Genomic DNA, 144,179 nt, shown 5'->3' with positions numbered 1-144,179 from the left:
AAGACCTGTTTGGTATACCTCGACGATATCATCGTGTTGGGTAAAAGCTTCGATGAACACCTTAAGAACTTGGAAGAGGTTTTCCAACGGATAGCTATCGCTGGTCTGAAGCTGAGTCCAAAGAAGTGTTCCCTTTTCAAAAAAGAAGTAAGCTACTTAGGACACAAAGTGACAATGAAGAGCATTTGCACAGCTAATGAAAATATCGAGGCAGTAAGAGATTGGCCCGCTCCTAAGAATTTACATGAATTGCGGAGTTTCCTTGGACTGTGTACTTATTATAGACGATTCGTTCCAAATTTTGCCAGCGTAGCTAGTAGCCTCCATGAACTCACGAAAAAGAACAGAGTTTTTGAATGGAATAAAGAACAGGAAGTGGCTTTCCAAACTCTGAAGAAACGGTTAAGTACTGCGCCAATGTTGGCATACCCGGTCCTAGGATCAACGATTATTTTGGATACGGATGCTAGTGGATTTGCAGTAGGAGCCGTTCTATCACAAGTCATTGATGGGCATGACAAAGTGGTTGCGTATTACAGCCAGACCATAAGCAAGCCAGAGAGAAATTTTTGTGTCACTCGGAGAGAAATACTGGCGTTGGTGAAGTGCTTCAAACATTTTCATAAGTACCTTTATGGCCAGCGATTTCGGGTAAGGACAGATCATGCAGCATTAAAACGGCTTCTACAATTCAGAAACCCAGAAGGATAGTTTGCACGGTAGATTGAGAGACTCCAAAGTTACGACTTCTCTATAGAACATCGCAAAGGTAGTAGTCAAGGCAATGCTGATGCCATGTCCCGCCGTCCCTGTAATCTGGAATGCAGACATTGCTCAAAAGCTGAGGCCAAAGAAGACATTATAAATGTCCGATTAATGACTATAACATCAGACTGGAATCCGGAGAAGCTACGAAAATGTCAGCAAGAGGATCCAGATTTGAAAAGTGAAATTTGTGCGAGCATTGAGCTCACATGTGTGCTATTTGTAAGGTCACCTGTGCTGATATACTTGCATCTTGAGCTGCGAACTTCTCTTCCAACCGCGTTTCTAACGAGGACAATTGGGATTGTTGTGTTAACATTTGTGATGACACCTCTGCTATTTGTTGGGTCTGCGTTTACATCTGAGACATTCGTGTACTCTGCTCTTTCGCCATCTGCGATATTACAGCAAAAATCATGTTTATGTCCACCATCTTTGACGAGCATTGAGCCTCTTCCTTTTTTTCTATCTTTGTTGTCTCTTCCTCTAATTCCATGTGAAAGACATAATCCTCAACATTAATGTTTTCCGCCTCCATGGCCTCTCTCAACCGTGATTGTAATTCAGTTTTTAATCCTCTTGTCGCCGAACCACGTTTCTCCAGCTTCTTTTTCAGTTGTGGAATCTTCACATCGTTAAACTTGGCCATTTTCAAATAATTATCTCCTTGGGAATTTATTTGACAATCCCACTTCTGACACCAATAGTAACGGATTTCTCGATAAATCGTCTACCTCTAACTCACTCTTGAGTTCGATTACTAGATTGTTAAATAAAAGTCCCAGATTATCTTTATTCCAACAGCTTAACACTTATTGCTTGATATTCTAGTTTACAACTTATTGCTTAATTGCTTTTTACACGGCAACACTCTAATTAGAACTGTGTCTGCTGCACAATCCGGCAGCCCTAATATACTACAACTACGAATTCGCTGTCTAGTTGCTTCTGGCAGCTTATCGTCGATTCTGATTTGTTTTGGTATTTGTGTTCGTCACATTATTGTAACGAATTTCTTGATAAGTCTTTTACCTGTAACTTCCTTTTGATTTCGATCACTAGATTGTTAATTTAAAGTCCCAATTTAATGGCTATACACCTATCTTTATTCCAACAACTTAACACTTATAGCTCGATATTCGAGTTTACAACTTATTGCTTAATTGCTTTTTGCACGGCAACTCTCTGATTAGAACTGTGTCTGCTGCACAATCCGGCAGCCCTTATATAGTAAATTTTTAACAAAAGTTCGCCGCTAGAACATTCTGGCAACTACGAATTCGCTGTCTAGTTGCTTCTGGCAGTTTACCGTCGATTCTGATTTGTTCTGGTATTCGTGTTCGCCACAATATGTTCACGTTTTTAGCTATATATTGTACCATTTTTATTTTGTTTGTTAGAGGCATACAAATTATACGTGTTTTGCGTATAAAGATAAAAAGTTGCTAATCAAAAATAATTTGCCGATAATGATTGAAAAAGAGTCTTCGTATGAACGTAGTCTTCATAGCATTTGAAAACAATGCATACTAAAGCCAGGTTTGTATTATTACCTAAATATTTAATTAATATAGGTTTTATAAATACTATATTTATATATTTATTTGTTTTTGTGCTTCAAAGCTTTGATACCATCTGAAAAAACCAAGCGGGCGGAAAGAGCTATACACATAATGTTTGTAAATTTATATACACACAACTTTGTATGTAAATATGCACGTTCATTGCTTCACGCGAAATCGCCGTTGACACGGACAACTAATGGCCGAAGCTCATGCTTTTTGCTTTCATGATAAAGAATCAATGAGTCGAAATGTCACAACATTGTGTTGTTGGTAGAATATCCGGGCTGTGACTAAAGAAAATAAACAAACGATCGCCGATTGTCACCGCTTCCCTTGACGCTCTAATAGCTTTACCTACAAACAATCGTAAATATGTATGTTTATGTATGATCATGCACACATATCGACGCAGATTTTTGCGAGCCACAGAAAAATATTGAAGTATTGACAAATATTTTAAATCGACCAGAGCTATGTTGCCACTATTGTGATTTTTTTCTGTGTTTTGCGAGTTTGCGAGGTTGTAACTTTTTCCTTCCAGAAGGAACATCAGAAAGCTGATCAATTTATCGGAGAGACTTCTTGCTTTTGTCTCAATTGTTCTTAACACGACAACACTCTAACTAGAAACAGTGTGAGAGCGCTTCAAAATTAGCGTTTTTTTATAACAATTTCCACTGTAGCCTGATCGGACAAAATAATAAGTTTTAGGCTGTTAAATTATAAAACCCAACATTTATTTATTATTAAATATTATTCTACATGTATTCGTTAAACATATGGAAAAACTATTTAAATCCATTTTTGTAATTTTGTGATATATTAGAACAACTGATTTTTAAACTTTCAATACTCAAAAAGTGAAAAAATGTATTAACTCTCATATGGTATATTAAGGGTAATTGTACACTTTCACGGTCACCTGGTTTTTTGGCTGTCAAAAATCGAAAAATGCATGGATTTTCACGATTTTTTTTTAAATGTTCGTTTTTACGGCGGATTTATTATAAAAAATTCAAATATCATCTAAATGCAAAATTTCCGCACTCCTTTTCGTTGCTGTTTGACGCGATTGAATTATGAACACCTCGGTTTATTTTTTTGAAGCGCGGCCGAAGGTCCCCAGTGTGGAAAAGAGTCTACCAGTGATTATTCACAGAAACTTGGTTTTTTATATATCCAAAGCCACGAAACTGATAGAAATTTTGTATTTAGATGATAGTTGAATTTTTTATCATAAATCCGCCGTAAAAACGAACATTTAAAAAAAAATCATGAAAATCCATGCATTTTTCGATTTTTGACAGCCAAAAAACTAGGTGACGGTGAAAGTGTACAATAACCATATTTAGTTTTTAGTATATTATGATAGTTTGAACATAGTATATACATAGCAGAGAATGTAGTTTATAGAGAAGGTTCACAGTGCGTCCATTATCAAAATATTTCACTTTTCGCAAGGGAACTGAAAACGATGAGCGTGTTTCACCAAATGTCCACCATTAACATCAGGGGACTGAAAAATAGCAGAATTGAGCATTTTCAATGTTATTTGAGAAAACTAATGCTAATTCCAATGTTAAGAAATGTACGCTTACAGATTCATATATTTACAATGCGCAAACGATTTTGTATATAATTTGAAGATATTCTGCCTGTACAGGGTGGCTGACGAATCGTGCTACAAAATTAAACCGTAATAAGTTTCTTTTTAGTCAATGCATTACATTTGTTTTTTTTTTATTGTACAGAAAATTGTATTTTATTTAAACAATTAATTATTTTTCCATGCTCTACCACGCATACGTGACACCTAATTCGGGATTGCCTCAATAATCTATTTAATGGACTGCTTCAGTTCAATCAGATTTCTGGGTTTGATTTTGTACACCTCTTGCTTGACATAACCCGATAAGAAAAGACCAAGAGGTCGCAAATATTCTTATACATAATATATGTATAATTATGTGTGCATGTAAACAAATATGAAAGTACCCATTATAATTATTAATTTGTCTACATGCAACATATGTATGTAAGTATGTACACTCATTGTTTCATGCGAAATCTCCGTTGCCACGGACAACCAATGGCCGAAGCTCACGTTTTTTGTTTTCTTGTCGAAGAGTCACTATGTCGAAGGACTGACGCCACAACAAAGCGTCAAAACATTGTGTTGTTGGTAGAAAATCCGAGCTATGCCGAAACAAAATAACGAAGGGCCGGCATTTGTCACCGCTTCCCTTGCCGCTCTAACAGCTTTGCCAACAAATCATCGTAAATATGTATGTTTATATATGAGCATGCATACATATTGACGCAGATTTTTGTGAGGCACGGAAAAATATTTTAAAATTGTAAATTTAAATTGTAAAATATTTTAAATCGACAAAAGCTTTGTTGCCAGTTTTGTTAATGTTTTCTGTGTTTTGTGGGTTTGCGTGGTTGCAATTTTTCCTTTCCAGAGGGAATATCAGAAATTTGTTCAATTTATGATTTTTAGCATTTGCCATCGTCGCGAAAAGATGCTTGTAGGCAAACGCATGCTCGGTGAGATGAGAGGGTGTCTGTTTTTATGAATGAAGCGAGGTTGCTTGTTGAAAGTACGTCTGCGTTCATGAATGAAAATGTTGTTGTGTGATTTACTATAAATTTGGGCTTCGCCTATTTGGCTGACATATTGACTTGTGACGATTGTTGTTTTTGTAGAACAATGTTTGTAGTTTTAGCGAGTGACATATTTACGAATATATGAATGTAGGTTTTTGTATCCATTATTTGTGTGGCAATGTCATAAGTACATATGTATGTATGAGCAGTGCGCGCAAATGTTATTACTGATAAATGATAATAACTTGATTTGAATTTGAATTGTACTTACATAAATACACACATATGTATGTATGTAAGCTTTAAATCATGAAAGGTGTGATTGACATATATTACTATTTAAATATATAATATTAAGATTTTTAAGATATTATGTTAGTGTGTTATATACTTATGTATGTATGTATATAGTAAAACATAGCAGATACATATACATACCTATGTACTTATATGAAAGCATTTCATAGTATCAAACATAAGCAATATTTAAAAAGCAACTGCAAATATTCCTTTGAAGTAATATATTTTAACTAAAATGTAATACATTTTTCATGATATCATAGATATTCAGAAAAGGAATTTCATATCTATGAATATGATTGCATAAACGTATAAAAATATAAGCTAACATGCGGCTGTAATATCAATGCAAACTTCTGAGCATAATTTTCATACAATGCTCAGCTCTGTTCACGCGCCACTGTTAAAATTTCTCCTTCCGAGCCGACTGTGGTGAAACACGCTCATCGTATTTTGTTAGGTTTTGACAGATTGGCAAAATCCTCCGCTGAACCCTCCACGAGGGTGCCGACTGGGAATAGATACCACAGGTTCACGACGTGGGCAAGGGCGAGCTGGCAGCAGTTCTCCCCTGTTGTAGTAGTGAGGTATCTGGCTAAGGTCAGGCTTCCTATCTGGGTGTTCGGTACTCTTCAATAGTGCAGCATCCAGATAGGAGGTCTTACCATGGTAGGAGGTATATAAAGGGCTGCATCAAGGTGTCATGCGACCCGTGCCGAAGATCAACCTGGCTGGGGGCCCTTAAATAGCCCAGTCTCGCAAGGAGCTTACGGATACCTGGCGTCCTCCGTAATAAGATAGCCTTACTTGCATAGCGGGGGCTATGCGCAAGCGGACATACTTACCCCTACACTCGTAGGTCCAAAATTATGAGCCAAAACTTTATAAACAAAAACAACAAAAAAAAAGGAATCCGGACCTCCTTCAAAAAGACCGGAAGGAGCGAGTAGTTCCCAAAGGAGAGCAGCGCTTGGCACGAGCTCGACAACAGCCAAAGCGAGGACAGGAGCGAAGCTTGGTCCTGGAGCAAAGGCAAATACTAAAGGGGCAGAAGCCAAGACTGGCGCCAAGAAAGTAGCAGCGCTGGAGGCAGCCCATACCAACCCCTGTAGCCAAGGCTTGGCAGCTAAGCAGGAGAAGGAGGGAGACGCCAAAAGCGATGCTGCCAGTAGTGGGTCAGCCAGAGAATGGCCTTCCTTTAAGATCGACGACCCAGCAAAAGTGAAGTATGCAGAGAGGCGATGCGCTGCATACCTGCAGAAGAAGGTAGAGCTGCAACCGCCAACCAATGAGGAGCTCACAGAGGAGCTCCAGGAATCCATTGATTGCGCGAGAGCTGTTCTACCTAACTTCAAGCTAGAAGCGCCGGTAGTGGCAGGGGACCCCGAAGGAAAAATCCGCAGAGCCCAGTGGAAATGGGTGCAAGCCGCACTGACGAGTGTGACGAGTGGAAGTGCTACTAAGCAATCCAGGTCCACCCCCGTCATGTGCGGATGCCGGATGGTCTCAAGGGAAGATAAAGAAGATAGCGTGTGACGACGAGAGATCGGTCCAGCTATATAAGGCAGCAATAGCCAAGGTGAGGGAGATCTACCCCAGAGCCAAGTTAGTAGCGGTAGACAGAAAAGACATCCCAGCCCGACCGAGGGCAAGGGTATGGATTCCGGCTACACCATCGTAGCCGGACCAAATAATGCAGCTCATAAGAGCCTGCAACGCGAAACTGCCAACTGGGGGATGGAGATTCGTCAAGGCCTTTGACGACCCCGCATCTCCATCCCCCAGTTGGCAGATTCGTCAAGGCCTTTGACGACCCCGCAGCGGAATCTGGTGTGGAGACGAAATGATCCACAATGCAGATTCTGTTGCTTCTAACAAAAGAATCCGTAGAACCGCTAGCGAAAAGTGGCGGAGAGATCAACTACGGATTCACAAAAGTGATGGTCATGACCTACAAGTCAGACGTCGATGCAGGAGAAAACTCGGAAACATCGGAATCGGAGTGCTATGTCGAGGAAGATCCAGCGGAGTCCTTGAGAGACGCAGAGAACACAGATCAAGGTGAGTGTACTTCGGGGTCTGAACTTGCGGACAGACTCTCTAAACTTTACACTGAGGGTGAGCTTTTAAGCGACTCTCATGATGATGCAGAGAAGACAATAACTAATACGTCTTCTCCAAATTAATCTACACCACAGCAAACTAGCGTCTTTAGCCCTAGTTAACCGCATGGCAGAAGAACGGCCTGACTTCGTCCTCATTCAGGAGCCATGGGTTAATGGAGGGCGTATTTGCGGTCTGAAGACACCGGGATATAATTTATACGCGAATGGTTGTGTAGGTAAGCCTAGGACATGTATATTGGCTAGCAAAAAGCTTAATGTCTTTTTATTACACAGTTACAGTAGTAACGACACTACATTAGTAAGCTGGGAGACGGCTGAGAAGAAATACCGGCTGGCATCATGCTACATGCCGTACGACGAGGTAGCAGTACCATCGCAGCTGTTCAAAGAGCTGGTACGTGACACCGAAGCATCCAAGTGTTCGATTATACTTGGGTGCGACTCCAATGCGCACCACACACTATGGGGAAGCACGGATATTAATGAAAGGGGTGAGTGCTGTTTAATTATTTAAGAGGAAGTAAGCTTTTGCTATGTAACACAGGTAGTACGCCAACATTTATAACTAGAAACCGACAGGAAGTATTAGATATAACACTGGTATCGGAGGAACTGGTAGATAAAATAACACATTGGAGGGTATTGGAGGAAATTTCCTTCTCAGATCACCGCTACATTAAGTGTATAATTGAATTAAATGTAGTTAGGGAAGATAAATTTAGGAATCATAGGAAAAAAAACTGGCAGATGCACATGCAGGAGCTAAAAAAGCGTATTCCTATGATTCCACCATTTCAACCGGAAAAGAAAGAGGACCTAGACATCCTCGTTAAACATTTCACAGATTCTTGTCGTCAAGCACTAGAAGTAGCTTGTCCATTAACGTATAATAGGGGAATAATTAGACCTCCTTGGTAGTCTCCCATATTTAAGAACATGCAAAAAAATTGCAGGAAGCAATTCAATTTGGCCAAATTATCCCAAATAGATATAGAGTGGGATAACTATCATAACCACCTACGGACATACAAAAAGGAGGTAAGAAAAGCAAAAAGAAATTCGTGGAAATCTTTTTGTAATGACATCGAGAATACGGCAGAAGCGTCTCGACTGAGAAAGATAATGACACAGTCGAAACATAGCATCGGATACCTGAGCCCTCCGCTAGACATAGTGTCAGATAGCAATGTTTATTGGGCAATACGGACTATTCTCGGCTCAGTTACAGCAGTCCCTGAGCTACACAATAAACTGGTTAACAACCATGTTTAGAGGGGCACTGAAATTAAACTATATTCCCTCGATATGGAGGGAAGTCAAGGTGATATATATACCAAAGGCTGGCAAAAGCTCACACATTAATCGAAAGGATTTTAGACCAATTAGTCTTTCATGATTTCTTTTAAAAACGCTGGAAAGACTAATAGAAATACATATAAGGGACATACTTAACCCAGGAAAAATGGCAGTTTCGCAGCATGCGTACTCGAAGGGTAGATCCACAGAAACGGCATTAAGCTCAGTGGTAAACGAGATTGAAAAGTCTCTGGAAATAAAAGAAAACACCCTCGTAGCCTTCCTACACATAGAAGGTCCCTTCAACAACATCCAGCCGAAGGCCAAATTGAGCGCGCTTAAAGATCTGGGCATCTCTGAGCCTCTCCGGAAATTAATTGCACAGATGCTCTTGGGCAGGTCAATTATTTCAACGCTGGGAGCTTCAACGATGCACAGATCTGTCCGAAGGGGTGTTATCCCCAAGGAGGCGTGTTATCCCCACTTCTCTGGATCCTGACAATGAATAAAATGCTGGTGGGTCTAGAAAAGAAGGGAGTACATGTTGTGGCCTACGCTGATGATGTGGCACTCTCGTTTAGGGGAAAGTTCCTAGCCTTATGCAGACAATATTAAACGATATTAATCGATGGGTCGTATCATGCGGACTGAATTTAAATGCTAGCAAGACAGAACTAGTATTGCTCACTAAGAAACACAGTACTCCAGAAATCACGCCGCCATTTTTAAATGGCACCAGGCTAACGATAGGAGATAAAGCAAGCTACTTGGGACTAATTTTGGACAGGAAGCTTTCTTGGAAACAAAACTTGGAATCGAGGGTAAAGAAAGCAGCTACAGTGCTTTACACATGTAAAAGAATGGTGGGACCCAGATGGGGACTGACACCTCGGGTGGCTCACTGGCTGTACACAGCAATTGTAAGGCCGATCATGACCTACGGTATAGTAGTATGGTGGCCAATTACAGAAAAGAAATATGCGATTAGAAGCGTGGAAAGTATACAAAGAGCAGCTAGTATTTGCATCAGCAGAGCTCTCAGAACTACGCCAAGCCAGGCACTCAACATAATTTTACACTTGCTGCCAACAGATCTGTATTGCAAGCAAATGGCAGCGAAGTCAGCTCTGAGATTGAGGGAATCCTCCTTACTAGTCGCCAGCAACAAGGGGCATTCTATGATACTCAGTAAGTTCCCGTTTCTTCCCATAACTACGGATTTTCGCAATCCTATGGAGCTGAACCTAAATCCGGTCCTCAATATTGCCTTTACCTCCAGAGAGGAGTGGGACAGGGACGTAGTGGACCAGGAAGCTGGGATAAGCTTCTATACGGATGGTTCCAAACTGGATAACCGAGTAGGCGGCGGTGTCTTCTCGGCTAAACTAGATACCAAAATCGCCTTCCGGTTACCAGACCACTGCAGTGTCTTCCAAGCGGAGGTCACTGCAATTAAAGAAAGCCTTCTTGTACTAACAAAAAGTGTAATCACAACAAGAAGTGTATTTATATATATACAGACAGCCGGGCGGCTTTGAAATCTTTGATGTCTCATAGGATTTCGTCAAGGACAGTGAAAGATTACTATGGTCTTCTAGCGGATCTGTCATCCTATTTCACGGTAAATCTGCAATGGGTCCCAGGACACAGTGACATCCTTGGGAACTGCGTAGCAGATAAACTAGCCAGAACAGTCACCACCGTACAACTAGATCCTGGTAAGGAGAACATAAATATGCCTCTGGCTACTTGTAGATACTTAATCGACAAACAGAACAGATTTACAGCCGAGTGTCAGTGGAATCAGTCCCTGACCTGCTCAACTAGCAGGCAACGTGGCAAGAATGGAATATGAGCCGCACATGCCGACTATTAAAATTCAAGAGGAATGATATAAGAACTCTAGTAGGAGTACTAACAGTCCACTGTCTAATAGGCAGACATGCAAGTAGACTTGGCACGCCTTCCTTGTCAGGAAGTAGAAGAGGAGGAGACCATTAAACATCTTCTATGCGATTGCGCAGCACTATATAGGAAAAGAATCGCAACCATCGGTCGTGGGTTTCTTGACGACGTCTCGGAGGTTGCACGGATAAAACTTGTCTCAGGTGGTTCAGAGAGAAGCCAATAGACAGTCCCAGTGGTATCACAATGGGCCTTCTAAAGGCCTAAGTGTGTCGAATGACAGCCACTTTACCTACCTACCTACCTACCTAGGTTTTGACAATTCACACGCTGGTCCGTAGTTGGACCTTCTCTATATTTTACATTCTCTGCACATAGTATACTATGTATATATGTTCATAAGTTTTGTGCAGTATTAAAAAGTTTAAACTTTCGAATTTTTGGTGCCGAGTCAGCTTTTTGTTTCATTTTGTTTTATTTTATTCTATTTTCTCTCATTATTTATCTCATTAACTTCTTTATTCACAGCTGTGATGCTTTTTCGCTATATTGCTTTTTAAAACTGTCTTGGTTTTAAACTTTGATAAAAAAATTGCTATTATTTTTGCGTTTGTTCTTAATTGAATTTATTATTATTAATATTTTATTAACACACTAATTTATTATATATCTATTAAATTTTGTTCGACTTACTCTTTTATTTGATCTTCATTCTTGTTGTTTATTATGTCTTGTAACTTCCCCAATTCTAACATTAAAGGCGAGTCAGATCGCTACGTTTCATGCTGGCTTTGTGATGGGCTTGCCCAAATTAAGTGTGCTGGACTAACAGGTAGAATCTTAGAATTCATTCTCGACTGTAAGAGATTGCGTTGGTCCTGTTTAAATTGTAGGTCTATTGAAATCGAGCTATTTAAATTTTATAGGAAGACACACCATGGTTTTAACGAAATCGGTCGAGATCTTGTAACCCTCACTGAAAAATTTAGGCACTATGAAAAATTGTTCAAACCTTTTAAGTGCCTGAATGATTCTCACGAATCCTCTAAACATGCTCCTAAGCGTAAACGTCCTCCCGATGAAGTAACACTTAGTTCTTCTGTACAGAAAAGAACGTCTCCTCCCAATGACCTAATAAATCTCTCTTCTCCTTGCCCTCAAGGTGATAAGCCGTCAACTTCCAAAGAGCTCAATTCCCCAAAAGCTCTATCTAATAGTAATAAGTGTCTCACAATTCCAGAGGCCCCCCCTAATAACTTAGTAGCATCAGTTAATAATTTGATAGTTATTCCACCTAAAAAGTCTATATATAAGCATTTATTATCAAAATGTTAGAGGTCTTAATACAAAATTAACCGACTTGTATTTGAACAGTTCCAATTTTAATTTCCATATAATTGGATTTACAGAAACTTGCTTAAAACCTTACATTTTTGATAATGAGATTTTAAACAGCGAATTTCCAATTTTTAGATGTGATCGACTGAACAGAATCGGGGGAGGTGTTCTATTTGCCGTGCATTCCTCTATCCCATCTGTAAATGTTCTTGTTTCAGGGACCGACTCATTTGAATTTAAATGTTTTAGAGTCTACGTTAATAGTTGCTTTATTTATTTAACCCTATCTTATATACCACCCCATTCGAACTTATCTGTATACATGCAGCATGCTTCTTTAATAAATAGTGCTACCTCGATGGCAAATAATGCAGACTCAATATTTGTATTAGGTGATTTCAATTTACCGTGTGCTTCGTGGAAACCTTTCGATGACTATATCGTGCCGATTTGCAATCGGTCATGTTTTAATGAGTTTTTCGAAAAAATGTCCGAGTTGGGTTTGAACCAAATTAATTTGATTCCGAATAAATTTGGTAAGTGTTTAGATTTAGTATACGTTGATACCTCTTCAAAGTGTTCCGTTATTCAGAGAAATCCTCTTGTTCTACCAGAGGACTCATATCATCCTGCTTTGGAAATATCTGTCAAAATCTCAGGCAATGTACGGGATAATAATCATCAAACTTCGTGCTTCTATACTCGGTTTAACTTTCTAAAAGCTAATTTTAAAAAGTTAAATACAGAACTTTCTACAATAACATGGCCTAATTATAATGGTGACATTGAATTAAGTGTCTCTCATTTTAATAAAATTATTACGAAATTATTTGAAAAGTATGTTCCAATAGTAATTGTTAATAAAAGTAAAAGTATAAGTCCGTGGTTTTCGAAAGAGTTGTATAAATTGAAAAACAGAAAAACTCGAGCCTTTAAACATTTAAAAAAAATTGGTTCACTTTTCGACTATTCTAAATATTCTCTATTGCGTCGACAATATTTTGACCTAAACAAAAAATGTTATAATAATTACTCAAATAAAGTAAAAAAGGATATTGTAAGTAATCCAAAATCGTTTTATGATTTCGTCAACTCCAAATGCAGGATTTCCAAATTTCCGTCCGCGATGAAATACAAATCTATCATTTCAAGTGACAATGATATTATATCCAATATTTCATTTCAAACTACTGTAATAATTCTTCCAAAACTTTTTCTTATCAGCACGTGCTGTGTTCAAATACTTTAATTAACGCTCCAATTATTTCTGAAGAAGACGTCCTACTTAATATAAATAAGTTAAAACCATCTTTTAATTATGGCCCAGACATGATACCCTTATGCTTCCTTAAAAATAGGGCCAAATATATTTACTTGCCTTTGCCAAGGATATTTAATTCCTCTCTTAAACACGGTATATTTCCTTCAATATGGAAACAGTCATTCATAATTCCTTTGCATAAAAGTGGATTTAGATCCAACATTGAAAACTATAGAGGTATCGCAAAACTATCAGTTATACCTAAACTTTTTGAAGCTATCATCACTGACCATATAACCTTTTCGATTTCTCCGTTAATTTCCTCATCTCAGCATGGATTTCGTAAGGGGAATTCGACTATAACAAACTTACTTGAATTTGTAAACCATGTATCATTGGGTTTTAGGGAACATAAGCATACGGATGTTATATACACAGACTTTAGCAAAGCTTTCGATAAAGTAACTCTCGAGATTCTCATACATAAACTTGATCTGCTGGGCTTTCAGCCTAAATTCCTTCAATGGGTATCTTCCTATCTTTATAATAGAACACAACGAGTGATATATGAGGATACACCTTCAGATACAATTAATGTTTCTTCAGGTGTTCTGCAAGGTAGTCATCTTGGCCCGATTCTGTTCTTGTTGTTTATTAACGATATCTCTTCAGTAATAGAATTCTCAAAAATTTTATTATACGCTGACGACGTAAAACTTTTTAAATCATACACTTCAACTGAAGAAAGGTGTCTGTTGCAAACAGACTTAAACAATTTGGTTGCATGGTGTGATAGAAATGATTTGCCATTGAATCTCAATAAATGTAAGATGATGTGCTTTTCCCGTAGATCTGTGCACCACTCTTCTTATGTAATAAAACACCATATTCTAGAGCAAATTTTTAACTATGTTGATTTGGGAGTTAATGTGGACCCTAAGCTTAATTTTAGTCTTCATATTGATACCATGGTCTTGAAAGCAAAAGCTGTCCTCAGTTTTGTTAAACGTTGGTCTAAAGAATTTAGAGATCCGTATATTACTAAAACACTTTATACAACTTTGGTTAGACTTATATTGGAATATGGCTCTGTTGTATGGAACCCTAGCTACCAAATTCATTCTGACAAGTCAGAGTCTGTTCAAAGGCAATTTTTACTTTTCGCCTTAGCGCATTTCCGATGGGATTCTAGGGAAAGTCTACCTCCATACACTAGTCGTTTAAAACTTATTAATCTACCTACACTTTCTAGTCGTAGGGAAATGCTTGGCATAATATTCTTAGTGAAAATTTTGAATGGAACAGTTTGCATTTCTTTTCTCCTGTTTGAAATTAAATTTAATATCCCGGTTCGCCTTTCGAGGCAGTTTAGACCTTTACTGCTAAAATCCTGTAGATCAAATTTTGAACTTAACGAGTCATTCCGCCGTGTATGTCATGATTTTAATTCTTATTCCAGCACATTTGACTTATCTGACTCACTTTTCAAAATTTAAAAGACTTTATTGTTTTCTCTTAATAAATGAAAGTGCAACAATTTATTATATTGTAACTTTAAATCTTGGCTGCTGAAATTTTTGTTTCTGTAGCTGAGCAGTTTCAGATCTCAACACTTAAAAAGCTCGCTTGCCTTTTCTGACTCGGCTGCGGATTGCGCCCCTCGCGTCGGTTGGGCGGGAGGAGGGTAATCGTTGGGTTATTATTATATGTATGATAATATATAAGATTATAATATGAGATTTAAATTTACCAAAAAATAAAGCAGAGCTTTTAGGCTCTCGGTTAAAACAGTAGAATTTGCATGATGATGTTGTAATATAACAGTTCAGCGAACTAGGCATGAGACATTTTCAACGTTTTTCACAAAAGAAGATGGACTTTGTTTTTGCAATGACATCAAAGGTATGTTTGAAGAAATTGGCATATCTTGCATTCCTAGCGAATGGCGCTTATTCATCGACAGCTCTACCAAAAGCTTGAAAGCCGTTTTATTACACAATGGAAATAAATTTCCATCCCTTCCAATTGCTCACTCGGTAAATTTGAAAGAAAATATGATAGTGTTAAAATCTTGCTTGACGCAGTAAAGTATGACGAGTACAATTGGCAGTTGATTGGTGATTTTAAAATTGTCGGATTTTTAATGGGATTACAGAGCGGATATACCAAATTTCGATATACCAAAGTTTCTAACTGGCATTCAAAAGGCAAGTTGGAACAGTTTCGAAGCAGTAGTTTCTGGATTTTTGTAGATTGTCTTTAAAACTACATGCCCATTTAGATAAACAACATGGGAGCGTATTCAGAGGAGTAAGAAGAGCGCTTTCATCTGGACATCATGAACTTTGAACAGCGATATCAGGACCAATATAATGAGAACATGATTTGAAACTATATTTGGAGTTTATTAAAAGAAAGCACTTACGATCACAAAAAAAAGCAAAACTGTACACTTTTAACTCATTTTCTGTTCTTTTGTAAGTTATTTGAATAGTGAAACTTAATAAAAATGATAAATACGCTTATCTATGTAGTTCTATCTTAAATTAAACATTAAAACCACAGCTTTTGAGAAAATTCGTTTAATTAATTTCCTGATCACAAAAGCAAACTTTTGAAGGTCATATATTTTTGTTTCGTGTATTTTTACCTAAACTAAAGAAATTTTACAATTTTCTTTTAAGTCGAGTTCAAATTTCGTGTTGACCTGTGTTATCAAACATAGAAAAACGTCTTATTTTCACGTTGACTACAAATATTGCTTTAAAAAAGTTTATTAATTAATTAAAATGTAATCAATTGTACATGTATTAATATCAATAAAAATGATTGCATATAAACGTATAAAAATATAATCCAAAAAACTAACATGCGGCTGTAAAATCAAAGTAAGTCTCTGAGCAAAATTTCTCCTTCCGAGCTAGTGGTGAATTCCAACCATCGTGATTTGTTAGATTTGGACAATTCACACGCTGGTCCGCAATTGAACCTTCTCTAGTAGCTTAAATTCAGATTGAAATGAATTAGTCCATTTGCACGTAACCGTTTTTTAAAATTTTACTAAAAAATATGATAAATCTAAAGATAAATACATTTTTAAATAGTAAATTAATTTAATTTTATGTTATTAAAAAAAACTGAACTGAAAATACGATAGAAAATAGATTTTACTAAAAAAAATTTGTAAGCAATGTACTAAAAGTGGCCATACACGACATATATACATGTGCGTTCGATAAGTATATGCGCAAGTCAGATTTACTCGTGTGTGGGTTTGTGTGCATACGAATCCAAGTTGGCGAAAATTTTCGATATTTTGCAATTAATGTGCACACAAGTATGTCGTATATGGGCTTGTGTGCTCACAATTGCTCATTTGGAAAACAAAAAGTGACAAAATTATAGTAAAATTTAATGGAAAAATATATATGTTGGAATAATTTATTGTCTAAATAGAATCAAATACATAAAGATGCTATTATAATAAATCTATTCGAGAATTAAAATATAAAAAGTACAATTCAATTATCCGCTTGATTCTGGTACATGTTTACTCATTGAAGGACGAATGTAAAACGGATCCGTATGTCGTGTATGGCGAAAAGATTTCATACCGATCGAAAACATAAGTGTGTCGTGTATGGCTACTTTTACATTTGCTAACAAACCAAATCAAAAAACCCGACAAGATGGAGGTAACCAATTCACTACTACATTTGTAAAGTTTATCCTTTACACCACTACATATTCAAAGCTAACTTTTTGTTTTTAAATTCAAAATTTTGTTGTAAGAGTAGCAATATTCATCATATATATTATTTGAATGCGTAAGAAGGAGATGCACGTAAAACTATTCCGGCTTTATTTGGAAACAATTTTTGAAGTAAGCGTTTTGTCTGAACTGCTTTTTAATTATAATGTCATATTGGAAATCTAGTGGGATCAATTGTGTCGATATCGTGAAGTATTGCGTGATATTTTTCCCAATGGTGATTCCAAGGAAAGTTGCCTCATTTTCGGCTTTACAGTTGGAAACACCAGTTACTTACATTTTCTTGCCTTCTGGTTGTATTGCCTTGCAATTTGCCGCGCTAGATGTGGAATGTGCGAACGATTTTCCACATCAATAAGCGCATGTCCACAGTCGCGCAGAGTTTGTGTGAACGTGCTACATAGGTAAGCATGGCCGTGCAATGCTTAAATTACATACTCATTCGTTCTGTGAAGCAGTTCTACGGCTTGTACGAAATTTTGCCTCATTCCGATACCACCGTTGGCAAATAAGCAAACAGTCAACTATTTGGTGACCAGCCCAAATTGAACTGGAACACGGTTGCGGGAGGCCATTGCGACGGATAACATTGATGTTGAGGAATATTTCGCAGATGTCAACGCAAATATCGACGCAGGTGAAATCACAAATGGCAGAGGTGCCATCACAAATGTTAACGTCTGTATATCAGCTCTCTTAACAGTTCAAAAAGCAGGATGTACGGATATCGCAAGTGACGTCACAAATAGCAGAGGTGTCCTCACAGATTTCGGAACAGTGGGTTATATAAACCTGAAGTGGATGAATTGAAGGATCGTCTCCACGAGCTACAATTAAATCGGCCAATTATGTCAACAGCTTCTGCCAAGGTAGAGCCTCCATCTTTTGATGGCACAGTTCCGTTCTATGTTTTTAAGCTACAATAAGAAAAGGCGGCGTCTGCAAATAATTAGAACGTTGAAGGTAACGTAGCTGCATTGATCGTTGAACTAAAAGGATCTGCAGCGAAAATATTACAAAAATTTTAACTCATTTTCTGTTCTTTTGTAAGTTATTTGAATAGTGAAACTTAATAAAAATGATAAATACGCTTATCTATGTAGTTCTATCTTAAATTAAACATTAAAACCACAGCTTTTGAGAAAATTCGTTTAATTAATTTCCTGATCACAAAAGCAAACTTTTGAAGGTCATATATTTTTGTTTCGTGTATTTTTACCTAAACTAAAGAAATTTTACAATTTTCTTTTAAGTCGAGTTCAAATTTCGTGTTGACCTGTGTTATCAAACATAGAAAAACGTCTTATTTTCACGTTGACTACAAATATTGCTTTAAAAAAGTTTATTAATTAATTAAAATGTAATCAATTGTACATGTATTAATATCAATAAAAATGATTGCATATAAACGTATAAAAATATAATCCAAAAAACTAACATGCGGCTGTAAAATCAAAGTAAGTCTCTGAGCAAAATTTCTCCTTCCGAGCTAGTGGTGAATTCCAACCATCGTGATTTGTTAGATTTGGACAATTCACACGCTGGTCCGCAATTGAACCTTCTCTAGTAGCTTAAATTCAGATTGAAATGAATTAGTCCATTTGCACGTAACCGTTTTTTAAAATTTTACTAAAAAATATGATAAATCTAAAGATAAATACATTTTTAAATAGTAAATTAATTTAATTTTATGTTATTAAAAAAAACTGAACTGAAAATACGATAGAAAATAGATTTTACTAAAAAAAATTTGTAAGCAATGTACTAAAAGTGGCCATACACGACATATATACATGTGCGTTCGATAAGTATATGCGCAAGTCAGATTTACTCGTGTGTGGGTTTGTGTGCATACGAATCCAAGTTGGCGAAAATTTTCGATATTTTGCAATTAATGTGCACACAAGTATGTCGTATATGGGCTTGTGTGCTCACAATTGCTCATTTGGAAAACAAAAAGTGACAAAATTATAGTAAAATTTAATGGAAAAATATATATGTTGGAATAATTTATTGTCTAAATAGAATCAAATACATAAAGATGCTATTATAATAAATCTATTCGAGAATTAAAATATAAAAAGTACAATTCAATTATCCGCTTGATTCTGGTACATGTTTACTCATTGAAGGACGAATGTAAAACGGATCCGTATGTCGTGTATGGCGAAAAGATTTCATACCGATCGAAAACATAAGTGTGTCGTGTATGGCTACTTTTACATTTGCTAACAAACCAAATCAAAAAACCCGACAAGATGGAGGTAACCAATTCACTACTACATTTGTAAAGTTTATCCTTTACACCACTACATATTCAAAGCTAACTTTTTGTTTTTAAATTCAAAATTTTGTTGTAAGAGTAGCAATATTCATCATATATATTATTTGAATGCGTAAGAAGGAGATGCACGTAAAACTATTCCGGCTTTATTTGGAAACAATTTTTGAAGTAAGCGTTTTGTCTGAACTGCTTTTTAATTATAATGTCATATTGGAAATCTAGTGGGATCAATTGTGTCGATATCGTGAAGTATTGCGTGATATTTTTCCCAATGGTGATTCCAAGGAAAGTTGCCTCATTTTCGGCTTTACAGTTGGAAACACCAGTTACTTACATTTTCTTGCCTTCTGGTTGTATTGCCTTGCAATTTGCCGCGCTAGATGTGGAATGTGCGAACGATTTTCCACATCAATAAGCGCATGTCCACAGTCGCGCAGAGTTTGTGTGAACGTGCTACATAGGTAAGCATGGCCGTGCAATGCTTAAATTACATACTCATTCGTTCTGTGAAGCAGTTCTACGGCTTGTACGAAATTTTGCCTCATTCCGATACCACCGTTGGCAAATAAGCAAACAGTCAACTATTTGGTGACCAGCCCAAATTGAACTGGAACACGGTTGCGGGAGGCCATTGCGACGGATAACATTGATGTTGAGGAATATTTCGCAGATGTCAACGCAAATATCGACGCAGGTGAAATCACAAATGGCAGAGGTGCCATCACAAATGTTAACGTCTGTATATCAGCTCTCTTAACAGTTCAAAAAGCAGGATGTACGGATATCGCAAGTGACGTCACAAATAGCAGAGGTGTCCTCACAGATTTCGGAACAGTGGGTTATATAAACCTGAAGTGGATGAATTGAAGGATCGTCTCCACGAGCTACAATTAAATCGGCCAATTATGTCAACAGCTTCTGCCAAGGTAGAGCCTCCATCTTTTGATGGCACAGTTCCGTTCTATGTTTTTAAGCTACAATAAGAAAAGGCGGCGTCTGCAAATAATTAGAACGTTGAAGGTAACGTAGCTGCATTGATCGTTGAACTAAAAGGATCTGCAGCGAAAATATTACAAACCATTACAAATCGTCGCCAGAAAGACAATGAGTATCTGCAAGAGTTTTCTTCAGTGATTGAGAGGTTAGCTTACTTCGAATATGCTCATAAATTGGTGGAGTTTACCGAGGATACGAAAATTCAGATCTTCGTTAATTATGCTGTGTTAGCATGTCCAATATTGACGTTTGCGGAAACCATTTCGTATGCTCTGATACAGGAAACTGCATCTCTGCTTAGCAATCACGCATTTAAAGCTCATAAAGTAGAAACAGAAGAACACTCTTGGGTGAACTAATTACTGGAAAAAATTTACTACATGCAAAAAGCACTGGAAATTGCGCGCGTAAGAAAAATGATGGTGTCGTTAAATGCTTCAACTGCGGCAAAAGTGGCCATACTGCACGCAATTGTAACCAATCCAATAATTCAGTTGGACGTTAACGCAAAGCTGAGGAAGATAAAGCAAATGTCAAAACCAATCAATCCTTAAACTAACGCGAGCCGAAAAGAGCACGGGCTGGCTCCTGCAAGCGAATGCCATGTATTCTCCATTTCCCAAATAAGCAGGAATACGAGCAACGTTACCGTTATTGGTTATGTAGACGATAAAAAGCGCATACTGACTGTGAATACGGGCGCATCACATTTTATTATTCGATCTGATCGAGCTAATAAAGAAGTAAGACCATTAGCTGAGGCAAAGTTGGGTACTGCATCTAATGCATGAGATCGTATTTGGAAGGGCAGCCGTGGTACAAAATTGTGTAGTAGCAGTTATCGTCGACGAAGTCATAATTGGAGTAGACTTTCTAGCAAATCAAGGAATAAAAATTTAGATGGAGGATTGTGTATGTGAAGTTGTAAGCAAGACCAAACGGGAAATGAGCGAAGCGCCGAAATCGAACCATCAGCGAATCAATGGAGTTCACCTATTGTACTTGTGAAGAAGAAAGATGGGAACAGGAGGTCTTGCGTGAACTATAGAAGTTTTAAAGTTGTAACGAAGAAAGACAGTTAACCACTACCTAGAATCGATGACACTCTGGACGCGCTATCAGGCACAAAATGGTTCTTAACACTTGATTTAAAAAGTTGTTATTGGCAAGTGGAGATACACAAAGAACACAAAAAAAAGACGGCTTACAGCGTTGAAGATGGTCTATGGCAACTTACCGTAATGTCCTTTCGATTATGTAACGCTCCTGCTACCTTTGAGAGACTTATGGACCAGGTATTAAAACGATTACACTGGAAGTCCCGTTTGGTATACCTCGACGATATCACCGTCATGGGTAAATGCTTCGATGAACACCTTAAGAACTTGGAAGAGGTTTCTCAACGGATATCTAGCGCTGGTCTGAAGCTGAGTCCAAAGAAGTGTTCTTTTTCAAAAAGGAAGTAAGTTACTTAGGACACAAAAGGACAACGGAGGGCATTTGCACAGCTAATGAAAAAGAGAGGCAGTAAAAGGTTTTCCTTAAAGAAAGTGGTTGGGTATAACTGCCAGACAATAAGAAAGCCAGAGAGAAATTATTGTGTTACTCGGAGGGAGTTACTGGCGTTGGGGTGCATCAAAAATTTTCATAAGTACCTTTATGGCCAGCGATTTCGGGTGAGGACAGATCATGCAGCATTAAAATGGCTTCTACAATTCCGGAACCTTAAGGGATAGTTGGCACGGTGGATTGAAAGAATCCAAAGTAACGACTTCTCTATAGAACATCACAATGGCGTTAGTCATGGAAATGCGATGTCCCGCCGTCGCTGTAGTTTGGAATGCCATGTTAAATGTGTAAAACATGGAGTAGAGATGAACAAACGTCTAACGAGAGAAGAAACAGCTGCAGAAAATTCAGTCGTAAATTCTGCATCGCGTATGGGAAAGCGAGGATTGGCTTCCCGAAGTTCTCAACAAGCTACATAACGGTCCAAGTGGAGGATACATGGGTATCATTAAAACTTTGAAGAAATTAAAACAAATATTTTATTGGGTAGGTTGTCGTCAAACAGTTACGAAGGGGATCGCCAATTGTGTCGAGTACATTGGCCGAGGTCCAAGAATCATGGTCAGAGTTCCGTTCAGTAAATTAGAAAATAAGTATGTTTTGGTAGTTATGGACTATTTCAGCAAATGGCTAGAGGTATACGCAATTGATAACCAATAGTTTTATTTTAGGAGATGTGCGAGAAACTGGGTACTGCAGACTCCAGCAAGGGTAATTTTTGGTAATGATTTTCGACTTCCGATTGATTTTAAATTTGGAATTAACGCCAGCGGAGGAAGGAATGCTAAGGGAGTTAACAGCATCTGAGAAGATGAAATGAGGGATATACATGCTATGGTGGGTCAGCGCACCAATATAATAAGCGATAAAATGAAAGAAAACTACAAGGTGTTTATTGAAGGCGATTGGGTATTGTTATATAACTCACAACGAAAGAAAGGGCTGTCTTCCAAATTACAGTGTAGATGGGAAGGACCATACCAGGTTATTAAACGACTCAGAGATCGACGATAAATTGCCAGAATATTCTAGCGGCAAAGTTTTGTTAAAGATCTACTGTATAAGGTCTGCCGGATTGTATAGCAGATACAGTTCAAGTTACAGTGCTGCTTAGTAAACAGCTATAAGCATTAACTTGTAAACTCGAATAACGAGTAATAAGTGTAAAGGGGCTTTTATTAAAAAATCCAGTGATCGAACTCAAGAGTGACATACAAGGCAGATGATTTGTCGATAAATTTGTTACAAAATTGTAACGGATTTCTCGATAAATCGTCTAACTATAACTCACTCTTGAGCTCGATCACTGGATTGTTAAATTAAAGTCCCAATTTAATGCTATACACTTAGCTTTATTTCCAATTCCAACAAATTAACACTTATTGCTCGCTATTCGAGCTTACAACTTATTGCTTATAGCTTAATTTCTCTTTACACGGCAACACTCTAATTAGAAATGTGTCTGCTGCACAATCCGGTAGCCTTTTAATAGTAAATTTTTAACAAAAGTTCGCTACTAGAACATTCTGGCAACTACGAATTCGCTGTCTAGTTGCTTCTGGCAGTTTTTCGTCAATTCTGATTTGTTCTGGTACTCGTGTTCGTCACACTGCCCTCTACCTAAGGTAGCCCTTTAATAGTAAATTTTTAACAAAAGTTCGCTACTAGAACATTCTGGCAACTACGAATTCGCTGTCTAGTTGCTTCTGGCAGTTTATCGTCAATTCTGATTTATTCTGGTACTCGTGTTCGTCACACTGCCCTCTACGGTACCAAACGCTGCAAGCCGTTCCAGATGAACCACCTTCATTTTATTCCTTGGTCTTCCAATGGTCTGTATGCGATACACTACATCATTGAGTCGTTTAATAAGCTGGTATGGTCCTTCCCAATTACACTGTAATATGGGAGACAGCCCTTTCTTTCGTTGTGGGTTATGTAACAATACCCAATCGCCTTCAATAAAACCTTCAGAGTTTATTGCCTTTGTCGTATTTTGCTTTCATCTTATCGCTCATAATTTTGGTGCGCTGTCTCACCATAGCATGTATATTCCTCATCTCGTCTTCTAGGATGCTAATGAATTCCTTAGTATTCCTTCCTCGGATCGGATGTAGTGCAGTTTTACGAGTTTTCCGGATACCCAGCTTCTGGCATATCTCCTGTATTAGAGCTGATTCAAAATTTCTCCCTTGGTCAGAATGTAATTTTATTGGAACACCATACTTTGATACCCAATTGTTGATGAATACATCCGCTACTGTTCCATACTCTTGGTTAGGAATTGCGTATACCTCTGGCCATTTGCTGAAATAGTCCATGACTACCAAAACATATCTGTTTCATAATTTACTGATAGGAAATGGACCACTTACATCCATGGCTACTCGCTCAAACGGCGCACCTGAATTGTACTGCTTCATCTGACCATGACTCCTGGACCGGGGCGCTTTAGAAGCAATGCATTCGACACAATTGGCGATCCACTCTGTAACGAATTGACGACAACCAACCCAATAAAATCTTTGTTTTAATTTCTCCAAGGTTTTATTGATACCCATGTGTCCTCCACTTGGACCGTTGTGCAGCTCGTTGACCATTTGCTGAAATAGTCCATAACTACCAAAACATACTTATTTTCTAATTTACTGAACGGAACTCTGACCATGATTCTTGGACCTCGGCCAATGTACTCGACACAATTGGCGATCCCCTTCGTAACTGTTTGACGACAACCTACCCAATAAAATATTTGTTTTAATTTCTTCAAAGTTCTAATGATACCCATGTATCCTCCACTTGGACCGTTATGTAGCTTGTTGAGAACTTCGGGAAGCCAATCCTCGCTTTCCCATACGCGATGCAGAATTTACGACTGAATTTTCTGCAGCTGTTTCTTCTCTCGTTAGACGTTTGTTCATCTGAAATCCACGTTTTACACATTTAAAATCTGGTTCGTCTTGCTGACATTTTCGCAGTTCTTCTAGATCCCAGTTTGATGTTATTGCCAGTAATCGGACACCTATAATGTCTTCTTCGGCCGCAGCTTCCGCGCAATGTCTGCATTCCAAACTACAGCGACGGCGGGACATCGTATTTCCATGACTAACGCCATTGTGATGTTCTATAGAGAAGTCGTTACTTTGGATTCTTTCAATCCACCGTGCCAACTATCCCTTAGGGTTCCGGAATTGTAGAAGCCATTTTAATGCTGCATGATCTGTCCTCACCCGAAATCGCTGGCCATAAAGGTACTTATGAAAATTTTTGATGCACCCCAACGCCAGTAATTCCCTCCGAGTAACACAATAATTTCTCTCTGGCTTTCTTATTGTCTGGCTGTTATACCCAACCACTTTCTTTAAGGAAAACCTTTTACTGCCTCTCTTTTTCATTAGCTGTGCAAATGCCCTCCGTTGTCCTTTTGTGTCCTAAGTAACTTACTTCGTTTTTGAAAAAGAACACTTCTTTGGACTTAGCTTCAGACCAGCGCTAGATATCCGTTGAGAAACCTCTTCCAAGTTCTTAAGGTGTTCATCGAAGCATTTACCCATGACGGTGATATCGTCGAGGTATACCAAACGGGACTTCCAGTGTAATCGTTTTAATACCTGGTCCATAAGTCTCTCAAAGGTAGCAGGAGCGTTACATAATCGAAAGGACATTACGGTAAGTTGCCATAGACCATCTTCAACGCTGTAAGCCGTCTTTTTTTGTTTTCTTTGTGTATCTCCACTTGCCAATTACAACTTTTTAAATCAAGTGTTAAGAACCATTTTGTGCCTGATAGCGCGTCCAGAGTGTCATCGATTCTAGGTAGTGGATAACTGTCTTTCTTCGTTACAACTTTAAAACTTCTATAGTTCACGCAAGACCTCCTGTTCCCATCATTCTTCTTCACAAGTACAATAGGTGAACTCCATTGATTCGCTGATGGTTCGATTTCGGCGCTTCGCTCATTTCCCGTTTGGTCTTGCTTACAACTTCACATACACAATCCTCCATCTAAATTTTTATTCCTTGATTTGCTAGAAAGTCTACTCCAATTATGACTTCGTCGACGATAACTGCTACTATAAAATTTTGTACCACGGCTGCCTTTCCAATTACGATCTCATGCATTAGATGCAGTACCCAACTTTGCCTCAGCTAATGGTCTTACTTCTTTTTTAGCTCGATCAGATCGAATAATAAAATGTGATGCGCCCGTATTCACAGTCAGTATGCGCTTTTTATCGTCCACCTAACCAATAACGGTAACGTTGCTCGTATTCCTGCTTATTTGGGAAATGGAGAATACATGGCATTCGCTTGCAGGAGCCAGCCCGTGCTCTTTTCGGCTCGCTTTAGTTTAAGGATTGATTGGTTTTGACATTTGCTTTATCTTCCTCAGCTTTGCGTTAACGTCCAACTGAATTATTGGATTGGTTACAATTGCGTGCAGTATGTCCACTTTTTCCGCAGTGGAAGCATTTAGCGACACCATCATTTTTCTTACGCGCGCAATTTCCAGTGCTTTTTGCATGTAGTAAATTTTTTCCAGTAATTAGTTCACCCAAGAGTGTTCTTCTATTTCTACTTTTTGAGCTTTAAATGCGTGCTTGCTAAGCAGTTTCCTGAGTCAGAGCATACGAAATGGTTTCCGCAAACCTCAATATTGGACATGCTAACACAGCATAATTAACGAAGATCTGAATTTTCGTGTCCTCGGTAAACTCCACCAATTTATGAGCATATTCGAAGTAAGCTAACCTCTCAATCACTGTAGAAAACTCTTGCAGATACTCATTGTCTTTCTGGCGACGATTTTCCAATTCGATTTGGAAAATCTGCTACCTGCGCTCACTACCATTCCTAATGCACCCATCAACGTTTCATAATTACTCGATTCGCAGTTTGTAATGGTTTGTAATATTTTCGCTGCAGATCCTTTTAGTTCAACGATCAATGCAGCTACTTTACCTTCAACGTTCTAATTATTTGCAGACGCCGCCTTTTCTTATTGTAGCTTAAAAACATAGAACGGAACTGTGCCATCAAAAGATGGAGGCTCTACCTTGGCAGAAGCTGCTGACATAATTGGCCGATTTAATTGTAGCTCGCGGAGACGATCCTTCAATTCATCCACTTCAGGTTTATATAACCCACTGTTCCGAAATCTGTGAGGACACCTCTGCTATTTGTGACGTCACTTGCGATATCCGTACATCCTGCTTTTTCAACTGTTAAGAGAGCTGATATACAGACGTTAACATTTGTGATGGCACCTCTGCCATTTGTGATTTCACCTGCGTCGATATTTGCGTTGACATCTGCGAAATATTTCTCAACATCAATGTTATCCGTCTCCATGGCCTCCCGCAACCGTGTTCCAGTTCAATTTGGGCTGGTCACCAAATTTTATTATATTTATTATAATAGCATTTTTATGTATTTGATTCTATTTAGACAATAAATTATTCCAACATATATATTTTTCCATTAAATTTTACTATAATTTTTTCACTTTTTGTTTTCCAAATGAGCAATTCTGTGCACACAAGCCCATATACGACATACTTGTGTGCACATTAATTGCAAAATATCGAAAATTTTCGTCAACTTGGATTCGTATGCACACAAACCCACACACGAGTAAATCTCACTTGCGCACATACTTATCGAACGCACATGTATATATGTCGTGTATGGCCACTTTTAGTACATTGCTTACAAATTTTTTTTAGTAAAATCTATTTTCTATCGTATTTTCAGTTCAGTTTTTTTTAATAACATAAAATTAAATTAATTTACTATTTAAAAATGTATTTATCTTTAGATTCATCATATTTTTTAGTAAAATTTTAAAAAACGGTTACGTGCAAATGGACTAATTCATTTCAATCTGAATTTAAGCTACTAGAGAAGGTTCAATTGCGGACCAGCGTGTGAATTGTCCAAATCTAACAAATCACGATGGTTGAAATTCACCACTAGCTCGGAAGGAGAAATTTTGCTCAGAGACTTACTTTGATTTTACAGCCGCATGTTAGTTTTTTGGCTTATATTTTTATACGTTTATATGCAATCATTTTTATTGATATTAATACATGTACAATTGATTACATTTTAATTAATTAATAAACTTTTTTAAAGCAATATTTGTAGTCAACGTGAAAATAAGACGTTTTTCTATGTTTGATAACACAGGTCAACACGAAATTTGAACTCGACTTAAAAGAAAATTGTAAAATTTCTTTAGTTTAGGTAAAAATACACGAAACAAAAATATATGACCTTCAAAAGTTTGCTTTTGTGATCAGGAAATTAATTAAACGAATTTTCTCAAAAGCTGTGGTTTTAATGTTTAAATTAAGATAGAACTACATAGATAAGCGTATTTATCATTTTTATTAAGTTTCACTATTCAAATAACTTACAAAAGAACAGAAAATGAGTTAAAAGTGTACAGTTTTGCTTTTCTTTTGTGTTCGTAAGTGCTTTCTTTTAATAAACTCCAAATATAGTTTCAAATCTAGTTCTCATTATATTGGTCCTGACATCGCTGTTCAAAGTTCATGATGTCCAGATGAAAGCGCTCTTCTTACTCCTCTGAATACGCTCCCATGTTGTTTATCTAAATGGGCATGTATCACATTAAAGACATTCTACAAAAATCCAGAAACTACTGCTTCGAAACTGTTCCAACTTGCCTTTTGAATCCCAGTTAGCAACTTTGGTATATCGAAATTTGGTATATCCGCTCTGTAATCCCATTAAAAATCCGACAATTTTAAAATCACCAATCAACTGCCAATTGTACTCGTCATACTTTACTGCGTCAAGCAAGATTTTAACACTATCATATTTTCTTTCAAATTTACCGAGTGAGCAATTGGAAGGGATGGAAATTTATTTCCATTGTGTAATAAAACGGCTTTCAAGCTTTTGGTAGAGCTGTTGATGAATAAGCGCCATTCGCTAGGAATGCAAGATATGCCAATTTCTTCAAACATACCTTTGATGTCATTGCAAAAACAAAGTCCATCTTCTTTTGTGAAAAACGTTGAAAATGTCTCATGCCTAGTTCGCTGAACTGTTATATTACAACATCATCATGCAAATTCCACTGTTTTAACCGAGAGCCTAAAAGCTCTGCTTTATTTTTTGGTAAATTTAAATCTCATATTATAATCTTATATATTATCATACATATAATAATAACCCAACGATTACCCTCCTCCCGCCCAACCGACGAGAGGGGCGCAGTCCGCATACGTGCGGAATTAGCCGAGTCAGAAAAGGCAAGCGAGTTTTTTAAGTGTTGAGATCTGAAACTGCTCAGCTACAGAAACAAAAATTTCAGCAGCCAAGATTTAAAGTTACAATATAATAAATTGTTGCACTTTCATTTATTAAGAGAAAACAATAAAGTCTTTTTAATTTTGAAAAGTGAGTCAGATAAGTCAAATGTGCTGGAATAAGAATTAAAATCATGACATATACGGCGGAATGACTCGTTAAGTTCAAAATTTGATCTACAGGATTTTAGCAGTAAAGGTCTAAACTGCCTCGAAAGGCGAACCGGGATATTAAATTTAATTTCAAACAGGAGAAAAGAAATGCAAACTGTTCCATTCAAAATTTTCACTAAGAATATTATGCCAAGCATTTCCCTACGACTAGAAAGTGTAGGTAGATTAATAAGTTTTAAACGACTAGTGTATGGAGGTAGACTTTCCCTAGAATCCCATCGGAAATGCGCTAAGGCGAAAAGTAAAAATTGTCTTTGAACAGACTCTGACTTGTCAGAATGAATTTGGTAGCTAGGGTTCCATACAACAGAGCCATATTCCAATATAAGTCTAACCAAAGTTGTATAAAGTGTTTTAGTAATATACGGATCTCTAAATTCTTTAGACCAACGTTTAACAAAACTGAGGACAGCTTTTGCTTTCAAGACCATGGTATCAATATGAAGACTAAAATTAAGCTTAGGGTCCACATTAACTCCCAAATCAACATAGTTAAAAATTTGCTCTAGAATATGGTGTTTTATTACATAAGAAGAGTGGTGCACAGATCTACGGGAAAAGCACATCATCTTACATTTATTGAGATTCAATGGCAAATCATTTCTATCACACCATGCAACCAAATTGTTTAAGTCTGTTTGCAACAGACACCTTTCTTCAGTTGAAGTGTATGATTTAAAAAATTTTACGTCGTCAGCGTATAATAAAATTTTTGATAATTCTATTACTGAAGAGATATCGTTAATAAACAACAAGAACAGAATCGGGCCAAGATGACTACCTTGCAGAACACCTGAAGAAACATTAATTGTATCTGAAGGTGTATCCTCATATATCACTCGTTGTGTTCTATTATAAAGATAGGAAGATACCCATTGAAGGAATTTAGGCTGAAAGCCCAGCAGATCAAGTTTATGTATGAGAATCTCGAGAGTTACTTTATCGAAAGCTTTGCTAAAGTCTGTGTATATAACATCCGTATGCTTATGTTCCCTAAAACCCAATGATACATGGTTTACAAATTCAAGTAAGTTTGTTATAGTCGAATTCCCTTTACGAAATCCATGCTGAGATGAGGAAATTAACGGAGAAATCGAAAAGGTTATATGGTCAGTGATGATAGCTTCAAAAAGTTTAGGTATAACTGATAGTTTTGCGATACCTCTATAGTTTTCAATGTTGGATCTAAATCCACTTTTATGCAAAGGAATTATGAATGACTGTTTCCATATTGAAGGAAATATACCGTGTTTAAGAGAGGAATTAAATATCCTTGGCAAAGGCAAGTAAATATGTTTGGCCCTATTTTTAAGGAAGCATAAGGGTATCATGTCTGGGCCATAATTAAAAGATGGTTTTAACTTATTTATATTAAGTAGGACGTCTTCTTCAGAAATAATTGGAGTGTTAATTAAAGTATTTGAACACAGCACGTGCTGATAAGAAAAAGTTTTGGAAGAATTATTACAGTAGTTTGAAATGAAATATTGGATATAATATCATTGTCACTTGAAATGATAGATTTGTATTTCATTGCGGACGGAAATTTGGAAATCCTGCATTTGGAGTTGACGAAATCATAAAACGATTTTGGATTACTTACAATATCCTTTTTTACTTTATTTGAGTAATTATTATAACATTTTTTGTTTAGGTCAAAATATTGTCGACGCAATAGAGAATATTTAGAATAGTCGAAAAGTGAACCAGTTTTTTTTAAATGTTTAAAGGCTCGAGTTTTTCTGTTTTTCAATTTATACAACTCTTTCGAAAACCACGGACTTATACTTTTACTTTTATTAACAATTACTATTGGAACATACTTTTCAAATAATTTCGTAATAATTTTATTAAAATGAGAGACACTTAATTCAATGTCACCATTATAATTAGGCCATGTTATTGTAGAAAGTTCTGTATTTAACTTTTTAAAATTAGCTTTTAGAAAGTTAAACGGAGTACAGAAGCACGAAATTTGATGATTATTATCCCGTACATTGCCTGAGATTTCGACAGATATTTCCAAAGCAGGATGATATGAGTCCTCTGGTAGAAAAAGAGCATTTCTCTGAATAACGGAACACTTTGAAGAGGTATCAACGGATACTAAATCTAAACACTTACCAAATTTATTCGGAATCAAATTAATTTGGTTCAAACCCAACTCGGACATTTTTTCGAAAAACTCATTAAAACATGACCGATTGCACGATATAGTATAGTATTGAAATCACCTAATACAATTATTGAATCTGCATTATTTGCCATCGAGGTAGCACTATTTATTAAAGAAGCATGCTGCATGTATACAGATAAGTTCGTATGGGGTGGTATATAAGATAGGGTTAAATAAATAAAGCAACTATTAACGTAGACTCTAAAACATTTAAATTGAAATGAGTCGGTCCCTGAAACAAGAACATTTACAGACGGGATAGAGGAATACACGGCAAATAGAACACCTCCACCGATTCTGTTCAGTCGATCACATGTTTAAAATCTCATTATCAAAAATGTGAGGTTTTAACCAAGTTTCTGTAAATCCAATTATATGGAAATTAAAATTGGAACTGTTCAAATACAAGTCGATTAATTTTGTATTAAGACCTCTAACATTTTGATAATAAATGCTTAGCGAATTTCTACCAATCAGTGTTTTATATCGGTGGTTGCTTTTGGTAATTTAACAATGTTTTCCTCAGTTTGACTTCTAAGTTTAGGTTTAAATTCGCGTACAAAAGCCCCAGGTGGCCAGAATGAACTATCTAAGATTTTTTGAATGTTTCAAGAGATACGTATATTTTAAACGATGATATACTTCTATCATAATTGAAGTTAAATTTACGGATATTGATATCATCGATTTTTAAACGTGTCGTAATGTAAGATTTAATGTCCTCCACCAAGGTATCCTTGGCAAGTCTCGAAATAAATATAGACTTTTTAGGTGGAATAACTATCAAATTATTAACTGATGCTACTAAGTTATTAGGGGAGGCCTCTGGAATTGTGAGACACTTATTACTATTAGATAGAGCTTTTGGGGAATTGAGCTCTTTGGAAGTTGACGGCTTATCACCTTAAGGGCAAGGAGAAGAGAGATTTATTAGGTCATTGGGAGGAGACGTTCTTTTCTGTACAGAAGAACTAAGTGTTACTTCATCGGGAGGACGTTTACGCTTAGGAGCATGTTTAGAGGATTCGTGAGAATCATTCAGGCACTTAAAAGGTTTGAACAATTTTTCATAGTGCCTAAATTTTTCAGTGAGGGTTACAAGATCTCGACCGATTTCGTTAAAACCATGGTGTGTCTTCCTATAAAATTTAAATAGCTCGATTTCAATAGACCTACAATTTAAACAGGACCAACGCAATCTCTTACAGTCGAGAATGAATTCTAAGATTCTACCTGTTAGTCCAGCACACTTAATTTGGGCAAGCCCATCACAAAGCCAGCATGAAACGTAGCGATCTGACTCGCCTTTAATGTTAGAATTGGGGAAGTTACAAGACATAATAAACAACAAGAATGAAGATCAAATAAAAGAGTAAGTCGAACAAAATTTAATAGATATATAATAAATTAGTGTGTTAATAAAATATTAATAATAATAAATTCAATTAAGAACAAACGCAAAAATAATAACAATTTTTTTATCAAAGTTTAAAACCAAGACAGTTTTAAAAAGCAATATAGCGAAAAAGCAACACAGCTGTGAATAAAGAAGTTAATGAGATAAATAATGAGAGAAAATAGAATAAAATAAAACAAAATGAAACAAAAAGCTGACTCGGCACCAAAAATTCGAAAGTTTAAACTTTTTAATACTGCACAAAACTTATGAACATATATACATAGTATACTATGTGCAGAGAATGTAAAATATAGAGAAGGTCCAACTACGGACCAGCGTGTGAATTGTCAAAACCTAGGTAGGTAGGTAGGTAGGTAAAGTGGCTGTCATTCGACACACTTAGGCCTTTAGAAGGCCCATTGTGATACCACTGGGACTGTCTATTGGCTTCTCTCTGAACCACCTGAGACAAGTTTTATCCGTGCAACCTCCGAGACGTCGTCAACAAACCCACGACCGATGGTTGCGATTCTTTTCCTATATAGTGCTGCGCAATCGCATAGAAGATGTTTAATGGTCTCCTCCTCTTCTACTTCCTGACAAGGAAGGCGTGCCAAGTCTACTTGCATGTCTGCCTATTAGACAGTGGACTGTTAGTACTCCTACTAGAGTTCTTATATCATTCCTCTTGAATTTTAATAGTCGGCATGTGCGGCTCATATTCCATTCTTGCCACGTTTGCCTGCTAGTTGAGCAGGTCAGGGACTGATTCCACTGACACTCGGCTGTAAATCTGTTCTGTTTGTCGATTAAGTATCTACAAGTAGCCAGAGGCATATTTATGTTCTCCTTACCAGGATCTAGTTGTACGGTGGTGACTGTTCTGGCTAGTTTATCTGCTACGCAGTTCCCAAGGATGTCACTGTGTCCTGGGACCCATTGCAGATTTACCGTGAAATAGGATGACAGATCCGCTAGAAGACCATAGCAATCTTTCACTGTCCTTGACGAAATCCTATGAGACATCAAAGATTTCAAAGCCGCCTGGCTGTCTGTATATATAAATACACTTCTTGTTGTGATTACACTTTTTGTTAGTACAAGAAGGCTTTCTTTAATTGCAGTGACCTCCGCTTGGAAGACACTGCAGTGGTCTGGTAACCGGAAGGCGATTTTGGTATCTAGTTTAGCCGAGAAGACACCGCCGCCTACTCGGTTATCCAGTTTGGAACCATCCGTATAGAAGCTTATCCCAGCTTTCTTGTCCACTACGTCCCTGTCCCACTCCTCTCTGGAGGTAAAGGCAATATTGAGGACCAGATTTAGGTTCGGCTCCATAGGATTGCGAAAATCCGTAGTTATGGGAAGAAACGGGAACTTACTGAGTATCATAGAATGCCCCTTGTTGCTGGCGACTAGTAAGGAGGATTCCCTCAATCTCAGAGCTGACTTCGCTGCCATTTGCTTGCAATACAGATCTGTTGGCAGCAAGTGTAAAATTATGTTGAGTGCCTGGCTTGGCGTAGTTCTGAGAGCTCCGCTGATGCAAATACTAGCTGCTCTTTGTATACTTTCCACGCTTCTAATCGCATATTTCTTTTCTGTAATTGGCCACCATACTACTATACCGTAGGTCATGATCGGCCTTACAATTGCTGTGTACAGCCAGGGAGCCACCCGAGGTGTCAGTCCCCATCTGGGTCCCACCATTCTTTTACATGTGTAAAGCACTGTAGCTGCTTTCTTTACCCTCGATTCCAAGTTTTGTTTCCAAGAAAGCTTCCTGTCCAAAATTAGTCCCAAGTAGCTTGCTTTATCTCCTATCGTTAGCCTGGTGCCATTTAAAAATGGCGGCGTGATTTCTGGAGTACTTTGTTTCTTAGTGAGCAATACTAGTTCTGTCTTGCTAGCATTTAAATTCAGTCCGCATGATACGACCCATCGATTAATATCGTTTAATATTGTCTGCATAAGGCTAGGAACTTTCCCCTAAACGAGAGTGCCACATCATCAGCGTAGGCCACAACATGTACTCCCTTCTTTTCTAGACCCACCAGCATTTTATTCATTGTCAGGATCCAGAGAAGTGAGGATAACACGCCTCCTTGGGGTGTACCCCTTCGGATAGATCTGTGCATCGTTGAAGCTCCCAGCGTTGAAATAATTGACCTGCCCAAGAGCATCTGTGCAATTAATTTCCGGAGAGGCTCAGAGATGCCCAGATCTTTAAGCGCGCTCAATTTGGCCTTCGGCTGGATGTTGTTGAAGGGACCTTCTATGTGTAGGAAGGCTACGAGGGTGTTTTCTTTTATTTCCAGAGACTTTTCAATCTCTGTTACCACTGAGCTTAATGCCGTTCCTGTGGATCTACCCTTCGAGTACGCATGCTGCGAAACTGCCACTTTTCCTGGGCTAAGTATGTCCCTTATATGTATTTCTATTAGTCTCTCCAGCGTTTTTAAAAGAAATCATGAAATACTAATTGGTCTAAAATCCTTTGGATTAATGTGTGAGCTTTTGCCAGCCTTTGGTATATATATCACCTTGACTTCCCTCCATATCGAGGGAATATAGTTTAATTTCAGTGCCCCTCTTAACATGGTTGTTAACCAGTTTATTGTGTAGCTCAGGGACTGCTGTAACTGAGCCGAGAATAGTCCGTATTGCCCAATAAACATTGCTATCTGACACTATGTCTAGCGGAGGGCTCAGGTATCCGATGCTATGTTTCGACTGTGTCATTATCTTTCTCAGTCGAGACGCTTCTGCCGTATTCTCGATGTCATTACAAAAAGATTTCCACGAATTTCTTTTTGCTTTTCTTACCTCCTTTTTGTATGTCCGTAGGTGGTTATGATAGTTATCCCACTCTATATCTTTTTGGGATAATTTGGCCAAATTGAATTGCTTCCTGCAATTTTTTTGCATGTTCTTAAATATGGGAGACTACCAAGGAGGTCTAATTATTCCCCTATTATACGTTAATGGACAAGCTACTTCTAGTGCTTGACGACAAGAATCTGTGAAATGTTTAACGAGGATGTCTTTTTCCTATGATTCCTAAATTTATCTTCCCTAACTACATTTTCTTCAATTATACACTTAATGTAGCGGTGATCTGAGAAGGAAATTTCCTCCAATACCCTCCAATGTGTTATTTTATCTACCAGTTCCTCCGATACCAGTGTTATATATAATACTTCCTGTCGGTTTCTGGTTATAAATGTTGGCGTACTACCTGTGTTGCATAGCAAAAGCTTACTTCCTATTAAATAATTAAACAGCACTCACCCCTTTCATTAATATCCGTGCTTCCCCATAGTGTGTGGTGCGCATTGGAGTCGCACCCAAGTATAATCGAACACTTGGATGCTTCGGTGTCACGTAACAGCTCTTTGAACAGCTGCGATGGTACTGCTACCTCGGCGAACGGCATGTAGCATGATGCCAGCCGGTATTTCTTCTCAGCCGTCTCCCAGCTTACTAATGTAGTGTCGTTACTACTGTAACTGTGTAATAAAAAGACATTAAGCTTTTTGCTAGCCAATATACATGTCCTAGGCTTACCTACACAACCATTCGCGTATAAATTATATCCTGGTGTCTTCAGACCGCAAATACGCCCTCCATTAACCCATGGCTCCTGAATGAGGACGAAGTCAGGCCGTTCTTCTGCCATGAGGTTAACTAGGGCTAAAGACGCTAGTTTGCTGTGGTGTAGATTAATTTGGAGAAGACGTATTAGTTATTGTCTTCTCTGCATCATCATGAGAGTCGCTTAAAAGCTCACTCTCAGTGTAAAGTTTAGAGAGTCTGTCCGCAAGTTGAGACCCCGAAGTACACTCACCTTGATCTGTGTTCTCTGCGTCTCTCAAGGACTCCACAGGATCTTCCTCGACATCGCACTCCGATTCCGATGCCAAGTTTTCTCCGCATCGGCGTCTGACTTGTAGGTCATGACCTTCACTTTTGTGAATCCGTAGTTGATCTCTCCGCCACTTTTCGCTAGCGGTTCTACGGATTTTTTTGTTAGAAGCAACAGAATCTGCATTGTGGCTCATTTCGTCTCCACACCAGATTCCGCTGCGGGGTCGTCAAAGGCCTTGACGAATCTCCATCCCCCAGTTGGCAGTTTCGCGTTGCAGGCTCTTAATGGCTACGATGGTGTAGCCGGAATCCATACCCTTGCCCTCGGTCGGGCTGGGATGTCTTTTCTGTCTATCGCTACTAACTTGGCTCCGGGGTAGATCTCCCTCACCTTGGCTATTGCTGCCTTATATAGCTGGACCGATCTCTCGTCGTCACACGCTATCTTCTTTATCTGCCCTTGAGACCATCTGGCATCCGCACATGGCGGGGGTGGACCTGGATTGCTTAGTAGCACTTCCACTCGTCACACTCGTCAGTGCGGCTTGCACCCATTTCCATTGGGCTCTGCGGATTTTTCCTTCGGGGTCCCCTGCCACTACCGGCGCTTCTAGCTTGAAGTTAGGTAGAACAGCTCTCGCGCAATCAATGGATTCCTGGAGCTCCTCTGTGAGCTCCTCATTGGTTGGCGGTTGCAGCTCTACCTTCTTCTGCAGGTATGCAGCGCATCGCCTCTCTGCATACTTCACTTTTGCTGGGTCGTCGATCTTAAAGGAAGGCCATTCTCTGGCTGACCCACTACTGGCAGCATCCCTTTTGGCGTCTCCCTCCTTCTCCTGCTTAGCTGCCAAGTTTTGGCTACAGGGGTTGGTATGGGCTGCCTCCAGCGCTGCTACTTTCTTGGCGCCAGTCTTGGCTTCTGCCCCTTTAGTATTTGCCTTTGCTCCAGGACCAAGCTTCGCTCCTGTCCTCGCTTTGGCTGTTGTCGAGCTCGTGCCAAGCGCTGCTCTCCTTTGGGAACAACTCGCTCCTTCCGGTCTTTTTGAAGGAGGTCCGGATTCCTTTTTTTTTGTTGTATTTGTTTATAAAGTTTTGGCTCATAATTTTGGACCCACGAGTGTAGGGGAAAGTATGTCCGCTATGCAAGTAAGGCTATCTTATTACGGAGGACGCCAGGTATCCGTAAGCTCCTTGCGAGACTGGGCTTTTTAAGGGCCCCCAGCCAGGTTGATCTTCGGCACGGGTCGCATGACACCTTGATGCAGCCCTTTATATACCTCCTACCACAGTAAGACCATCTGGATGCTGCACTATTGAAGAGTACCGAACACCCAGATAGGAAGCCTGACCTTAGCCAGATACCTCACTACTACAACAGGGGAGAACTGCTGCCAGCTCGCCCTTGCCCACGTCGTGAACCTGTGGTATCTATTCCCAGTCGGCACCCTTGTGGAGGGTTCAGCGGAGGATTTTGCCAACCTGTCAAAACCTAACAAAATACGATGAGCGTGTTTCACCACAGTCGGCTCGGAAGGAGAAATTTTAACAGTGGCGCGTGAACAGAGCTGAGCATTGTATGAAAATTATGCTCAGAAGTTTGCATTGATATTACAGCCGCATGTTAGCTTATATTTTTATACGTTTATGCAATCATATTCATAGATATGAAATTCCTTTTCTGAATATCTATGATATCATGAAAATTGTATTACATTTTAGTTAAAATATATTACTTCAAAGGAATATTTGCAGTTGCTTTTTAAATATTGCTTATATTTGATACTATGAAATGCTTTCATATGTACATATGTATGTATATGTATCTGCTATGTTTTACTATATACATACATACATAAGTATATAACACACTAACATAATATCTTAAAAATCTTAATATTATATATTTAAATAGTAATATACGCCAATCACACCTTTCATGATTTAAAGCTTACATACATACATATGTGTGTATTTATGTAAGTACAATTCAAATTCAAATCAAGTTATTATCATTTATCAGTAATAACATTTGCGCGCACTGCTCATACATACATATGTACTTATGACATTGCCACACAAATAATGAATACACAATCCTACATTCATATATTCGTAAATATGCCACTCGCTAAAACTACAAACATTGTCCTACAAAAACAACAATCGTCACAAATCAATATGTCAGCCAAATAGGCGAAGCCCAAATTTATAGTAAATCACACAGTTTCATTCATGAACGCAGACGTACTTTCAACAAGCAACGTCGCTTCATTCATAAAAACAGACACCCTCTCATCTCACCGAGCATGCGTTTGCCTACAAGCATCTTTTCGCGACGATGGCAAATGCTAAAAATATAAATTGAACAAATTTCTGATATTCCCTCTGGAAAGGAAAAATTGCAACCACGCAAACCCACAAAACACAGAAAACATTGACAAAACTGGCAACAAAGCTTTTGTCGATTTAAAATATTTTACAATTTAAATTTACAATTTTAAAATATTTTTCCGTGCCTCACAAAAATCTGTGCAATATGTATGCATGCTCATATATAAACATACATTTACGATGATTTGTTGGCAAAGCTGTTAGAGCGGCAAGGGAAGCGGTGACAAATGGCGGCCCTTCGTTATTTTGTTTCGGCATAGCTCGGATTTTCTAACAACAACACAATGTTTTGACGCTTTGTTGTGGCGTCAGTCCTTCGACATAGTGACTCTTCGACAAGAAAACAAAAAACGTGAGCTTCGGCCATTGGTTGTCCGTGGCAACGGAGATTTCGCATGAAACAATGAGTGTACATACTTACATACATATGTTGCATGTAGACAAATTAATAATTATAATGGGTACTTTCATATTTGTTTACATGCACACATAATTATACATATATTATGTATAAGAATATTTGCGACCTCTTGGTCTTTTCTTATCGGGTTATGTCAAACAAGAGGTGTACAAAATCAAACCCAGAAATCTGATTGAACTGAAGCAGTCCATTAAATAGATTATTGAGGCAATCCCGAATTAGGTGTCACATATGCGTGGTTGAGCATGGAAAAATAATTAATTGTTTAAATAAAATAAAATTTTCTATACAATAAAAAAAAACAAATGTAATGCATTGACTAAAAAGAAACTTATTACGGTATAATTTTGTAGCATTTTGTAGCACGATTCGTCAGCCACCCTGTACAGGCAGAATATCTTCAAATTATATACAAAATCGTTTGCGCATTGTAAATATATGAATCTGTAAGCGTACATTTCTTAACATTGGAATTAGCATTAGTTTTCTCAAATAACATTGAAAATGCTCAATTCTGCTATTTTTCAGTCCCCTGATGTTAATGGTGGACATTTGGTGAAACACGCTCTTCGTTTTCAGTTCCCTTGCGAAAAGTGAAATATTTTGATAATGGACGCACTGTGAACCTTCTCTATAAACTACATTCTCTGCTATGTATATACTACTATATTCAAACTATCATAATATACTAAATACTGAATATGGTTATTGTACACTTTCACCGTCACCTAGTTTTTTGGCAGTCAAAAATCGAAAAATGCATGGATTTTCATGATTTTTTTTTAAATGTTCGTTTTTACGGTGGATTTATGATAAAAAATTCAAATCTCATCTAAATACAAAATTTCTATCAGTTTCGTGGCTTTGGATATATAAAAAAACAAGTTTCTGTGAATAATCACTGGTAGACTCTTTTCCGCACTGGAGGCCTTCGGCCGCGCTTCAAAAAAATAACCCTGGACGGTCCAAAACCGGGGTATTCATAATTCAATCGCGTCAAACTCCTTTTTGCGCTGGGGGCCTTCGGCCGCGCTTCAAAAAAATAAACCGAGGTGTTCATAATTCAATCGCGTCAAACCGCAACGAAAAGGAGTCCGGAAATTTTGCATTTAGATGATATTTGAATTTTTTATCATAAATCCGCCGTAAAAACGAACATTTAAAAAAAAAATCGTGAAAATCCATGCATTTTTCGATTTTTGACAGCCAAAAAACCAGGTGACCGTGAAAGTGTACAATTACCCTTAATATACCATATGAGAGTTAATACATTTTTTCACTTTTTGAGTATTGAAAGTTTAAAAATCAGTTGTTCTAATATATCACAAAATTACAAAAATGGATTTAAATAGTTTTTCCATATGTTTAACGAATACATGTAGAATAATATTTAATAATAAATAAATGTTGGGTTTTATAATTTAACAGCCTAAAACTTATTATTTTGTCCGATCAGGCTACAGTGGAAATTGTTATAAAAAAACGCTAATTTTGAAGCGCTCTCACACTGTTTCCAGTTAGAGTGTTGTCGTGTTAAGAACAATTGAGACAAAAGCAAGAAGTCTCTCCGATAAATTGATCAGCTTTCTGATGTTCCTTCTGGAAGGAAAAAGTTACAACCTCGCAAACTCGCAAAACACAGAAAAAAATCACAAAAGTGGCAACATAGCTCTGGTCGATTTAAAATATTTGTCAATACTTCAATATTTTTCTGTGGCTCGCAAAAATCTGCGTCGATATGTGTGCATGCTCATACATAAAAATACATATTTACGATTGTTTGTAGGTAAAGCTATTAGAGCGTCAAGGGAAGCGGTGACAATCGGCGATCGTTTGTTTATTTTCTTTAGTCACAGCCCGGATATTCTACCAACAACACAATGTTGTGACATTTCGACTCATTGATTCTTTAACATGAAAGCAAAAAGCATGAGCTTCGGCCATTAGTTGTCCGTGTCAACGGCGATTTCGCATGAAGCAATGAACGTGCATATTTACATACAAAGTTGTGTGTATATAAATTTACAAACATTATGTGTATAGCTCTTTCCGCCCGCTTGGTTTTTTCAGATGGTATCAAAGCTTTGAAGCACAAAAACAAATAAATATATAAATATAGTATTTATAAAACCTATATTAATTAAATATTTAGGTAATAATACAAACCTGGCTTTAGTATGCATTGTTTTCAAAATGCTATGAAGACTACGTTCATACGAAGACTCTTTTTCAATCATTATCGGCAAATTCTCTTTTGGTATCGCTCATTCCGTTCACACGGGCGATATGAATTCGACAACTTGGGTCGTTCAATTTTCTGCATTATGTTTCACATTCTCAAATTTTTGTAGGCTTCATGTACTCGATGCAGAAACATATTTTTGATTAGCAACTTTTTATCTTTATACGCAAAACACGTATAACTTGTATGCCTGTAACAAACAAAATAAAAACGGAGATTTCGCATGAAACAATGAGTGTACATACTTACATACATATGTTGCATGTAGACAAATTAATAATTATAATGGGTACTTTCATATTTGTTTACATGCACACATAATTATACATATATTATGTATAAGAATATTTGCGACCTCTTGGTCTTTTCTTATCGGGTTATGTCAAACAAGAGGTGTACAAAATCAAACCCAGAAATCTGATTGAACTGAAGCAGTCCATTAAATAGATTATTGAGGCAATCCCGAATTAGGTGTCACATATGCGTGGTTGAGCATGGAAAAATAATTAATTGTTTAAATAAAATAAAATTTTCTATACAATAAAAAAAAACAAATGTAATGCATTGACTAAAAAGAAACTTATTACGGTATAATTTTGTAGCACGATTCGTCAGCCACCCTGTACAGGCAAAATATCTTCAAATTATATACAAAATCGTTTGCGCATTGTAAATATATGAATCTGTAAGCGTACATTTCTTAACATTGGAATTAGCATTAGTTTTCTCAAATAACATTGAAAATGCTCAATTCTGCTATTTTTCAGTCCCCTGATGTTAATGGTGGACATTTGGTGAAACACGCTCTTCGTTTTCAGTTCCCTTGCGAAAAGTGAAATATTTTGATAATGGACGCACTGTGAACCTTCTCTATAAACTACATTCTCTGCTATGTATATACTACTATATTCAAACTATCATAATATACTAAATACTGAATATGGTTATTGTACACTTTCACCGTCACCTAGTTTTTTGGCAGTCAAAAATCGAAAAATGCATGGATTTTCATGATTTTTTTTTAAATGTTCGTTTTTACGGTGGATTTATGATAAAAAATTCAAATCTCATCTAAATACAAAATTTCTATCAGTTTCGTGGCTTTGGATATATAAAAAAACAAGTTTCTGTGAATAATTACTGGTAGACTCTTTTCCGCACTGGAGGCCTTCGGCCGCGCTTCAAAAAAATAACCCTGGACGGTCCAAAACCGGGGTATTCATAATTCAATCGCGTCAAACTCCTTTTTGCGCTGGGGGCCTTCGGCCGCGCTTCAAAAAAATAAACCGAGGTGTTCATAATTCAATCGCGTCAAACCGCAACGAAAAGGAGTCCGGAAATTTTGCATTTAGATGATATTTGAATTTTTTATCATAAATCCGCCGTAAAAACGAACATTTAAAAAAAAAATCGTGAAAATCCATGCATTTTTCGATTTTTGACAGCCAAAAAACCAGGTGACCGTGAAAGTGTACAATTACCCTTAATATACCATATGAGAGTTAATACATTTTTTCACTTTTTGAGTATTGAAAGTTTAAAAATCAGTTGTTCTAATATATCACAAAATTACAAAAATGGATTTAAATAGTTTTTCCATATGTTTAACGAATACATGTAGAATAATATTTAATAATAAATAAATGTTGGGTTTTATAATTTAACAGCCTAAAACTTATTATTTTGTCCGATCAGGCTACAGTGGAAATTGTTATAAAAAAACGCTAATTTTGAAGCGCTCTCACACTGTTTCCAGTTAGAGTGTTGTCGTGTTAAGAACAATTGAGACAAAAGCAAGAAGTCTCTCCGATAAATTGATCAGCTTTCTGATGTTCCTTCTGGAAGGAAAAAGTTACAACCTCGCAAACTCGCAAAACACAGAAAAAAATCACAAAAGTGGCAACATAGCTCTGGTCGATTTAAAATATTTGTCAATACTTCAATATTTTTCTGTGGCTCGCAAAAATCTGCGTCGATATGTGTGCATGCTCATACATAAACATACATATTTACGATTGTTTGTAGGTAAAGCTATTAGAGCGTCAAGGGAAGCGGTGACAATCGGCGATCGTTTGTTTATTTTCTTTAGTCACAGCCCGGATATTCTACCAACAACACAATGTTGTGACATTTCGACTCATTGATTCTTTAACATGAAAGCAAAAAGCATGAGCTTCGGCCATTAGTTGTCCGTGTCAACGGCGATTTCGCATGAAGCAATGAACGTGCATATTTACATACAAAGTTGTGTGTATATAAATTTACAAACATTATGTGTATAGCTCTTTCCGCCCGCTTGGTTTTTTCAGATGGTATCAAAGCTTTGAAGCACAAAAACAAATAAATATATAAATATAGTATTTATAAAACCTATATTAATTAAATATTTAGGTAATAATACAAACCTGGCTTTAGTATGCATTGTTTTCAAAATGCTATGAAGACTACGTTCATACAAAGACTCTTTTTCAATCATTATCGGCAAATTCTCTTTTGGTATCGCTCATTCCGTTCACACGGGCGATATGAATTCGACAACTTGGGTCGTTCAATTTTCTGCATTATGTTTCACATTCTCAAATTTTTGTAGGCTTCATGTACTCGATGCAGAAACATATTTTTGATTAGCAACTTTTTATCTTTATACGCAAAACACGTATAACTTGTATGCCTGTAACAAACAAAATAAAAATGGTACAATATATAGCTAAAAACGTGAACATATTGTGGCGAACACGAATACCAGAACAAATCAGAATCGACGGTAAACTGCCAGAAGCAACTAGACAGCGAATTCGTAGTTGCCAGAATGTTCTAGTAGCGAACTTTTGTTAAAAATTTACTATATAAGGGCTGCCGGATTGTGCAGCAGACACAGTTCTAATCAGAGTGTTGCCGTGCAAAAAGCAATTAAGCAATAAGTTGTAAACTCGAATATCGAGCTATAAGTGTTAAGTTGTTGGAATAAAGATAGGTGTATAGCCATTAAATTGGGACTTTAAATTAACAATCTAGTGATCGAAATCAAAAGTAAGTTACAGGTAGAAGACTTATCAAGATATTCGTTACAATATTGTGGCGAACACAAATACCAAAATAAATCAGAATCTAGACAGCGAATTCGTAGTTGCCAGAATGTTCTAGTAGCGAACTTTTGTAAACAATTTACTATTTAAGGGCTGCCGGATTGTGCAGCAGACACAGTTTTAATTAGAGTGTTGCCGTGTAAAAAGCAATTAGCAATAAGTTGTAAACTAGAATACCGAGCAATAAGTGTTAAGCTGTTGGAATAAAGATAAATTGGGACTTTTATTTAACAATCTAGTAATCGAACTCAAGAGTGAGTTAGAGGTAGAAGATTTATCGAGAAATCCGTTACTATTGGTGTCAGAAGTGGGATTGTCAAATAAATTCCCAAGGAGATAATTATTTAAAAATGGCCAAGTTTAACGATGTGAAGATTCCACAACTGAAAAAGGAGCTGGAGAAACGTGGTTCGGCGACAAGAGGATTAAAAACTGAATTACAATCACGGTTGAGAGAGGCCATGGAGGCGGAAAACATTAATGTTGAGGATTATGTCTTTCACATGGAATTAGAGGAAGAGACAATAAAGATAGAAAAAAAGGAAGAGGTTCAATGCTCGTCAAAGATGGTGGACACAAACATGATTTTTGCTGCAATATCGCAGATATCGAAAGAACAGAGTACACGAATGTCTCAGATGTAAACGCAGATATCAACAGAGATGTCAACACAAATATAGGCACAATTTAAAGAATGCACGTATAACCCAACAAATAGCAGAGGTTTCATCACAAATGTTAACACAACAATCCCAATTGTCCTCGTTAGAAACGCGGTTGGAAGAGAAGTTCGCAGCGCAAGATGCAAGTATATCAGCACAGGTGACCTTACAAATAGCAGAAGCGTCCTCACAGATTTCAGAAGAGCGGGATAAAATTAAAACTGAAATGGATGAATTGAAAGATCATCTCCGTGAGCTACAATTAAATCGGCCAATTGTGTCAAGGGCTTCTGAGAAATTAAAACCTCCATCCTTTGATGGCACTGTTCCGTTCCACGTTTTTAAGCTTCAATTCCAAAAGACGGCATTTTCAAATATTTGGAACGCTAAAGATAAAGTAGCTGCATTGTTGCAGCGGAGATATTACAGACCATTCCAAACTGCAAGGCGAGTAGTTGTGAAACGTTGATGGGTGCATTAGAAAGACGGTATGGTAGTGAGCACAGGATGCGGATCTTTCAAATCGAGTTGCGAAATCGCCGCCAGAAAGCCAATAAGTCTCTGCAGGAGTTTTCTACAGAGATTGAGAGGTTAGCTCTCTTAGCTTATGCACATAAATCCATGGAATATATCGAGGACACGAAAATTCAGACTTTCATCAATGGAATACGAGATAACACTACACGCTTCGCTGCATTTGCATGTTCAAAATTGACGTTTGCAGAAACCGTTTCGTATGCTCTGAGACAGGAAACTGCATCTCTGCTTTGCAATCAAAAATTTAAAGTAGATAACACACTTGGGTGAACCAATTACTTGAAAAAATGGACAACATGCAGAAAGCACTGAAAAAATCTACGGAAGCGCATAAGAAAAATGATGGTGTGCTTAAGTGCTTCAACTCCGGAAAAAGTGGCCATATTGCACGCAACTGTAACCAGCCCAATAATCCAGTTGGACGTAAACGCAAAGCTGAGGAAGATCAAGCAAATGTCAAATCAAACCAATTGTTAAGCTAAAGCGAGCCAGCCGAAGCTGTCATATCCATTTCACAAATAAGCAAGAATACGAGTAACGTTACCGTTAGTGCATGTGTAGATGGTAAAAAGCGCATACTGACTGTGGATACGGGCGCATCACATTCCATAATTTGATCTGATCTGGTTAAGAAAGAAGTGAGACCATTAGCTGGGGTAAAGTTGCGTACTGCAACTGGAGAAGATACCCTAGTTCTCGGAAAGGTAACTTACGAGATCGTAATTGGAAAGGCAGCCGTTTAATACAATTTTATAGATTTAGTTGACGAAGTCATAATTGGAGTAGACTTTCTAGCGAATCAAGGCATCAAAATTGACATGAAAAACAGGATTATGTCCTATGGAAATATGGAAGTGCCACTTATGTTCGGTTACGATAATAAGTACAACGTTAGACGAGTAATAACAACAGACAGCCAGCAGATTCCACCAACATCAGAAGCAGTTATTTGGGCAGAAATAGATGGAGACTATGGGTCAAACAAGTGGTGGATTGCTGAGGCCACAAAAGAATCTACACCAAACTTACTTATAGGAAAAACCCTGGCTATGACAAGACAAGATAAACGTGTTCCAGTAAAATTCAATCAAACTCTCCAAAGGAACTATATTAGGGCAGTGTCAAGAGATTCAGGCCGTGATAAATTGCGAAATACGTCTTGAGGAAGATTCCATGGACGAAAACGATGAGTGAAACTAACACATGGACTGAGGAACTAAAGGCAAACTATCAAACTATGGCTACACAACTTCTTCACAGATACTCATCCATATTTGATAAAGACGATGCCAAACCAGGAAGAACCAAAGTTGTGAAACATTTTATTAACACAGGTGAGGCAAAACCAATCCGTCAGGCTCCTCGAAGCGATCTTTTAGCAAAACGTGAAGTTGTAAGCCAGACCATACGTGAAATGAGCGAAAGCGGCGTAATCGAACCATCAGAGAATCCGTGGACCTCACCTGTAGTACTTGTGAAGAAGAAAGATGGTAACATGAGATTTTGTGTGGACTATAAAAGGTTGAATGATGCAACGAAGAAAGACAGTTATCCATTACCTAGAATCGATGATACACTGGACTCCTTAACAGGCACAAAATGGTTCTCAACACTTGATTTGAAAAGTGGTTATTGGCAAGTGGAGGTAAACGAAGAAGACAAAGAAAAGACGGCTTTCTGCGTTTGAGATGGTCTATGGTAATTTACCGTAATGCCCTTTGGATTATGTAACGCTCCTGCTACTTTTGAGAGACTTATGGACCAGGTACTAAAAGGATTATACTGGAAGACCTGTTTGGTATACCTCGACGATATCATCGTGTTGGGTAAAAGCTTCGATGAGCACCTTAAGAAGTTGGAAGAGGTTTTCCAACGGATAGCTATCGCTGGTCTGAAGCTGAGTCCAAAGAAGTGTTCCCTTTTCAAAATGGAAGTAAGCTTCTTAGGACACAAAGTGACAATGAAGAGCATTTGAACAGCTAAAGAAAATATCGAGGCAGTAAGAGATTGGCCCGCTCCTAAGAATTTACATGAATTGCGGAGTTTCCTTGGACTGTGTACTTATTATAGACGATTCGTTCCAAATTTTGCCAGCGTAGCCAGTAGCCTCCATGAACTCACGAAAAAGAACAGAGTTTTTGAATGGAATAAAGAACAGGAAGTGGCTTTCCAAACTCTGAAGAAACGGTTAAGTACTGCGCCAATGTTGGCATACCCGGTCCCAGGAACAACGTGTATTTAGGATACGGATGCTAGTGGATTTGCAGTAGGAGGCGTTCTATCACAAGTCATTGATGGGCATGAGAAAGTGGTTGCGTATTACAGACCAACTGGCGTTGGTGAAGTGCATCAAACATTTTCATAAGTACCTTTATGGCCAGCGATTTCGGGTGAGGACAGATCATGCAGCATTAAAATGGCTTCTGCAATTCAGGAACCAGGAGGACAGTTGGCACGCTTAATTGATAGACTCCAAAGTTACGACTTCTATATAGAACATCGCAAAGGTAGTAGTCATGGCAATGCTGATGCCATGTCCCGCCGTCCGTGTAATCTGGAATGCAGACATTGCTCAAAACTGAGGACAAAGAAGACATTATAGATGTCCGATTAATGACTATAACATCAGACTGGGATCCGGAGAAGCTACGGAAATGTCAGCAAGAGGACCCAGATTTGAAAAGTGTAACACATGGATTGGAAATGAATAAACGTCCAACGAGAGAAGAAATAGCTGCAGAAAGTCCAGTCGCTAAGGCTTATTGGGCACAATGGAATAGTTTAAAATTAGTGTCTGGCTTGCATCGCGTATGGGAAAGTGAAGATGGGCAAAGTTCACGAGCTCTGATGATTGTTCCAAAAGTAAGAATACCTGAAGTTCTCAACGAGCTGCACAACGGTCCAAGTGAAGGACACATGTGTATCAATAAAACCTTGGAGAAATTAAAACAAAGATTTTATTGGGTTGGTTGTCGTCAATAGGTTACGGAATGGGTCGCCAATTGTGTCGAGTGCATTGCTGCTAAAGGCCCCGGTCCAGGAGTCATGGTCAGATGAAGCAGTACAATTCAGGTGCGCCGTTTGAGCGAGTAGCCATGGATGTAGCTGGTCCATTTCCTATCAGTAAATTAAGAAATAGATATGTTTTGGTAGTCATTTACTATTTCAGCAAATGGCCCGAGGTATACGCAATTCCTAACCAAGAGGCAGGAACAGTAGCGGATGTATTCATCAACAATTGGAACCGAGATATGGTGTTCCAATAGAATTACATTCTGACCAAGGGAGAAATTTTGAATCAGCTCTAATACTGGAGATATGCCAGAAGCTGGGACCCGTACATTTACATCCGCAGTCCAATGGCATGGTAGAACGATTCAATCGAACTTTGGAAGATCATTTGAGGAAAGTTGTGGACAAGTATCAAAAAGATTGGGATACCCATATATTCTTGTTCCTTATGGCTTATCGGTCTGCTGTACATGAAACAACGGGGCAGACTCCAGCAAGGGTTATTTTGTGGTAATGATCAACGACTACCGATTGATTTAAAATTTGGAATTAACGCCAACGGAGGAAGGAATACTAAGGAATTCAATAGCATCCAAGAAAACGATAAGATAAAAGCAAAATACGACAAGGCAATAAACTCTGAGGGTTTTATTGAAGGCGATTGGGTATTGTTATATAACCCGCAACGAAAGAAAGGCTTATCTCCCAAATTACAATGTAATTGGGAAGGACCATACCAGATTATTAAACGACTCAATGATGTAGTGTATCGCATACAGACCATTGGAAGATAAAATGAAGGTGGTTCATCTGGAACGGCTTGCAGCGTTTGGTACCGCAAATATGTCTAATTCGGACGATCAGACTTAGGTGTGGCGAACACAAATACCATAACAAATCAGAATCGACGATAAACTGCCAGAAGCAACTAAACAGCGAATTTGTAGTTGCCAGAATGTTCTAGTAGCGAACTTTTGTTAAAAATTTACTATATAAGCGCTGCCGCATTGTGCAGCAGGGACAGTTCTAATTAGAGTGTTGCCGCGTAAAAAGCAATTAAGCTATAAGCAATAAGTTGTAAGCTCGAATATCGAGCAATGAGTGTTAAGTTGTTGGCAATAAAAATAAAGCTAAGTGTATAGCCATTAAATTGGGACTTTAATTTAACAATCCTGTGATCAAACTCAAGAGTGAGTTACAGGTAGACGATTTATCGAGAAATCCGTTACAATATGTTCGAAACGAGTGTATCAACATAACAAAATAAAGCAATCGATAATCGAATGTTCGTAGCCCGCATAATGTGAAAATTGACTTCATTTTTTGAACATACCTTATGGATATTTACAAACATAGTCGCATATTATATACAAAAAACAGAAAAACAAATTTAATTTTCCGAAAATATTGTTAGTATTCCTTTGCAACCGAGCGCTATTGCAACCATGTAAAAAATTTCAAAATGAAAAAGAATGCCGAATTGCGTGGCAAACAAAAATACAAAGCGTGGCACCCGAACATGAGCACCCTTTCCAACAAAAACAGGTTTGAGATTTAAAAAGAGTCTCCTTGTGAACATACGCAAACAACGCTAATTGAGAAGCGCTTTCTCACTGGAATAATTTAGGAATCTCTATTTTACTGGAACAGCTATAAAAATGATATAATATAATTTAAATATACTTTAATATTAGAATAGAATAGAATGAATATGAGGTTTGCACTGCGACCCAGGGTCTATTGTGTCCTCTCCTCTATCACATGCTTTCCCAAAGTCCTAGCACCTTGAATTTCTCCAACAACTTGCTGGGTGCTGTTGAGGCAATGTGATCCCTGTTCACATAAGTGGAGCCTAGGGCCTTGAGCCTGCGTCTACAAATTGCGGAGCAATCTAGATCAGGTGTTCTGGTGTTTCCGGTCGCATGTCGCAGAATCGGCAGTTGCCACAAGAAGCCATGCCCATGTTTTACAGGTGTTTCTAGAGCCTACAGTGCCCAGTGTAGAGTGCGACCGATATCGCTTTTAGCGCCGCTTGGCTATCGCTGAGTATTGCATGGGAATGGAAAGCTGGGTATGCGGTCCCGCAATGCCAGCTCCAAATTCCTTCTGGTGTTTTCGAGCCGTCAGTGTACCATTGAATAGTGCTGCCTCTCAGCAGTTGGTCGAGTGTGGAATCGCTTCATTCCGCCTTACTGCCGAGAGTAAGCTTAAACTTTTTCGTAAAGTTTACTCTCTTCGTTACCCCGTCTCTTGGAAGAAGGGCTAGTGGCGTGTTGTCCTCTAGGGCCCTCATTTGTTGAGACGAGATTAACTTCCCTTTCCCGTACCCCTCTGCTGTCATAAGCAGCATGGTATGCTTCGCAGTCTGGTTGATAACTAAATGGAGCGGTGGGAGCTCTAGCATGACTTCGAGTGCTACGGTGGGGCCCCGTTGCCCCAGTGACGCAGACGCAGGCAAGTCTTTGCAGCTTCGATAGTTGAAGACCTATCGTAGTGCGACATGCCTATTCCACCGCAAGGTGGAGTCCAGTGTGATGCCTAAGTATTTTGCTTCCCTGGCCACTTCTAACTCTCTGCCCCCAAGGGATAGGGCTCGGCTTAGGCCCCTTTGAACTATGTCGCAGAGAGTGTTCTCAAATTTCCCTTTTGCCATTATAACAATGTCGTCGGCGTACCCCTGGCACCGAATTCTATTGTTCGTCAGCAACTCAAGGAGTTCATCTACTACGAGGCTCCATAGAAGGGGTGACAATACCCCACCCTGAGGGCAGCCTCTCGTAGTACCAAGACGTATCTTGCTCTCCCCCACCGAAGTTTCTGCAATCCTAGTATGCAGTACGGCCTTAATTCATCTGCATAAAGGAGCTTCCACGTTCCTTTTCTCCAGTGCTCTGATCACGCTTGCGTGGGACGCATTATCAAAAGCACCTTCAATGTCTAGGAAAGCACATATCGCAACCTCATTGTTCTCCAGCGAGTTCTGGATTTCAGCAGTTAGTTGGTACAGAGCAGTATTAGTAGACCTACCTGCTCTGTACGCGTGCTGATTTGCATGCAGAGGTGCTGCTTTTAGTGCATTCGATCTTATATGGTTGTCTATAATCTTTTCTATACCTCTTAGAATGAAGGAGGTGAGACTAATAGGCCTGAAGGACTTGGCTATTGAATAGTCCTTCCTTCCTACCTTGGGTATGAAGATTACCTTTGCTATTCTCCACGGTGATGGGATGTACGCCAACACAAGGCTATCTCTCATCAGCCCTACAAGGTGCGGCAATAGAGCTTGCCCACCTTGCTGTAGAAGTGCTGGGAAGATGCCGTCAGCCCCTGGTGACTTATATTTCGAGAAGGAAGCCAGTGCCCACTTGATTGAGTCTGCATTGAATAACTTCTTTGCAGCTGTCCAATTTGAGCGATCTGGCTTATATGCGACCTCTGGTGGAATTTGGTCGTCCCGAAAAGTCTCCGGGAAGTGCTCAAGCAAGAGTGCCATTGCCCTTTCATTTGCGTTGGTCGTATAGGTCCCATCAGATCTTTTTATGGCTAATGCTGTGTCAGTCTTACCTCTGACCAGAGCCTTGTGCAGTCTGGCTGCCTCTGGGGTTGAGGAGACATTTTCGCAGAATTTCCAGAAACTACTGGTTTTTGCAGACCTAATTTCCTTATTATAGGTTGTTAGGTGCTGCCTGTAATCCTCCCAGTTGCCGGTTCTTTTGGCTTTGTTAAAAAGCCTGCGAACCGATTTTCTGAGCACCGAGAGTTTACTGGTCTACCAAGGACAGCCCTGCCTTTTAGTGGTTTTCTTTAGTGCGGCGCGTATCGCTTCCTACCTGCCTCACTCTACTGATATTTAACTTTAATACTTTAATACTAACGTATAAGTATATCTTTCACCAAGCCAATGGATCAATTAAAAAAGAAACAACATTATAAAAACATGATATAAATACATAACATCTGATCAAATTTGACACGGACTGACAAAAAAATTCAGTTTCACAAAAACTTCCAGCTGGTAGATTTTCGCACTATGGGAAATATATCCGGAAACTACATATCTATTAACTCGCATTATTACCCTATCTATTTAACTTATATGAAGTGAAACCGTCACCTAAAAGACAAAGCAGCGACTTTGTTCAATATATTGTAACGGATTTCTCGATAAATCGTCTGCCGTGTAACTCACTACTGAGTTCTATCACTGGATTGTTAAATGAAAGTCCCAATTAAATGTCTATACACTTATCTTTATTTCTAATTTCAACAACTTTACACTATTACTCGTTATGTTATTCGAGTTTTCAACTTATTGCTTATAAATGTATACTTTGAATCAGCAAACATATAACTCACTTGCTCTTTACACGGCAACATTCTTATTAGAACTGTCTATGCGGCACATTCCGGTAGCCCCTATATAGGAGATTTTTAACAAAACATCGCTTCTAGAGCATTCTGGCAACTATGAACCCACTAACTTGTTGATTCTGGCAATTTTCCGTCGATTCGATTTTGTTCTATCGTTCGTGTTCGCCACACTGCCCTCCACTTAAGTCTCGTCGTCCCGATTAGACATATTTGCGTTACCAAACGCTGCAAGCCGTTCCAGATGAACTACCTTCATTTTATTCCATGGACTAATAATGGTCTATATGCGATACACTACATCGTTGAGTCGTTTATTAACCTGGTATGGTCCTTCCCAATTACACTATAATTTGGGATATAACCCTTTCTTTCGTTGTGGGTTATATAACAATACCCAATCGCCTTCAATAAAACCCTCAGAGTTTATTGCCTTGTCGTATTTTGCTTTCATTTTATCACTCATAATTTTGGTGCGCTGTCTCACCATAACATGTTTATTTCTTACCTCGTCTTCTAGGACGCCGTTGCCTTTCATAGCATTCCTTCCTTCGTTGGCGTTAATTCCAAATTTCAAGTCAATCCACAACTTTCCTCGTATGTTCTTCTAAAGTTCGATTGAATCGTTCTACCATGCCTTCGGACTGCGGCTGTGGTGGAGTTGTACGGATTTTTCGGAAACCCAGTTTCTCTCACATTTACCATTACAGCTGAATCAAAATTTCTCTCTTGGTCAGAATGTAATTGTATTGAAATTCGGCATATCTCGATACTCAATTATTAATGAATACTGTTCCAAATGGATTAAAAACTGAATAACAGTCACGGTTGCGAGAGGCCATGGAGGCGGAAAATGTTGAGGAATATGTCTTTCAAAAGAAAAAGGAAGAGACTCGCTCATCAAACTATCCCTAATGCTAAAGCAAATAGCAGCGCAAATGGCGCAGATGTCAACGCGAATATCGACGCGAGACCTCACTAATTAAAGGAATGTTATCACAAATGTTGGCGCAGTTGGAAGTGCAGTTCGCAGCGCAAGGTACCCGTATATCAGTACCGCTCTCTTTACAGTTGAAAGACGAGGATGTACGGATATCGCAAGTGATGTCACAAATTGCAGAGCTGTCTCCACAGTTTTCGGAAGAGCGGGAAAAATAAACCTGAAGTGGATGAATTGAAGGATCGTCTCCGCGAGCTACAATTAAATCGGCCAATTATGTCAACAGCTTCTGCCAAGGTAGAGCCTCCATCTTTTGATGGCACAGTTCCGTTCTATGTTTTTTAAGCTACAATAAGAAAAGGCGGCGTCTGCAAATAATTAGAACGTTGAAGGTAAAGTAGCTTTATTGATATTTGAACTAAAAGGATCTGCAGCGAAAATATTACAAACTGCGAATCGAGTAATTATGAAACGTTGATGGGTGCATTAGAAATGGTAGTGAGCGCAGGAAGCAGATTTTCCAAATCGAATTGGAAAATCGTCGCCAGAAAGACAATGAGTATCTGCAAGAGTTTTCTACAGTGATTGAGAGGTTAGCTTACTTCGCTTTTGCACATAAATTGGTGGAGTTTACCGAGGATACGAAAATTCGAATCTTCGTTAATTATGCTGTGTTAGCATGTCCAATATTGACGTTTGCGGAAACCATTTCGTATGCTCTGACACAAGAAACTGCATCTTTGCTTAGCAATCAAGCATTTAAAGCTCATAAAGTAGAAATATTAGAACACACTTGGATGAACCAATTACTTGAAAAAATTTACCACATGCAAAAAGCACTGGAAATTGCGCGCGTAAGAAAAATGATGGTGTCGTTAAATGCTTCAACTGCGGAAAAAGTGGCCATATTGCACGCAATTGTAACCAATCCAATAGTGCGAATGCCATGTATTCTCCATTTCACAAATAAGCAGGAATACAAGCAACGTTACCGTTATTGGTTATGTAGACGATAAAAAGCGCATACTGACTGTGAATACGGGCGCATCACATTTTATTATTCGATCTGACCTAGCTAATAAAGAAGTAAGACAAATATGGAAGTGCCACTTATTTTCGGTTATGATAACGACGTTAGACGAGTGATAATAACAGGGATCCAATAGATTCCACCAAAGTCAGAAGCAGTTATTTGGGCAAAAATAGATGGAGACTATTGGTTAAACAAGTTGTGGGTAGTTGAAGCCATGGAAGAATTTACATAAAACGTACTTATAGGCAAAACCCTGGCAATGACAGGACAAGATAAAATACTTCCAATAAGAGTACTTAGTGAATTCAAGTCACCAATCAAACTTTTCAGAGGAGCTATATTATACTTATAATAAAGACGATTCCAAACCAGGAACAACCAAAGTTATGAAAAATTTTATAAATACAGGTGATACAGGATTAATCTGCCGGGCGTTTCGAAGCGTTCGTTTAGCAAAACGTGAAGTTGTAAGACAGACCAAACGTGAAATGAGCGAAGCGCCGAAATCGAACCATCAGCGAGTCCATGGAGTTCACCTGTAGTACTTGTGAAAAAGAATCATGAAGTTTTGCGTGAACTATAGAAGGTTGAATGTTGTAACGAAGAAAGACAGTTATCCACTACCTATAATCGATGACACTCTGGACTCGTTATCAGGCACTAAATGGTTCTCAACACTTGCTCTCAATTGCTCTTAACACGAACACACTCTAACTAGAACTGTCCGTGCTGCACAGTCTGACAGCCCTAATATAGTAGATTTTTAACAAAACATAACTTCTAGAACATTTTGGCAATTACGAATTCGCTAACTAGTTGCTTCTGGCAATTTATCGTCGATTCGATTTTGTTCTACAATCCCTGTTCGTTACAACATCGTGATTTGAATGCATGAAGGTGTATATACATACATACATAAATATGTGCATGAACATGCGTATATCCGTATGCATTGTATAAGCCTATAAGTAGCCAAAGAATCAGCTGTTTTCCTATGTGTGTGAAACAGCCGTGATCATCTGATCGAATATGACACAGAGTTTTAAATAAAAGGTTGCAGTTTAACAAATACACTGCACTTAAAATGGAAATATATCGAAAACTATAAGTTTCCGGCGGCAATAATTGGTAAATCGGTAAACTAAGAATTTAAATATTCAACAGACAAAGAATTTTCACTCACAAAAACATAAACATGTAAGTTAAAAAAAATAAAATCGGAAACATTTAATAATATTTCAATACAATAAATAATAGTTTAAATAATACTATGTAAATTTAATCTTTAGGAATTAAAACAACCGAAAAATATTTGAATATGGAATAAAAACATTCTTAGAGTTATTAATTTTAAAACATAACACGGCAACACACTATAGCAGATTTCTGTCATTTGAACGTTTTAGTAGTGGAATATTGGTTGGCAATCCGTACCAAGTGTGATTTTAGTAGTAGAACTTTCGACGCAACCCGTACCAAGTTGGATATTTTTGCGTGTGTATTAGTGAAAATCTTAGGAATGGCTACTTGTAGATTTAAACAATGTACGTATGTAAGCTTCGAATGATGAAAGGTAGGATTTATATTAATTACTATTCTCATATATTAAGTTTTTAGTATATTATGTTAGTATAAATATAGTACACACATAGTATATTCGTATATAAGTATGTTCATATGTATGATAATACAATATATAAGATTATCAAACAGAAAAAGGTCTTATTTTCGCATTGACTACAAACATTGCTTTAAAATTGTTTATAAATTAATTTAAATGTAATCAATTGTACATGTATTCATATCAATAAATATGATTGCATATAAAGGTATAAAAATGTAAGCCACAAAACTAACATGCGGCTGTATAATCAAAGTCTCTGAGCAAAATTTCTCCTTCCGAGCTAGTGATGAATTCCAATCATTGTGATTTGTTAGATTTGGACAACTAACACGCTAGTCCGCAATTGAACCTTCTCTAGTAGCTTAAGTTCAGATTGAAATGAATTAGTCCATTTGCACGTAAACGTTTTTTAAAGTTTCACTAAAAAATATGATGAATCTGAAGATAAATAAAGTTTTAAATAGTAAAGTAATTTAATTTTATGTTATTAAAAAAAAACTGAACTGAAAATACGATAGAAAATAGATTTTACTAAAAAAATTTTGTAAGCAATGTACTAAAAGTGGCCACACACGACATATATACATGTGCATTCGATAAGTATGTGCGCAAGTGAGATTAACTCGTGTGTGGGCTTGTGTGCATACGAATCCAAGTTGACGAAAATTTTCGATATTTTTCAATTAATGTGCACACAAGTATGTCGTATATGGGCTTGTGTGCACACAATTGCTCATTTGGAAAACCAAAAGTTACAAAATTATAGTAAAATTTAATGGAAAAATATATATGTTGGAATAATTTATTGTCTAAATAGAATCAAATACATAAAGATGCTATTATAATACATCTATTCGAGAATTAAAATATAAAAAGTATCATTCAATTATCCGCTTGATTCTGGTACATGTTTACTCATTGAAGGACGAATGTAAAACGGATCCGTATGTCGTGTATGGCGAAAAGATTTCATACCGATCGAAAACATAAGTGTGTCGTGTATGGCTACTTTTACATTGCTAACAAACCAAATCAAGAACCCGACAAGACGGAGGTAACCAATTCACTACTACATTAGTAAAGTTTATCCTTTACACCACTACATATTCAAAGCTAACTTTTTGTTTTTAAATTTAAAATTTTGTTGTAAGAGTAGCGATATTCATCATACATATTTTTTGAATGCGTAAGGATTTGGAAACAATTTTTGAAGTAAGCGTTTTGTCTGAACTGTTTTTTAATTATAATGTTATATTGGAAATCTAGTAGGATCAATTGTGTCGCTATCGAGAAGTATTGCGCAATGGTGATTCCAAGGAATTTGTGTTTTTTTTTTTAATGATTTTCGCCATGGTTACTGTGTATCGAATTGAAATATTTCATGTGTTGGGCATAGAGGTTGTACGTAAATTGATTGAAGAGGAAATTAATGCTGTGAAGCAATTCTACGGCTTGTACGAAATTTTGCCTCATTCCGATACCACCGTTGGCAAAATAAACAAATTTCTGGACGTTTCGAAGAACAATTTGTAGAGCATCGACCGTCAAAAACCGCTATCGGAAAGTATTGAGTGGTATTTTATATTGGTATTAGGCAACTATTTGGTGACCATCCTAAATTGGACTGGATACCATTCTCGGACCGTTTGTATATCTACAGGCAATACGACACAAAGTTAGTCTCTGTTTAGTTACATATGCATATGTATTTTTTATTTCAGAGACGTCCTCAACAGTTTTGCCGACATTTTCGCAACACACAAGGGTGCAATGCAAAAAATGCGTTAAGTATTAATATTGTGACGAACAAATCAGAATCGACGATAAACTGCCAAAAGCAACTAGACAGCGAATTCGTAGCATGGTATAAGGGAGTAGCGAAAGTCCCATTCACAATAGCTTCGCCACCTCTGAGGTGTACGTTCACAATAAAACCAACCTGGTGGCCATGGTGAGTTAGGGTGGCGAGGGATTAAAACGGGTTGCGCATAGCAGAAAACGCCTAAATAATTATTTATAAATATTTCAAATTTTGGTTATTATTTGTTGTTTAATGCTAACAATATATAATATTATACCAAGTTGATATAGGTAAATATGCGGTATATTTTTAAGCATTTTAAATAACTTATTAATGGGCAAACTGAAAATTCAATTTAACTATGAGTGGACGGGAAGAAATAACTATTGGAACAGAATTTGATACTATAAGTAATAATAATTTATACAATCAAAAAAGCAAAACTTATTGCCATGCAAGTGATAATAATTCATTTAAACAATAAAGCAAAATTTATCATTGTACTTTTATCAAGAAATGTTACTAGTGTTGTAATTTCAGTATAGATTTATTTAATCACAAATTTTATTTACGTTTTATATATCAGCAATTAATGGTGGATATATGTACAATAGTTTATTACAACTTTTAACATACAAAATTACCATATTATTATATAGTTCTTAGTTTAGTTTTCAAATATATAGACTTCTAAAATAAATTATTTTTTGAAGTTGCAATATCTTTATAGTATAAAATACGGTAGGCATATCAGGTAGTTGTCTCAGTATTTCAGCATGTAGCCATTATAATATGTACAATATTTTACATATAACTCTTTACATAAATAAATTACCAGGTTGTTATATAGTTCTAATTTTAGTTTTTAAATATATAGACTCCTAAAATAATTTATTTGTTGAAGTTGCAATATCTTTATAGTATAAAACATGGTATAAGGGTATAAAATACGGTAGATATATTTCTTTTTTAAAAAGTAATTTAAAACTAGTTTGCGCAACACTGTTAAGCAATACTCGATAGCAATACTGGCATTTGAATTTATTAACAACTTTTAGTCAAACGGATGTATTCAAAATTGAATTACAATCACGGTTGCGAGAGGCCATGAAAGCGGAAAACATTAATGTTGAGAAATATGTCGCAGATATGATGTCAACGCAAATAACGACGCAGGTAACCTCATAAATGGCAGAGGTGTCATCACAAATGTTGGCGCCTGTATATTTTCACAGAGCAGAAAGAGCAGTATGTACAGATATCGTAAGTAACGTCGTAAATAGCAGAGGTGTCCTCACAGATTTCGAAGGAGCGGAATAAATAAAACTGTAGTGGAAGAATTGAAAGATCGTCTTCGCAAGCTACATTTAAATCAGCCAATTATATTAACAGCCGCTGCCGAGGTAGAACCTCCATTCTGCGATGGCACAGTTCCGTTCTATATTTTTAAGTTACAATAAAAAAGACGGCAGCTGCAAATAATTAGAACGTTGAAGATTAAGTAGCTGCATTGATCGTTGAAATTAAAGCTGCAAATAATTAGAACGTTGAAGGTTAAGTAGCTGCATTGATCGTTGAAATTAAAGCATCGCGGAAATATTACAAACCATAACAAACTGCGAATCGAGTAATTATGAATAGTTGATGGGTGCATTGGGAAGGCGGTATGGTAGTGAGTGCAGGAAGCAGATGTTCCAAATCGAATAGGAACATCGTCGCCAGGAAGCCAATGAGTATCTGCAGGAGTTTTCTACAGTGATTGAGCGGTTAGCTAACTTAGCTTATGCGCATAAATCGGTGGAGTTTACCGAGGATACGAAAATCGGATCTTCGTTAATTATGCTGTGTTAGCATGTCCAATATTGACGTTTGCGGAAACCATTTCGTATGCTCTGACACAGGAAACTACATCTCTGCTTAGCAATCAATAGAAGAAATAGAAGAACACACTTGGGTAAACCAATTACTTGAAAAAATTGAATATATGCAGAAAGCGCTGGAAATATAGCGCGTAAGAAGAATGATGGTGCCGTTAAATACTTCAACTGCGGAAAAAGTGGCTATATTGCACGCAATTGTAACCAATCTAATAATTCAGTTGGACGTAAACGCAAAGCTGAGGAAGTTCAAGCAATTGTCAAATCCAACCAATCCTTAAACAAAAGCGAGCCAGCCGAAAAGAGCACGGGCTGGCTCCCGCAAGCAAATGCCCTGCAATCTGCATTCCACAAATGAGCAGGTAACGTTACCGTTAATGGATGTGTAGACGGCAAAATGCGCATACTGACTGTTAATCCGATCACATTCCATTATTCGATCTGGTCTTGTTAATAAAGAAATGAGACCATAAGTTTGAGTAAAGTTGCGTAAAGCTTCTGGAGAAAGTATCCAAGTTCTCGGAAAAGTAAAGTTCGAGATCGCAATTGGAAAGGCTTGAAAAGGCCTTGTTGCTTAATTTTATAGTGGCAGATGTCGTCGACGAAGTCATAATTAGAGTAGACTTTCTAGCGAATCAAGGAATTAAAATTGACGTGGAGAACAAGATTATGACCTATTCAAATATGGAAGTGCCACTTATGTTCGGTTACGGTAATAAGTACAACATAAGACTAGTGATAGCAACAGAGAGCCAGCAGATAGCACCGAAATCTGGAGCAGATTGTTGAGGCCACAAAAAAATCTACATCAAACTTAGTTATAGACAAAACCCGTGCTATGAAAGGACCAGGCAAACGTCTTCCAGTATGAGTACTTAGTGAGTTCAAGTCACCAATCAAACTTTTCAGAGGAGCTATATTATACTAATACTAAAGACGATTTTAAACAAGAACCAAAGTTATGAAAAAGTTTACTTACACAGGTGATGATAAGCCAGACCAAACGGGAAATGAGCGAAGCGCTGTATTCGAACCATCAGCGAGTCCATGGAGTTCACCTGTAGCACTTATGAAGAAGATAGATGGGAACATGAGGTTTTGTGTGAACTATAGAAGGTTGAATGATGTAAGGAAGAAAGACAGTTATCCACTACCTAGAATCGATGACACTCTGGACTCGTTATCAGGCACAAAATGGTTCTCAACACTTGATTTAAATAGATGGTCTATGACAACTTACCGTAAATGTTCTTTGGATTATGTGACGCTCCTTCTATCTTTGAGAGACTTATGGACCAGGTATTAAAAGGATTACACTGGAAGTCCTGTTTGGTATACCTCGACGATATCATCGTGTGGGGTAAATGTTTCGATGAGGCCTTGGAAAAGGTTTTTCAACAGATAGATAGCGCTAAAGCTGAGCCCAAAGAAGTGTTCCCTTTTCAAAAAGGAAGTAAGTTACTTAGGACACAACATGACAACAGAGGGCATTTGCACAGCTAATGAAAAAATAGTGTCAGTAAAAGACTTTTGCAAATATTACGGAGTTTCTTTGGACTATGTACTTATCGACGATTCACTCCAAATTTTGCCAGCGTAGCTAGTAGCCTCCACGAGCTAACGAAAAAGAACAGAGTCTTTGAGTGAAATCAAGAACAGGAAGTAGATTTTCAATTGCTGAAGAATGGATTAAGTACTGTCCCAATGTTAGCCTACCCCGTCCCAGGATCAGCATTTCTTTATAATACGGCTGCTAGTGGGTTTGCAGGAAAAATGTGGGCAAGTATCAAAAAGATTGGGACCTGTACATGAAACAACGGAACAGACTTCAACAAGCGTAATTTTTGGCAATAATTTTCGGTTACCGATTGATTTGAAGTTTGGAATTAACGCCAACGGAGGAAGGAATGCTAAGAAAGTCAAAAAATACGACAAGGCAATGAACTCTGAGGGTTTTATTGAAATCGATTGGGTATTGTTATATAACTCACAACGAAAGTGTCGGGGTACTCGACGTTGAGTTTGCCGGTGTGCCAAATAAAATAAAATGTTAATTAAAATTCAACAAAATTTAACTTTAATTAATTTGAGTATATATGGTATAAATATTATAGACAATTTGTGTGGGTTAATTGTACAATATTTATGTGTGGGTTTGTTAAGGGTTATATGTATAATTCAATTTATGTGTTATTTGTAAGTTAAACTTAAATAATATAAATTAACTATAAACTTAATTGTAACCTGATGTGGGTTGATAATCCCGCGTAGATTTTGGTGGTGCTGCTGTTGTTGTTGTTGTGCTGCTGGGACGACCTTTTTTTCGCGCCTTTTTATGTCCGTGGTAGTGGTCGACTCTCTTAAAGATTTCGCCACCTTCTTGTATATCACGATTGTAGGGTCGGGTCGGTAATTCCTGCGTCATAAGACAGTTGACTTCGACATGCCAGTCGGGATCAGTTAGCAACCCTATGACGATTTTACATATACGGTGAGAGTCGAGGTATGTTTTCGGTAACCTCAATCTCTGAAATAGCTCAGAGGCGTTGACGCAGTACTTATACTTAATTACTGCGTCAAACTTTTCGTAAATGTTAATTTTTGTAAATTTTGAACATGTCACCAATCGGTGATCCTTTTTACACAATCCACAGGCGACGTGTTTATATGTGCGTTTTGATGAATGGGTGATAGTTCGTCGGGCCGTGCGGTGGGTACTTCCTCTTTCTTCTCGAATGGGGGAGAGGGTCGCTTTAAAGCGATGTAAGCGTCTAGCCAGGGTCCCATTGTCGGAGAGTGGGGTGATGCTTCGGGTGACGCTGAGTGATCGTACGCTGCAGGCTGGGCTGCTCTGTCGGCTGCAGATTGATTTGATGCTATTTTGAGGAGCCATGTCACTATAAAGAAATGAGATTAGTTATTTGGTAAGGTGACTATTTTGGTTATTGGGCGGGTAATTGTTCCTTGAAAAGTACGTATGTCAACTACTCTGATCTTATTGTCTGCACCGAGATAGGTTTTTTCGATGCGACCAAGTTTCCATTCGTTTGGGGGTAGAGTTTGTTGGCGTATAACTACCATATCATTGACCTCTATATTGCGTTGAGGGTATTTCCACTTATACCGTTTGTGGAGTTCTTTTAGATATTCTTCTTTCCATCGTTTGCAGAAGTGTTGATGGGGTATCTTTAACTTTTGCGATCTATGTGCGATGCTTAGCTGTGTAGTTTCTAAGTTGGGTTCTGATGGGGTTAATAAAGGGGTACCTATTAAGAAATGGCCTGGAGTTAAAGGTTCTATATTCCTGGGGTCTTCACTTAGTGGGCTTAAAGGTCGAGAATTCAAGCAGCTTTCGATTCGGGTTAGAAGGGTAGATAATTCTTCGAAAGTGAATTTTTGGATTTGGGACACCTTTTTTAAGTGGCTCTTTAAACTTTTCACTCCTGTTTCCCAGAGCCCACCCAAGTGTGGAGCTCCAGGAGGATTAAAGTGCCAGTTGATGTTTTGGTGTGCTTCACTTGTTGTTACTTGTGTTTTTAGTGATTTTATAAATTCTCGCCGATCTTTGAGTTTAGACGCTCCCACGAAATTAGTACCATTGTCCGAATAGAGATCGGCTGGACATCCGCGCCTGGAAAAGAATCGTGCGAATGCGGCCATGAATTCTTGGGTGGTGAGATCGCTTGCTGCCTCTAGGTGTATTGCTTTGGTTGCAAAACAAACAAATACGCATACATAACTTTTTGTGATTAAGCACGTTCTGCCGGTGTAATTTTTTATGTCAAAGGGTGGTACGTTCCAGTGTTGTATCCATTGATTTTCGGGTAATTGACCAATGTTTCGGGTCGAGTTTTAGCCATTGGGGTCCGTGCCACCAGAGGTCATTATTAACCATTTCCAGAGTTGTGCATCCGCGACTACCCAGATCTGCCGGATTGTCCTGGCTTTCGATGTGACGCCAATTTTCTGCAATTGTGGCAACTCGATGGGATACAAAGGTTGTCCATGAGCATGGGGGTTTGCTTAGCCAAGAAAGGACAATTGTAGAATCCGTCCAAAGGTGAGTGCGGTACTAAGTAATGTTTAATTGGGGTAGGGTTGCATCAACTAGATTCGCCAGAAGAACTGCTCCGCAAAGTTCTAGCCTTGATAAAGATATACTTTTTATAGGGGACACACGAGTCGTGGATATCAAAAGAGTTGTCCAGGTGTTTGTGTTTTTTGAAACACTGATGTATACTTGTATAGGTTTGCTGCGCAAGCTTTTTCTGGTTCGTCAGAAAATCCGTGGAAATTGATGATCGCGGATGTCGAAAAATGGGTCCACCGAGGAATTTCAATCAGATTTAGTTTTTCGTAATCCTTTATGAAGGTTTTCTAGCGATGGAGAGTTAAGGGTCTTAAACTTTCATTCCAATCGGATTTATCGAGCCATATTTGTTGCATTATTATATTGGCTGTGACTACAACGGGACTGAGCCAACCAGCTGGGTCGAACAATTTTGCTATAATCGATAATACTTCTCGTTTAGTAAACGATGTCTTATCGTGAATAGGGTTGATGAGAAAAAAGAATGCATCTTTTTTTGCATTCCATCTGATCCCCAGTGCTTTTGTGCTATTGGATTCCGGTAAACTGAGTAAGTTGGTATACAACAGCTGTTCTTGTGAGATTCCAGTTAAGACTTTTGGGTTATTTGCGTAGAGCAAATCCTGCGGACTCCAAAGATGAAGTGAGTTCGTCTCGTGCCATCTTCGCAGTTGCTACGTCATGTGCTCCTGCAAGTACATCATCGACGTACATTCCGTTTCGAAGTATCTCTGCTGCCAGTGGGTGGGTTCCTTGTACATCATCCGCTAATTTGAGGAGGGTACGGATAGCTATATATGGGGCACAGTTAATACCAAACGTAACAGTTTGTAGTTCAAAATCTTCTATGGGGTCATTAGGTGATCTTCTAAATAAGTTTCTTTGAAATGGAGTGTGTTTGCTTTCAACAAGTATTTGACGATACATTTTTTGAATATCTGCATAGAATACGATTCGAAACATACGCCACTTTAATACACAGAACAGGTCCAGCGTGAATTACATCGTTGAGGCTGTTTCTATTTGAGGTGGGGCATGATGTGTTGAATATCACTCGCAGTTGGGTCGTTAAGCCATCGGGTTTGATGACTGCATGATGTGGTAGATAGTATGCTTTCGTATTCTCTGCGGGGACATATTTTATTTTTGTGATATGACCGAGTTCCAGGTACTCGTTGATGGCCTTGTCGTATTCTGTTTTTATTTCAGGTTTTCTAGATAGGGATTTTTCATTTCTTAGAAACTGAGCTAAAGCTATATGTCTTGAGTTGCCCAAGTCTATTTTTTCTGGGGTTTTAAAGGGCAATGTTACCACGTTACCACGCGCCCAGTTGAGTGATAATTTTGCTCACACAGTATATCCGAAGTTGAGGGTAGAGGCTTTTTCGGAACTTCTTTGACTTCCCAAAATTGTGTGAGCAACTTGTCTGGGGTCGTCTTATTGAAAAATGACAATATTGAGGGTGAGATGGGTTTTCAGGTGTGGGTCCGGAAAGAATCCAACCGAATTTTATTTTTTGGGCTAGTAATGACCCGTCTGGGTTTTTAGAAGTGAGTGTCAGCTAAGCTAAAACCGAACTCTTTATTACAAATTATTCTATCAAGTGGCAGATGTCGTCGACGAAGTCATAATTAGAGTAGACTTTCTAGCGAATCAAGGAATTAAAATTGACGTGGAGAACAAGATTATGACCTATTCAAATATGGAAGTGCCACTTATGTTCGGTTACGGTAATAAGTACAACATAAGACTAGTGATAGCAACAGAGAGCCAGCAGATAGCACCGAAATCTGGAGCAGATTGTTGAGGCCACAAAAAAATCTACATCAAACTTAGTTATAGACAAAACCCGTGCTATGAAAGGACCAGGCAAACGTCTTCCAGTATGAGTACTTAGTGAGTTCAAGTCACCAATCAAACTTTTCAGAGGAGCTATATTATACTAATACTAAAGACGATTTTAAACAAGAACCAAAGTTATGAAAAAGTTTACTTACACAGGTGATGATAAGCCAGACCAAACGGGAAATGAGCGAAGCGCTGTATTCGAACCATCAGCGAGTCCATGGAGTTCACCTGTAGCACTTATGAAGAAGATAGATGGGAACATGAGGTTTTGTGTGAACTATAGAAGGTTGAATGATGTAAGGAAGAAAGACAGTTATCCACTACCTAGAATCGATGACACTCTGGACTCGTTATCAGGCACAAAATGGTTCTCAACACTTGATTTAAATAGATGGTCTATGACAACTTACCGTAAATGTTCTTTGGATTATGTGACGCTCCTTCTATCTTTGAGAGACTTATGGACCAGGTATTAAAAGGATTACACTGGAAGTCCTGTTTGGTATACCTCGACGATATCATCGTGTGGGGTAAATGTTTCGATGAGGCCTTGGAAAAGGTTTTTCAACAGATAGATAGCGCTAAAGCTGAGCCCAAAGAAGTGTTCCCTTTTCAAAAAGGAAGTAAGTTACTTAGGACACAACATGACAACAGAGGGCATTTGCACAGCTAATGAAAAAATAGTGTCAGTAAAAGACTTTTGCAAATATTACGGAGTTTCTTTGGACTATGTACTTATCGACGATTCACTCCAAATTTTGCCAGCGTAGCTAGTAGCCTCCACGAGCTAACGAAAAAGAACAGAGTCTTTGAGTGAAATCAAGAACAGGAAGTAGATTTTCAATTGCTGAAGAATGGATTAAGTACTGTCCCAATGTTAGCCTACCCCGTCCCAGGATCAGCATTTCTTTATAATACGGCTGCTAGTGGGTTTGCAGGAAAAATGTGGGCAAGTATCAAAAAGATTGGGACCTGTACATGAAACAACGGAACAGACTTCAACAAGCGTAATTTTTGGCAATAATTTTCGGTTACCGATTGATTTGAAGTTTGGAATTAACGCCAACGGAGGAAGGAATGCTAAGAAAGTCAAAAAATACGACAAGGCAATGAACTCTGAGGGTTTTATTGAAATCGATTGGGTATTGTTATATAACTCACAACGAAAGTGTCGGGGTACTCGACGTTGAGTTTGCCGGTGTGCCAAATAAAATAAAATGTTAATTAAAATTCAACAAAATTTAACTTTAATTAATTTGAGTATATATGGTATAAATATTATAGACAATTTGTGTGGGTTAATTGTACAATATTTATGTGTGGGTTTGTTAAGGGTTATATGTATAATTCAATTTATGTGTTATTTGTAAGTTAAACTTAAATAATATAAATTAACTATAAACTTAATTGTAACCTGATGTGGGTTGATAATCCCGCGTAGATTTTGGTGGTGCTGCTGTTGTTGTTGTTGTGCTGCTGGGACGACCTTTTTTTCGCGCCTTTTTATGTCCGTGGTAGTGGTCGACTCTCTTAAAGATTTCGCCACCTTCTTGTATATCACGATTGTAGGGTCGGGTCGGTAATTCCTGCGTCATAAGACAGTTGACTTCGACATGCCAGTCGGGATCAGTTAGCAACCCTATGACGATTTTACATATACGGTGAGAGTCGAGGTATGTTTTCGGTAACCTCAATCTCTGAAATAGCTCAGAGGCGTTGACGCAGTACTTATACTTAATTACTGCGTCAAACTTTTCGTAAATGTTAATTTTTGTAAATTTTGAACATGTCACCAATCGGTGATCCTTTTTACACAATCCACAGGCGACGTGTTTATATGTGCGTTTTGATGAATGGGTGATAGTTCGTCGGGCCGTGCGGTGGGTACTTCCTCTTTCTTCTCGAATGGGGGAGAGGGTCGCTTTAAAGCGATGTAAGCGTCTAGCCAGGGTCCCATTGTCGGAGAGTGGGGTGATGCTTCGGGTGACGCTGAGTGATCGTACGCTGCAGGCTGGGCTGCTCTGTCGGCTGCAGATTGATTTGATGCTATTTTGAGGAGCCATGTCACTATAAAGAAATGAGATTAGTTATTTGGTAAGGTGACTATTTTGGTTATTGGGCGGGTAATTGTTCCTTGAAAAGTACGTATGTCAACTACTCTGATCTTATTGTCTGCACCGAGATAGGTTTTTTCGATGCGACCAAGTTTCCATTCGTTTGGGGGTAGAGTTTGTTGGCGTATAACTACCATATCATTGACCTCTATATTGCGTTGAGGGTATTTCCACTTATACCGTTTGTGGAGTTCTTTTAGATATTCTTCTTTCCATCGTTTGCAGAAGTGTTGATGGGGTATCTTTAACTTTTGCGATCTATGTGCGATGCTTAGCTGTGTAGTTTCTAAGTTGGGTTCTGATGGGGTTAATAAAGGGGTACCTATTAAGAAATGGCCTGGAGTTAAAGGTTCTATATTCCTGGGGTCTTCACTTAGTGGGCTTAAAGGTCGAGAATTCAAGCAGCTTTCGATTCGGGTTAGAAGGGTAGATAATTCTTCGAAAGTGAATTTTTGGATTTGGGACACCTTTTTTAAGTGGCTCTTTAAACTTTTCACTCCTGTTTCCCAGAGCCCACCCAAGTGTGGAGCTCCAGGAGGATTAAAGTGCCAGTTGATGTTTTGGTGTGCTTCACTTGTTGTTACTTGTGTTTTTAGTGATTTTATAAATTCTCGCCGATCTTTGAGTTTAGACGCTCCCACGAAATTAGTACCATTGTCCGAATAGAGATCGGCTGGACATCCGCGCCTGGAAAAGAATCGTGCGAATGCGGCCATGAATTCTTGGGTGGTGAGATCGCTTGCTGCCTCTAGGTGTATTGCTTTGGTTGCAAAACAAACAAATACGCATACATAACTTTTTGTGATTAAGCACGTTCTGCCGGTGTAATTTTTTATGTCAAAGGGTGGTACGTTCCAGTGTTGTATCCATTGATTTTCGGGTAATTGACCAATGTTTCGGGTCGAGTTTTAGCCATTGGGGTCCGTGCCACCAGAGGTCATTATTAACCATTTCCAGAGTTGTGCATCCGCGACTACCCAGATCTGCCGGATTGTCCTGGCTTTCGATGTGACGCCAATTTTCTGCAATTGTGGCAACTCGATGGGATACAAAGGTTGTCCATGAGCATGGGGGTTTGCTTAGCCAAGAAAGGACAATTGTAGAATCCGTCCAAAGGTGAGTGCGGTACTAAGTAATGTTTAATTGGGGTAGGGTTGCATCAACTAGATTCGCCAGAAGAACTGCTCCGCAAAGTTCTAGCCTTGATAAAGATATACTTTTTATAGGGGACACACGAGTCGTGGATATCAAAAGAGTTGTCCAGGTGTTTGTGTTTTTTGAAACACTGATGTATACTTGTATAGGTTTGCTGCGCAAGCTTTTTCTGGTTCGTCAGAAAATCCGTGGAAATTGATGATCGCGGATGTCGAAAAATGGGTCCACCGAGGAATTTCAATCAGATTTAGTTTTTCGTAATCCTTTATGAAGGTTTTCTAGCGATGGAGAGTTAAGGGTCTTAAACTTTCATTCCAATCGGATTTATCGAGCCATATTTGTTGCATTATTATATTGGCTGTGACTACAACGGGACTGAGCCAACCAGCTGGGTCGAACAATTTTGCTATAATCGATAATACTTCTCGTTTAGTAAACGATGTCTTATCGTGAATAGGGTTGATGAGAAAAAAGAATGCATCTTTTTTTGCATTCCATCTGATCCCCAGTGCTTTTGTGCTATTGGATTCCGGTAAACTGAGTAAGTTGGTATACAACAGCTGTTCTTGTGAGATTCCAGTTAAGACTTTTGGGTTATTTGCGTAGAGCAAATCCTGCGGACTCCAAAGATGAAGTGAGTTCGTCTCGTGCCATCTTCGCAGTTGCTACGTCATGTGCTCCTGCAAGTACATCATCGACGTACATTCCGTTTCGAAGTATCTCTGCTGCCAGTGGGTGGGTTCCTTGTACATCATCCGCTAATTTGAGGAGGGTACGGATAGCTATATATGGGGCACAGTTAATACCAAACGTAACAGTTTGTAGTTCAAAATCTTCTATGGGGTCATTAGGTGATCTTCTAAATAAGTTTCTTTGAAATGGAGTGTGTTTGCTTTCAACAAGTATTTGACGATACATTTTTTGAATATCTGCATAGAATACGATTCGAAACATACGCCACTTTAATACACAGAACAGGTCCAGCGTGAATTACATCGTTGAGGCTGTTTCTATTTGAGGTGGGGCATGATGTGTTGAATATCACTCGCAGTTGGGTCGTTAAGCCATCGGGTTTGATGACTGCATGATGTGGTAGATAGTATGCTTTCGTATTCTCTGCGGGGACATATTTTATTTTTGTGATATGACCGAGTTCCAGGTACTCGTTGATGGCCTTGTCGTATTCTGTTTTTATTTCAGGTTTTCTAGATAGGGATTTTTCATTTCTTAGAAACTGAGCTAAAGCTATATGTCTTGAGTTGCCCAAGTCTATTTTTTCTGGGGTTTTAAAGGGCAATGTTACCACGTTACCACGCGCCCAGTTGAGTGATAATTTTGCTCACACAGTATATCCGAAGTTGAGGGTAGAGGCTTTTTCGGAACTTCTTTGACTTCCCAAAATTGTGTGAGCAACTTGTCTGGGGTCGTCTTATTGAAAAATGACAATATTGAGGGTGAGATGGGTTTTCAGGTGTGGGTCCGGAAAGAATCCAACCGAATTTTATTTTTTGGGCTAGTAATGACCCGTCTGGGTTTTTAGAAGTGAGTGTCAGCTAAGCTAAAACCGAACTCTTTATTACAAATTATTCTATCAAGTGAGTGAGTGGGTAAGTTATCGGTTAAAGTTTTTAAGATAAACGCGTGGGTTGTTATCTTAAATTCCCTTTTTGTTGGTGAACGAAGGGTGAGTTCGCAAGTTTTGGTAGCTGTTGCCGAGACTGTGTTGTTCAATCCGGTCACTTGTGCGTTTTTCTTGAATGTTAGTATGTCCAATTTTCTGTGGAACTTCTCGGAAATGAAGGTAACTTCTGACCAAAAGTCGATTAGTGCTCGAGCTGTATATAATTGCCCTTTATAATAAACTTGCACTATGGCAGTACCCAGCAAAACCTGCTTCCTACTTGAGTTATGTAGGTCTTGAGTTTTATTTTCAGTGGACTGTAAGAGGGTTGTGTAGGCTTGCGGATTTGTATTGGGATTAAGTGTTTGGGAGGTACTACTATTGGTAGAGTCAAGAGGCGGGTTCGAGGCTCTTGATCCTTGCGGAAGGGATTGGGCCCGGGATGGGGCATCCCTATGCGAAGAGTGTTATGTGCCTTTCTACATATTCTGCATGAGTATTTGCTCTTGCAATCCTTGAAGCTATGCGATAATGCAAGGCAATTAAAACAGTAACCATTATTTTTTATTACGTTTATTCAGGTCTCGACATTCATTTGTAAAAACTTTGGGCATTCTCGAATGGAATGTTGGGTTCTACATAATTTACAACTCTCAATGTCTTGGGATTTTTTTGAGATGATGCTGCCTCTTACAGGGTTTTCACTAGCGTGTAAAAAACTCAATTTCGAAGTTCCAGAGACGTTGAAAGGTATTAAACTTCCTGTCTTTTCCTTTTCTATAAGGCTCACTGCCCAATATTTATGTGTGTGTTTGTTAAAGGTTATATGTGTAATTCAATTTATGTGTTATTTGTAAGTTAGACTTAAATAATATAAATTAACTATAAACTTAATTGTAACCTGATGTGGGTTGATAATCCCGCGTAGATTTTGGTGGTGCTGCTGTTGTTGTTGTTGTGCTGCTGGGGTGACCTATTTTTCACGCCTTTTTATGTCCGTCCGCGTTGATATCTGCTCTATAGACCATTGGAAGAACAAGGAATAAAATGAAGGTAGTTCATCTTGAACGGCTTGCAGCGTTTGGTACCACAAATGTGTCCAATTGGGACGATCATACTTAGGTGGAGGGCAGTGTGTCGAGCACGAATGCCAGGACAAAATAGAATCGACGATAAACTGCTAGAACCAATTAGATAGCGAAATACGTAGTGGCGAAGTTTTGTTAACACACAGTTCTAATTGGAGAGCTGCCTTTTAAAGAGCAAATAAGATATAAGTAAGGAGTTGAAAACTCGAATAACGAGTAATAATTGTTAAGTTGTTTAAATTATTGTAGAAATAAAGATAAATGTATAGCCATTAAATTGGTACTTTAATTTAAAAATCCAGTGATTGGACTCAAAAGTGAGTTACAAGGTAGACGATTTATCGAAAAATTGTTAGCTCTCTTCGATTCTCCAAGCGTTGGAGAGGAGCCAATTTAACAAAGGCTGTGTGCCAAACGGTAACATTTTTATATGTGTTGAGTTGGGGAAAAGCCCATGGGTTGTTCGTAACACCTCACACCGAGACTTCTTTGTAATGAATAGTCTAATGTTGCCAGTTGACGAGTCGTAGACTATTTGTTTGTCGCATCCGGGTTTTGTGAATAGTTTTAACTGAAGAGATGAATTAGTGTTGTTCTGGAGAAGGAATTTGAGCTTTTAAACAACTTGCTGGTCTTCGGCAAGTTTGTTGTAATCTATGCTTGTTGCATGAATTTGTGCTATTCTTGAAGGCATGTCAGCTATTACATTGGCTTTCCCCTCTACATGGCAAATATCTGTGGTTATATTAGAAATTTAATCAAGCTGGCTTAACGACTCGAGCATTTTCAGGATTCTAGATTTATGATCGCTATATATGTGACAGGTTCGCCCTTCCAACATGTATTTAAAATGGCGGACGGTCATAAACATCGCTGTGAGTTCTCGTCATATGTGGTGTAACGTATCTGAGTATTGTTGAATTAAATAATAATAGTATAGTATGCTAACGTTTCAAAGTTGCTTTCTGTTACCTGGTGCAAAGAGCTCCTGCGGATGTATCTGAGGCGTCGACCCATAGTGACATCTCGGCGTCTTTTGAGAGATGTGCCAAAAGAGGCATTCGCAAGCTGGGTTTTATATTTTTCAAACGAAAAAACCTTTTGTGCATTTCGATGGCGTATGTAGACGTTCAAAAAGTTTGCGAAGGTGGAATAGATGTTCATCTTGAGATGATGATGCTACACAGATATCGTCCATTTACGGAGTCCTCGTAGGACTTCGTGTATAAGCCTTTGTAATGTCTGCTCTGCATTTCGAAGACCAAAGGGCATATACGAAAATTCAAATAGGCCGAAAGATGTGATGATTGCCGTTTTCGGAACGTCTTCTGGATTTACAGGAGCTTGATGGAAGGATTTTTGTAGATCGATCTTGGAAAAGATCGTCTTACCTCTTAAATTGCTAGTTAAATCCTGAAGATGTGGTATTGCATACCTCTCAGGGACTGTAACTGTGATAAGTGCTCTGAAATTTCCACATGGCCGCCATGTACCGCCTGCTTTCATTACCATGTCAAGAGGGCTAGCCCAACTGCTGCTCGATGGACGGCAAATGCCCAGTTTTCTTAGACTGTCGAATTCTGCCTTAGCCGCTGCCAGTTTATCTGGAGAAAGACGTCGTGCTGATAAGGGCGGACCGCGAGTTTCTACTTTGGACATAGCTGGGCTTTCGAGTTGCGCTAACCGTGTTATGCTACCAAACTCTTTAAGTAAGCTCGTATATTCGCAGGATGTTTTTACTGATAAGGATTCGCTACTTGAAAATTTTCCTATCGACGCTACTGATGTTAAGTTGTCGAGTAATCGTTTAATTTTTAAATCGACCAAAAGCCCATAGTTGCTTATAAAGTCGGCTATATTTGCACACGTAACTTCAGCGTGAAAAAATTCCAAAGGATTTCGCACCTAAGGCCTAAATCGATTTTAAGGAGGACTTTGCCGTGTACGGTAATCGGTGTGCCGTTCGCTGCGTATAACTTTACCGTGGATGAGTTCATGTTGTTTTGGACGATTTTAGGAATTATAGAGGCATCTGTACCGGTGTCTATCAAAAAATTATGTTTTCAGAGCCCGTCAAAAAGTTTTAGGCGATGTGTGACTGCAGGACGTAAGTTACAGATGTGCGTTGCAGTCTTAGATAGTCATTTGCTTTTCTCCCGATTGTTGTATGAGACGGGGTTTTCTACATGTTCAAGCGTTGGCGCCGAACTTATGGTGATACGTGTAGATGTGCGTGGACTCCTAATGCATATATCTTTGGTGTCTCTGTCGGTTTTGGCTACGGCTCCTCGCAATTTTATAACTTCCATCTACTTCTTTAGCTGAGCGATTTCGTTCCGGATTTCCTGTAATGTAATTGGCTCATCACTGGCCTGCTTAGGGGCGCTTATTGCTGATTGTTGATTACCTATTACGCTTATTTGTTGAAAATTAACATCGACAATGGCGTCTGCAATTGCGATTTTATCTGCAACGTCACGCTTTGATGCGAAATTCTCTCTTCCGTGTCTAAAAACGGTTTACTACTTCCTAAGTTTTATTTTTATAAACTATTATAATTGATTTTAAATCTCAAGTTTATAAAATCAAAGAATAACAAGTAATTAAGATAAGTTCGGGTATAACCGAACACTTTATACTCTTGCAACTTGCAAGGATCAGAGCCGGCTAAATACCTTTAGGTGTTGGCAAAACTATATATTGAAAAATATTGCGAAAGAATTCAACCTTCATTATTCGACGAAATCCTGAATGGTTCACAATCAAAACTGATATTTTATTAAGTTATATTATAGGTAATTTAGTTTTATTGTTATATTTTACTTTGCGTCAATTTAAATTATGTTGACAACAGCTTCAAATGTGATGTAAACTAAATCGGAAGGCTAAATTTTATATATTGAGATGATGTGGAAAACGTCAACTAGAGGATGGGACTTTATTATATTTGGCTTGAGCAAGTTTTCACTAGATTTTATTCATTTAAGGCACTGTTATTAGAAAAACACGCAACCACAATTTTATTAAGATAACTCACATATTGGTCGATATATGCTTATTAAGTCAGCTGGAAGTTCAAAAATCTTTATATTAGGTATATGGGGGCTAAGAGAATTTTTGAACCGATTTAGCCGATTTTTGACATACAGATATAACATTATCAGAAAAGGTTTCTCTCCGAATTCCAATTTTATATCTCATACATTGAGCGATAATTGCGATAAAAAGTCAACCATGAACACTGGGGTCCACATCTTTGGTATATAAGGGCTTGAACAGTTATGGCCCGATTTTGACAATTTTTAGATTTCAGATGGCATATTTTGAAAGCACTCTTTTTTAATTCTAATTAGTGCTTGATATGTATACCGGCAAGTCAAAGATCAGATGGAATATAAATTTGTGATATATGAGAATTAGGTGTGGTTTTAATCCGATTTCGTTAACTTTTGCACTGTAAATAGGCATATCAAGATAATATCATATTTCTTATCAAATTTGGTTGAAGTCGGTCAAGCAGATCCAGTGATATTGGTTTCACCTAATGGTGGGCAGTGCCATGTATTGATATTTGTACTGATACAATGACTGTTATAGAAGTTGACAGAAGGTAGAAGAGGAGGAGACGGTAAATCATCTTCTTGTTTTTATAGGATTAAAATTAATAAAATTAATTACTACAATAGAACAACGATAATATATACGTACAGTGTCTCTAGACGAGCTCTTGAGTACTCCGCTATCAATAATAAGTAACATTTTATTAACTAATGATTTTATTTATATCGTAAGATATATAGTATATACTTGTATTTGTTTGCATGGAAAAAGTAAAAAAAAAAAACGATGCATAGATGATTTTCTAATATAAAATGGTTAAAAGAAGAGCAAAAAATCAGACCAGATGTGTCATGGAGTGAATTATTTTTCATTATCATTTAATAGAAACCAGCAGTTCTGTATCGTCAAAGTAGTTTCAGTTTTGTCTCTAAACGAGATGTGTCGTAGTATTATATTTTCGAAGTGATTACTTTGTTGTTAGCTCTTCTAAATATGTGATAGATTATTGGGATGTTGTCTTCGTTTTGGATGAAGCCATTTTTGTCCAATTAGAGAAAAGATTCTGGTGGTGCAAATCCATTTGTAATAGCTAATGCAAAGTAGTCATCATTTTCGTAAAAAGGAGCTCTTATTAAAGTGTTATTGTCATCATAGAAGCAGCGACGTACATGCTTACTAATTAGATTTATGATATGACAATAAATTCTGGAAACTTTTGCAGTGTGGTATAGTTTAGAGTTAGATAAAGTTTGGTGAAATTACTATTCTGTGATCTATGCAGCGATGTGCATGATCACAGTGTTCTTCTCTCGTTTTTTACATCAAAGTCATTAGTCTCACTAGTGATTCATCAATACATAGTATAAAAAAAGTCGCTTTCTCTGTCCGTATATCCCTATGTATGCTATATGTTCATTAAATAGTGGAAAAATACTGTTATGTTAAAGGTTTTTAATGTGATGTCGTATATAATAATCGCTTACATTGCAAATAATGTACTAAGTATTGTACAGATTGAAAATGTCTAAAGAAAACTCCGCGATGGTATATACAAGGTGCGTTCCTAAGTAAACAGGACTTAAAAAAAAAGGCAGAACAAATGGTTTTATCGGCAAAATAAATTAATTTTATTCAAAATAGTCTCCTTCTGCTTTAATACGGTTTTTTGCATGGTTCAAAAGCATGTCAAACGAGTGTTTTAGCTCGTTGCCCGGTATGGCCGCAAGTATGCCGGTGCAAGCCTTTTGAATGGCCTCCACGTCTGCATAACGATTTCCTTTCATCGGCAAATGTATTTTTCCGAAAAGGTAGAAGTCGCACGGAGGGACAGAGAATCGTCAATCGTGAGGCTCGACTCAGTCAGCTTCGGGATAGATATAGAGTTAAGAGAGAGAAATAGAGAACTTTCAGTAGAGCGTGAGATTCACCGCATCCGAGATAGGATAGACATCGAATTCAGAGAGCCAGAGAATCATCAGCACGAGTTACCAATTCATGGGTAAATAAAGAAAACTCTGCCATGAATTACGATCTTTCGATTTCTTACAAGGACGATCGTATAGTATCAATAGATACTATATCAGTAGTGTGTGAACATTGCTTGGCATTGAAATTCAAGACGAATCAAAAGACATGTGTTGCTTACAAAGAAAAATCAAATTAGAAGAAATTCTCCCTCCACCTAAACCACTTCACTCTCTTCTTACGGGTGATCATCAGAAATCCAAACAATTCATGTCCAACATAGCCGTTATAATAACGCATTTCAAATGACCTCTTTTAAGAGTAAGCAAGTTGTTGAGCGTGGGCTTATGCCTACATTTTAAATTCAAGGGCAAGTGTACCACTTAGTTGGGAGCTTGCTATTACTTCGACCCGATGATTACAAATTTCAGCAAATATATTTTATTGCAGATCCAGATACACTGCGATTGAGAGTGTTCCAGAAGATACTCCTGACTTTAGTAGCAGTGGTGATAGCTGGACAGCAATTTAACAAAAGAGGTAATATATTGTATTGTCGTGATGATAATTTGCAAAAAATTTCAGAGTTACACAGATCCTATAACAGCTTACAATATCATTAACTATTCCTCATGTTGACCAAATCGGTGGTACATCTCAGCGTATAATACATAGGGTCATGTATGAACTACTACTGCTACCGTATAATGACAAGACGAAACAATTTCAACACTTTACTTAGATATGGAATGTTAACAACCCAATATTTGGTAGATCAATATGCGAAAATTGAATCTGAGAGATTGGCCTACATTCGTAATAATCAAACTATTATAAATTGAGAGCCCAAAAATACGTTCCTCTTCAGGATGCTTTTCGGCATTGGGCAGTTGGTTTTACCACCTTCATCATTCACAGGTGGTCCTCGATAGTTACACGAAAAGTCACAAGACCAATGATTTACGGACCGATGTCAGCTAATACTACTAATCTGAGTTAACCTGTAACTAACAGTGTCGAATAAACAAAAGAAACATCATAGGATCAAACGAGACTTTTCCAAAATATAGCAAAAGATGATCCACGATGCAATGAAGGAAAATTGTTTTTCCTTGATGCCCCAGGCGGTACAGAAAAAACATTTTTAGGAGCTACGGTTCTAATAGACTCGGATGCCAATTCAAGGCACATCGTCTGGGGGAGCTCGAACCCAAACGCAAAAGGTAAGTCACTTTTTGATTTTATTTGTGGTGTAGACCTTTTTATTTATAATAGGCCCTACTTTTGTAACAGCTAGCAGGGCGGAGGTCCTTGACGTCACGCTAGCCTCTAGAGAAATTGCTCCCTTGATCTCGGAATGGAGAGTTCTAGACGACCATTCCTTTTCCGATCATAAATATATTGGGTTCAACTATAGAAATTTCAGGAATACCAACTGGCTCCTGTATTGTAGGAAGCTTCGATCAGCTCTTCCAACCGCGCCTGATAGGGATTTGATCCTATCTGCGGACGCGATTGGTGAGATCGTCGAGGTTTTCAGCTCTGTTACTAGAACTACTCTTGAAAGCTCCTGTCCTCTGAGAACTCAGAAAAGTAAAGGGAAACCCCCTTGGTGGACTTCGGAGCTAACGGAGATCAGATTTTCGAATAGAAGACTCTTCAATAACGTCCGCAAAAGTGGGTCTAGTGACGACTGGGCGTTGTACAAGGCCAGATTGGCCATTTACAAGTCCAAGTTGAAGAAAGCCAAGAGAGCTTCGTGGAGGGCCTTCTGGGGCAGTGTAGAGGGTTGTCACGAGTCCTTCTTTTTGTAAAAAATCCTACTCTAGTGGGGTATCCTAGAAATGCAGATAGTGGGTGGACAACGGAACCGAGGAGTCGCTGAAGCTACTCCTAGATGCTCATTTTCCGCTGAATCGCTCTACTAAAGAAATGCCACTGGAGGAGCTTCAGGAAGGCTGTATAGCCTTCTTGGACCTTCTCGATGAGCGTCACCTTTCCTGGACTCTGAAATCATTCAAGCCCTTCAAGTCCCCGGCTTCCGATGCCATCATACCGGCGAATCTACAGCGTACGGTCAAGGTGTCATGCAGCTGGCTGGCCCCCATCTACGCAAACTGTGTTAGATTGGGCCATGTCCCGAAGGTTTGGAGACGGGTTAAGGTTACGTTTATTCCGAAGGCCGGTAAAAGCTCTCATGTCAGTGCACAGGATTTCAGACCTATCAGCCTATCCTCGTTTCTGTTGAAAACGCTGGATTTATACATCTGTACATTAGGAGCAGAATACCGAAGGGTAAACTGTTACAGGCGCAGCATGCCTATATTAAGGGCAGGTCGGACACTGCTTTACATGATGTAGTGTCATGGCTGGAGACAACACTTTTGCACAAGGAATTTGCTGTGGGTAACTTTCTCGACATCGAGTGGGCTTTCAATAACGTACGGCCAGAGGCAGTGGTTAAAGCCCTCGACAAGTTTGAGGTGGAATCGAACCTCAAGCACCTTATTTTTAGTCTTCTTTGCGACAGAACTGTCGTAGGGGAGTGGGGTAGCGCCAAGTCAACCATAAAGGTTAATAGCGGAACTCCGCAGGGAGGGATACTCTCCCCAATGCCCTGGATGGTGTTGGTAAACGACTTACTTATAGGACTCGAGGAGCAATCCTGTCGGGTGACAGTCTATGCTGATGATGAGGTTCTTATGGTTAAAGGAAAATTCCTAAATACAGGCTATGAGCTCACCGAAGGGTACCTAAACGTGGTATCCAACTGGGCGAATAGAAGCGGCCTAGCCGTCAACCCAAGTAAAACCGAAAGGTGTAAGATCCCAAATGTGCCTCTCCACTCTTCCGGGGGTTCACGTCTTCAACCTGTTGAAAAGGTGCAATACTTTGGTCTTATCCTTGATAGAAAGCTTTCTTGGAGGCCAAACATTGAGGAGAGAGTTGAGGAGGCATCGGTCGCCTTATATTGCTGCAGGGGAGCTATAGGAAAAAGGTGCGGCCTCTCACCAAAGGTAGTTTTTTGGCTATACGAAACCGTAGTCAAACCAAGTGTGTTCGTAAGATGGAGGGCGCTCGAAAATACTACTCCGACTAAAAAGCTTGAGCGGGCCCAAAGAGTGGCGCTCATCGGATCTTCGGTGCACTGCGAACAACACCAACGATAGCTCTTAATACTATTTTAAACATAACACCTGAGGCTGCGAGAAGCTGGGCTTATGAAGAGGTTCGAACAAGGACACGCCGCAATTCTCTCTTCCCCCAGCTGCATTCCTGAAAATTTGGATCACTGCGCCACTGCGGCTCTCGAGGCGGTCTTTTCTTTGCTCATATCCCGACGAGATACAGCGGTATCGCTGGTAATTGCAAAGCCTATGAGCTAGCCAGGGGGCACCCTTGCCCCGCTCATGTCGGAATGGGATCGAGTTGGATCTCCACTAACGTCTTGCGTTCTGGCTCTGTACCAATGGACCTCGCATGCACTCAGCAGACGCTGGTCGACGACCAACTCCTGCGCGACCGCAAGATCCTTATGGCCGAGAGTGGATCGCAGGAGGTCGGGGAATCTTCTCGCTTTGAACAACGTTCATCTTGCCGCGATGGTTGGAGTTCTCACTGGACACTGTTCAATGAGAACTCATGCGGTGCGGCTTAGAATACTACCCGATGTTAGTTGTCAAAGCTGTATGGAGGAGGGTGAGGTGGAAACAACCCGGCACTAAGGGTCTATTGATCCAGCTCATAGGAGTTTTGGGTACCACAGTCCAAGTTTGATCCTTATTAGGATCGACCTTATAACCTAACCTAACCTACAAGGGATTTACTTTGCAGTTGCATGTTAAGATCTTTTTTAAATTTTTTCCAGTTAGTTTTTTTGTTGTCAAATGTGCCTTTTATTGGGTTACCTTACAAAGTAAAATAATTTGTGTTGTCTCTATTAGCCGCAACGATTTGAAAAGCGCAGTGATCGCTATTGTAATCAATGCATCTCAAGCAGTTAACTGTGTTATTGGCTCTGTGAATATCTATTCTGTGATCAGCTATGCAAATATCTATAAAGGAATTAGCTCTTTCGTAGAATGGAAAAACATCTGAACTTTAATTGTTGAAGGTGAGCCAGTTTTTTAGGGCTTTACCTTAGAGTTGTTTTGTGGGTTACCCCAGTCTGTGTGTTTACTGTTGAGATGACCAGCTCATATGTAATAGTGGTTGGGGTTTTGTAAGTTTAAGAATTCAAATATTGTGTTGAGTTCAGATTTAAATGTGTCGTTATTATTACCTGGCGGGTAATAGACTGAAATTATATATATGATGTTTGTATTTTTATTACACAAGATTCTAAATATAAATAAGACATCGATGTGTTGTGGAAGACTTTCTTGTATTTTATATTTTCGCTAATTAGAATTGCGGTTCCGCCCCCTCCCAACCCTAACAATCTATTCTTTTCTTAAGTTCAGTTTCGATCAACAGAACAATATCGGGATTATTATTGGATAAGAATTTACTTTGTTCTATTCTCCTGCTTATATTAATAAGCGAGTAGACATTAAAAGAAATTATGTTTAACTGGGATTGGGTAATAGTAATAGTATGGTCTGAGTTCATGCTGTATCTATTATATTCTAAAGTACATCAACTCTTGACGTTTGTATTTCCAACTGCTTCTGCAGCACTGTTAATAGTTTCCTTAAAGATAACATTGTATTTTATAGTTCTTCGAATAATGGATTTTGAGAACTTTGATTATTGGTATCTCAAAATACACCAGTTGTTTGTTTACATGTGACATTTGCATAACTTAAATTAGAGTTAGTAAAATTTTGGTTAGTGTTTTTTTCGTAGCTATTAGGTTTTGCTTTTTAATCTTATTTTTTGTTAAAGCTCTTTATACTGCTCACAGTTATTATAGGATGCTGGGTGCCCAAATTTTTTGCATAAAATACAATACACCTTTTCATTTCGTTTAATGAGAAACAATCTTTGCTTTTGTGTGTTTCGCTAAATTTGACACATCTTGCTGGAAGAGTACAATTAGTTGCGCTGTGAAAGAAACTTTGACAGTTTCTACATTGTGGAATCTCAACTTTTCGTAGGGGTTCCCATTTAAAGTAGTAGTATAAAACAGTCTTGATTGCTTTCAATTCGTTAACGATGCTTTCGGCACTTGTTTGAACCATAAATATATGTAGTTTTATATTGCGTTGCGTGGACATTTTGTTTTTTTGGTAAATTGGTTAACTCTAAGAATTTTTAGGTTATCGTTTTTATGTGTGCAAAGTTCATTAAAAATTGTTTGGGGGTCGGTATTGCCGTTAAGCCCTTTCAATAGATATGTTTTTGTTTTTACTAATGACTAACTACTTAATACTTTGTTCGCACCGAATTGAAATCCTCTTGAAAACACAATTTGTGGATTGTGGAACCAAAGTCGTTCTGACCGACATTGTGTGCTTTCGATGAGTTTTCATTGACAGTTCACACATCTATTTGTTTACATTTGTTATGTACCCTACAAGAACAGTGACGGTCATCTGATGGGTAATATGGCAGTCATAGCTGAAAAAATTTTGTCAGCGCGCAGAACAAAGTTTCTATCATTTTCTTAAGCTCCTTGTTTTCTTTTTGTTTGTTTGTTTTGTTTTTTCTGAGTCATTGCTGACCATAAATCCGTCATAGCTGAAAATTGTCAGTTATGACTGAAACGCTATCAGAAGTGAAAAATTCTTTTGCGCAGTAGATAATATAATTTCTATTTCTTTAATAAATTTCAAACTTTTAATCAAAGTTAGTTATAATAATATGCTTAAATATAAAAAGGAATGCAACAAAAAATATAATAAAATATGAAAATATAAAAATTAATATTCACTTGATGCCATCTCCTCCTCTTAATAGCTCTGCGTACGTCTTTCTCCAATCAGTGGATAGTTCTGAATTTAAAAATGCAAATGTAAATTAACAGTACTGACATATCCAACGTGAGTGTATTGGTGAACCCATCAGCAGTTTCTTGTAGGGTACGTTTAGGCCAATTATGGAATGTAAACAAATTGTCAACTGACATTTAGGGCTGGCAAAATATGTCTTCTAATAATATCGAATAAACTAAAGCAGGCACCGATTATAATGAGTGGAATGTAAGTTTTCAAGGGGTTTTCAGCGAAAACTGTGTTTTCGTTTGACAGATTTTGTATGGATGAAAACACAAGTTTTCGCGTGAAAACCTCTTTTGTCTATGAAAACACGAATTTTGTGTCGGCGCGAACATAGTATTAGGCGTGTAAGAATAGAATTTTACTTTTGATTTTTCTAAGTACCCTCGAACTTTTTTATAGTCTTAAATGTTGGTTAAAAAAATTGCTAATTTGTTTTGGTTATATTCTTTGATTTTTAATTGCGTTATGTTTAGACCGTCTTTTATTAGTTCTATTATTCGTTTTGATTTCATGGCGAATGTGTTTATTGGAGGAATGTTTTTGCTGTTCATTTTTTGTTTGATGTTTGGGTTCGAATTAACTTCACCAGTGTTGTTTTTGTGAGAGACGACAGCTGGAGTTATTGCTGCCGCTGCACTTGTTGATGGGTTATTTTGTGTTATATTGCAAGTTTCACTTTGTTCATATTCGTTGTTTAAATTATTGGAACGAAAATGTTGTTCGAATTTTTGCAGTGTTTCATTGCACTCTCCTAGATCGTCATCTAGTATAGCGTAATATTTCTTTTTGGTTATTTTTCAACATTGTTTGTTCAATACACGTTGTCGTTTTTTCTTTTTCATTTAAGTTTATCATTGCGACATTGTTTGCAAAATAAAGCCCATTGTGCTCACTCATTATAAAAAGAAACACCTTTACACTGGTTATGAATAACGATTGGCACTTCCTTGATGAATGATTTTTATAATGGAATCCACGGAATCCAATTCCCGGTAAAACATCTTCTATGCGTATGCAAGGCTCTTTACAGGAAAAGAATCGCAACTATCAGTCGAGAGTTCCTTGACGACATTTTAGAGGTTGCACAAATAAAACTTTTTGTGCTGATAATCATCAGAAGCACCGGGTGGCATAGAAGGAAGACAATAGAGTGAGGGGATATTAGTCCCGATGGTATCACAATGGGCTTCCTAAAAACCTAGATGCGTCGTCAGACAAAGACTGGGTTGAGCTCCTGGGGACCAGTAAAGTCCTTTCTTGGCCACTCGTTGCAAGTGGTGGCTCAGTGCGCAAACTTGGTGTTAATTCCACTCTCATAAAATTTGTGTTCCAATTCCGATGTGTTTTAAGACATGAACAGGTCTTAAGATGGCTCCATCCATGCATTGAGTTTGGATGCAGCCTATCGGCGCAAAACGCAGCTGAAAAATTCCTATGGCCCCGGCTTGGAGTCAATACCAGCACAGATCAGGAAGATTAGGAAAAATTCTGCTACAATGAGAAATTACATCCTTGACGGGACGGTATATTGAAATTGATAATGATTTACCATAGAAGAGTTTAGGTTAGGTTTAACTGGCTGGCTGCCACGCCATACATAGACTCACAGGTCCTTTGTAATGCCAGATCGAGGTGTATTAATACGAGCTGAAGTATATTTCGTGCAGGACGACAACGCTTGTTGCGAGGTTTAATAGAAACTTGGTATCTAATTCTGATACTTCATCCAGTCCCTTAATGGCGAAGCTCCTAGATATCTAAGCCAAGTTCTAGATAAGGCCGGACACATGAGGAGGAGGTATTCCAGCGTCTCCTCCATGCCTACTTCCCTGCACTTTCTATAAGTGTTATCATCTGGAAGATACTTCAGTATTCCGGCAGCTTGATGGGTCGCCTGAGGTCTAGCTCCGCATGAGGTCTATACCGCTGAGGGTATGTGGTCTATTTACCCATTGGTGTATGAATTTTAGAGCGGTATTCATAACACTACTAATTGTGTCTAGGAACCTGTTCCTCACTAGTATGGCTATGTCGTCTGCATAGGCTATCAGTTTGGGTGCTATTCCTTTAAATTTTTCAAGAAGCTTATTTGCTACAAGTGACCACAGGAGAGGCGACAGTACATCCCCCTGGGGAGTTATTGTTGGCGCTACTCTGAGCAATCTGACTTCGTTACATTCTGCGTTAATACTCCTGCAGCTTAGTAAAGCTCTTATCCATGTTGAGATGGCGGCCTCTATCTCGGCTGTTTCCAGATTATTAACGATAGCACCATTTGAGACATTATTAAAAGATCCGCTTATGTCAAGAAAGATGCCCAGGGAATATTCCTGTTGGTCTAAAGCTCTATACGAGTGAAGTGCTTATTGGTCTATATTATTTCAAATAAAGGGGGACTCCTTTGCCCGCCTTAAACATCCTTATATACATCCTTATCATCACGTATGGTACCAGCACTGTTCATATATTCTTAATCATGGCTGGGAAAATACTGTCCATACCAGCGGATTTGAATAGTTTGAAGTTGAGTATTCAAAGTATTTGGCCGGAGGGGACACACTCTACGCTATTTCTTACAAGTTGGAAATTAGTAGTGTTAACGATTAATAATAAGTTCCATTAATTTGATGGATCTATGCTGTACAATTTCGCATCACCATTCTTCAGGTACACGCTGTCGAATCTGGCATCATCATTATCAGGTGACGTTCTTTAGCTTCTTCATGTCTACCGTTGTTTGGGTCAGACCATTGTGCAGTACACAAGAGCAACAAGAATTACCATTATCAGGTAATGCGTTTTAGCTTTGGCATATCATACCATTCTACTTTGTTACTTTCGTCGGTTCGGTTACATGCAATTTTCTATATAAGCATAATTTAAGCATACGATTAGTTTTATAGTCGTCTGTCAAAGGAATTGGATGGTACTTGGAGCGTACACAGGAAATAGTGAAAATAAATATTAATTGAAATCGTGGTTTTATTTTAGTGCAAATCCGTCATTTATAGCTGGTTTAGTTTGAGTGTTAAGTACAATCCTAAACATTTTTGGTGTCTCCTGTGAGGTATAACGTTCACATTGTTAAAGTAGATGGCGATTTGTTTGCTTTAACGGAGGAGATTTTCAACAACATTTGCATCAAATTGAAACGTAAAATGTCAGCATCTAGCGAGATCCCCAAACAGGAGTACAGTCAGGCACCAGACATGCGGTTGTATCCCGTTTCAATTCCAAGCCTGGACGGACAGCTGTCAAATTGGTTAGCGTTCAAGGATATGTTTGATACGCTTGTTCACAACAGAAGTGTCTTACAGCCCACCTATAAACTGGGAAAATTACGACAATATGTGAGAGCGGAAAATGTTCCATTAAAAGGTTGCTTATACACAGGTGGGTATGAAGAAGTCTGGGCTGAATTGAAACAACGTTAAGACAAAAACCGTAGTCTTTCGGAGCAGCATGTTGAGCATCAACTAGACTTACCGACCCATCCGACCTCAAGCTACGCTACTAAATTTTGTGGATAGTGTTCCTAAATCGTTTAGAGCGCTTGAAATATTGAATGTGTAGCCGATAGCAACGTTACGATCTGTTTAATGAGAAACTTCAAAAACAAACCAACGGCGGTAACAAAAGAGTTCAGTTGGTTAGCAGCAGTTGAAAGAACCAGACACACATAAATTGACCTTTTTAATTATAGTAAATATATACATATGGGCAATTTACAAGCTTTGTCTTATGTCTTCAGATTCAATCAGATACTTCGTGTTCGCTCGGAGGAATGCAAACGTATCTTAGAATTAATTAAAAATTACGCTGTTTTTAAAACAAGTTCAAATGCTACACAACATCCAATCAAATTGCAACTCAAAATAGTGCTGTATCGGTTGGGATCTTCCGGCGATGGACAATCTGTGCGCAAAGTGGCCTCCTTATTCTATGTGAGTGATAGAGGCACTATTAAAAATGTAATACAACGAATTTTTAAAGCCATATTGCGATTAAAAAATGAGTTTTTATACTGGCCCAATGAAAGAGAAAGGCTGAAGATTGCGTCCGCAACTGCCAAAGAAATGCCAGGGTGTGTAGGCTACATCGATGGTTCCGAAATAAAATTTGCCGAAGCTTCAGTTATGCAGCATGAAATTTACTCGCGTAAACGCAATATTCTGTAAAAATACAATCGATTTGCGACTATAAATTGCGCATTAATCAAGTAACGATTGGTACCCAGGTGGTGTACATGACGCGGAAATATTTTCAAATTGTTCACTCGCAAAACATCCGGAACAATTCTTATCGACATCAAAGTGAGTCGCGGGAGATTCTGCCTATTCACTGAAACCATATTTAATAACGCCCGTCCGGCAAATCAGCGTTGAACATACAAGAGAAAGGGATTCATTTAATGCGTATTTTTCCAAATACCGCTTACGAATTGAGAATTGTTTTGGTCTTTTGAAAGATAAGTTCGGTAGCTTGAAGGAGCTTAAATTTAGAATGCTTTCAACGTCAAATAAGAATGAATGCAATGACTGGATATGGTGTGTTGTGTTCTTCACAACATGTTAATAAATTTCGAAACAGATAATGGAAACAGCAATGAAGTTTCGATGCCTCAATTTCCTTCAATATCAGGAAATATTAGGAGATATTACTTGATTCGTTATATACAAAAATACTTCATTAAATCTAACTATATTTTTTATTCTAATTTTTTTATTTTGCGTTAGGTACATTCATTGCAACATGGTTTTCATTGTATTGTATTTTCATATATACATTTCAAAAGGTACTAAGAACTATTAATATCACAACAAAATTTATAATAACATAAAAACTTCATTTAAAACATAAAAAAAATTACTTCATAACAAATTTGAACTAAAAATGTAATAAATATTAAAATTACTTATATTTAAGTCTAAGTTCCTCCATTGCCAACCTCTTCTGCATTTGCAATTTCATTTTTTTCAGGAACTGCCCGCTTCAACCACATATCCTACATCCAATAGACTTGTCGAATTGCTTTTTATCAAGGTCATCAAACTGTCTTCCACTACTGCAGAACTATTCAATCTGCTGCCGAAAATATCACCCAACTCCTCATAGAAAAATCATATTTTGCGTAAAGTATTAAAAGAAAAAATTATGGTCACAACTAAAAAAATGAGATTTCATTAAAATAATTTACTTTTTGTCGCCTTCCATACTTCCTGCATCTGTCGACCCATCCCACGCCTTTGCTTTATTATAACTAGTGCGCATGTTGCGAACTTTTGCGCGCACTACTTTCCATCCTACCACCACTTGCCTTTCTTCAATAAACCGACCATCGAAATTTGAGCCGTTGACTTTTTTTTAAATAAAAATTACTTCTATTTTCCATTAGGAACTCCACAAGCGCTTTTTCTTTTACTTACATGTATGTATGTAACATATGTAGTGCAGAATATGCAGGCACTTGTATATGAGGAAGCTGCATTTTTGTGCGACTCCCGAATGGTCAGTATATTGTACAGATCCCGTTTCGATCTAATGCATCTGCACTTGGAAATTCACATCCGGCGCCACTTCGGCCATTTTTGAAACTAGAGCGGATATTGGCAAACGACTACGCACTGAGAGAGAAATGCGTAGAATTCATAAGGGAATACATCAAATTGAGACATATGGAGGCGATAGATAGTTCGCCAGTTGGCGTGGGAAGCTGATATTATATCCCTCACCATGCTGTTACGACTATATTCAGAGTAGAGCTTAACGCATCGTTTAAAATAACCAACGGTGTATCTCTTGACGAGATGCAACTAAGTGGACCACAGCTACAGGAAAACCTGGCTGACATACTTCATTGATTTCGGCGGTACTCAGTTGCTCTCCCAGCTGATATCAAAAAGATGTTTCAACAAGTAATGTTTGATTCCTGGCAACGAAAATGGCAACATATTCTTCGGAGGGAGTGCTCTAATGATCTTGTATACCTATCAACTTAAGACAGTGACGTTCGGTATGGCAAGCAGTCCCAATCTACCGTTGTTTAGGTCAGACCATTGCATAGTACAAAAGAACAACACGAATAACCTTTATCAGATGATGCGTTTTAGTTTTGGCTATCATACCATTCTACTGTTGTTTAGTCAGACCATTATGCCGTATGCAATAACAACTTTATTACTTTCGTCGGTTCGCTTACATACTATTTTTCTATATAAGGATAAGTTAAACATAAGATTAGTTTTTTAATTGTCTGTCGAAGGAATTGGATGGTATTTTGATCGTGCCAAGGAAAGACTGAAAATAAATAATAATTTAAATCGTGGTGCAAATCCGTCATTTAGAGCAGGTTTAGTTAGAGTATTTAGTGCAATCCTAAAAATTTAGCCTCCATACATCCTAAAAAATGCGTGTTGACTGGGTCCCCCAGTGATTCCTTACTGCAACCAGTCTACTCTCCGCATTTTTTGCGTATTAGCTTAGGGGTAGTCAGGTGCTTGGAAAGTAGTTTATTAAGCCTAGAAGTAGTTCTGTTGTCTTTTCTAACTTGCCGCAGAATGTCTTCCACGATTCCCTTTAGGCTTTGCGAATCTCTTTTTTATATTCCTTTGGTACCTGTATATTTCCTCCAGCAAAGCTCCTCATCGGCTATCCTGGTCAGTTTGAAGAGCTCCTGAACACAACGCTTACATGATCCGAGCTCCCGGGTCCATCAAGTCGGCTTTGAACCATGCTTTGCTTGGAGGGCATTCTTTAAAGGAGAATATTCTTAAGTGTGACGGTCTTCTTCTCTAGTTCAGAGGGTGAGTCACATGTCTCGAGTCTAGTTAAATTCCCTGTTAATATCTTCCTGTATAAATCCCAGTTAGTGTTCTTAGAATTTCTGAAGGTTTTACTTTTATTGAGTGCTGAGAATTTTATTTGAAATCCTACAAACCTAAGGTCAGAAAACGAGTCTGATCTCAGAATCTTCAACCTTGATTCTTGCGCTGGTATGTAGTTTTATATCCAGAAAGCTTTTTCATTCATTTCACTAAAAAACTTTCACCTCAAACTAATAAATTATGCTTATTTCACGAATTAACAAAAGTGTTTACGTGTTTATTTACAATTTACATCTTGTTCTATGCATCTTTTTCTCAACTCAAAAGCATTACCTCTCAAGTTGGCGACATAGTGCAATTTGTTTTTGTAACAATTGTCACAGCCTAAAGCGAAAAAAGTAACGGTAAATTCTTGTCGTAATCTTGTATATTATCGTTCTTAACAAGTAACCAATAATAAATTTTTTACTTACACATACGGAAAAGAACACACGGTACGGGCTGCCCCCAAACATTCTATAGTGTGTAAATAGTAATCACGTCGGTTTGTCTACCTTAATGAGTAGGAATTTATATATATGTATGTCTGTCAGTCTGAATTACTTCATATTTGTCAAAATGTTTATCTCTCGAAAGCCGCATTTGCATAGTTCCCTTGATCTATGATTTTGAGATGAGAAGTTTTGCGATTAGGTCTGTACGGTTATTACTAACTTTTTGCTTTTGTTTTTAAAGTGTTTTCGTGTACCAGGTATAGGACCCTTTTCTCCACCACTATTCCTGCCGTGGGTGAAGTAGAATATTTTGTAAATAACTTTTATTACTTAGTAGATTATTTTGATTAATATTATTGTTGTTCCTGAATTGTAGCTGATTTTTTATATTTATTGTATTTTAGTTTTTGTTTAAATAATTTCAAGTTGATTGTTTTTACTTATATTGTTAATGTAATTAATATTCCTAAAGTGTACATGATTTAATATATTTATTTATGTCTAGTTATATTTGTTACATGTATATTAATTTAGAACACCTCAAAAAATTGGTAACCTTGGCACCTACATTGCAACCTCTGAGGTAGGGAGGAAAAACAATAAACATGCAATTAACTTTTGTTTCGAAAATATCCTTGAAAGTTTTGCATTACAAAAACTTTTTCACACAAAAGAAATTATACTACATTTCTTTTATTTAACTCTCTGTGTCCAAAAAAGGCAGATTTCGATCAGATGATCTCAGCTATGTAAAATTTTTCTAAAACATCTGATTCTTTTGTTAATTGTAGGTTTATACACTATGGTACAAATATAAAATAATGATTAACGTGTTGATTTGAAAGTTTGCGGGCAAGACTTCACCCACACATATGTAATACTTCACGTAATTATTTTACTCCAGGCCATTGTATAAATATACAAGTAACCGCATTGTATAAATCTATAAGTAGCCAATCCACACGCAAAAATATCCCACTTGGTACGGGTTGCCTCGAAAGTTCTACTACTAAAATCACACTTGGTACGGGTTGCCAACCATTATTCTGCTACTAAAACGTCCAAATGACAGAAATCTGCTATAGTGTGTTGCCGTGTTATGTTTTAAAATTTATAACTTTAAGAATGTTTTTATTACATATTCAAATATTTTTATATATTATATTGTTTTAATTCCTAAAGATTAAATTTACATATTATTATTTAAATTAATATTTATTGTGTTGAAATATTATTAAATGTTTCCAATTTTATCAAATATATTATTTTATAATTGAATTGTACCTGAGTTTTATATATTTATTTTCGTTTTTGTTTAAATCAAGTTGAATATTTCAACTTATATTGTTAATGTTATATTATTAATGTAATTAATATTCATGAACCTGATTCATGTACCTGATTTTATGTATATATCTTTTCGAGTTATAATTGTTATGAAAAGTAGATTGTTTTAGAACTGTATATATTATATGAGTGAATATAGGCCGCCTGGGGAACCGAACACCCAAAAAAGATCGGTAACGCGCCTATATTGCAACCTCAGAGGTGGTGAGGAAAAGCAATAAATATATAATTATCTTTTGTTTCGAAAATATTCTTGAAAGTTTTCATTATTATTTCCATTACAAATACATGTTCATTACCAAATTGTTAAACTATATCCTTTTATTTAAAACTCTGTGTCAAAAAAAGGCATGTTCGATCAGGTGATCACGGCTGTTTCACATTCATAGGAAAACAGCTGTTTCTTTGACTACTTGTAAGATTATTCAATGGTAACCGTTCCTAAGATTACCACTAATACTCAGGCAAAAATGTCACACATGTACGGGTTTCCTACTAATATTCTAGTACTAAACTCACAATTCATACGGGTTGTATACTGTTACGGATTTCTCGATAAATCGTCTACCTGTTACTCACTCTTGAGTTCGATAACTGGATTGTTAAATAAAAGTCCCAATTTAATGGTGACACACTTATCTTTATTTCTTATTCCAACAACTTAACACCTATTGCTCGTTATTCGAGCTTACAACTTCTTGCTTATAGCTTAATTGCTCTTATCACGACAACACTCTAACTAGAACTGTGTTTGCTGCACAATCCGGCAGCCCTTATATAGTAAATCTGTAACAAAACATTGCTTCTAGAACATTCTGGCAACTACGAATTCGCTAACTAGTTGCTTCTGGCAGTTTATCGTTGATTCGATTTTGTTCTATTATCCATGTTCGTCACAATACTAATATTCTACTACCAAAACTTCCAAATGCCTCAAATCTGCTAAAATGTGTTGACGTGTTATGTTTTAAAATTCATAGCTTTAAGAATGTTTTTATTTCATATCCAAATATTTTTCGACAATTAAAATTCCTAAAGATTAAATTTAACTTTAATAAGTATATGGCTGTGAGTGATTTAGAATCTTTTGTAAATATTATTTACTAATTAGTACATTGTTTGGATTATTATTATGTTGTTCATGAATTGTACCAGATTCATTTATGATATATTACTGTTTGAGATGATTATTTCGACTTATATTATTAATGGTATTACTATCCATGAAGTGTACCTGATTTTATATATATATATTTTTTCTTGTTATATTTGGTATGACAATTAGATTGATTTAAAACTGTTTAAATTATACAGATGAATATAGGTCTCCTGGGGGACTGAAACCCCAAAACAGATCGGTAACACGCCTACATTGCATCCTCAAAGGTGGTGAGGAAATACGATATATATGCAATAAATTTTTGGTTCAAAAATATTCTTCAAAGTTTTCCTTAACATTCTCAATTACAAATACATGTACACAAACAAGTTGTTAAACTACATTTCTTTTATTTACATCTCTGTGTCTCAAAAAGGCAGATTCGATCACGTGATCTCAGCTGTGTCACACACATAGGAAAACAGCTGATTCTTTGGTTACTTGTAGGCTTATACAATGAATACAATGCTCAAGGCCACTTAAGTAAATAAATGTTACATTAAATATCGCCTTCTATAACTAAATGCTTAATGCTCTGAACACAGAGACGACGGAACGACAGCTAAATTTTTTTGTAGGCAAAGGTCGTCTGTTGCACTGAATTTCGTTGTTGCCGTACTAAAACCTTTCACTTCAATGAAATTTAAATATTTTGTCCAAGGTGCAATTTTTTTATGCAAAAAATAAGTAAATAGGTTATCACAAATGATATATCAGTTTTGTTTTTTGCTTGTGTTAGTGAAATAAAGTTAGACTTGTTAGAGCTTTGAATAATTTAACATTTTACATATTAGTGGCAACACTACAGCTGCCCTTTGTTTTTGTCTTCAAAAAAATTAGAAATTGTGTAAATTGGTGACAGCGACAAATGCTAGCCTGTTGCCGTAAATTGGTGCTTTTGTCTAAATAACTGTGCCCATAAGAACGTGTGTGTTTTTATATATGACAGATGCTGCCTGTCACTTGTCATCGTTTATATGTTCAGCACTTAAAGCTGCAATTACACGTTGCTTTTAAGTTGATCACTTAAACTATTTGTCAAAATTTATTAAAATTGACAGCTGTGAAGTAAGCTCGAAACAAATTGATATGTTGTTGTTGCAACGGCAGAATTCTGCCGAGTTGACAGTCCTTGGCCGGATCCGTTCCGGTTACGTTGACCCGACTGTCAAACAAATTGATAATCACCTATGTTTTCATGATGCCATCGTCAAGAGAACAAGATGGCGTTCAAGTTCAAAAAGTTAGGGTGTGGCAGTAAATAAGCGAAACTTGCATACATTTAGAACTCATTGAAAGAAAGTTCTTGATCGCGTAATATCTGGGGAAAATACATAAATAAAAAGGATTAGGTTGTTTAACATGCGCGTGTGGACAGATTGTTATTGTCATTGCAACACTGTTTGCCGAGACGATAATGCCGACGTCAAAATAAAAACGAAGATTTGTGGCATAGTACAAATCTTTGCAACGTACTGGTGGGAGTGTGTTTAAGTGAGTTGGTGTTCGTTACGCTTGTTTTTGTGCCGCTTTGTTTTTTTTTAAATAAATTATTCGCTTATAAATTAGAAATAAACAAATTGTATTATTTTTAAGAAAAAATAATACAGTTTGAGTTGCAGATTTTTATGTGAAGGTTCGTAAGTTAGAAGAGGCGTCTAACTAAGATTTATTAGGGAGCGAATACTAAATAAAGTCCGTGCCGAAGTTATTAGTTTCTTTGCTTTCTGAAAATGTATAAGAATAAATGAATTGGTTTAAATTTTTCGTTAGAGCTTGGAGAAATCCAAATTTTCTAAACTAAAAATACACGTCAAATAATACAACAATTTTGTGAATAGGTAGCGGAGTTAAAAAATACTACGCTGACTCACCAGATGAGTTGATATCCGTTCACTCATTTCCATTCTTGGAATGAATTGAGTGGAGTGTAACGTTAACGAAGGCACTTCGGTCTTTGGTGTCGGCTATCCATAACGATGGCAACAGCAAAAATCTCTAGACTTTTCATTGTCTTTTGTTAGTGTTAGCGCGCCGGAAGGTTACATTTATTTAAGAGCCTCAAAAGGCTGGAATTCAGAAAAAAGGACGGGTTTTAAACGGCAGGTTTAGTATTACGTTTTCATATTCCTAAAATATGAATTTTGAAATTATTCTGTTATTTAAGGATTTTTTTTTTAATATTGAATATTAAAATATGGAATTTTGGGTAAAATATGTGCCAATTATTTAGAATTTAAAAATAGTGATTTTGTGTATGATTTTCATACGTAGCGCATCATTAGCGTCACATCTATATGACATATTTTTTACATTTGGATATTAGTGTATGTATATGTGACAAAAAGAATGAAAAGTTTCTTTGCTTTTTTTTGTGTTTTTAGATTAAAAATAATTTAAAACAACACGTATCGCTACTACAGGTAAGGAGAAAATTGGGAACACAGTTGTATTTGTTAAATTGCAAATCTTATAAATTGATAAAAGGTCACACATAAGAGAAGGAATAACTTGACACAAAATACATTTAAATATCAGAAAAAGCCATTACAGTCAACAACAAATACCTTAAAATGAGCTGGCAAGATTATGTGGATAACCAACTTTTGGCTTCGCACTGTGTAACAAAGGCTTGCATTGCTGGACATGATGGCAATATTTGGGCTCAATCTAAGGGATTCGAGGTAAGTTTAGTGTGAACTATATTATCTAATTGCTTTAAACAAAAAAGCATATACGTAACAAATTCAGAAAAATTATAATGTATTAAATATACAGAGATGGGAAGGGTGTGACCCAAGATAAAATATAAGGTCTGTTGTAGAAGACAGGGTGTTAAAATGTAGATGCGAAAATCAATTTACCGAGATACATACGAAAACATATGAACGTATTTGAGTAACAGTTAGTCGCATAAACACCCTTGTTCTGTTTATTTTAGCTCCTTATACATACATTTCTCTGTATACGAGCACATGTATATATATATATATATATATATATATATATATATATTATCCATATTATCCATATTCGTCTCCTAGCGCATTTACATGCACTGTTTTCGACACTATACTCTTATAAATGTATATATTATATATAGGATTTTCACTAATATCACTTATATATTTTTTAAAATCGCTTGAATTTTAGGTTATGAATGATTTTGAAGTCTATATGTAGGCAATAATTGAGGTGGAACAACTTAGTTTTGTGAATTTCGCAAATGCCCATGCCCAATATTGGTTATTTATTTATTTTTTCTGTATCAGTTATTATTCGTTGCCATTTCGAACTCCTTTTTTTTTTTGAGTTAATTTTTAAGAGTTTTGAGTTTTTTGTTATCGCAATTTTGCCGGCTTTAATTGTGTATGTATGCAGATAATCAAAAAGCTTTTGAGTTGTTCTTAGCTTAGTTTTTTCGTATGCACAACTGTGTTGTGATAAATCAAATATTATACACCATGGTTTCTTCTTTACTTGCATACTTACATATGTATATACATATATGAAAGCAAAGATGCGTTCTCAATGTTTTTTTTTAGTTCTTGTATATATAGTATGTATATATTTACATTTATAAATGTCGTGCAATTTTTAGATAGAGAGTTAAGTATGGCGACATGCCTTTGTGGTAGCTTTTCAAATTAAGAATGAAATAATTAACATAGGTTAAACTTATAATTGTGTTTTTAAAATGCTTTATTAACAATGTGATTTATGTGTGTTTTATCCATACGAGTCATCAGAATTCAAGTCTTTAGTATATAATCTTGCATATGTATAACCTTATGAATGTATGTGGTATTATATGAGAACTTTATATCGTCATGGGTTATTTCCGCGCATTTTGTGACAGATGTATGCATTTCTCAGTTTTCTTCTTATCTTCTTGTGACCGGCACTTAATCATGTGGTGACACTCCCTATTTCTTTCGCTTTTATATACAGCACACATTTATACCACATCGTATATTATGAGTGTTTTTTCTTATATCTGGGTATAGATGTAAATATGTACCATGGAAAGAATTTTAAAATGAAAAGAATACCGAATTACGTAGTAGCGAGCTGTTACGAACAAGAATACAAAGCGTGTTGCCCGAGCACGAACAACTCTTTGCCCTTCGTCTTTTCTCGTCGCCAACAAACTAGCTAGCTTGGTCAACAAAAGCCTTCGTGTTTGAGCGCAGTCTAAGCATTTAACATTACATGGTGGAGGTCTACCATGCCTGAATCATGTTACACACAGTGCCGGTTCACACACGGACTCGTTCACGCTTTGTGTCCTTTTTCATAACAGTTCGTTGCTACGCAATTTGTCATTTTTTTCATATTGAAATTCTTAAAAAGTAGTAGATGTTGTTTTTATTTATTGTTGCGGTTATCCATATATGTATTACGTTTGAAATTATTTCGATCTGCCAAATACACTTTGAACATTTTTTTTATTATAATTAAAACATGAACATAAGAACAAAACGAAAAATGTCGTAATTATTAAATTAATGAAAATATCTATTTATTCTTAAAGGGTTGAATAAAAGATAAAGAACACTTCTTACTGTTTACTGTTTATTATTATTATTTTTTGTACAGAAAAGGATTACTAGGATATGTAAAATCTTTATTTTCTTGTTTATTTTTTTTTATTGAAAATCGTTTCGGTAAATGTATAGTTTAGGTCCCCCAACTAAGGAAGCCCTTAAAAATTAAATTTTTTTTAAATCGTCTTATTTTTACGCGTAGATTACAAATCCGTGAGCGGAAAGTGAATTTTTTTCAATAATTTATGTATATATTTCAAAATTTATTTAACACACTTTGCACATACATATCACATATTCAAGTCACTTGGTTGTTGTTGTTGTAGCGGCAAAATTCTGTAGAATTCAGATCACTTAGCTGTAATTACCAGTTCAGCGTGTTAAACATTTTCTTATGAAAAAAATATACTGAAGAAATGTAACAGTCACAATTTCTTTTGCGCCGCGATGTGATGGTATGGGCGAATATCGGAGATCCTCGAACTGCTTTTCGCACTGGCGGCCTTCGGCCGCGCTTAAAAAAAATAACCCTTGTCGGTCCAAAACCGGGGTGTTCATAATTTAATCGCGTCAAACTCCTATCTGCACTGGCGGCCTTCGGCAGCGCTTCAAAAAAATAACCCTGGTCGGTCCAAAACCGGGGTGTTCATAATTCAATCGCGTCAAACTCTTTTTCGCTGCTCTCAACCTCAATGATAATTTTCATCACGATGCAGAGTATGTGTAATTATTAATATCACAATAAAAGTGCACTAACATTGATATTTTAATATAAAGTTTCAGAAACGTACAATACACCAAAAAAATTTAACAATATGTGATTTTTTCAAGGAAAAAAAATAAAACAATTAATTTAAATGTATCACAATTTTTTACTTTAAATGCATATTTATAAAAAAAAAATAAAAAAAACGATTTTTTTTTGAAAAATTAAACCCCGAATTCGGTCTTAAAATGGGTATGTATGGATAGATGATAGATGATTTTTACACTTATATTTTTAACTTTTATATCCATTAACACTTCACCAAATCGTTTCAACACATTTGTTTTGTATTAAATAGTGCAAAACTAATTTTAATTCAATATTTAACTTTATTTCAAATCCATTTATTCATACAAAAACAAAATGGTTGCATGAAAACAAAAAATAAGTGTTACCATATTTTGTAAACGAATAAAAATAAATAAAATAAGAAGAATTATACCGTCAATACAAAATTCATTATCATGTGATGAGTACCGCAAACTTTTTCAGAATTTGCTTTCTGTTGGTAAATCACGGTGTTGGATCGGTTATTCTTTTTTTCTTGAAAGCCGAAGGCCGCCAACACAAAAAGGAGTTCTACGCGAAAGAACTAAGGACACCTCGTTGTCGGACCGAACAGGTTAATATTTTTTAAGCGCCAACGCAAAAAAAAAGAGTTTTAGGGTTATTTTTTTGAAGCGCGACCGAAGACCGCCAATGTAGAAAGGAATTCTAGTCGAAAAACTAATAATGGCTATTTACATATTTCCCGCCATTGAGGTATTATCTATTGTCTTTATTCCTTTTGGTTCCTTTGTAAAGTTTGTAGATAAGGAAACACTAATTAAAAAGAATTGAACAAAAGTTAAATATTGAATTAGTTATTTATTATTATGGAAGTGTTAGTGGATACAAAAATTAAAAATATAAGTGTAAAATTCATTATAAAAGAAGTTTAAATAGTTGAATTTTTGAACTTTAAATGCAAATATCTCAAAAACCATAAGTCAACGGCAACTATATATAAACATATATATTTTCTTAATCTGGAGAACCTCCTCTATTCGGGTATGTACATTTTAACCTCAAATTTAGGGGATGCTATTCTAAAATTTACCCCAGCACTGATTAGTAAAAGGAAATTAATATTTTTTTTTTCGTTTAGTATTATGTGTTACATACAACCTTTAGTTAAACAAATATATTTAACTCTGACAACTTGCTTTGTTCTTTAAATCTTTAGTGTATGCATTATATATTCACTGTAGCTATTTTAATATTTCTAATGGTGACAAAGGTCGATATTTTTAATTTATTGTTGTTATTTAACTAGAAAAATATTCCAGTCCTATTTTTATGATTTGTTTTAATTTGAGGAGATTGAATGTTATTTTGTTTATATTTTCAGGTAACAAAAGAAGAATTGGCGAAATTAATCGCTGGATTTGATCAGCAAGACCTGCTCACAAGCAATGGTGTTACATTAGCTGGTCAAAGGTACATTTATCTTTCTGGTACAGACCGTGTAGTCCGCGCTAAGTTGGGCCGCAGCGGAGTGCATTGCATGAAAACTACACAAGGTAATAACTTTTCTTCCCAATTTGGTTACATGTACATTCAACTTAATGAAAAAAATGTAAATAATTCCAAAGGTTTGAATTTTACAAAAATATCTACGTTCCAGAAAAAATTATATATTCAAATTAAGCCACTCCTGATTTTATGGAAATTCGCAACCTATTACATATTTCGCATTAAAAAAGAAAAGAAGTACGTGATACATAATATACTAAAATTGTACTGCTTCGAAAGTTTTTAAAATCTAATAATAAGTGTCTCACACTTTAATTCTTTTATTGGTGGTGGTGATGTCCAACATCCCATTATACTTATATATGAATCGTGTTTAATTTGTCCCAACACACAAAATTTATCTATATTCGGAGCAAATATACTTAACTTGTATTAAACATTTGATGTCTGTCGCTGATAAAAAAATAAATTTAAGCTCCGCGATCCTAACAAATCTTTTCTCTTTGAAAATATGCTTAATTGGGAAAATGCATTCATAAAATCTCATTAATTCACTCAAATAAGTATACTGAGCATATGTTGTTAAAGGTTCTTCAAGCCACTTTAAAAGGTTATACAATTATTATATCTTTTTTTTTTTAGCCGTGATTGTTTCTATTTATGAGGATCCTGTTCAACCTCAACAAGCCGCATCCGTTGTAGAGAAGCTTGGAGATTATCTGATTACTTGCGGGTACTAGAAATAATCCATAATAATAAAAGTAATAATATAATAATAAATAATAAAATCATTAAAGCAGTAAAAATATCTTCTATAAAATCTATTTTGGAATAATTTCATACGAAAAAATAAAGCGACAGTAAATAAAACAAATATAAAAATCAAATTTTTTACATATGTATTTATATGAATTAAGATGAAAGTATAGAATCCAAATGTTAATTCTCTTACCATAATTCTTAAACAAAAAGTATGCATGAATAAAGCAAGTAAAAAGAGGGATCATTTATATTTTTACACCCTGGACAAGGTATATTAAGTTTGCCACGATGTTTGTTACATTCAGAAGAAAATGTCGGAGACTACAACTACCCTCCGTTCCCACGACAGTCGGGTCTAAGTAACCGGAACGGACCCGGATTTTTTATGCGGCCAAATTAGCAATGTCCGTCTGTCCGTCCGTCTGTATATATACGAACTGAAGGACTGTTTTTGAGATATCGACAAGAAATTATGCACACATCATTTTATCACCAAGACGGTGCTCATTTTTCGGAACCGCCGCTATCGAACCACCATAGCATATACATAGCTGCCCTATAAACTGACTGATCAAAATCGAGATGAATATATTTTTATACCCTGTGCCAGGGTAGGCGAACCTTTATGCATCAACGTGCCATTTTTTCTAAAAAAAAATTTAATGGGGTCATTCGCGTGCCATCAAATAATTTTGATTTTCTGATTATTGGGAAAATAATAATTATAAATACTATCAAAACTCTTTATTAAATAAAGTAAGCAAAAGAGGTACATTTTGGTATGTTTATATTAAATTTCAGTAAAATTAGTGTGACTTCTGTTGCTGCAGGTTAGATGACAAATAATTTATGTTAAGGCTGTAAGATGTTACTTTTAGCAAAATGCATGCTGAACTAGATTCATCTGTCATATGTAGATGAAAACATGGTTAAAATAGCATGAGCCAGCTTCTTCAAACAGTTAAATGTGTCTGGTAACTCATTCCATGTTTCCAGAATTTCCAGTTTCAACTCTTTCCTTGTTTCAATATATTTTTGAATCCATATTGAACTAGATTGGAAATCAATCAGCTGCATTTCAAATTCTTCAATTTCCAACCAATCAAATTGAGAGAAGTTCAGTTTATGAAATGGCGTCACATCTGGGTACATAATGAACTTGAGTATTTCCGACAATTCTTTGAACTGAGAAAATCTCCCTAAAAATTCCTTGATTAAAGAATCGATAACAGAAATAAATTCTTCAGTAGTTTTTTCTTTGTCTGCCGTCGTGAATATCTAAATCATTCATATATTTTTTCAAGTTTGGAAAATACTTGTAGTTTCTTGTGATAATATTTTGCAAAAACAGTCTGATTTCTTCCAAGCAATCAACAAATCTTTCAAGTACATTCCCGCGACTCAACCAGCGAACACTATTATACATCAGTAAGCCATTATACACCGAGTTGACTTTGTCCAACAAAGCATCGAATTTTCGCTTGTTTAAAGCCTTTGACGAGATGAGGTTGACTATTTTTGTAACTACCGCCATTACATTATCAAGGGATATTAAACCACTCTTAGCACACAAGACTTGTTGGTGAATGATGCAGTGGAATTCAAGAATCGAATGTCCTACGTCAGCTTGAAATAAACTTATGAAACCATTTTTTTTACCCACCATACTTGGAGCACCATCAGTTGTTAAAGAAACAATTTTTTTATATCAATTTCTTTTTCAGCAAGCGAATTTTTAACTGCCGTACTTATATCTGTTCCCTTTGTAGTTGTTAGCAACGATTTTATTGCAATTAATTCTTCCTTAATGACGTTTTCTACGCAATACCGAGCAAAAACAGCTAAACGTGCAGATTTAGTGACGTCAGTGCTTTCGTCAAGACATAGCGATATAAAAGAAGCATCTTTAATGTCAATTTTTTGTTGATCTGTTATATTTTCGGCCAGTTTTAAGATTCTTTCTTTTATTGTGTTTCTTGATAGAGGAGTATCTTTGATGTGCTGAATTATCTTATCTTTATTGTCGAAATCTTCAAAAAGAGAGGGCGCGCATGCTAACCAGGCTTCCTTCAAAAACTCACCTTCTTGAAAAGGTTTACCATGCCGAGCAATGACATTTGCAGCCGCGTAACTTGCCGCGCTTGTATTACAATTTTTGCCAACAAATTTAATCATAGACGTTGACTGTTTATTTCTGTCATTCAATGCACTTGCAATTAATTTTTTTTGCTCGGCCTCGCTTTTTTGACTAACAGATTTAAGATTTGTTTCAAAATGTCGTTTAACAGACGATGTTCTACATATTATACCACTGTTCCAGAACATAAAACACACACCGCTTTGTCATCTTTACTAATCATGCCATATTTCTCAGTCCACCAAGTTTGAAATTCTCTGTTAAACTTAGTATCATGAACTTTTTGTTTTTTTTGCTGAGCTGGCCATACTAAAATTTAATAATAATAAGAAAAATATTTAATATCAGTTTAAAATCACTCGAATAAACTTTACAATACAATTATGTCAACAAAACTCACTATTACTTTATGCGTAAGCAACCAATGCGTCATTCGCAATTGAAACCCACGGCATTATAAAAACAAAACAAACTAGCGCCGTGCAGCGCTTCCTGCCTGCCGCCGCGCTGCCCCTACCCCACGCACCGAACACTCCGCAGCGTAGTAGCATCGCGTTCGATCGTCTTAAAATACCTAATTCTGCGACGTGCCCAAAATATTGTGTCGCGTGCCATTGGTTCGCCTACCCTGCTCTATGCTATAAAAAAATGTACCTGTAAAGGACAGGGTTTTTTTTCTTGTTTTTAATATGTTTGAAGCTATATGAGAGTGGTTGTATTTGTTCAGAATGATTTTGGTTTTCGAGCGGAAAAAGTAGAGAGCTATTCGACAGGAGTGATATCGATACATTTAGAATAGGAACCACCGAATCCGTGGTTAATATAAATATGCACTAATGGAGAAGGTTCTCCAGATAAATATATGTAGGTGCGTTCGAGATGGCAATCACGACAGCAGTGTTACAAAGAAGTCAAAGAATGACATTCTGCTTTCTAACTCGAACAAATTATAATCTAATAGTTTCGGCCACCGTTAAGTTAACTAGTAATATTATAAATGTGAATATAAGTTTGTTAGGCTTTCAGACCAAAACTACTTAACCGACCATTATAAAACTTTGTACACATATTCTTAATGGTATTAGAAAGCAGGTAGGATACTTATTTAAAACAATATATATACTGACCAGTATTGCTCGGTCGTGTGTTTCTCAAAATTCAACGCTTTCAATGTTCCTTTGGCTGTCCACTTTTTGACTGACTTGTTAATGACTTGAGTAGTCCTTAGGGGTTAATTTAGAGTTTCTACAAATAAACGTTTCATATAACGAGTATCATTGTCATTCAATATCCTTGGTCGACCGCCAAGTTGCCAGAAGGTGCTAAATTACTTCTATTCTGAACTAAAATGACTTGTTTTAGTCACACCGCTTATTTTTCCAATTTCGCTGGCGGTTTGTTTTAGTTTGATAAAACAAAACGATACGATTTCCCAAATTCTTAGACATTTTCTTCATTTTTCCAAAATGCAATTCCTACAAAAAATACCAGAGTTAAATGACAATGTTCGAACTGCGCTATTTAGTACGATACTTATAAATGCCAAACTAAACTAAAAACTATGTTGCCTTTTATAATTTTTTGTTTTACTTTACGTTTAAAGAAATAAATCAACATTTAAAATGAAAAATTTCAAGCAAGTTGAATAATTATTGACTTTTGTAGAATCTTACATTGAATTTTATCAAACATCCGACCAGTATTGCTCGCCACTATATACAACATTTTACGGGTTAAAAAAATATTTGTTTATTATGGGATATATCTGTTTGAAAAATAAATTAGAAAATAGAAACAAATTATTTTGGCAGATATAATTGAGAACAGTAATCCACCTGATGTCCGAGGGAGTGCAATTTAGATTGCATTTACTTGTAAGCTTGTATGTATTTACTTGCTTACTTTACGGATTTATATTGCCTGCATAAAGATGCATTTGTCATGATGTTAAATTAAGTTTTTTAAATCCTCTTAAAATATCTGGATTTTTACCGCTATGGAAATGGAGACACGTTAATTCGCAACAATAAAATAAATTATTTTCTTAACTTTCAATTTTGATTTCGACAACTATCAGATTCTACAAAACCCTTAAATAATTAAACTAAAAATTCAGAAACGAAAAAAATGAATGGAGAAATACGTACAAAATCCAACTAACGGATGATCCAAGTAGAGGTACATTTTTCAATAGCCTTTTTTGACAGATCACGCGTGAATCCTGTCAAGCTGTCATGATATTCATCATTGGATAATATCGTATTCGAACGAATAGACCACGTCACTGCGTGCTGGAAAATATAGCGACCGTACACGAAGACCGTGGCGGCAGAATTCTGTCGCTACAACAACAACAACAACGAATACCGTGGAAAGTCGATTCGGCGCCGTTCGCAGCAACTCGTATTGCCGTATGGAACGACTTGGCGCATTTTACGTCGAGATCTTAAATTAAAAGCGTACAAAATACGGCTTTTGCAAGAGCTGAAGCCGCTCGACCTTCCCAAGCGACATCACTTCGCTCTGTGGGTTCTTGAAAAGTTGCAAGAAGATCCAACGTTTTCGGGCCAAATTTTGTTCAGCGACGATTTGGCCCATTTCTGGCTACCTGAAGAGATTCAAGAGCTGCCATTTCATCCAGAGAAAACAACGGTTTGGTGTGGTTTGTGGGCCGGAGAAATCATCGGTTCATATTTTTTCAAAAATTATGCCGGTGAGAACGTAACCGTAAATGGAGGCGGCGCCACTTCCGACACATCGCATCAATTAATGGGTTTATTGAGAGAACACTCCGGTGAGCAGAAAATTTCATTTGGGCCGGTCAATTGGCCATCAAGATCGTGTGATATCACACCGTTAGACTTTTTCCTGTGGAGATATGTTAAGTCTAAAATCTATGCGGGCAATCCCACTCCGATTTAGGCCTTGGAGCAAAACATCACGCGTATCATTCGCCAGTTACCAGTCGAAATGCTCGAACGAGCCATCGAAAATTGGACTCAACGGATGGAACATCTGAGACGTAGCCGCGGCCTAGATTTGAAATAGATAATCTTTAAAAAAATAAATACCAAATAATGATCTTCCGAATGATAATAAACATTCCCCATTAAATTAGAATTTTCTGTTTTTTTTTTAAGTAGAGAACCTCGAAATGGATTACCCTTTAATAATTTCAAAATCATTGAAGCCGTAAAATCGAGAATATATGTCGAAATCTACCCGTTGACGTATTTGTAAATATTTATATGAACATTTTATTTTAGAGACAAAAGACAAAAAACACACCAACAAAAATCATTTTGAAGTACATATTTAAGTGATTTTCATAAAGATCGAAAATACAAAAATTTATCACACCTTTATACTATTGGTTCATTTAAAGGTTTGGTCCGATTTTAAATTTGGAATTCAACTTCAATTTCTGGAAATGGGGGTGGTTCTTTCAGCCCAAAGGAGGTAAGTAGTATACATACATCTGTAAAAGGGATTCAAAATGTTGTATGTTCTCCAGTAATTGCAGCAAATACCAGGTGTACCGGTATAAAATAATATACTAATTTTGAATGGGAAAGTAAAAAAAAAAATTATTCAAAGTATTGACCATTGCTTTTTACACATTTTGACTACCCTTCTGGCAATTTGTGAATAACATGTTAATAGCAAAAAAACCAGACTCCTAATATTCGACTTCTGCGAAGGAATCGAAGTGCTGCTCAGCCAATGCGTGTCCTATCGATAAAAACAAATGATAATCGGAAGGTACCAAGTCTGGTGAATACAGCAGTTTCAGTTGTGATATACCACACCCTTCTGATCCCACCAAACACAGAGCATTGCCTTTCAACCGAATCGATCTTTTTTTGCGGTCGACGTTGATGGATTAACCAATGATTTTCTCCGTAAAGGATTCTAAACATAAATCCATTTTTCATCGTCAGTGACAATTCGATGCAAACCTATCTTTCGTGTCTTTGAAACAAAATTTCACGAGTGTTTTTTCTGTTTTCCATTCGTGTTTCATTCAATTCATGTGGCACTCAATTTCCACACTTTTGGATCTTTCCCATAGTTTACAAATGGTCTGAAGTTGTTTGATGTGCAACATTTAACATGGCTGCCATTTACTTTTGACTCAAAGTATCATCTTGATCCAATATTGCTTGCAGTTTGGCGTCTTCAAACTTTTTTGGTGGTCTTCCACGTTCATCATTTCTCACATCCAAATCATTATCTCTGAACCGTTGAAACCATCTTTTGCATGTTGCTTCGACAAGCATTCGATGCGACTCTGCAGTACTTTTCTTAAAAAAATTAATGCTTTCCGCAAATCACTTTCCGGTAAAAATTTGACATTCCCAACACAAAGAAAAAAGATGATGTTGTTTGTTTAATGACTGACTGATGTCATGCCAACCAAACAAAAAAAAAATTAAGGCTCGTTCACAACATATGTTCCCTATTAATGTATTTGAATCTTAAGGCTCACTTAATATCGGTATTTCGGATGAGATCCCTATTAAGTACCAGAGATCAATTGATGCAATTTTTTTCCAGCACCAAATACAAAATTAACTATCATATTTAACGAAGCAGCAGATACTGATGTATTCTGTACACACTCTGTTCTATCATTCATTATCAAACATAAACGGATTGAAGTCAGATGAAAAATCAAAATAAAAATAGCGTATATTGGGGCTACGGAAATACCTGTACTGATTGCATTCACTTTTGCCATTACTAAAGATTACTTCAGCATCCGACCAGTATTGCTCGCCACTATATACAACATTTTACGGGTTAAAAAAATATTTGTTTATTATGGGATATATCTGTTTGCAAAATAAATTAGAAAATAGAAACAAATTATTTTGGCAGATATAATTGAGAACAGTAATCCACCTGATGTCCAAGGGAGTGCAATTTAGATTGCATTGCACTTGTAAGCTTGTATGTACTTACTTGCTTACTTTACGGATTTATATTGCCTGCATAAAGATGCATTTGTCATGATGTTAAATTAAGTTTTTTAAATCCTCTTAAAATATCTGGATTTTTACCGCTATGGAAATGGAGACACGTTAATTCGCAACAATAAAATAAATTATTTTCTTAACTTTCAATTTTGATTTCGACAACTATCAGATTCTACAAAACCCTTAAATAATTAAACTAAAAATTCAGAAACGAAAAAAATGAATGGAGAAATACTGTCCATTCATGATATTCATCATTGGATAATATCGTATTCGAACGAATAGACCACGTCAGTGCGTGCTGGAAAATATAGCGACCGTAGCCGAGACCGTACACGAAGACCGTGGCGGCAGAATTCTGTCGCTACAACAACAACAACAACGAAGACCGTGGAGAGTCGATTCGGCGCCGTTCGCAGCAACTCGTATTGACGTATAGAACGACTTGGCGCATTTTACGTCGAGATCTTAAATTAAAAGCGTACAAAATACGGCTTTTGCAAGAGCTGAGCCGCTCGACCTTCCCAAGCGACATCACTTCGCTCTGTGGGTTCTTGAAAAGTTGCAAGAAGATCCAACGTTTTCGGGCCAAATTTTGTTCAGCGACGATTAGGCCCATTTCTGGCTACCTGAAGAGATTCAAGAGCTGCCATTTCATCCAGAGAAAACAACGGTTTGGTGTGGTTTGTGGGCCGGAGAAATCATCGGTTTATATTTCTTTAAAAATTATGCCGGTGAGAACGTAACCGTTGTTGTTGTTTTAGCGGCAGAATTCTGCCGAGTTGACAGTCCTTGGCCGGTATAATTCCGGGTCCGTGGACGGTCTCGGCTACGGTCGCTATATTTTCCAGCACGCAGTGACGTGGTCTATTCGTTCGAATACGATATTATCCAATGATGAATATCATGACAGCTTGACAGGATTCACGCGTGATCTGTCAAAAAAAAAAAAAAAAAAAAAGGCTATTGAAAAATGTACCTCTACTTGGATCATCCGTTAGTTGGATTTTGTACGTATTTCTCCATTCATTTTTTTCGTTTCTGAATTTTTAGTTTAAGAGACCGTACACGAAGACCGTGGCAATTCCCACAACAGCCGGTTCTGCGATACCGGAATTGACCCGGATTTTATCCGGCCAAGGGCTGTTATTTCGACGATCTAACCCTGTTTGGATCGGTAAGATTTAGATTAAGTTTGTCGTCACTGGAGCAACGCCTAGCAGCAGGGTTGCTCCGTATCCTCCTGACCCGTGCTGGCATCGAGTCCAACCCGGGCCCCGAGGTATTCTACTGCTGCGTATGCGCAAAAAGGCTCCATCCAAATTCCACCTCGGTTAGGTGCAATACATGCAATGGATGGAGCCATCTTAAGACCTGCTCGGGCCTTAAGACACATAGGGAGTGGACCACGAGTTACGTGGCCCCATGCTGTCAACGCAATAATGCGACATCTGCCTCAACGGCCGTGCAACCTGCACCATGTTCGCGCACTGCGCTGCCACTCCAGTCGAGTGGCCAAAATAGGACCTCCACGGTCCTAAGGAGCTCACAAAGACAGCACAACTCCCAATCTGACCAACCTCCCCCTGGAGCTGGCGGAACAGATAGACGATTCGACATTCTGCACAATGAATGACGAAGCCCCCACCAGAATTATGGGCACCTGTAATAGCTCGCCAGATATTACCATCGCTAGCGGTGGTCTGATAAATAGTATAACCTGGCGACCTATGCTAACTCTTGCATCAGACCATCTGCCCATAATTATCTCGATCGAGAAACCTCCTGACTTTATTTCTGTGGATAACCGCGCCTATGTTAACTTTAACAAGGCTAACTGGGTCGGCTTCACAGAATTTACTGAGAGCACCTTCAACGCACTATCCATTCCTACGGACGTCATCGTTGGCGAGCGTCAATTCCGCAAGGTGATCGCTGCTGCTACAGCTCGCTTCATACCGGCTGGAAGAATAGCGGAACTCCGCCCTCATTTCCCAGCCGAAGCAGCTGTATTAGCAAATGAGCGCGACACCTTACGCCATGCCGATCCCTGTGATCCCCGAATAAGGGATCTCAATTTGGAGATTCGGCAAATGGTAAACCATCACAAGCGGACAAAATGGATAGAACACCTGAAGTCCTGCAACCTCTCCACCGGTGTGAGTAAGCTTTGGACTACTGTCAAGGCCCTGTCAAATCCGAGGAAACATGACGATCGGGTTGAAATCCAATTCGATGGCCATGCCTCCTCGGACCCGAAGAAGTGCGCGAGCTACTTTAGCCGGCAGTTTATACTGCACCCTTCGACCGACAAGGCCAAACGATGTGTTACCCGACGGTTGCGCAAAATGCCAAAAGACTGCGCACCACTTACTTTCACCGATGAGGAGGTTCAGAATGTCATCAAAAAGGCGAAATCGTCCAAATCCATCGGCCCTGACGGAATAAACATGCTGATGTTAAAACATCTAGGCCCAACGGGAGTAAACTACCTCACCAAGGTCCTCAACCTGTCGATATCCACTCTTCAAATACCCGATGTGTGGAAAGTCGGAAGAGTGGTCCCACTACTGAAACCTGGGAAACCCGCCAACAAAGGGGAGTCTTATCGCCCGATAACTCTCCTTTCCCCAGTAGTGAAGACACTTGAGGCCTTGTTACTCCCGTCATTCACCCACCACCTGAGCCTAGCAGACCATCAGCATGGTTTCCGTAAAGTGCACAGTACCACCACAGCACTTAGCGTCATAAACGCCCAGATAGTTCATGGCCTGAACCAGAAGCCACCCTGCGAGAGGACGATCCTCGTAGCGTTGGACTTGTCAAAAGCTTTTGACACAGTCAATCATGCAACGCTACTTGAGGACCTGGAACAATCAACGCTCCCTCCAGGGTTGAAGCGGTGGACCATGAACTACCTGAGCGGTCGACACTCATCCGTACTATTTCGAGGTCAAAACTCCAAACTCAGGAAAATTAAACAGGGGGTTCCGCAGGGCGGTGTCCTCTCCCCGCTACTGTTTAATTTCTACATTTCGAAACTCCCCCAGCCACCAGCGGGAATTTCAATGACCTCGTACGCAGATGACTGTACGATATTGACGTCGGGCAATGGAATCGATGGCATGTGTTCAAAAGTAAACGGCTACCTCTCCGATCTTTCTCGCTTCTTTTCTGCAAGGAACTTAACACTCTCCCCCACTAAATCCACAGCGACCATCTTCACCAATTGGACGAAGGAGTACAGACTGGACCTGAACATTTCAGTCGATGGCACAAAAATTCCGACAGTAAATAATCCTAAAATTTTAGGCGTCACTTTGGACAGTCTGTGCTCTTTCACTCCTCACACGACCGCGATAACTGCCAAAGTACAAAGCCGCAACAAAATCCTCAAGTCGCTTGCCGGCAGCTCATGGGGAAAGGACAAAGAAACGTTGTTGGCAACATACAAGGCAATCGGCCGGCCGGTCCTCAATTATGCAGCCGCAATATGGTCGCCTGGATGTAGTGACACGCAGAATAAGAAGCTCCAGACTTGTCAGAACACTGCACTCCGGACTATCACGGGGTGCCTCTTGATGTCCCCAATCGAACACCTACACAGCGAGGCCCGTATGCTTCCGGTTAAGAACATAATGAGCTCCTCTCCAAGCAGTTTCTGCTGGGATGTTTTCGCAGAAACCACACCTGCAGACGCCTGCTTGCAGCGGAGCAGCCTCCTAGGAACATCAAGAGGTCCTTCCTTGACTACGTCGACGACATCAGACAGCACGTCGACCAGACTTCGGACGCAACTAACTTCAGACAAGCACTGACCGCCATTCACAGTGGAGCCATTAACACCTTCACCGACTCCCTTTCAGTGAATGGCGTAATACGAGTCAAACCACCACCCATTGCAGACACAGAGCTCGAGTTGCCTCGCGAATCTAGAGTGACCCTCGCGCAACTTCGTTCTGGATACTGTAGCAGGTTAAACTCCTACCTATCCAGAATAGACCCCGACATACTAAACACATGTCCTGCATGCAATGAGTCTCCGCATGACACTAACCACCTCTTTGCATGCCCTACAAACCCCACTCATCTAACACCCCTTTCCCTATGGTCCGACCCCGTCGAAACAGCTCGTTTCCTGGGCCTTCCGTTAGATGACCTCGACGACAACGAATCTAGAATTTATCACCCAAACGGGGATTAGATAATCGTTATAACAACAACAACAACGAAGACCGTGGAGAGTCGATTCGGCGCCGTTCGCAGCAACTCGTATTGACGTATAGAACGACTTGGCGCATTTTACGTCGAGATCTTAAATTAAAAGCGTACAAAATACGGCTTTTGCAAGAGCTGAGCCGCTCGACTTTCCCAAGCGACATCACTTCGCTCTGTGGGTTCTTGAAAAGTTGCAAGAAGATCCAACGTTTTCGGGCCAAATTTTGTTCAGCGACGATTAGGCCCATTTCTGGCTACCTGAAGAGATTCAAGAGCTGCCATTTCATCCAGAGAAAACAACGGTTTGGTGTGGTTTGTGGGCCGGAGAAATCATCGGTTTATATTTCTTTAAAAATTATGCCGGTGAGAACGTAACCGTTGTTGTTGTTTTACCGGCAGAATTCTGCCGAGTTGACAGTCCTTGGCCGGTATAATTCCGGGTCCGTTCCGGTTACGTAGACCCGACTGTCGTGGGAACGGAGAACGTAACCGTAAATGGAGGCGGCGCCACTTCCGACACATCGCATCAATTAATGGGTTTATTGAGAGAACACTTCGGTGAGCAGAAAATTTCATTTGGGCCGGTCAATTGGCCATCAAGATCGTGTGATATCACACCGTTAGACTTTTTCCTGTGGAGATATGTTAAGTCTAAAATCTATGCGGACAATCCCACTTCGATTTAGGCCTTGGAGCAAAACATCACGCGTATCATTCGCCAGTTACCAGTCGAAATGCTCGAACGAGCCATCGAAAATTGGACTCAACGGATGGAACATCTGAGACGTAGCCGCGGCCTAGATTTGAAATAGATAGTCTTTAAAAAAATAAATACCAAATAATGATCTTTCGAATGATAATAAACATTCCCCATTAAATTAGAATTTTCTGTTTTTTTTTTTAAGTAGAGAACCTCGAAATGGATTACCCTTTAATAATTTCAAAATCATTGAAACCGTAAAATCGAGAATATATGTCGAAATCTACCCGTTGAGGTATTTGTAAATGTTTATATGAACATTTTATTTTAGAGACAAAAGACAAAAAACACACCAACAAAAATCATTTTGAAGTACATATTTAAGTGATTTTCATAAAGATCGAAAATACAAAAATTTATCACGCCTTTATACTATTGGTTCATTTAAAGGTTTGGTCCGATTTTAAATTTGCAATTCAACTTCAATTTCTGGAAATGGGGGTGGTTCCTTTAGCCCAAAGGAGGTAAGGAGTATACATACATCTGTAAAAGGGATTCAATATGTTGTATGTTCTCCAGTAATTGCAGCAAATACCAGGTGTACCGGTATAAAATAATATACTAATTTTGAATGGGAAAGTAAAAAAAAAAATTATTCAAAGTATTGACCATTGCTTTTTACACATTTTGACTACCCTTCTGGCAATTTGTGAATAACATGTTAATAGCAAAAAAACCAGACTCCTAATATTCGACTTCTGCGAAGGAATCGAAGTGCTGCTCAGCCAATGCGTGTCCTATCGATAAAAACAAATGATAATCGGAAGGTACCAAGTCTGGTGAATACAGCAGTTTCAGTTGTGATATACCACACCCTTCTGATCCCACCAAACACAGAGCATTGCCTTTCAACCGAATCGATCTTTTTTTGCGGTCGACGTTGATGGATTAACCAATGATTTTCTCCGTAAAGGATTCTAAACATAAATCCATTTTTCATCGTCAGTGACAATTCGATGCAAACCTATCTTTCGTGTCTTTGAAACAAAATTTCACGAGTGTTTTTTCTGTTTTCCATTCGTGTTTCATTCAATTCATGTGGCACTCAATTTCCACACTTTTGGATCTTTCCCATAGTTTACAAATGGTCTGAAGTTGTTTGATGTGCAACATTTAACATGGCTGCCATTTACTTTTGACTCAAAGTATCATCTTGATCCAATATTGCTTGCAGTTTGGCGTCTTCAAACTTTTTTGGTGGTCTTCCACGTTCATCATTTCTCACATCCAAATCATTATCTCTGAACCGTTGAAACCATCTTTTGCATGTTGCTTCGACAAGCATTCGATGCGACTCTGCAGTACTTTTCTTAAAAAAATTAATGCTTTCCGCAAATCACTTTCCGGTAAAAATTTGACATTCCCAACACAAAGAAAAAAGATGATGTTGTTTGTTTAATGACTGACTGATGTCATGCCAACCAAACAAAAAAAAAATTAAGGCTCGTTCACAACATATGTTCCCTATTAATGTATTTGAATCTTAAGGCTCACTTAATATCGGTATTTCGGATGAGATCCCTATTAAGTACCAGAGATCAATTGATGCAATTTTTTTCCAGCACCAAATACAAAATTAACTATCATATTTAACGAAGCAGCAGATACTGATGTATTCTGTACACACTCTGTTCTATCATTCATTATCAAACATAAACGGATTGAAGTCAGATGGAAAATCAAAATGAAAATAGCGTATATTGGGGCTACGGAAATACCTGTACTGATTGCATTCACTTTTGCCATTACTAAAGATTACTTCAGCATCCGACCAGTATTACTCGCCACTATATACAACATTTTACGGGTTAAAAAAATATTTGTTTATTATGGGATATATCTGTTTGCAAAATAAATTAGAAAATAGAAACAAATTATTTTGGCAGATATAATTGAGAACAGTAATCCACCTGATGTCCGAGGGAGTGCAATTTAGATTGCATTGCACTTGTAAGCTTGTATGTACTTACTTGCTTACTTTACGGATTTATATTGCCTGCATAAAGATGCATTTGTCATGATGTTAAATTAAGTTTTTTAAATCCTCTTAAAATATCTGGATTTTTACCGCTATGGAAATGGAGACACGTTAATTCGCAACAATAAAATAAATTATTTTCTTAACTTTCAATTTTGATTTCGACAACTATCAGATTCTACAAAACCCTTAAATAATTAAACTAAAAATTCAGAAACGAAAAAAATGAATGGAGAAATACGTACAATATCCAACTAACGGATGATCCAAGTAGAGGTACATTTTTCAATAGCCTTTTTTGACAGATCACGCGTGAATCCTGTCAAGCTGTCATGATATTCATCATTGGATAATATCGTATTCGAACGAATAGACCACGTCACTGCGTGCTGGAAAATATAGCGACCGTAGCCGAGACCGTACACGAAGACCGTGGCGGCAGAATTCTGTCGCTACAACAACAACAACAACGAAGACCGTGGAGAGTCGATTCGGCGCCGTTCGCAGCAACTCGTATTGACGTATAGAACGACTTGGCGCATTTTACGTCGAGATCTTAAATTAAAAGCGTACAAAATACGGCTTTTGCAAGAGCTGAGCCGCTCGACCTTCCCAAGCGACATCACTTCGCTCTGTGGGTTCTTGAAAAGTTGCAAGAAGATCCAACGTTTTCGGGCCAAATTTTGTTCAGCGACGATTAGGCCCATTTCTGGCTACCTGAAGAGATTCAAGAGCTGCCATTTCATCCAGAGAAAACAACGGTTTGGTGTGGTTTGTGGGCCGGAGAAATCATCGGTTTATATTTCTTTAAAAATTATTCCGGTGAGAACGTAACCGTTGTTGTTGTTTTAGCGGCAGAATTCTGCCGAGTTGACAGTCCTTGGCCGGTATAATTCCGGGTCCGTTCCGGTTACGTAGACCCGACTGTCGTGGGAACGGAGAACGTAACCGTAAATGGAGGCGGCGCCACTTCCGACACATCGCATCAATTAATGGGTTTATTGAGAGAACACTTCGGTGAGCAGAAAATTTCATTTGGGCCGGTCAATTGGCCATCAAGATCGTGTGATATCACACCGTTAGACTTTTTCCTGTGGAGATATGTTAAGTCTAAAATCTATGCGGACAATCCCACTTCGATTTAGGCCTTGGAGCAAAACATCACGCGTATCATTCGCCAGTTACCAGTCGAAATGCTCGAACGAGCCATCGAAAATTGGACTCAACGGATGGAACATCTGAGACGTAGCCGCGGCCTAGATTTGAAATAGATAGTCTTTAAAAAAATAAATACCAAATAATGATCTTTCGAATGATAATAAACATTCCCCATTAAATTAGAATTTTCTGTTTTTTTTTTTTAAGTAGAGAACCTCGAAATGGATTACCCTTTAATAATTTCAAAATCATTGAAACCGTAAAATCGAGAATATATGTCGAAATCTACCCGTTGAGGTATTTGTAAATGTTTATATGAACATTTTATTTTAGAGACAAAAGACAAAAAACACACCAACAAAAATCATTTTGAAGTACATATTTAAGTGATTTTCATAAAGATCGAAAATACAAAAATTTATCACGCCTTTATACTATTGGTTCATTTAAAGGTTTGGTCCGATTTTAAATTTGCAATTCAACTTCAATTTCTGGAAATGGGGGTGGTTCCTTTAGCCCAAAGGAGGTAAGGAGTATACATACATCTGTAAAAGGGATTCAATATGTTGTATGTTCTCCAGTAATTGCAGCAAATACCAGGTGTACCGGTATAAAATAATATACTAATTTTGAATGGGAAAGTAAAAAAAAAAATTATTCAAAGTATTGACCATTGCTTTTTACACATTTTGACTACCCTTCTGGCAATTTGTGAATAACATGTTAATAGCAAAAAAACCAGACTCCTAATATTCGACTTCTGCGAAGGAATCGAAGTGCTGCTCAGCCAATGCGTGTCCTATCGATAAAAACAAATGATAATCGGAAGGTACCAAGTCTGGTGAATACAGCAGTTTCAGTTGTGATATACCACACCCTTCTGATCCCACCAAACACAGAGCATTGCCTTTCAACCGAATCGATCTTTTTTTGCGGTCGACGTTGATGGATTAACCAATGATTTTCTCCGTAAAGGATTCTAAACATAAATCCATTTTTCATCGTCAGTGACAATTCGATGCAAACCTATCTTTCGTGTCTTTGAAACAAAATTTCACGAGTGTTTTTTCTGTTTTCCATTCGTGTTTCATTCAATTCATGTGGCACTCAATTTCCACACTTTTGGATCTTTCCCATAGTTTACAAATGGTCTGAAGTTGTTTGATGTGCAACATTTAACATGGCTGCCATTTACTTTTGACTCAAAGTATCATCTTGATCCAATATTGCTTGCAGTTTGGCGTCTTCAAACTTTTTTGGTGGTCTTCCACGTTCATCATTTCTCACATCCAAATCATTATCTCTGAACCGTTGAAACCATCTTTTGCATGTTGCTTCGACAAGCATTCGATGCGACTCTGCAGTATTTTTCTTAAAAAAATTAATGCTTTCCGCAAATCACTTTCCGGTAAAAATTTGACATTCCCAACACAAAGAAAAAAGATGATGTTGTTTGTTTAATGACTGACTGATGTCATGCCAACCAAACAAAAAAAAAATTAAGGCTCGTTCACAACATATGTTCCCTATTAATGTATTTGAATCTTAAGGCTCACTTAATATCGGTATTTCGGATGAGATCCCTATTAAGTACCAGAGATCAATTGATGCAATTTTTTTCCAGCACCAAATACAAAATTAACTATCATATTTAACGAAGCAGCAGATACTGATGTATTCTGTACACACTCTGTTCTATCATTCATTATCAAACATAAACGGATTGAAGTCAGATGGAAAATCAAAATGAAAATAGCGTATATTGGGGCTACGGAAATACCTGTACTGATTGCATTCACTTTTGCCATTACTAAAGATTACTTCAGCATCCGACCAGTATTACTCGCCACTATATACAACATTTTACGGGTTAAAAAAATATTTGTTTATTATGGGATATATCTGTTTGCAAAATAAATTAGAAAATAGAAACAAATTATTTTGGCAGATATAATTGAGAACAGTAATCCACCTGATGTCCGAGGGAGTGCAATTTAGATTGCATTGCACTTGTAAGCTTGTATGTACTTACTTGCTTACTTTACGGATTTATATTGCCTGCATAAAGATGCATTTGTCATGATGTTAAATTAAGTTTTTTAAATCCTCTTAAAATATCTGGATTTTTACCGCTATGGAAATGGAGACACGTTAATTCGCAACAATAAAATAAATTATTTTCTTAACTTTCAATTTTGATTTCGACAACTATCAGATTCTACAAAACCCTTAAATAATTAAACTAAAAATTCAGAAACGAAAAAAATGAATGGAGAAATACGTACAATATCCAACTAACGGATGATCCAAGTAGAGGTACATTTTTCAATAGCCTTTTTTGACAGATCACGCGTGAATCCTGTCAAGCTGTCATGATATTCATCATTGGATAATATCGTATTCGAACGAATAGACCACGTCACTGCGTGCTGGAAAATATAGCGACCGTAGCCGAGACCGTACACGAAGACCGTGGCGGCAGAATTCTGTCGCTACAACAACAACAACAACGAAGACCGTGGAGAGTCGATTCGGCGCCGTTCGCAGCAACTCGTATTGACGTATAGAACGACTTGGCGCATTTTACGTCGAGATCTTAAATTAAAAGCGTACAAAATACGGCTTTTGCAAGAGCTGAGCCGCTCGACCTTCCCAAGCGACATCACTTCGCTCTGTGGGTTCTTGAAAAGTTGCAAGAAGATCCAACGTTTTCGGGCCAAATTTTGTTCAGCGACGATTAGGCCCATTTCTGGCTACCTGAAGAGATTCAAGAGCTGCCATTTCATCCAGAGAAAACAACGGTTTGGTGTGGTTTGTGGGCCGGAGAAATCATCGGTTTATATTTCTTTAAAAATTATTCCGGTGAGAACGTAACCGTTGTTGTTGTTTTAGCGGCAGAATTCTGCCGAGTTGACAGTCCTTGGCCGGTATAATTCCGGGTCCGTTCCGGTTACGTAGACCCGACTGTCGTGGGAACGGAGAACGTAACCGTAAATGGAGGCGGCGCCACTTCCGACACATCGCATCAATTAATGGGTTTATTGAGAGAACACTTCGGTGAGCAGAAAATTTCATTTGGGCCGGTCAATTGGCCATCAAGATCGTGTGATATCACACCGTTAGACTTTTTCCTGTGGAGATATGTTAAGTCTAAAATCTATGCGGACAATCCCACTTCGATTTAGGCCTTGGAGCAAAACATCACGCGTATCATTCGCCAGTTACCAGTCGAAATGCTCGAACGAGCCATCGAAAATTGGACTCAACGGATGGAACATCTGAGACGTAGCCGCGGCCTAGATTTGAAATAGATAGTCTTTAAAAAAATAAATACCAAATAATGATCTTTCGAATGATAATAAACATTCCCCATTAAATTAGAATTTTCTGTTTTTTTTTTTAAGTAGAGAACCTCGAAATGGATTACCCTTTAATAATTTCAAAATCATTGAAACCGTAAAATCGAGAATATATGTCGAAATCTACCCGTTGAGGTATTTGTAAATGTTTATATGAACATTTTATTTTAGAGACAAAAGACAAAAAACACACCAACAAAAATCATTTTGAAGTACATATTTAAGTGATTTTCATAAAGATCGAAAATACAAAAATTTATCACGCCTTTATACTATTGGTTCATTTAAAGGTTTGGTCCGATTTTAAATTTGCAATTCAACTTCAATTTCTGGAAATGGGGGTGGTTCCTTTAGCCCAAAGGAGGTAAGAAGTATACATACATCTGTAAAAGGGATTCAAAATGTTGTATGTTCTCCAGTAATTGCAGCAAATACCAGGTGTACCGGTATAAAATAATATACTAATTTTGAATGGGAAAGTAAAAAAAAAAATTATTCAAAGTATTGACCATTGCTTTTTACACATTTTGACTACCCTTCTGGCAATTTGTGAATAACATGTTAATAGCAAAAAAACCAGACTCCTAATATTCGACTTCTGCGAAGGAATCGAAGTGCTGCTCAGCCAATGCGTGTCCTATCGATAAAAACAAATGATAATCGGAAGGTACCAAGTCTGGTGAATACAGCAGTTTCAGTTGTGATATACCACACCCTTCTGATCCCACCAAACACAGAGCATTGCCTTTCAACCGAATCGATCTTTTTTTGCGGTCGACGTTGATGGATTAACCAATGATTTTCTCCGTAAAGGATTCTAAACATAAATCCATTTTTCATCGTCAGTGACAATTCGATGCAAACCTATCTTTCGTGTCTTTGAAACAAAATTTCACGAGTGTTTTTTCTGTTTTCCATTCGTGTTTCATTCAATTCATGTGGCACTCAATTTCCACACTTTTGGATCTTTCCCATAGTTTACAAATGGTCTGAAGTTGTTTGATGTGCAACATTTAACATGGCTGCCATTTACTTTTGACTCAAAGTATCATCTTGATCCAATATTGCTTGCAGTTTGGCGTCTTCAAACTTTTTTGGTGGTCTTCCACGTTCATCATTTCTCACATCCAAATCATTATCTCTGAACCGTTGAAACCATCTTTTGCATGTTGCTTCGACAAGCATTCGATGCGACTCTGCAGTACTTTTCTTAAAAAAATTAATGCTTTCCGCAAATCACTTTCCGGTAAAAATTTGACATTCCCAACACAAAGAAAAAAGATGATGTTGTTTGTTTAATGACTGACTGATGTCATGCCAACCAAACAAAAAAAAAATTAAGGCTCGTTCACAACATATGTTCCCTATTAATGTATTTGAATCTTAAGGCTCACTTAATATCGGTATTTCGGATGAGATCCCTATTAAGTACCAGAGATCAATTGATGCAATTTTTTTCCAGCACCAAATACAAAATTAACTATCATATTTAACGAAGCAGCAGATACTGATGTATTCTGTACACACTCTGTTCTATCATTCATTATCAAACATAAACGGATTGAAGTCAGATGGAAAATCAAAATGAAAATAGCGTATATTGGGGCTACGGAAATACCTGTACTGATTGCATTCACTTTTGCCATTACTAAAGATTACTTCAGCATCCGACCAGTATTACTCGCCACTATATACAACATTTTACGGGTTAAAAAAATATTTGTTTATTATGGGATATATCTGTTTGCAAAATAAATTAGAAAATAGAAACAAATTATTTTGGCAGATATAATTGAGAACAGTAATCCACCTGATGTCCGAGGGAGTGCAATTTAGATTGCATTGCACTTGTAAGCTTGTATGTACTTACTTGCTTACTTTACGGATTTATATTGCCTGCATAAAGATGCATTTGTCATGATGTTAAATTAAGTTTTTTAAATCCTCTTAAAATATCTGGATTTTTACCGCTATGGAAATGGAGACACGTTAATTCGCAACAATAAAATAAATTATTTTCTTAACTTTCAATTTTGATTTCGACAACTATCAGATTCTACAAAACCCTTAAATAATTAAACTAAAAATTCAGAAACGAAAAAAATGAATGGAGAAATACGTACAATATCCAACTAACGGATGATCCAAGTAGAGGTACATTTTTCAATAGCCTTTTTTGACAGATCACGCGTGAATCCTGTCAAGCTGTCATGATATTCATCATTGGATAATATCGTATTCGAACGAATAGACCACGTCACTGCGTGCTGGAAAATATAGCGACCGTAGCCGAGACCGTACACGAAGACCGTGGCGGCAGAATTCTGTCGCTACAACAACAACAACAACGAAGACCGTGGAGAGTCGATTCGGCGCCGTTCGCAGCAACTCGTATTGACGTATAGAACGACTTGGCGCATTTTACGTCGAGATCTTAAATTAAAAGCGTACAAAATACGGCTTTTGCAAGAGCTGAGCCGCTCGACCTTCCCAAGCGACATCACTTCGCTCTGTGGGTTCTTGAAAAGTTGCAAGAAGATCCAACGTTTTCGGGCCAAATTTTGTTCAGCGACGATTAGGCCCATTTCTGGCTACCTGAAGAGATTCAAGAGCTGCCATTTCATCCAGAGAAAACAACGGTTTGGTGTGGTTTGTGGGCCGGAGAAATCATCGGTTTATATTTCTTTAAAAATTATTCCGGTGAGAACGTAACCGTTGTTGTTGTTTTAGCGGCAGAATTCTGCCGAGTTGACAGTCCTTGGCCGGTATAATTCCGGGTCCGTTCCGGTTACGTAGACCCGACTGTCGTGGGAACGGAGAACGTAACCGTAAATGGAGGCGGCGCCACTTCCGACACATCGCATCAATTAATGGGTTTATTGAGAGAACACTTCGGTGAGCAGAAAATTTCATTTGGGCCGGTCAATTGGCCATCAAGATCGTGTGATATCACACCGTTAGACTTTTTCCTGTGGAGATATGTTAAGTCTAAAATCTATGCGGACAATCCCACTTCGATTTAGGCCTTGGAGCAAAACATCACGCGTATCATTCGCCAGTTACCAGTCGAAATGCTCGAACGAGCCATCGAAAATTGGACTCAACGGATGGAACATCTGAGACGTAGCCGCGGCCTAGATTTGAAATAGATAGTCTTTAAAAAAATAAATACCAAATAATGATCTTTCGAATGATAATAAACATTCCCCATTAAATTAGAATTTTCTGTTTTTTTTTTTAAGTAGAGAACCTCGAAATGGATTACCCTTTAATAATTTCAAAATCATTGAAACCGTAAAATCGAGAATATATGTCGAAATCTACCCGTTGAGGTATTTGTAAATGTTTATATGAACATTTTATTTTAGAGACAAAAGACAAAAAACACACCAACAAAAATCATTTTGAAGTACATATTTAAGTGATTTTCATAAAGATCGAAAATACAAAAATTTATCACGCCTTTATACTATTGGTTCATTTAAAGGTTTGGTCCGATTTTAAATTTGCAATTCAACTTCAATTTCTGGAAATGGGGGTGGTTCCTTTAGCCCAAAGGAGGTAAGAAGTATACATACATCTGTAAAAGGGATTCAAAATGTTGTATGTTCTCCAGTAATTGCAGCAAATACCAGGTGTACCGGTATAAAATAATATACTAATTTTGAATGGGAAAGTAAAAAAAAAAATTATTCAAAGTATTGACCATTGCTTTTTACACATTTTGACTACCCTTCTGGCAATTTGTGAATAACATGTTAATAGCAAAAAAACCAGACTCCTAATATTCGACTTCTGCGAAGGAATCGAAGTGCTGCTCAGCCAATGCGTGTCCTATCGATAAAAACAAATGATAATCGGAAGGTACCAAGTCTGGTGAATACAGCAGTTTCAGTTGTGATATACCACACCCTTCTGATCCCACCAAACACAGAGCATTGCCTTTCAACCGAATCGATCTTTTTTTGCGGTCGACGTTGATGGATTAACCAATGATTTTCTCCGTAAAGGATTCTAAACATAAATCCATTTTTCATCGTCAGTGACAATTCGATGCAAACCTATCTTTCGTGTCTTTGAAACAAAATTTCACGAGTGTTTTTTCTGTTTTCCATTCGTGTTTCATTCAATTCATGTGGCACTCAATTTCCACACTTTTGGATCTTTCCCATAGTTTACAAATGGTCTGAAGTTGTTTGATGTGCAACATTTAACATGGCTGCCATTTACTTTTGACTCAAAGTATCATCTTGATCCAATATTGCTTGCAGTTTGGCGTCTTCAAACTTTTTTGGTGGTCTTCCACGTTCATCATTTCTCACATCCAAATCATTATCTCTGAACCGTTGAAACCATCTTTTGCATGTTGCTTCGACAAGCATTCGATGCGACTCTGCAGTACTTTTCTTAAAAAAATTAATGCTTTCCGCAAATCACTTTCCGGTAAAAATTTGACATTCCCAACACAAAGAAAAAAGATGATGTTGTTTGTTTAATGACTGACTGATGTCATGCCAACCAAACAAAAAAAAAATTAAGGCTCGTTCACAACATATGTTCCCTATTAATGTATTTGAATCTTAAGGCTCACTTAATATCGGTATTTCGGATGAGATCCCTATTAAGTACCAGAGATCAATTGATGCAATTTTTTTCCAGCACCAAATACAAAATTAACTATCATATTTAACGAAGCAGCAGATACTGATGTATTCTGTACACACTCTGTTCTATCATTCATTATCAAACATAAACGGATTGAAGTCAGATGGAAAATCAAAATGAAAATAGCGTATATTGGGGCTACGGAAATACCTGTACTGATTGCATTCACTTTTGCCATTACTAAAGATTACTTCAGCATCCGACCAGTATTACTCGCCACTATATACAACATTTTACGGGTTAAAAAAATATTTGTTTATTATGGGATATATCTGTTTGCAAAATAAATTAGAAAATAGAAACAAATTATTTTGGCAGATATAATTGAGAACAGTAATCCACCTGATGTCCGAGGGAGTGCAATTTAGATTGCATTGCACTTGTAAGCTTGTATGTACTTACTTGCTTACTTTACGGATTTATATTGCCTGCATAAAGATGCATTTGTCATGATGTTAAATTAAGTTTTTTAAATCCTCTTAAAATATCTGGATTTTTACCGCTATGGAAATGGAGACACGTTAATTCGCAACAATAAAATAAATTATTTTCTTAACTTTCAATTTTGATTTCGACAACTATCAGATTCTACAAAACCCTTAAATAATTAAACTAAAAATTCAGAAACGAAAAAAATGAATGGAGAAATACGTACAATATCCAACTAACGGATGATCCAAGTAGAGGTACATTTTTCAATAGCCTTTTTTGACAGATCACGCGTGAATCCTGTCAAGCTGTCATGATATTCATCATTGGATAATATCGTATTCGAACGAATAGACCACGTCACTGCGTGCTGGAAAATATAGCGACCGTAGCCGAGACCGTACACGAAGACCGTGGCGGCAGAATTCTGTCGCTACAACAACAACAACAACGAAGACCGTGGAGAGTCGATTCGGCGCCGTTCGCAGCAACTCGTATTGACGTATAGAACGACTTGGCGCATTTTACGTCGAGATCTTAAATTAAAAGCGTACAAAATACGGCTTTTGCAAGAGCTGAGCCGCTCGACCTTCCCAAGCGACATCACTTCGCTCTGTGGGTTCTTGAAAAGTTGCAAGAAGATCCAACGTTTTCGGGCCAAATTTTGTTCAGCGACGATTAGGCCCATTTCTGGCTACCTGAAGAGATTCAAGAGCTGCCATTTCATCCAGAGAAAACAACGGTTTGGTGTGGTTTGTGGGCCGGAGAAATCATCGGTTTATATTTCTTTAAAAATTATTCCGGTGAGAACGTAACCGTTGTTGTTGTTTTAGCGGCAGAATTCTGCCGAGTTGACAGTCCTTGGCCGGTATAATTCCGGGTCCGTTCCGGTTACGTAGACCCGACTGTCGTGGGAACGGAGAACGTAACCGTAAATGGAGGCGGCGCCACTTCCGACACATCGCATCAATTAATGGGTTTATTGAGAGAACACTTCGGTGAGCAGAAAATTTCATTTGGGCCGGTCAATTGGCCATCAAGATCGTGTGATATCACACCGTTAGACTTTTTCCTGTGGAGATATGTTAAGTCTAAAATCTATGCGGACAATCCCACTTCGATTTAGGCCTTGGAGCAAAACATCACGCGTATCATTCGCCAGTTACCAGTCGAAATGCTCGAACGAGCCATCGAAAATTGGACTCAACGGATGGAACATCTGAGACGTAGCCGCGGCCTAGATTTGAAATAGATAGTCTTTAAAAAAATAAATACCAAATAATGATCTTTCGAATGATAATAAACATTCCCCATTAAATTAGAATTTTCTGTTTTTTTTTTTAAGTAGAGAACCTCGAAATGGATTACCCTTTAATAATTTCAAAATCATTGAAACCGTAAAATCGAGAATATATGTCGAAATCTACCCGTTGAGGTATTTGTAAATGTTTATATGAACATTTTATTTTAGAGACAAAAGACAAAAAACACACCAACAAAAATCATTTTGAAGTACATATTTAAGTGATTTTCATAAAGATCGAAAATACAAAAATTTATCACGCCTTTATACTATTGGTTCATTTAAAGGTTTGGTCCGATTTTAAATTTGCAATTCAACTTCAATTTCTGGAAATGGGGGTGGTTCCTTTAGCCCAAAGGAGGTAAGAAGTATACATACATCTGTAAAAGGGATTCAAAATGTTGTATGTTCTCCAGTAATTGCAGCAAATACCAGGTGTACCGGTATAAAATAATATACTAATTTTGAATGGGAAAGTAAAAAAAAAAATTATTCAAAGTATTGACCATTGCTTTTTACACATTTTGACTACCCTTCTGGCAATTTGTGAATAACATGTTAATAGCAAAAAAACCAGACTCCTAATATTCGACTTCTGCGAAGGAATCGAAGTGCTGCTCAGCCAATGCGTGTCCTATCGATAAAAACAAATGATAATCGGAAGGTACCAAGTCTGGTGAATACAGCAGTTTCAGTTGTGATATACCACACCCTTCTGATCCCACCAAACACAGAGCATTGCCTTTCAACCGAATCGATCTTTTTTTGCGGTCGACGTTGATGGATTAACCAATGATTTTCTCCGTAAAGGATTCTAAACATAAATCCATTTTTCATCGTCAGTGACAATTCGATGCAAACCTATCTTTCGTGTCTTTGAAACAAAATTTCACGAGTGTTTTTTCTGTTTTCCATTCGTGTTTCATTCAATTCATGTGGCACTCAATTTCCACACTTTTGGATCTTTCCCATAGTTAACAAATGGTCTGAAGTTGTTTGATGTGCAACATTTAACATGGCTGCCATTTACTTTTGACTCAAAGTATCATCTTGATCCAATATTGCTTGCAGTTTGGCGTCTTCAAACTTTTTTGGTGGTCTTCCACGTTCATCATTTCTCACATCCAAATCATTATCTCTGAACCGTTGAAACCATCTTTTGCATGTTGCTTCGACAAGCATTCGATGCGACTCTGCAGTACTTTTCTTAAAAAAATTAATGCTTTCCGCAAATCACTTTCCGGTAAAAATTTGACATTCCCAACACAAAGAAAAAAGATGATGTTGTTTGTTTAATGACTGACTGATGTCATGCCAACCAAACAAAAAAAAAATTAAGGCTCGTTCACAACATATGTTCCCTATTAATGTATTTGAATCTTAAGGCTCACTTAATATCGGTATTTCGGATGAGATCCCTATTAAGTACCAGAGATCAATTGATGCAATTTTTTTCCAGCACCAAATACAAAATTAACTATCATATTTAACGAAGCAGCAGATACTGATGTATTCTGTACACACTCTGTTCTATCATTCATTATCAAACATAAACGGATTGAAGTCAGATGAAAAATCAAAATGAAAATAGCGTATATTGGGGCTACGGAAATACCTGTACTGATTGCATTCACTTTTGCCATTACTAAAGATTACTTCAGCATCCGACCAGTATTGCTCGCCACTATATACAACATTTTACGGGTTAAAAAAATATTTGTTTATTATGGGATATATCTGTTTGCAAAATAAATTAGAAAATAGAAACAAATTATTTTGGCAGATATAATTGAGAACAGTAATCCACCTGATGTCCGAGGGAGTGCAATTTAGATTGCATTGCACTTGTAAGCTTGTATGTACTTACTTGCTTACTTTACGGATTTATATTGCCTGCATAAAGATGCATTTGTCATGATGTTAAATTAAGTTTTTTAAATCCTCTTAAAATATCTGGATTTTTACCGCTATGGAAATGGAGACACGTTAATTCGCAACAATAAAATAAATTATTTTCTTAACTTTCAATTTTGATTTCGACAACTATCAGATTCTACAAAACCCTTAAATAATTAAACTAAAAATTCAGAAACGAAAAAAATGAATGGAGAAATACGTACAAAATCCAACTAACGGATGATCCAAGTAGAGGTACATTTTTCAATAGCCTTTTTTGACAGATCACGCGTGAATCCTGTCAAGCTGTCATGATATTCATCATTGGATAATATCGTATTCGAACGAATAGACCACGTCACTGCGTGCTGGAAAATATAGCGACCGTAGCCGAGACCGTACACGAAGACCGTGGCGGCAGAATTCTGTCGCTACAACAACAACAACAACGAAGACCGTGGAGAGTCGATTCGGCGCCGTTCGCAGCAACTCGTATTGACGTATAGAACGACTTGGCGCATTTTACGTCGAGATCTTAAATTAAAAGCGTACAAAATACGGCTTTTGCAAGAGCTGAGCCGCTCGACCTTCCCAAGCGACATCACTTCGCTCTGTGGGTTCTTGAAAAGTTGCAAGAAGATCCAACGTTTTCGGGCCAAATTTTGTTCAGCGACGATTAGGCCCATTTCTGGCTACCTGAAGAGATTCAAGAGCTGCCATTTCATCCAGAGAAAACAACGGTTTGGTGTGGTTTGTGGGCCGGAGAAATCATCGGTTTATATTTCTTCAAAAATTATGCCGGTGAGAACGTAACCGTTGTTGTTGTTTTAGCGGCAGAATTCTGCCGAGTTGACAGTCCTTGGCCGGTATAATTCCGGGTCCGTTCCGGTTACGTAGACCCGACTGTCGTGGGAACGGAGAACGTAACCGTAAATGGAGGCGGCGCCACTTCCGACACATCGCATCAATTAATGGGTTTATTGAGAGAACACTTCGGTGAGCAGAAAATTTCATTTGGGCCGGTCAATTGGCCATCAAGATCGTGTGATATCACACCGTTAGACTTTTTCCTGTGGAGATATGTTAAGTCTAAAATCTATGCGGACAATCCCACTTCGATTTAGGCCTTGGAGCAAAACATCACGCGTATCATTCGCCAGTTACCAGTCGAAATGCTCGAACGAGCCATCGAAAATTGGACTCAACGGATGGAACATCTGAGACGTAGCCGCGGCCTAGATTTGAAATAGATAGTCTTTAAAAAAATAAATACCAAATAATGATCTTTCGAATGATAATAAACATTCCCCATTAAATTAGAATTTTCTGTTTTTTTTTTTTAAGTAGAGAACCTCGAAATGGATTAGCCTTTAATAATTTCAAAATAATTGAAACCGTAAAATCGAGAATATGTCGAAATCTACCCGTTGAGGTATTTGTAAATGTTTATATGAACATTTTATTTTAGAGACAAAAGACAAAAAACACACCAACAAAAATCATTTTGAAGTACATATTTAAGTGATTTTCATAAAGATCGAAAATACAAAAATTTATCACGCCTTTATACTATTGGTTCATTTAAAGGTTTGGTCCGATTTTAAATTTGCAATTCAACTTCAATTTCTGGAAATGGGGGTGGTTCCTTTAGCCCAAAGGAGGTAAGAAGTATACATACATCTGTAAAAGGGATTCAAAATGTTGTATGTTCTCCAGTAATTGCAGCAAATACCAGGTGTACCGGTATAAAATAATATACTAATTTTGAATGGGAAAGTAAAAAAAAAAATTATTCAAAGTATTGACCATTGCTTTTTACACATTTTGACTACCCTTCTGGCAATTTGTGAATAACATGTTAATAGCAAAAAAACCAGACTCCTAATATTCGACTTCTGCGAAGGAATCGAAGTGCTGCTCAGCCAATGCGTGTCCTATCGATAAAAACAAATGATAATCGGAAGGTACCAAGTCTGGTGAATACAGCAGTTTCAGTTGTGATATACCACACCCTTCTGATCCCACCAAACACGGAGCATTGCCTTTCAACCGAATCGATCTTTTTTTGCGGTCGACGTTGATGGATTAACCAATGATTTTCTCCGTAAAGGATTCTAAACATAAATCCATTTTTCATCGTCAGTGACAATTCGATGCAAACCTATCTTTCGTGTCTTTGAAACAAAATTTCACGAGTGTTTTTTCTGTTTTCCATTCGTGTTTCATTCAATTCATGTGGCACTCAATTTCCACACTTTTGGATCTTTCCCATAGTTTACAAATGGTCTGAAGTTGTTTGATGTGCAACATTTAACATGGCTGCCATTTACTTTTGACTCAAAGTATCATCTTGATCCAATATTGCTTGCAGTTTGGCGTCTTCAAACTTTTTTGGTGGTCTTCCACGTTCATCATTTCTCACATCCAAATCATTATCTCTGAACCGTTGAAACCATCTTTTGCATGTTGCTTCGACAAGCATTCGATGCGACTCTGCAGTACTTTTCTTAAAAAAATTAATGCTTTCCGCAAATCACTTTCCGGTAAAAATTTGACATTCCCAACACAAAGAAAAAAGATGATGTTGTTTGTTTAATGACTGACTGATGTCATGCCAACCAAACAAAAAAAAATTAAGGCCCGTTCACAACATATGTTCCCTATTAATGTATTTGAATCTTAAGGCTCACTTAATATCGGTATTTCGGATGAGATCCCTATTAAGTACCAGAGATCAATTGATGCAATTTTTTTCCAGCACCAAATACAAAATTAACCATCATATTTAACGAAGCAGCAGATACTGATGTATTCTGTACACACTCTGTTCTATCATTCATTATCAAACATAAACGGATTGAAGTCAGATGAAAAATCAAAATGAAAATAGCGTATATTGGGGCTACGGAAATACCTGTACTGATTGCATTCACTTTTGCCATTACTAAAGATTACTTCAGCATCCGACCAGTATTGCTCGCCACTATATACAACATTTTACGGGTTAAAAAAATATTTGTTTATTATGGGATATATCTGTTTGCAAAATAAATTAGAAAATAGAAACAAATTATTTTGGCAGATATAATTGAGAACAGTAATCCACCTGATGTCCGAAGGAGTGCAATTTAGACTGCATTGCACTTGTAAGCTTGTATGTACTTACTTGCTTACTTTACGGATTTATATTGCCTGCATAAAGATGCATTTGTCATGATGTTAAATTAAGTTTTTTAAATCCGCTTAAAATATCTGGATTTTTACCGCTATGGAAATGGAGACACGTTAATTCGCAACAATAAAATAAATTATTTTCTTAACTTTCAATTTTGATTTCGACAACTATCAGATTCTACAAAACCCTTAAATAATTAAACTAAAAATTCAGAAACGAAAAAAATGAATGGAGAAATACGTACAAAATCCAACTAACGGATGTTCCAAGTAGAGGTACATTTTTCAATAGCCTTTTTTGACAGATCACGCGTGAATCCTGTCAAGCTGTCATGATATTCATCATTGGATAATATCGTATTCGAACGAATAGACCACGTCACTGCGTGCTGGAAAATAAAGCGACCGTAGCCGAGACCGTACACGAAGACCGTGGCGGCAGAATTCTGTCGCTACAACAACAACAACAACGAATACCGTGGAGAGTCGATTCGGCGCCGTTCGCAGCAACTCGTATTGACGTATAGAACGACTTGGCGCATTTTACGTCGAGATCTTAAATTAAAAGCGTACAAAATACGGCTTTTGTAAGAGCTGAGCCGCTCGACCTTCCCAAGCGACATCACTTCGCTCTGTGGGTTCTTGAAAAGTTGCAAGAAGATCCAACGTTTTCGGGCCAAATTTTGTTCAGCGACGATTAGGCCCATTTCTGGCTACCTGAAGAGATTCAAGAGCTGCCATTTCATCCAGAGAAAACGACGGTTTGGTGTGGTTTGTGGGCCGGAGAAATCATCGGTTTATATTTCTTTAAAAATTATGCCGGTGAGAACGTAACCGTTGTTGTTGTTTTAGCGGCAGAATTCTGCCGAGTTGACAGTCCTTGGCCGGTATAATTCCGGGTCCGTTCCGGTTACGTAGACCCGACTGTCGTGGGAACGGAGAACGTAACCGTAAATGGAGGCGGCGCCACTTCCGACACATCGCATCAATTAATGGGTTTATTGAGAGAACACTTCGGTGAGCAGAAACTTTCATTTGGGCCGGTCAATTGGCCATCAAGATCGTGTGATATCACACCGTTAGACTTTTTCCTGTGGAGATATGTTAAGTCTAAAATCTATGCGGACAATCCCACTTCGATTCAGGCCTTGGAGCAAAACATCACGCGTATCATTCGCCAGTTACCAGTCGAAATGCTCGAACGAGCCATCGAAAATTCTACTCAACGGATGGAACATCTGAGACGTAGCCGCGGCCTAGATTTGAAATAGATAGTCTTTAAAAAAATAAATACCAAATAATGATCTTTCGAATGATAATAAACATTCCCCATTAAATTAGAATTTTCTGTTTTTTTTTTTAAGTAGAGAACCTAGAAATGGATTACCCTTTAATAATTTCAAAATCATTGAAACCGTAAAATCGAGAATATATGTCGAAATCTACCCGTTGAGGTATTTGTAAATGTTTATATGAACATTTTATTTTAGAGACAAAAGACAAAAAACACACCAACAAAAATAATTTTGAAGTACATATTTAAGTGATTTTCATAAAGATCGAAAATACAAAAATTTATCACGCCTTTATACTATTGGTTCATTTAAAGGTTTGGTCCGATTTTAAATTTGCAATTCAACTTCAATTTCTGGAAATGGGGGTGGTTCCTTCAGCCCAAAGGAGGTAAGAAGTATACATACATCTGTAAAAGGGATTCAAAATGTTGTATGTTCTCCAGTAATTGCAGCAAATACCAGGTGTACCGGTATAAAATAATATACTAATTTTGAATGGGAAAGTAAAAAAAAAAATTATTCAAAGTATTGACCATTGCTTTTTACACATTTTGACTACCCTTCTGGCAATTTGTGAATAACATGTTAATAGCAAAAAAACCAGACTCCTAATATTCGACTTCTGCGAAGGAATCGAAGTGCTGCTCAGCCAATGCGTGTCCTATCGATAAAAACAAATGATAATCGGAAGGTACCAAGTCTGGTGAATACAGCAGTTTCAGTTGTGATATACCACACCCTTCTGATCCCACCAAACACAGAGCATTGCCTTTCAACCGAATCGATCTTTTTTTGCGGTCGACGTTGATGGATTAACCAATAATTTTCTCCGTAAAGGATTCTAAACATAAATCCATTTTTCATCGTCAGTGACAATTCGATGCAAACCTATCTTTCGTGTCTTTGAAACAAAATTTCACGAGTGTTTTTTCTGTTTTCCATTCGTGTTTCATTCAATTCATGTGGCACTCAATTTCCACACTTTTGGATCTTTCCCATAGTTTACAAATGGTCTGAAGTTGTTTGATGTGCAACATTTAACATGGCTGCCATTTACTTTTGACTCAAAGTATCATCTTGATCCAATATTGCTTGCAGTTTGGCGTCTTCAAACTTTTTTGGTGGTCTTCCACGTTCATCATTTCTCACATCCAAATCATTATCTCTGAACCGTTGAAACCATCTTTTGCATGTTGCTTCGACAAGCATTCGATGCGACTCTGCAGTACTTTTCTTAAAAAAATTAATGCTTTCCGCAAATCACTTTCCGGTAAAAATTTGACATTCCCAACACAAAGAAAAAAGATGATGTTGTTTGTTTAATGACTGACTGATGTCATGCCAACCAAACAAAAAAAAAATTAAGGCTCGTTCACAACATATGTTCCCTATTAATGTATTTGAATCTTAAGGCTCACTTAATATCGGTATTTCGGATGAGATCCCTATTAAGTACCAGAGATCAATTGATGCAATTTTTTTCCAGCACCAAATACAAAATTAACTATCATATTTAACGAAGCAGCAGATACTGATGTATTCTGTACACACTCTGTTCTATCATTCATTATCAAACATAAACGGATTGAAGTCAGATGAAAAATCAAAATGAAAATAGCGTATATTGGGGCTACGGAAATACCTGTACTGATTGCATTCACTTTTGCCATTACTAAAGATTACTTCAGCATCCGACCAGTATTGCTCGCCACTATATACAACATTTTACGGGTTAAAAAAATATTTGTTTATTATGGGATATATCTGTTTGCAAAATAAATTAGAAAATAGAAACAAATTATTTTGGCAAATATAATTGAGAACAGTAATCCACCTGATGTCCGAGGGAGTGCAATTTAGATTGCATTGCTCTTGTAAGCTTGTATGTACTTACTTGCTTACTTTACGGATTTATATTGCCTGCATAAAGATGCATTTGTCATGATGTTAAATTAAGTTTTTTAAATCCTCTTAAAATATCTGGATTTTTACCGCTATGGAAATGGAGACACGTTAATTCGCAACAATAAAATAAATTATTTTCTTAACTTTCAATTTTGATTTCGACAACTATCAGATTCTACAAAACCCTTAAATAATTAAACTAAAAATTCAGAAACGAAAAAAATGAATGGAGAAATACGTACAAAATCCAACTAACGGATGATCCAAGTAGAGGTACATTTTTCAATAGCCTTTTTTGACAGATCACGCGTGAATCCTGTCAAGCTGTCATGATATTCATCATTGGATAATATCGTATTCGAACGAATAGACCACGTCTCTGCGTGCTGGAAAATATAGCGACCGTAGCCGAGACGTGGAGAGTCGATTCGGCGCCGTTCGCAGCAACTCGTATTGACGTATAGAACGACTTGGCGCATTTTACGTCGAGATCTTAAATTAAAAGCGTACAAAATACGGCTTTTGCAAGAGCTGAGCCGCTCGACCTTCCCAAGCGACATCACTTCGCTCTGTGGGTTCTTGAAAAGTTGCAAGAAGATCCAACGTTTTCGGGCCAAATTTTGTTCAGCGACGATTAGGCCCATTTCTGGCTACCTGAAGAGATTCAAGAGCTGCCATTTCATCCAGAGAAAACAACGGTTTGGTGTGGTTTGTGGGCCGGAGAAATCATCGGTTTATATTTCTTTAAAAATTATGCCGGTGAGAACGTAACCGTTGTTGTTTTAGCGGCAGAATTCTGCCGAGTTGACAGTCCTTGGCCGGTATAATTCCGGGTCCGTTCCGGTTACGTAGACCCGACTGTCGTGGGAACGGAGAACGTAACCGTAAATGGAGGCGGCGCCACTTCCGACACATCGCATCAATTAATGGGTTTATTGAGAGAACACTTCGGTGAGCAGAAAATTTCATTTGGGCCGGTCAATTGGCCATCAAGATCGTGTGATATCACACCGTTAGACTTTTTCCTGTGGAGATATGTTAAGTCTAAAATCTATGCGGACAATCCCACTTCGATTTAGGCCTTGGAGCAAAACATCACGCGTATCATTCGCCAGTTACCAGTCGAAATGCTCGAACGAGCCATCGAAAATTGGACTCAACGGATGGAACATCTGAGACGTAGCCGCGGCCTAGATTTGAAATAGATAGTCTTTAAAAAAATAAATACCAAATAATGATCTTTCGAATGATAATAAACATTCCCCATTAAATTAGAATTTTCTGTTTTTTTTTTTAAGTAGAGAACCTCGAAATGGATTACCCTTTAATAATTTCAAAATCATTGAAGCCGTAAAATCGAGAATATATGTCGAAATCTACCCGTTGACGTATTTGTAAATATTTATATGAACATTTTATTTTGGAGACAAAAGACAAAAAACACACCAACAAAAATCATTTTGAAGTACATATTTAAGTGATTTTCATAAAGATCGAAAATACAAAAATTTATCACGCCTTTATACTATTGGTTCATTTAAAGGTTTGGTCCGATTTTAAATTTGCAATTCAACTTCAATTTCTGGAAATGGGGGTGGTTCCTTCAGCCCAAAGGAGGTAAGTAGTATACATACATCTGTAAAAGGGATTCAAAATGTTGTATGTTCTCCAGTAATTGCAGCAAATACCAGGTGTACCGGTATAAAATAATATACTAATTTTAATTGGGAAAGTAAAAAAAAAAATTATTCAAAGTATTGACCATTGCTTTTTACACATTTTGACTACCCTTCTGGCAATTTGTGAATAACATGTTAATAGCAAAAAAACCAGACTCCTAATATTCGACTTCTGCGAAGGAATCGAAGTGCTGCTCAGCCAATGCGTGTCCTATCGATAAAAACAAATGATAATCGGAAGGTACCAAGTCTGGTGAATACAGCAGTTTCAGTTGTGATATACCATACCCTTCTGATCCCACCAAACACAGAGCATTGCCTTTCAACCGAATCGATCTTTTTTTGCGGTCGACGTTGATGGATTAACCAAAGATTTTCTCCGTAAAGGATTCTAAACATAAATCCATTTTTCATCGTCAGTGACAATTCGATGCAAACCCCTCTTTCGTGTCTTTGAAACAAAATTTCACGAGTGTTTCTGTTTTCCATTCGTGTTTCATTCAATTCATGTGGCACTCAATTTCCACACTTTTGGATCTTTCCCATAGTTTACAAATGGTCTGAAGTTGTTTGATGTGCAACATTTAACATGGCTGCCATTTGCTTTTGACTCAAAGTATCATCTTGATCCAATATTGCTTGCAGTTTGGCGTCTTCAAACTTTTTTGGTGGTCTTCCACGTTCATCATTTCTCACATCCAAATCATTATCTCTGAACCGTTGAAACCATCTTTTGCATGTTGCTTCGACAAGCATTCGATGCGACTCTGCAGTACTTTTCTTAAAAAAATTAATGCTTTCCGCAAATCACTTTCCGGTAAAAATTTGACATTCCCAACACAAAGAAAAAAGATGATGTTGTTTGTTTAATGACTGACTGATGTCATGCCAACCAAACAAAAAAAAATTAAGGCCCGTTCACAACATATGTTCCCTATTAATGTATTTGAATCTTAAGGCTCACTTAATATCGGTATTTCGGATGAGATCCCTATTAAGTACCAGAGATCAATTGATGCAATTTTTTTCCAGCACCAAATACAAAATTAACCATCATATTTAACGAAGCAGCAGATACTGATGTATTCTGTACACACTCTGTTCTATCATTCATTATCAAACATAAACGGATTGAAGTCAGATGAAAAATCAAAATGAAAATAGCGTATATTGGGGCTACGGAAATACCTGTACTGATTGCATTCACTTTTGCCATTACTAAAGATTACTTCAGCATCCGACCAGTATTGCTCGCCACTATATACAACATTTTACGGGTTAAAAAAATATTTGTTTATTATGGGATATATCTGTTTGCAAAATAAATTAGAAAATAGAAACAAATTATTTTGGCAGATATAATTGAGAACAGTAATCCACCTGATGTCCGAAGGAGTGCAATTTAGACTGCATTGCACTTGTAAGCTTGTATGTACTTACTTGCTTACTTTACGGATTTATATTGCCTGCATAAAGATGCATTTGTCATGATGTTAAATTAAGTTTTTTAAATCCGCTTAAAATATCTGGATTTTTACCGCTATGGAAATGGAGACACGTTAATTCGCAACAATAAAATAAATTATTTTCTTAACTTTCAATTTTGATTTCGACAACTATCAGATTCTACAAAACCCTTAAATAATTAAACTAAAAATTCAGAAACGAAAAAAATGAATGGAGAAATACGTACAAAATCCAACTAACGGATGTTCCAAGTAGAGGTACATTTTTCAATAGCCTTTTTTGACAGATCACGCGTGAATCCTGTCAAGCTGTCATGATATTCATCATTGGATAATATCGTATTCGAACGAATAGACCACGTCACTGCGTGCTGGAAAATAAAGCGACCGTAGCCGAGACCGTACACGAAGACCGTGGCGGCAGAATTCTGTCGCTACAACAACAACAACAACGAATACCGTGGAGAGTCGATTCGGCGCCGTTCGCAGCAACTCGTATTGACGTATAGAACGACTTGGCGCATTTTACGTCGAGATCTTAAATTAAAAGCGTACAAAATACGGCTTTTGTAAGAGCTGAGCCGCTCGACCTTCCCAAGCGACATCACTTCGCTCTGTGGGTTCTTGAAAAGTTGCAAGAAGATCCAACGTTTTCGGGCCAAATTTTGTTCAGCGACGATTAGGCCCATTTCTGGCTACCTGAAGAGATTCAAGAGCTGCCATTTCATCCAGAGAAAACGACGGTTTGGTGTGGTTTGTGGGCCGGAGAAATCATCGGTTTATATTTCTTTAAAAATTATGCCGGTGAGAACGTAACCGTTGTTGTTGTTTTAGCGGCAGAATTCTGCCGAGTTGACAGTCCTTGGCCGGTATAATTCCGGGTCCGTTCCGGTTACGTAGACCCGACTGTCGTGGGAACGGAGAACGTAACCGTAAATGGAGGCGGCGCCACTTCCGACACATCGCATCAATTAATGGGTTTATTGAGAGAACACTTCGGTGAGCAGAAACTTTCATTTGGGCCGGTCAATTGGCCATCAAGATCGTGTGATATCACACCGTTAGACTTTTTCCTGTGGAGATATGTTAAGTCTAAAATCTATGCGGACAATCCCACTTCGATTCAGGCCTTGGAGCAAAACATCACGCGTATCATTCGCCAGTTACCAGTCGAAATGCTCGAACGAGCCATCGAAAATTCTACTCAACGGATGGAACATCTGAGACGTAGCCGCGGCCTAGATTTGAAATAGATAGTCTTTAAAAAAATAAATACCAAATAATGATCTTTCGAATGATAATAAACATTCCCCATTAAATTAGAATTTTCTGTTTTTTTTTTAAGTAGAGAACCTAGAAATGGATTACCCTTTAATAATTTCAAAATCATTGAAACCGTAAAATCGAGAATATATGTCGAAATCTACCCGTTGAGGTATTTGTAAATGTTTATATGAACATTTTATTTTAGAGACAAAAGACAAAAAACACACCAACAAAAATAATTTTGAAGTACATATTTAAGTGATTTTCATAAAGATCGAAAATACAAAAATTTATCACGCCTTTATACTATTGGTTCATTTAAAGGTTTGGTCCGATTTTAAATTTGCAATTCAACTTCAATTTCTGGAAATGGGGGTGGTTCCTTCAGCCCAAAGGAGGTAAGAAGTATACATACATCTGTAAAAGGGATTCAAAATGTTGTATGTTCTCCAGTAATTGCAGCAAATACCAGGTGTACCGGTATAAAATAATATACTAATTTTGAATGGGAAAGTAAAAAAAAAAATTATTCAAAGTATTGACCATTGCTTTTTACACATTTTGACTACCCTTCTGGCAATTTGTGAATAACATGTTAATAGCAAAAAAACCAGACTCCTAATATTCGACTTCTGCGAAGGAATCGAAGTGCTGCTCAGCCAATGCGTGTCCTATCGATAAAAACAAATGATAATCGGAAGGTACCAAGTCTGGTGAATACAGCAGTTTCAGTTGTGATATACCACACCCTTCTGATCCCACCAAACACAGAGCATTGCCTTTCAACCGAATCGATCTTTTTTTGCGGTCGACGTTGATGGATTAACCAATAATTTTCTCCGTAAAGGATTCTAAACATAAATCCATTTTTCATCGTCAGTGACAATTCGATGCAAACCTATCTTTCGTGTCTTTGAAACAAAATTTCACGAGTGTTTTTTCTGTTTTCCATTCGTGTTTCATTCAATTCATGTGGCACTCAATTTCCACACTTTTGGATCTTTCCCATAGTTTACAAATGGTCTGAAGTTGTTTGATGTGCAACATTTAACATGGCTGCCATTTACTTTTGACTCAAAGTATCATCTTGATCCAATATTGCTTGCAGTTTGGCGTCTTCAAACTTTTTTGGTGGTCTTCCACGTTCATCATTTCTCACATCCAAATCATTATCTCTGAACCGTTGAAACCATCTTTTGCATGTTGCTTCGACAAGCATTCGATGCGACTCTGCAGTACTTTTCTTAAAAAAATTAATGCTTTCCGCAAATCACTTTCCGGTAAAAATTTGACATTCCCAACACAAAGAAAAAAGATGATGTTGTTTGTTTAATGACTGACTGATGTCATGCCAACCAAACAAAAAAAAAATTAAGGCTCGTTCACAACATATGTTCCCTATTAATGTATTTGAATCTTAAGGCTCACTTAATATCGGTATTTCGGATGAGATCCCTATTAAGTACCAGAGATCAATTGATGCAATTTTTTTCCAGCACCAAATACAAAATTAACTATCATATTTAACGAAGCAGCAGATACTGATGTATTCTGTACACACTCTGTTCTATCATTCATTATCAAACATAAACGGATTGAAGTCAGATGAAAAATCAAAATGAAAATAGCGTATATTGGGGCTACGGAAATACCTGTACTGATTGCATTCACTTTTGCCATTACTAAAGATTACTTCAGCATCCGACCAGTATTGCTCGCCACTATATACAACATTTTACGGGTTAAAAAAATATTTGTTTATTATGGGATATATCTGTTTGCAAAATAAATTAGAAAATAGAAACAAATTATTTTGGCAAATATAATTGAGAACAGTAATCCACCTGATGTCCGAGGGAGTGCAATTTAGATTGCATTGCTCTTGTAAGCTTGTATGTACTTACTTGCTTACTTTACGGATTTATATTGCCTGCATAAAGATGCATTTGTCATGATGTTAAATTAAGTTTTTTAAATCCTCTTAAAATATCTGGATTTTTACCGCTATGGAAATGGAGACACGTTAATTCGCAACAATAAAATAAATTATTTTCTTAACTTTCAATTTTGATTTCGACAACTATCAGATTCTACAAAACCCTTAAATAATTAAACTAAAAATTCAGAAACGAAAAAAATGAATGGAGAAATACGTACAAAATCCAACTAACGGATGATCCAAGTAGAGGTACATTTTTCAATAGCCTTTTTTGACAGATCACGCGTGAATCCTGTCAAGCTGTCATGATATTCATCATTGGATAATATCGTATTCGAACGAATAGACCACGTCTCTGCGTGCTGGAAAATATAGCGACCGTAGCCGAGACGTGGAGAGTCGATTCGGCGCCGTTCGCAGCAACTCGTATTGACGTATAGAACGACTTGGCGCATTTTACGTCGAGATCTTAAATTAAAAGCGTACAAAATACGGCTTTTGCAAGAGCTGAGCCGCTCGACCTTCCCAAGCGACATCACTTCGCTCTGTGGGTTCTTGAAAAGTTGCAAGAAGATCCAACGTTTTCGGGCCAAATTTTGTTCAGCGACGATTAGGCCCATTTCTGGCTACCTGAAGAGATTCAAGAGCTGCCATTTCATCCAGAGAAAACAACGGTTTGGTGTGGTTTGTGGGCCGGAGAAATCATCGGTTTATATTTCTTTAAAAATTATGCCGGTGAGAACGTAACCGTTGTTGTTTTAGCGGCAGAATTCTGCCGAGTTGACAGTCCTTGGCCGGTATAATTCCGGGTCCGTTCCGGTTACGTAGACCCGACTGTCGTGGGAACGGAGAACGTAACCGTAAATGGAGGCGGCGCCACTTCCGACACATCGCATCAATTAATGGGTTTATTGAGAGAACACTTCGGTGAGCAGAAAATTTCATTTGGGCCGGTCAATTGGCCATCAAGATCGTGTGATATCACACCGTTAGACTTTTTCCTGTGGAGATATGTTAAGTCTAAAATCTATGCGGACAATCCCACTTCGATTTAGGCCTTGGAGCAAAACATCACGCGTATCATTCGCCAGTTACCAGTCGAAATGCTCGAACGAGCCATCGAAAATTGGACTCAACGGATGGAACATCTGAGACGTAGCCGCGGCCTAGATTTGAAATAGATAGTCTTTAAAAAAATAAATACCAAATAATGATCTTTCGAATGATAATAAACATTCCCCATTAAATTAGAATTTTCTGTTTTTTTTTTTAAGTAGAGAACCTCGAAATGGATTACCCTTTAATAATTTCAAAATCATTGAAGCCGTAAAATCGAGAATATATGTCGAAATCTACCCGTTGACGTATTTGTAAATATTTATATGAACATTTTATTTTGGAGACAAAAGACAAAAAACACACCAACAAAAATCATTTTGAAGTACATATTTAAGTGATTTTCATAAAGATCGAAAATACAAAAATTTATCACGCCTTTATACTATTGGTTCATTTAAAGGTTTGGTCCGATTTTAAATTTGCAATTCAACTTCAATTTCTGGAAATGGGGGTGGTTCCTTCAGCCCAAAGGAGGTAAGTAGTATACATACATCTGTAAAAGGGATTCAAAATGTTGTATGTTCTCCAGTAATTGCAGCAAATACCAGGTGTACCGGTATAAAATAATATACTAATTTTAATTGGGAAAGTAAAAAAAAAAATTATTCAAAGTATTGACCATTGCTTTTTACACATTTTGACTACCCTTCTGGCAATTTGTGAATAACATGTTAATAGCAAAAAAACCAGACTCCTAATATTCGACTTCTGCGAAGGAATCGAAGTGCTGCTCAGCCAATGCGTGTCCTATCGATAAAAACAAATGATAATCGGAAGGTACCAAGTCTGGTGAATACAGCAGTTTCAGTTGTGATATACCATACCCTTCTGATCCCACCAAACACAGAGCATTGCCTTTCAACCGAATCGATCTTTTTTTGCGGTCGACGTTGATGGATTAACCAAAGATTTTCTCCGTAAAGGATTCTAAACATAAATCCATTTTTCATCGTCAGTGACAATTCGATGCAAACCCCTCTTTCGTGTCTTTGAAACAAAATTTCACGAGTGTTTCTGTTTTCCATTCGTGTTTCATTCAATTCATGTGGCACTCAATTTCCACACTTTTGGATCTTTCCCATAGTTTACAAATGGTCTGAAGTTGTTTGATGTGCAACATTTAACATGGCTGCCATTTGCTTTTGACTCAAAGTATCATCTTGATCCAATATTGCTTGCAGTTTGGCGTCTTCAAACTTTTTTGGTGGTCTTCCACGTTCATCATTTCTCACATCCAAATCATTATCTCTGAACCGTTGAAACCATCTTTTGCATGTTGCTTCGACAAGCATTCGATGCGACTCTGCAGTACTTTTCTTAAAAAAATTAATGCTTTCCGCAAATCACTTTCCGGTAAAAATTTGACATTCCCAACACAAAGAAAAAAGATGATGTTGTTTGTTTAATGACTGACTGATGTCATGCCAACCAAACAAAAAAAAATTAAGGCCCGTTCACAACATATGTTCCCTATTAATGTATTTGAATCTTAAGGCTCACTTAATATCGGTATTTCGGATGAGATCCCTATTAAGTACCAGAGATCAATTGATGCAATTTTTTTCCAGCACCAAATACAAAATTAACCATCATATTTAACGAAGCAGCAGATACTGATGTATTCTGTACACACTCTGTTCTATCATTCATTATCAAACATAAACGGATTGAAGTCAGATGAAAAATCAAAATGAAAATAGCGTATATTGGGGCTACGGAAATACCTGTACTGATTGCATTCACTTTTGCCATTACTAAAGATTACTTCAGCATCCGACCAGTATTGCTCGCCACTATATACAACATTTTACGGGTTAAAAAAATATTTGTTTATTATGGGATATATCTGTTTGCAAAATAAATTAGAAAATAGAAACAAATTATTTTGGCAGATATAATTGAGAACAGTAATCCACCTGATGTCCGAAGGAGTGCAATTTAGACTGCATTGCACTTGTAAGCTTGTATGTACTTACTTGCTTACTTTACGGATTTATATTGCCTGCATAAAGATGCATTTGTCATGATGTTAAATTAAGTTTTTTAAATCCGCTTAAAATATCTGGATTTTTACCGCTATGGAAATGGAGACACGTTAATTCGCAACAATAAAATAAATTATTTTCTTAACTTTCAATTTTGATTTCGACAACTATCAGATTCTACAAAACCCTTAAATAATTAAACTAAAAATTCAGAAACGAAAAAAATGAATGGAGAAATACGTACAAAATCCAACTAACGGATGTTCCAAGTAGAGGTACATTTTTCAATAGCCTTTTTTGACAGATCACGCGTGAATCCTGTCAAGCTGTCATGATATTCATCATTGGATAATATCGTATTCGAACGAATAGACCACGTCACTGCGTGCTGGAAAATAAAGCGACCGTAGCCGAGACCGTACACGAAGACCGTG

General features: G+C 37.5%; 1 protein-coding gene, 4 long non-coding RNA genes and 1 pseudogene across 10 annotated transcripts; 2 read left to right on the top strand and 4 right to left on the bottom strand.

The window, feature by feature from the left end:
• Positions 1 to 26,138: 26,138 nt before the first annotated feature.
• LOC138856100 (uncharacterized) lies at positions 26,139 to 27,099 on the bottom strand (annotated as a pseudogene).
• A 29,889-nt stretch (positions 27,100 to 56,988) lies between these two features.
• On the bottom strand, positions 56,989 to 58,216 carry LOC118680343 (uncharacterized). The gene is made up of 2 exons (XR_004975871.2): positions 57,564 to 58,216; positions 56,989 to 57,497 (listed from the first exon to the last, which is right to left on the bottom strand). It is a non-coding gene; the product is annotated as an uncharacterized lncRNA (long non-coding RNA).
• A 6-nt stretch (positions 58,217 to 58,222) lies between these two features.
• LOC106623841 (uncharacterized) lies at positions 58,223 to 88,970 on the top strand. Of its 2 annotated transcripts, XR_011395378.1 has the most exons (4): positions 58,223 to 59,010; positions 78,130 to 78,219; positions 78,341 to 78,902; positions 88,602 to 88,970. It is a non-coding gene; the product is annotated as an uncharacterized lncRNA (long non-coding RNA). The 2 variants fall into 2 exon arrangements; XR_011395379.1 differs by lacking the exons at positions 58,223 to 59,010; positions 78,130 to 78,219; positions 78,341 to 78,902 and adding exons at positions 86,287 to 87,565; positions 88,358 to 88,416.
• LOC118683051 (uncharacterized) lies at positions 88,692 to 92,154 on the bottom strand. Its single transcript, XR_011395377.1, has 2 exons — positions 89,048 to 92,154; positions 88,692 to 88,978 (listed from the first exon to the last, which is right to left on the bottom strand). It is a non-coding gene; the product is annotated as an uncharacterized lncRNA (long non-coding RNA).
• Positions 92,155 to 94,832: 2,678 nt separating this feature from the next.
• On the top strand, positions 94,833 to 101,160 carry chic (profilin chic). 5 transcript variants are annotated; one of them, XM_014243465.3, is made up of 5 exons: positions 94,833 to 94,939; positions 95,830 to 95,868; positions 95,933 to 96,129; positions 100,149 to 100,320; positions 100,916 to 101,160. In XM_014243465.3, the coding sequence occupies exons 3-5, from the start codon at positions 96,019 to 96,021 to the stop codon at positions 101,011 to 101,013; spliced, it is 381 nt and encodes a 126-aa protein (XP_014098940.1). In that variant the 5' UTR covers positions 94,833 to 94,939; positions 95,830 to 95,868; positions 95,933 to 96,018; the 3' UTR covers positions 101,014 to 101,160. The 5 variants fall into 5 exon arrangements, with proteins under 5 accessions (XP_014098940.1, XP_014098939.1, XP_014098938.1 ...); XM_014243464.3 differs by lacking the exon at positions 94,833 to 94,939 and adding an exon at positions 94,951 to 95,081; XM_014243463.3 differs by lacking the exon at positions 94,833 to 94,939 and adding an exon at positions 95,413 to 95,551.
• LOC138856248 (uncharacterized) lies at positions 94,935 to 95,455 on the bottom strand. The gene is made up of 2 exons (XR_011395376.1): positions 95,320 to 95,455; positions 94,935 to 95,172 (listed from the first exon to the last, which is right to left on the bottom strand). It is a non-coding gene; the product is annotated as an uncharacterized lncRNA (long non-coding RNA).
• Positions 101,161 to 144,179: the final 43,019 nt, after the last annotated feature.

This window comes from Bactrocera oleae, chromosome 3 (genome assembly GCF_042242935.1).
Source record: "Bactrocera oleae isolate idBacOlea1 chromosome 3, idBacOlea1, whole genome shotgun sequence".
NCBI lineage: Eukaryota > Metazoa > Arthropoda > Insecta > Diptera > Tephritidae > Bactrocera > Bactrocera oleae.
This window is presented reverse-complemented; position numbering and strand designations above follow the sequence as displayed.

Bases quoted from the DNA above. Each gene is read 5' to 3' on its own strand.
- chic (XM_014243465.3), top strand. From the start codon at position 96,019: ATGAGCTGGCAAGATTATGTGGATAACCAACTTTTGGCTTCGCACTGT. The intron at 96,130-100,148 runs GTAAGTTTAGTG...TTATATTTTCAG, and splicing joins CTCAATCTAAGGGATTCGAG to GTAACAAAAGAAGAATTGGC. The intron at 100,321-100,915 runs GTAATAACTTTT...TTTTTTTTTTAG, and splicing joins TTGCATGAAAACTACACAAG to CCGTGATTGTTTCTATTTAT.